Here is a 142,326-nt window from a genome sequence, read left to right on the forward strand (position 1 = left end):
CGCAACAAATTACCGTGTTTGCAATGATTTAGCTACACAGCAAAGAAAAATTAGCTACTTAGCCAATAAATGTAAGCTTTCATTCAGAACTTACCTTTCTTTGTGCAACTTCAGATGTCGAACGAAGTTCGAAGTTGTTGCGTCTCCATCTGTAATCTTAGAGCCACATGTTTTGCATACTGCAATTCGTTTTTTATTGACCACCTCGTAGTTTTTATACCCGAACGAAACTATCTTTGGTATCATTTTTTCCAGCTAGCGCGCTGTTTGACAGTCCGTCTTCATTGGTTGCCCTGCAATTTGATTGGATGGATGCTGTCGGATCAAAACAACGTTGATCTAATTTGATTGGATGTTGTGCCGACAGCACATACACACACAGACGCACACATACAAAGAAAGATACAGAGCGTTCCTTAATAACATCCTTTTTAATCTTTGGGTTTTTGAGGAAAGTAGCAAGTCTTGTCGAGTCAAAAGGCTCAAGTCCAAGTGAAGTCACAAGTCATTGATGTTAAAGTCCAAGTCGAGTTGCAAGTCTCTTTACATTTTGTCAAGTCGAGTCTAAAGTCATCAAATTCATGACTCGAGTCTGACTCGAGTCCAAGTCATGTGACTCGAGTCCACACCTCTGGTGTATAGTGTAGACATTTTAAATGGCATCAGCAAATGTACATGAATTTATTATCATAAATCAGCCTGAGTAGTTTTATAGGACCTGAGATCATGTAAATGAGCTTTAAAGTTTAAATAGTCAATGTTCTACCTTGTCTAAAGCTGAAGTGATTAACTGCAAACTGAGCCAGAGACTCCTTGATCAGTTTTTGTACATCTTCTCCAAGGTACAGGATGAGGCACTTCAGCAGACACTCTCTCTTTAGGCTCACATCCAGACTCTAGGTGAGAGTGCCAAACACAAACAACGCAAAATCATGCTGTCAAATTGTGCAACTTGACTGAAGATGCAAACATGAAAACGTATAAATGAGAATTTGGACTTACAGTAATTGCTATATAACAAACCGGTGAATAGCTTGTCAAACTCAGAAGATAAACATTGTACTTCTTCCAACATGTAATCTAACTTCAACACAATGAAATGTGCTGACAATATGACACATGAACATGACTGCATTTATTTACAATGTTACTATTTATCTGACACAAGGCAAGTTTTGTAGTATTGAGCAAGTACATACCTGATCAAGAACTTTAAGCACATCCCATGTCTTCTCTCTGACAGCTCCTCCCTTGTTCCTGATGATCTCAATCAGTTTGCTGTGGTGCTTGCCCAAGGAAGCCAGGAATCGCGGTTGAAGTGGAACAGCAGCAATCCTCATGAATTCGGCATTGATCTATATAAAACAAAATATCACAAGCAAATGTTATTGCATTATATATTACATTAAAACTGTGTAGTGTGTGAGATCTTTTTTGTGATTTTTTGCGACAGGACCTCAACAGGCATTCTGAATGGCTTTGGCGCAATCAATATCATTTGATTTACAGGCCAACACTGACCTATTGCTCCTGAAAAAGTTACTTACTTCATCCACTGTGAACAATGCAGGCCATCTCTTTTTCACCTCTTCCACTCCTGATTCCTTTGCCACAATTTCTTGTCTTTGCAGTGAAAAGGTCTTGTCCATTTTGTTCTTTATCACTGCACGATTGTTTCGCTTCCTCACTTCACTCAAAAGTGTCACTCTCTCATCTTCCAAATGATCTGGAGTCTCTCCAGTTGTAATGTCAGGAATGTGGTTGGCTTCTCCTCTCCTAGGTCTCTTTACTTTTTTTGCTGGCAATGCATCCTCTGGAGCTTTGGACTTCAGAGAATTTGCAAGTAATTCAGCACATCCGATGCCCTTTAGCTGAGTTCAGAAGTTGCCCATTTTTGTCTTCAGCCAGCCTTTCCATCCGTAGCAACCATTCACCATGCCTCTCTGAACCTGGTTCAGATGCTTCTTGATTAGTGTTTCGGCTACGTCACTGAAGTCAGCATCTGTTGGGTAGGGTTTGTACCTGTAAATCTCTTCAGCTACCTTTTTCAGAATATCTGATATTGTTTTAGGACTCGGTGTCAGTGGTCTCTTGTTTTCTAACTGCAGTTCAACGTCGTCTGAGAATGTTGGGATTGGAAACTCTCTTGGCCACATCTGGGTTCTTGTACAGACAGAGCTGGAGGGTGAGGAAAGGAGCTCTGTGTCATCAGTTTGAGTAGACTCTACATCATCACAGACAGGGATGGCTTGGCTATCATCAGTTACTGGGATGACCTTGATAGTTGCCAAATTTTCAAGTTCAGTAGTAGATGTCAAGTTCACTAATGCATCTCCAAAGTCTCTGTCTTGGTACTGCAGTCTAAAATTGCCATTTAACCCACACATTTTCCTGACTTGATTGATGAGCTCTTCCACTGTCTCTGGAATTCCACCAGGTAGAATTAGCTTCCTGATGTCATCGGGATTTAAAATCACTCGCAACTTAGTTGGCCTTTTCTCTGCCATGTCAGCCCATCCAAAAGGACCTAGTAAAGACAAGAATAAAAACATAGTATTAGTTGTGGTACAACCATAACTTAACTGGCCATAACTTAGAGCCAATTCATGGTCACAATTCTGGTGAAAAAATAAGACATTTCATAGTAAATATAAACTGAATATGACCGACTGACTGACTGACTGAATGAATGAATGAATGAGAAGGGAAATTACCAATATTTGTTAAAATCAAACTGCTAAGGCCTAATGGTGACACACAAACTCCAATCATCTAACACATGTGCGCCCTGCCTGGCTCATTGAAACAGCCTATCATATGCCTGAATGCTCCGAGTGGCAGGCAAACAGCCAATCATTTAACAGCTGTGTAGTTCGGTTGCAGCATTATCGTCGTGTGTTTGTTGACATCAGAGCAGCATGTAGTGAGAGCGTGATTCTGAAGCAGGAGCAGCAACAGATAACGGTGAACATAGCGGAAACCCAGCATCATAACAGTAAACTCACAATAAACTCCCCCACATTATCACACACTTTCACTGGCTTCCCTTTCTTTTTGGTGTCCGCTCCACACTCCCTGTGTTCACATAGCTGCATTAAGAGATGAATTCACTGACCCCGGCAAATCGTTAATTCACTGCGCAGAAAATGTTGGTTTAGCCGACAAGTTTAACTGCTGTCGGATCGAGGAAAAGGGGTGCATGACAAAACGGCTAGACTCAAGCTACATGCTTAATACCAAGAGAGATGCGGCTATCAAAACATAGCGGTGGGTGAGAGGCAAGGAAGACAATACTTTGCACTTGTCACCTGGCTACATTATGTCATAAGTATTAAATACAAGTTTTGATAAGTTGTCCGTTTTTCCCCAAATAAACACATTTAGGCCTCTTAGCGCGGAGTTACACCGTCTTCGCCTCACCAACCTCTGCTGCAGGGACAACTGGGTGTCTGTGTCTGTGTGTGCGTGTTGCGGGGGCCCGTCTGCAACAAGCCGCTTCCGCTTCTAATTTACTGTATTCAAGCAATATGAAAAAGGGGGCCTTATCACACTAAATAATAAGAGTAAGCGCTTATTCTTTCTGTACAGTAACGTTAGCAATGACATTAGCTTTGCCCTGGTCGAAAGGAAGCAATGAAAACATCGCCCTCTGCATGTTAAATAAATCCAAACAACCTGGTTTAGCTAGCGTTAGCATTAGTGCTCAAAACACAAAGACGGTCTTAAAGATAATTTTAGTTGTCCATCCTATAACTAACCATAACTATGCAACTATGCATAACTATGCATGACAAGCCCATATTGCCCCTAAAACATCACAATTTTGAATTCTTACTGTTCTGCCCTGAATATGTTTAATATGCTAAATAGATACTCAAAATTACATTAACATGCTTCTTACAGTTTTCCTATTTTTATATGTATTGGCGGCGCCTTTATTTTGAAAAATCTCGAAAAAACCGGAAGTAGCGAAGAACGAGAAAAAACAGTGTTTACGTCGTCTCACGGCCGCATCTACGCTGTTATGCCCTCAGAAAGCAATGGTTGTAAGTGTCTCGTATTGTTTACAAGTTTGATAAGATGTGTTAACACCTTTGTGAGTGTGTTGTGTATTAAAGTAGCAGTTTAATGCCGTGGTTTGTGCGAACGTAGTGTGTATATTTATCTGCCAGTTTGCCTCGTTTCCTAGCCTGCTGTGCTAATACCTGTTGAGCAAATGTTAAGCAGCTGATGTCTTGATACGTTTATTCTGATATTTTCAGGGCTGTTTATTGAGACTTTTTTGTATCTTTCTTTTCTAGTTTTACACCAAATTCAATGCAGTCAGAATGTTATGTGCAAGAAGATAATAAATGGGCAAGGCGCTCATCGTTCCTGGCTCTTGAATAAGGAGTTTAACTGACTGTTTATCTGTGTCCACGCGAGAGCAAACACATAGAGAGAACAGTATACTTACCTTGTTTTAAAGAGTTTCTGCACACTTTCGATGTGAGGAAGCAGTAATGGCGGACTGCAAACGCAAAAAGAGTCTGACGTGACGTCACATGGTCACGTGAAACGTCCGTGGAGATGGAAACTTCCGTTTTGAAGTGAAAATGTCATTTAAGTATAATTGTTTCATTTCATCTTGTACAAGGGGGGTGTCATTTGCTTTGAAGCAAACTGGAAAATCAGGTTTAACCCGGAAACCATGATTTTTCAGTAGACCAATTTAAAAATGCACTTTAAAGGAATGACACTGACGTTTCACTTTTTTCAGTGTAGTTCTCCACCAGTGTGGACATGGTGGAGGAGTATAAGTACCTAAGGGTGTACTTAGATCACAAACTGGACTGGTCCAAAAACATGGACACCGTTTACAAAAACGGCCTGACCCGTCTTTATTTTCTGTGACGGCTAAGGTCCTTCAGCGTCTGATGGGTGATGCTGTGGATGTTCGATGGGTATGTGGTGGCCAGCAGTGGCGGTTTTTAGCACGGGCGAACTGGGCAGCCGCCCGGGGCGGCATCACATGGGGGGCGGCACAACCACGTGAAAAAAAAAATCATCTGCGCCGATAAGCGATTTTCTATTATCTATCATATTACTGTGTGGGGAAGGAGCAAATTGGCGCCCCCTGCAGCTGCAGGCGCCCCTGCTTGCTGAGAAGGTGCCGTGCTAACAGCGAGGCTAGTAAAAAAAAAATCAGCACTGCTCGTACTTCGCCATGATTGGTTGGTCATGTTCACGTGAAGCGGGCTGTTAGTTGCCTAAGGAAAAAAAACTTGTGCTTCTATGCGCAAGCATAGAGCTGCAATTAATAGAATGTGCCCTATAGACGATAATACGATCTCTCTCCTCTGGCAGATCGTCAACACTTTCTAATCCTTCACGATCTAATATCGTCATATCGCACACCCCTACCCTAACCCTAACCCCCCCAGTTGGGTAAGTATGGATTTTCACTTTGAATATTGGCCATCTTCTATACTGCTTGAGCCGGCAGGGGGACTGCAGCCTATCTGATGAGGCAGGACCTGTATTTGCGGGTGCTGCCTCATTAACCCCTTAAAATTTTAACATGCTATTTCTCGGACATTTCTGTGTTTTATCGTACCTTCATAACTACTACATTTAAGGTGGTGCACATGCAGCACAGCACGTGCAAGCTAAGAGTTTTATCTTTTCAGTGATATAAACATTACAAGATACAGCAACAACTGTAGGTACAATTAAACCATATTCTAAAAACCATTGAAGTAATAATGTTGAGGCCTATTGTTTTTCTTTTTCTTCTACTCACCCTGCGGTTAAAACACGTATAGAAACAACAACAAAAATGGTCTTGTTTTGTCCAGAAATGTCCAAAGAATCACGTACAGTGAAAAAATACAGTCAAAAACATATGATTTTTAGGTCCATAAATGATCAAAAGTTGCAATTGGATTGTTCCAGTTTGAAAATATATCCCACTATTTCTCCTTTGTTTCTTCGTTTAGCATGATGGCAGAAGAATCTTAAAATAGTTCATCACAAATAAGTGTCATGCCTTCAAAACCTTTACTCAAAGTATCCATAGCACACACAAACAGCAGAAAATGCTCATTACCAGTGTTTTACCATTACAGTATACCTTTGGATTAATATTACTACTGCATTGTTGTGCATTTTACTGCTGTAAATTCAGTTATGCAAGGTCAAGTTCATTTTACACACATGAGCCAGGTTCTGCTCAAGGTATCTACCTGTTAAAGGCACCTCCTGTCGCCTTAAGTGCTTGCTCTGGGGTCAGGCTCTGGGTCTCTGTCTGCGCTTTTTTTGATTGTGCTATATAAATAAAATTGAACTGAACTGAATTGAATTGTATACTGTATATTAGTCTAGTTTTCAGTAATGCATCATATAATATATATTATATATATTTTATATATATTATAATATGTTTGTAGCACTACTGTCCCGTGAGAGCCATATATCCCTAAAAGGTCAAGTTATCAGAAAAACTGTCAGTTTTCAGCTTTTTGAGGGGTTTTAAATAGTTGAAGTAGGAGAATTTTCTCAGCCCGTAAAAGACAATCCATCCTTAAGTTTCACCAAAAAAAAAAATAAATAAATAAATAAAATAAAATCACCAAACTGGGAGATATAAAGTTTTCAGTGGATAGGAACTGTATGAGAAATGGTAATCTGAAGTCACTAATGTCCAGTCGAATGTAGTGAAGAATGAAGTAAAAGATTTGCCATTGGGATGGAGTGAAATATAAGGTTTCACAAAATGGAAATGCACACACTGAGTGGCATATAGGAAACTGCTGGAATAGTTGAACAGTATGACACCAGGGAGCAGTACTGAAGCGTAGTACTTAAGTAAAAGTACAAATATCCCGCAAAACATTTACTCAAGCACTACATCAAGAATCTTACTTAAGTAAAAGTACTAAGTACTTACTTTTAAATTAACGCTGGGGCAGGGGGCTGCCTAGTGAGGTGCCCAGGGAGCTGGGGTGAATCGGTGCCTTGCTCAGGGGCACCACAGCCATGGTCGACCCATGACCCTCTGATCTCAGGCCGGTTCAAAGCCGCATTCTTAACGTTCTGCACGCCCAAATTTTGATAAAGAATGTAAATATACTGATTTATGCCTCTGCCTATGTCACTGCTCACAAGCAACTATAGAATACCTGTTTAAATATGGCCAAAGATGTTGATGTTGCATGTCGTTTCTTCTCGCCGGAATCAGGCCAGTCCACTAGCTCGTGCTGCTACCAAATGCGCGCTCTGCCATCATTGGAGGTAATAGAACCACCTGATTGGTTGGCAATGACAACGCCTCAACGCAATCAGTCTATTTTTTTTCATGCAAGATTTTGAGGAAATTATGTTCATAATATGTAACGAGTAACAGCATAATTTGTAGAAATGTAGTGGAGTAGAAAGTACAGATGATTGCTGCAAAATGTAATGGAGTAAAATCAAAAGTATGCATTATAATTTTTACTTCACTAAAGTACAGATACATAAAAAAAATGCTTAAGTACAGTAACAAAGTACAAATACTTTGTTACATTCCACTAGAGACACCCAGCAGTGACTATTCTGATGTGGGGGTCATCATTGAGGGAATGGTGATGCTTAGGGATCTGGAGAATGTGGCCCTTGGGATCAAACCTTGAAAACTAAAATATAGCAGTAAGGAGAACTGTTGTTGTTCTGCACTCACTGCTTCTGGAAAAGTGTGTAAAAACTACATTCCTGGACTGAGTGGTGTGGCTGGTTGCTGTTTTCCTGGGGATTGACCAATATGGTTTTCTTCACGGCCAATAAGAATATACCTAATGAAGGAGTCCAAACCAAGGGGGGAGTTGTAGGTTTCAGCAGTGAGGATCACTTCCGCGTTCAAAAAGCTGCAGTTCCTCAGCTGCCGCTGGGGGCTGGCTCCAGAAGTGAGCAATTCTCCATTGACCCCCATGTTAAAATAGCCAACTTTACAGCCTAAAAAAAACAAATTTACAGCCTGGTACATTTTTTTGATTTTGGTCTCTATTGATAGTTTCCACCTCCGTGAACACTGTGAGGGGGGTGAATTTTTTTGTACCACAACCGATTTAGTGTTATTTAGGCTTATTAAATTGGGGCATGGTTACGTTGAGTGACAGCCCGTAGACAGGCACTGACAGTTAGCTCGTTGCTAAAGCATCGGCTGGGCTAGGCGGCTACATCCAGAGGCCTCCGGCTTCTGAATATCCTGAATATCTGCTGAGAGTAACAGCCAGGCTGCTAATTGGCCTATCTGTAGTTCTTAGTTTTACAGTAGCAATTGTTGTACAGTTCTTTGCACATTTGGTCATGTAACATATTGTTGAAATTGTGTACAATGGTTGTACTTGTTTTGTTTGCACCCAAGATGGCTGCAACAATAAGGTCAGTGTCTATTCTGTCCTCAATGTGTGTCTGTGCGCGAATCGAAAGATAGTGAACAAGCTTCAAGAGAAAGTCAGAGGCTGGAGTAAAGTTGAACTCTCTTTACTGTAGCAGAAAGCTACCAAATAGTTCTTACAATAAACAAAACAACTATTAACAGTCTGTCTGGCACTGGCAGTACTCACATATAAATAAATATTTAAATGCAGCACAACAAAATACATTATAAGACACCCATGTATTTGTTGAAAGTGAATAAAATAGAAAAAAGTTTCAAGCGCTGCTGTCCAAGGCACAAACGAAGAAAGGAGCTCAGAGCTAACTAAATGTAATATGTCAACAGTACATGTTGATTGAATATGAATAGTTTATGTTGATTTAACACAATTCCGTAAGTGTCTGCCAAAGATTCTGTGATCAACAAATGTCCACTACTGAACTGAGTAAATCCAATATATTCTTTTTGTCAGTGAACCCAGGCCGCTGCAGTAAGGATAACATTGATGCTTGGGCCCAGTCATAAGAAGAAACTCTTGATATGCGCCAATGATGCACTGATGCTGTGGAGCACCCAGTCAGATAATCAACTAATGAAGAATCATTGAGGACATCAGCAAGGCAATTTACAGTCTAGCCTCTTGCAAATAACCACCTGGAGGAGATTGAAACCCAAAGAAACTGATGAGCTGCACTGCCAATGCCATACAGAAGACACCACAAGATATAAGAAATGTTAGAATGATGTGGTATAAAAGGGTAGAACATGACTGTAGGGGCACCTCCGTGGCTCATCATGTAGCGCATGTACACACATGGACAAAATTGTTGGTAGCCCTCTTTTAATGAAAGAAAAACCCACAATGGTCACTGAAAATAATTTGAAACTGACAAAAGTAATAATGAATAAAAATTAACTGGAAATGAACCAATGTAATGCAGACATTGCTTTTGAGTTGTTCAACATAATAATTTTAAAAAACAAACTAATGAAACAGGCTGGTACCCTTAACTTAATGTTTTGTTGCACAACCTTTTGAGGAAATCACTGCAATCAAACAATTTCTGTAACTGTCAATGAGACTTATGCACCTGTCAACAGGTATTTTGGCCCATTCTTCATGAGCAAACTGCTCCAATTGTCTCAGGTTTGAAGGGTGCCTTCTCCAGATGGCATGTTTCAGCTCCTTCCACAGATATTCAATAGGATTTAGATCAGGGCTCATAGAAGGCTACTTCAGAACAGTCTAATGTTTAGCTCTTAGCCATTCTTGGGTGTTTTTAGCTCTGTGTTTTGGTTCATTATCCTGTTGGAAGACCCATGACCTGCGACTGAGACCAAGCTTTCTGACACTAGGCAGCACATTTCGCTCCAGAATGCTTTTCATAGTAGTTTCACAGTAGGGACAGTTACATTCAAATTATCCGTCTCTTCAATTTGTCATTCATTTTCCTCTTGTGGCCATGTCCAGGGCGGTTGGCTACAGTCCTGTGGACCTTAAACTTCTGAATAATATGTGCAACTGTAGTCACAGGAACATCAAGCTGCTTGGAGATGGTCTTATAGCCTTTACCTTTAACATGCTTGTCTATGATTTTCTTTCTTATCTCCTGAAACAACTTTTTCGCTTTCTGTGGTCCATGTTCTGTGTGGTACACACCATGTCACCAAACAGCACACGACTCCCTTTAAATAGGTAGAGGCAAGATCAAAGGTGCATACAGGAGCTCAGAAACACAGGGACAAAACAAATTGGGACATAACAGCAGGGACAGACTTGAGCAAAAACACACACAAACTGACAGACAGGAGAGCAATGAGACTTAAATATACAAGAATAAATTGACAACAGGTGATTCACGTTAGGGCAAGGCAGACAATCAAGAAAGGTAAGAAACAAAGACAGGAAGTGAACTAGGCAGACATGCAAGGCTTTAAAATAAAACAGGATATGCATAATACAACTTGAGAGACCAAAACAAGAGTAGCACAACGTCAAAATAAAAACAGGAAGTACTAAACAAAGCTCAGGAAACCAAAACAAGCTCTCAGGAGTCCAAAAGATCCATTAAGAGTAAAACAAAGTCCAAGATGGTCCAAAATGGACTTCAGACAATCCAAAGAGAGTTCAAACAGCCTCCTTAAGGCCTGATCATAACAATGTGGGCCATATTTACCATTTCAAAGACTTACAGAACAGAGAATATATTTTCTGAGCTTTATTACCTTTAAAAGGGAGTCAACATAGTCACACTGTCATCATGCAGATGACAGTGTGAAGTGGGAGAAGCTTCAAGCCATTTTCAAAACACATGAACAATTACCAGAAAATATTATACTAGAAAATATTTTTTGCTTTCACTTCTTATTTGGTTAAGTGAAATCCATTTGTAAATGATTAAAAGGTTCATCAGGCGGTGGATGTGCACTCTGTGGCATTTTTCACAAAAGCTTTTTTGAGTAATTTGAAAACCTTGTTGTGAACCAATGTCTCTGAATTTCTTTCACAATTCCCCCCTATGACATGTGGTCCTTACCACATGTCAACTTGGCATGAAAAGGAAAGATATAGCTGGGCAGACATGGTTTGTTATTAGGCCCATACCAACATTTGACATGGGCTTGTCTGTCCATAGAGCTTTCTCCTCCTTCGTTGCTCTGCCCTGCAATTCCTGCAAATTAGCTGTTGGTGTCACTGTGTCAAGCACATGAACCAAGTGTGTGGTGAGAGGCTCTAGAGCTGCTTGTTTTGTTTTGTTGGTATTTCCCTGTGAAACTGAATCAGTATGAGCATCAATCACATTTATATATTGCTGCCTGTTCAGGTAAAAGTACAGCTTCTGGGAAGTCAGCTACAAACTTGTGGTGCGCAGCTGGTGTGCCTGTTGATATTAGAAAGCGCCTCAGTGTGCCAAAATCATGAACCACCCCAAAGACATAATGACTGTCTGTATAAATGTTTGCTGTCTTCCTTGCTGCATGTTTAAATGCCTCTATGAGAGGGTGTCAGCTCTGCGTCTTGTGCAGAGAAGTTGGAGGGAAGTGGTTCTGCTAGTATAATAAGATAAGATAGACTTTATTCATCCCACAACAGGGAAATTCAATTGTTACAGCAGCATATAGAAAAAGGTAGAAACGGCAGTAAAAGAAAATATAAAAATAACAATATACAATCCAAAACACAATGGAGAAAAACAAAGGCAAAAGTACTCAGATTATAAATATTATATACTATATACAAAAGGTGCTTGAGTCTTTGTAGAGAAAGTGACTGGTGATACATGTATGTAAACAGAAAACAGAATTATGGCAGTGCAGAGCAGTAGTAATATGTAACATGGTTTCATTATGTGTTGGCATTGTACAACCTCACAGCTGTTGGGATGAAGGACCTGCGGTACCTCTCCTTCTTACACCGCGGGTGTAGGAGTCTGGAGCTGAAGGAGCTGCTGAGGGACCCCACAGTGTCATGTAGGGGGTGGGAGGTGTTGTCCATGATGGATGTCAGCTTAGCCAACATCCTTCTCTCCCCTACTTCCTCCACAGAGTCCAGAGGACAGTCCAGGACAGAGCTTGCTCTCCGTATCAGTCTGTTGAGCTTTCCCCTGTCCCTGTCTGTACTGCCCCCTCTCCAGCAGACAACAGCATAAAAAATGGCTGAGGCCATCACAGAGTCATAAAAAAAGTCCTGAGCAGAGGCCTGCACACTCCGAAGGACCTCAGCCTCCTCAGCAGGTGGAGTCGACTCTGTCCCTTCTTGTAGAGGGCATGGGTGTGGTCAGTCCAGTCCAGTTTATCGTTTAGGTGAACACCCAGGAATTTGTAGCTGTCCACCAGCTCGATGTCCAATCCCTGGATGTTCACCGAAGTGAGGTGATGTCCTTTCCTCTGGAAGTTGATGATCATCTCCTTTGTCTTGCTCGTGTTGAGCTGCAGCTGGTTGAGCTCACTCCAGCAGGCAAAGTCCTTGATGACCTTCCTGTATTCCAGGTCATTTCCCTAATGTCAAGCTGTGTAACTACAATGTAGACGACGCTTTCATCTACCTGCTGCATCGGGCACTGACTCACCTTGAGACCGCCGGGAGCGATGTGAGGGTCATGTTTTTTGATTTCTCCAGTGCTTTCAACACCATCCAGCTGGCGCTGCTGCAAGGGAAGCTGGAGGGGGCAGGTGTGGATGAACATCTGGCCACATGGACCATTGACTACCTCACTAACAGGCCGCAGTATTTCCATTGTTGGCTGTGTGTCTGAGGGGAATGAGCTGGAGTACAGTTCAGTCGTCATGGACTTTGGTGACTGGTGTCAGCGCAACCACCTGTGCAGTAAGACAAAGGAGATGGTGATCGACTTCTGGAGAAGGACACTACCCCACACACCGGTGAACTTCCAGGGTGCAGACATTGAGTTGGTGGACAGCTTCAAGTACCTGGGTGTTCACCTGGGTGTTTAACAATAAACTGGACTGGATGCACAACACTGATAAAGTTAAGTTATCTTATCCTATCTTACTGCTATGTAACTACTGCAGATCTTGCTTGTTTGTTGCTGAGGCTGAACCAGCCACAAATAATTCCAGGTCTGCAGTAATCAGAGGTGTATCCTGCAGATTCAGTCTGGAGGAGCAAATTTCTGTTATTGCTGTAATACAGTCTGTGTTTCTGCTGGACTTAAAACAGTACAAGAGAGTAAACTTCTCCAACCAGATCGCATGATGCTAATACAGCTTTTTCTGCTGCTGCTACTGCTCTGAGACATCTAAGAAGCCCTGTTGCCAATGTCATATGTGGGAATACTGAGGTACTATGGGGGTTTATGAAATGGGGTGCAACAGTATTAATGATAAACACACTTCTTTCTTGACCCTTGACCAGGTCTATGGCCCCATATCACATGAATAGCAGAAACTCTATTCATTTGAGGTTTGGAAACAAACAGAGCTTTCTGTGACTGTGCTAGTGTGATGTATGGTATGAGGTGGATTTTAGCAGTCATTTATGAGGGGCTGTATGTAGATAGTGTGAAACATGAGGCTAAAACACAGGTTCCCATGGCATTCGGATTAATACCATTTTTTCCACTGAAGGATGCCTGCTGCCAGAAGAGTTAAAGTTGTCAATGAAAACAATGTCATATGTCTGATGTGCACACTGTAGCCATGTCTGGAGACTGGGGCAGGCAAAGGTATCAGGAAACACTAGTGAACTACTGGGAAAACTATCTGACGTTCATGATGTTCTGTCTTCAAACAAGTTCATCAGTCTCAGGCAATTCTGAAAATCTTTAATTATTTGCATTATTTCTTGATTTCTCTAATGGACATATAGAGACATAACACACCAGCTGTTAACTGTTAAACATGTCTCTACATATTCAATTCAATTTTCAATTCATTTTTATTTATATAGTGCCTTCCACAATCATAATTGTCTCAAAGCGCTTTTACATATAAAACAGTTAAGAGATAACAGATAAGTATTGATAAATAGAACTTCTAGTGCTGTCTAACAAAGAGCCTTCTAATTAGGCTACCAAATGTGGACCCTGGCTAAATTTGTCTATCCAGTTGGCACCCCATTATTCAGTTGATCTGTACCCCATCACACACTGACACACTGACTGAGATCTCTTCTGCCTTCAGGAAAGCTATTAGACAAGGCCTTGCAAGCAATACTTAATTTTTGCAAGCAAATACTGCCTGTATCCTGTGTGTATCGGTAGATGACATTAACTACAGTCTTAGTCTGTCAAATTGGATATAAGCACACACACTGTATACACACAACCTGTCCATGGTAAAGAGCTGGGGCCACTCCTCCCCCACCCTCAAGGTCTTGAAATAGACCTGCTTGGTCTGTGAGCTGCAGCTGCCTGTGAGTGTCTACCATGGTTCACCCTGTATGAGCCTTTAAAGGCTAGTGCCAACACTGATATTTTTAGATTGAACCTGCTGGTAGACAGCATTTTATGCTGAGCTTTATGTTGAGTATGTTTGTATGTACGTTGAGTTTTAATACAGTATCTAGAAAGATGGGGTTGGTTAGCTGCCCCTCAAAGCTTTGTAGGCTTTGATATATCTGAGCAAAGTTTTCCCCCACCAATCAGAATGATTTCCTTAGTATTAGCGTAGTTCATGCTCAAACCTATGAACGCTCTTGTCTGGTGTCTCTCTCTCTCTTCTTGCATTACTTCCTTCCTTTGCTGTCCCCTGTCCTCTCTAGCATTCCGCTCCTCCCCCCTCCCTTGCTTTCCATTCCTTTCAGCTTGTCTTCTGTCTAGTCATTTTTTGTTTCAGGTCTTCTGTCTTCACCTTCAGTCTTTCTTTACAACTTACCTTTTTTCTATAATTGTTTCTACACAGACTTTCTGAACCCACAAATTCTTCAGACTGTCATTCTTTGACCATGGCTGACAAAAGTCGTATGGTAATGCGAAGAAAAGAGAGAAAAGACAAAGAAGCAACTGAAATGACCAAGGATGTAAAGGAAGAGAAGAACAATGGAGAGAAGACAGAGAATAATGGAGAAGTCCCATCAGCTGAGGCAGCAGCCACCAGTGGTGCAGTAGCTAATGGTCAGAATGGAGATTTTCAGGTAGAGCCAATGGAACTACCTCCTTTTGAAATCATCACAGGGTAGGTCCACATCACCAATTACGGTTCATGGAGCAGTTTAATGGACAGAGCTAAGGCTGAATTACATCATTAGCATTCTATGTTTGGTTTATAGTTTGATGCCTTAACTGTGTCTGAACCCAATGCGCTGATCACAGCAGTGAGCAGGACAGAGGATCCCTTGGTCCCACATACTTACACTGGGAACTGAACTGCCTGGCATTTAGCACTGACATGAATTTAGCTGATATGAATCTCAACCTTTTGATTGGTGGTAACATTTGATACATGTGACATAGTGAACATGAGGAGAAGTAACCTGCAGAAACCAATAATGTGATAAACTAACTTCATGTAATTTATCTAATAACAACATAAAACGTATAACCTGGGTGGTGCATTGTGCATCTTATAAAATGTTCAAATGTAGATTCAAACTAACCTCTATTTTCAACTAGAATTTGATCAAACCCTAACTGGCCTACAGTAAACTACTGCTGTTGACTGATCACTCAGCACTTCTTAAATCCAAAAGCTATACAAAGGCCACTGGACTTGGACATTTTCAAGTCCAGTTGCCTTTTGGAAATACCATGGCCTGGATGACTGAGAATCTTCAAAATAAAAGCCATACAAACTTCTTCTCAACATTCTAGCTGTGGCAGATTACACGTTGAACTACAGGTAATCATTCTAATCAACTTGTATTGTCTGATGTAATTATTTAGTTTTCACCAGCTGAACTAAATTTAGCGTTTGAATTAATTATTTATAGTATTTATAGTATTTATAGAGTGGTTATTATTTATAGAGCAGTTCCTGTAACTGACTAAGACACTGCTTGAGATCCAGTAGATAACTAATGGAAAAACTATCTAATGTTAATGATGTTCTGTCTTCAAAAAAGTTATCAGTCTCATTGATGCAACAGAGCAATTTTGAAAAACTTTCATTTCCTGCATTACCTCTTGATATCTCTAACCGACATAGAGACTGAGACCGTCACCTGTTAACTGTTTAATATGTCTCTACATGTAAAACAGTTGCAGATTATTAAGATAAGATAAAAAGATAAGATAAACCTTTAATAGTCCCACAATGGGGAAATTGCACATTAATGATAAATAGATCTTCTAGTGCTGTCTAACAAAGAGCCTTCTAATTAGACTACCAAATGTGGAATCTGGCTAAATTTGTCTATCCAGTTGAGACTCTAGGAACCACAAGTAACCCTGCATTTTGAGAGCACCATGTTCTAGTAGTGTAATAAGGTATTATAAGCTCCTTAAGAAATGATGGTGTCTGACCATTGAGGGCTTTGTAGGTAAGGAGCAGAATTTTAAATTCTATGCTGGATTTTACAAGGAGCCAATGCAGAGAAGCCAATATAGGAGAAATATGATCTCTTTTCCTTGTTCCTGTCAACACTCACGCTGCAACATTTTGAATCAGCTGGAGAGTCTTTACAGACTTGTTTTGGCAGCCTGATAATAAAGAATTGCAATAGTCCAGCCTAGAAGTAACAAAAGCAGGGACTATTTTTTGCATCTTTTACAGACCGGATGTGTCTGATTTTTGTAATATTACGGAGGTGAAAAAAAGCAGACCTTGAAGTTTCTTTGATGTGGGAGTTAAAGGACAAGTCTTGATCAAAAATATCAGCAGTGTCATCCTGAGAAACAATATCATTGTATATTGTGTTTCTGAGGTGCTTGGTGCCAATTACAATAACTTCATTCTTATCTGAGTTTGATAGCAGGAAATTACTGGTCATCCAAGTCTATATGGATGACTATATACCTGGCTCACTGACTTCATTGACAGGTACAGCTCGGTACCGTCTGCATAACAGTGGACATTTATGGAGTGCTTGCTAATAATATGGTGAAAAGAACTGGTCCAAGCACTGAACCTTGTGGAACTCCATGTCTAACTTCTGTGTTCTTGGAGGATTTATTATTAACATGCACAAACTGAAATCGATCCGATAGGTAAGACTTAAACTAGCTTAGTGCAGTTCTTTTGATGCCAATTAAATGTTCCACAAGATCTAACAACACAAGTATAGAGACAAGTCCTTTGTCTGATGCAGTTAGAAGGTCCTGTGTAATTATCAGAAGTGCTGTCTCTGTGCTAAGAGAGGAAATAACACTAGTTTGAACCACTTAGTCTCCAGGCTGGATGTTAAGAAGCTATGCTGACATAGGCTCAGGAAGGGCAGCTCTTACCTTTGGGGAGATAAGCTTTGAACCCTGTCAAACCAATCCCAAGGAAAAGGGGCGTTAGTCATCTACAAATAATGCCCTGTAAGTATCTTGTCGAAAGAGTCCAGTTGCTTTATGTGGTGGGCTTCACATAAACATTAATGCAACAGGTAAAACCTCAATCTAGGATAGCTTTACAGCTTTATAGCATTACACTGTGTACAAAATAAGAATCATTATCACATGGTCAATTTGGACGGGAGTCCCCGTTGTGAAATTACTTCCTTCAATAATGCTTTTGCTAGTGAGACAGCTGTAGCATGTTTACATGGGAAACACTCAGTCCATAAATGTCCTTCAGAACCTTCAGGTTTAGGAGGGATTGATAGGGACATTTGTACATCTCTGCCAACATTTTTAGTTACACTTTAGGATGACATGAGACATGGTTAGTAGAAATTTTTTTCTGGGGAAATAGTCTTGCTGGAGTCAGGTGCGCAGTTTTACCCCACTGACAGTATCTCATAGAAATAAACAAATCCCTTGTTTTGCATCATGGCAGAATGTGAAAGCTAAAAGGTCAGTGTTTTTTTTTTACTTCTTCTGTTTTTCTCCAGGGACCGGATTGATCCTTTTGTCTTTAAGTTCCAGTTCAAGAATGTGGAATACTCCTCAGGCCGCAACAAGACCTTCCTGTGTTACCTCGTGGATCAAGGGAACGCAGCTGAAGGGCTGCTGAGGGGCTATCTGGAGGATGAGCATACTGGCTCTCATGCTGAGGAAGCCTTCTTCACACAGTGCCTGCCACACTACGACCCTGCACTCAAATACACAGTCACCTGGTACATACCTCTCTTAAACTGTCAGATGGTATGTGGCACAGAGAATGAGGCACATTAAAAAACAATTTATTTTCAGTCTGGAAAGTACCTTGTTTCTGTGACTGTTTTGAATATTTTTCCACTTGTGTTCCAGACATCAACTTTCCTCTGGTCTGCAGGGAGCTCTGCTCTTAAATGCACAAATGAGACTAATATGCATTTTGGAGCTCTGATCAAATATCATTCACAATAGCCCACTTGTGTCCAAATGTCTTAACTGTAAAGTGACAAATCTCGGATTTGATTAACAATATATAACACACAGAATATATCTTTACTGTTATTCAGTGTATAACCATACATGCATATTAAATGTATCATGTACATAGACTATATAAAACATGGACATAGCACCCGTGACGTCACCCATTGGTTTCGGGAAGTCGGTTTTGTGACCAAACCATGGGCATTTGAGCTGCAACATCTTGGATTTTAGTGAGAGTGTACTTTCCATATTTGGCGAAGAGGCAGTTAGTCTACAGGTCAGCCGGCCGAGAACCCGGCCACTTAGCTCAGAGCAACCGAGCTAGTCTAAGACTAATCAGCTAGGCTAACAAGCTAAGCGGCAGCTACACGCAGCTACATCCACCACACGACAATCCCCAAGTCCGACCTGACTAGCTCGACCCTGTGTAACCGCGACACACAGCATACAACGGAGATCATAATGTTGCTGCTGTGGTTTAAACATGACTGTTTCACATAGAGAGGTTTTAGGTGGAGCTGCAGGGTTTGGTGGGGTTGTGGGGCGAAATTTATTTTTAGCCTGTTATTTAACTGTGGAACAATCACTATTATTTCATATTGATAAAATATACTAAAAAGTTAAAAAATTATTATTATTATAAATAAAGTCATAAGCCAGCGGCAAAATATGCCGGTACATGCTAATTAGAGCAAACATCCAGGTAAAATAGTGATAGATTTACTTACCAAAAAAACTGCAACACAGACTCCTTAGACGGTCAGTTAGTCTACACTACAACAAGCCATATTGTCACAAAAACCTGAAAAATCTGAACATTGGCAAACAAACACGGACACTGCAGCCCCTGTCAACCGCTGGAGGTAGCCGGAGGCCTCTGGATGTAGCCGCCTAGCCCAGCCGATGCTTTAGCAAAGAACTAACTGCCTGTGCCTGTCTATGGGGCTGTCACTCAACGTAACCACGCCCTAATTTATTAAGCCTAAATAACACTAAAACGGTTGTGGTACAAAAAAACTATCAATAGAGACCAAAAACAAAAAATTTACCAGGCTGTAAATATGTTCTTTTAGGCTGTAAAGTTGGCTATTATAACATGGGGGTCAATGGAGAATTGCTCACTTCTGGAGCCAGCCCCCAGCTGCAGCTGAGGAACTGCAGCTTTTTGAACGCGGAAGTGATCCTCACTGCTGAAACCTACAACTCCCCCCTTGATCATGTAGCACTCTCAGTTGCCATTCAGAGCTAAACAATCAAAGACCATTTGAAAAAAGTTTTCAGGTATTTAAAATGGTATAGTTATACGCTATACCATTGCCAGAAACCGGAGTTTGCATGTTCCCCCTGTGCCTGCGTGGGTTCTCTCCGGGTACTCCGGCTTCCTCCCACAATACCAAAAACATACATGGGTTAGGTTAATTAGCTATTCTAAATACCCCATAGGTGTGAGTGTGTATGCATGTGGCTGTCTGTCTTTGTGTGTCAGCCCTGCGATTGACTGGCGACCAGTCCAGGGTGTACCCCGCCTCTCGCCCATAGTCAGCTTGGATAGGCTCCAGCTCCAGCTATATATATATATATATATATATATATATATATATATATATATATATATATATATATATATATATATATATATATATATATATATACTTCCTGTAGACTGCAGCCAAAACAGGAAGGGTGGCATAACTTACCAACAATCACTCCTTTTAACATGAAACTTACTAATTTGCCATGCTCCACTGAAGCTCTGTGCAAATTGTGGTGCCAATCACCCTCTAGGTGGGCTTTTGTTCCAAAATAATGAAACATGGTTAAAGCGTTTTTCCAGCCTATGCCTAGGCTGCAAGTTTCAATTGAACTGAAAATTTGCATGTATTGTCAATATACTGTAGTGGTCACAAGTTATTAAAGAGGTTTTATATTCTATTCCACAGCAATAAAGGAAATGCATCTTAGTCTTTAATCCTTGTAATGCACTGATACCATGTTTTTTTTCTCTTCATTACACCACCTTCTTCCCAGGTATGTTTCTTCCAGTCCCTGTTCTGCTTGTGCAGAAAAGATAGCTGAAGTGTTGAAGGCCAGGAAAAATGTCAAGCTGAGCATTTTTTCTGCTCGGTTGTTTGAGTGGGAGGAAGCAGAGATCCAGGCAGGGTTGAGGGCCCTGCATGCTGCTGGCTGTAGACTGAGGGTCATGAAGCCTCTGGACTTCTCCTACACCTGGGACACGTTTGTGGAGAATGAGGAGGAACCTCTGAATTTGTGGGAGGACTGCAAAGAAAACTACGAATATTACAACGAGAAGCTGGCTGACATCCTACAATGACCACGGTAAGTGTGTTTTGCCATTTTGGCTTCGATAGTGAGTACAGATAAAGGCATGAGGACAGAGGGAAATAAAGATTGCATGCTGTCAACTATAATGTGTATCTTACCCATGTTAAGATGAATCTGGGTTGCGTCAGTTGCATACCTATTTTTTCCTCAAGTTAATTTTATCTTTTATTCCACTCAAAGTTTCAGATTTCATGTCTTTGTGTAAAGCACTTTGTATCTTAGTTGTGAAAGGGGTACATACATATTTAAGAACCACATAGTTAAAAATAAATAAATACTACCATTAGTTACCTACAGAGCCCCCATTGTGTTATAATAGCTAAAGCTATGGGCTCAAGGCACAGACCTAAATGCAAACACTACTAGATGGACTGATGATTGACAATGTCTTTTATTTGACTTAAAATCACTGGTATTAAGTCTGTGGCCAGGAAGCTTTAAGTCAAGCAACAGCAGGTGGGAGGGAGGGAGGAAAAACACAAACTCGAGGCAAAACCTCAGAAGTCCTTACTAGGGTTGCAAACCAGGGAATGAAGGTAAGTCCAAAGGGAAACACAAGGATCACATGTAGGAGACAAAATCAGGTGGCAAACACAGGATGACAGATACAAAGGCGGGCAGGATAACTAGACAGGAAAAACTTGGACAAGACAACAGCAGGAACTGCAGACAAACTGAGATTTATATTCACTGGGGTAAATTGGCAAAAGGTGATTCACATTAGGGCGGGGCAGACAAGACAAAGACACAAGGTGAACTAGGAACGATAGAAGAAGAGACACAAGAACTCTTGTGTGTCTCTTCTTCTATCATTCTTATAATGTTATTGTTTGTATTATTATTAGCCCTATAACTAATTCTAAACAATAGCTCACAACAGTCCATGATATACCGTGATAATATCGCACCTAAGGGGTGTTGACAACTCCCTTAGCTGTGATATATGCCTAAGCCTACTTACCAAACATTGTCAACACTGCAAATCTTTTTTCGTTTTTCTTTTTGGGAGAAGACAGAAGGCTGGTGCATCATGGAAGAGATATTTCTCTCCTGATGAAACAGGGCAGAGAGGCCAGTGTTGCATACTTCAGTCAATTTTTGTCCTATTTAATGGAGAATGAAGCAGGTTTAAGTTGCCTCATTTCCCCTGTGTCCAAATTGTAGTTGAACATCCACACTTTGTTTACTAACCCCTCTGGAGTGGTGGGATCCAGTGCCCTCTTCATCACTTTGCTAATAATGGCACATGATGAACTGTCGTCTCAAGTCCTTTTCTCTGAGAACTGACGTTCTCACAACATCGATGAATAGACTGTTGAATGTTGAAAACCTGTCTTTGAGGAGACACTCGGACTGAGTGAGTTATTATTATTAATACAGTTGGTCCAACATGGAGACCAACATAACTGCTCAGGCCATAGACCTCACCCTTTACTGTTTCTGACAGACACATAGAAATTTCTCAAAACTTCACTTACTTGCTTAATGGTTCTGTTCATTTTTTCCCCCCATTTTGTCAGCCTCCTTTTTAAGTATCTCTGAATCTTGTATTTTAGGTGCAGCAGGTAATTTTTCCTCCATAGATGTGCACTGCTCAGTCTACTCTTCCATAGTTAGGCCACTGCAGAGATTGAACCCCCCCAAACACACACACACACACACAGATACTGAATTGTGTGAATTGTGTAAAGAAATTAGGTGTATAAGGTTATTATATCACTACTAACAACCAGTCAGATTGCTTGATTTGAGCTGTTCGTGTTATAATTACATTTTAAGCATTATTCCGTCATTGGTGTGCATTTGCTCTGGATATTATTGATAAAATTACAAAAACGTTCAGCAGTTCTGAGAGTTCAAACCCTAACAGATGTGGTCCTGAGACATCTGGTCTGAATGCAAACATTTTCCACCAACATACTCAGAACTCTCTTTGTGCTCCCTCATTTTAATGAACCTCCCACCTGTGAAACCTGTGATCTGCAATAGTTACCAAAATACCACACAGATAGGCAAACTGAATTTCAAGGTAAGGAAATTACCAAACTGTAAAGGCACAGCACTGGTCTTCGTTCCATGAAAATAAGGCTCTAACACTGACTCAACAAAATGAACACTGCTGTATAGAGGCATTGAAATGCTCCTATCTATGAAACTGGGTGTCAGAGATTGTATGTTACATTCTCTAACTGTGGAATGTTCTGTAAAATCAGAGAGGTTTAAAGCTACTGAAGTATTCAACATCTGCCTATGCTAATGCTGTTATTGTAACTGAGATGAGAATATATGAAGACATGAGGATAGCGTATTTTTAGGTCAGGTGGGAAACCTAAAATTCATCTTTGTTCAGGCTTTGATGTTTTTTAACCTTCTTTTTATGTTAGTGTTATGAATATGGAACATGATGGACAATTACTCTCCTTTGCACTGGTTGTGCAACACACTGCTGGTACACTGTCTAGCCACCTGGTAATTTGGACAATGTGGAGGCAGTGGAACAAACTGAATACTAGATCCCTCCACGTGTTGGGAAAGATTTCACAGATGCTTTGAAGGCATGAGGATGTCGATGGTCCACTGAACAGGTCGTTTGTACTGGTGTATATAATATGGGATTACAGTCATGAATTCTTTTGTGTCATTCTTTTGTACAGCTGCCTCAAAAGCATTTTTTCCCCCACAGATTTCTATTCATTTAAATTTCCAGGCAAAACCATCTATCTACCCTAGCAAAAAACAAAGAGTAGAATGTGGTCAAGGCGATGATTCTTTTCTCATTCAAGAACTGAGTGAAAGCAGAGTAAGTCCATCTGTAAAGTGCAAGACACTGCCACTTTTTTTTAAACATTTGGTTTAGATTAACAGTGCTCTTTTCTCTTTTATCAATAATTATGAAATGTTTTTCTGAGAAATTTGCATCCTATGATTGCACTGATGAAGTGGGATAATTAGCCAGTGGACTGTAATAAATCCTGTATATGGAGTGTTTCTTTTAACTCTAAATTAACCCCGTCTCCCCGGCTGTCTGTTTCTCCCCCTCTCCTCTGTTGACACAGGGATCCAGTACAGAGTGTGTGCCCCCATTACTTCATCGCCATTACTTCTTTACAGATGATTCATGTTGATGTCGTTGTTGTTGATAGGTAGTGATACATTCATAGTTCATATGGATCTGTGATAGGATGGCTTTGTGTGTATAAATCAGTGTGTTGCCTTTTCTTGTGTGTTAGTGCCCACAACATCTGGCAGTGATCACCACATCTCGTGTCCCCTCTGGGATGGTCTTGCTTTCAGACATTAATGCTTACACTATTTGTTTGGTATGTTTTTGTTTGTTTGTTTCTTTGTTGGGTTTTATTTAGGGATGGGGGGGTATATATAAATGACAGAAGGACATACTCCTGTCATGTATATAGAAGACAGAAGAAGCTGGTTTTCCAGATTCCTCCCCATTCAGAGTTACCTCAACAGTGAAGGATGAATCCACTTTAGCTTGAGGCTGCCTGCATTTATCACTCTCTGTTGGGCTTGGTTTGTTTGTGTGTATGTGTGAATGTGTGTGAGACAACTGACTCTGTTAAGATGAGCACTGTGGGAAAGTGATGGGATTAAAATGACTTCATTACACCTTTGGTCTACTGCTCAGTTCACACTGTGACAGTTCAGTTTAAAACTGCAACTGAAGTATCCCACTGAATGTGATTCATATCTGTTTACATGGACAGAACCTGTCTGTTTAACCTGTTTGGAAACTCTGGGTAAAAAAAAAAAACACCTGGGATGGAACTGACAGCTTCTTAGTTTGACCCTCAACAAGAATAAGCCGTAAGAAGAACCATAAGACAACTGACACACCCTGAACATGTGGCTTTCTGGGCCAGCAATGGAGAATCTGCGCAAAGAGCATTTCTGATGTGTTTTTTCTTCACCTGTCTCACGCAAGTCTGATGGAACAGATATTGGATGGACACTCCTCCAAGTTGGTTTTCCTGGGTTTGTGTATTGGGCTCTGACTTCTTCCAAAATGCAGGTGACAGATGGAGCACTGAAGTGACTGCAGCTGCTCTGCTAACATGCTGCTCACACTATACCTCCTGTGCAGACATGGACTCTGGGGCTAATCCAGCCTTTTTTTGTTTAGAGTACATAATCTGTTCATATCCAAGTCATGCATCTGTATTTTTCCATTGCCTTTTGCCTTTCTCCTCTGTTCTTTCACCAATAAACAGATTCAGTCATCTGTTATTGTTTTCTGTTGATGCTCCACAACACAACAAATCTTTCACCAGTCTTCAAGTAGGTGATGAAATCAATCACAACTCTATTTGCCGTTGTCTGCTTAATTACAATCATTTCCCACCAGACTGTCGCCATCCCATCATGTAGTGCCAGACTTCTGTTTCAAACCCACCCACATCATAAGGCCATTCTTTTTTTAATTTAAATTTATTATTTAATAATAGATTATTGTACAATTTGTATTAATCAGTGATTGAACACCAAAATATTGTATGAAGTGTGATAAGATTAGATGTAATACACCCAACCTCACCCAACATGGAAAACATTACAACCAGTTGGCAAGTCGAAAGGATTTAGTGAACAAACAAATTGGAAGAATCCTGCTTGGCCTGGCAAGATAGTCTTGAAGCATACAGGAAGGTCCTCTGTAATGCCAGAGCAGCCTACTTCATTAATAGAAGACAATAAAACAATCCCAGGTTTCTCTTCAGCACTGTAGCCAGGTTGAAAGAGAATCATAGTTCTATTGATCCATATATTCTTATAGCTCTCAGCAGTAATGACTTCATGGGTTTCTTTGATAATACAATTCTGACTATCAGAGGCAACATTGATCACCTCCTGCCCTCGCTTAGTACAGTTTTTTCTTTAAGGATCAAGGATCAAGGAACTTTATTGTCATACCAGGACATTTACATGTTATGGTACGAAATTAGTACTCAGGTCCCAGTTTAAGCCATTCAGAGCCGTGAAAGTCGTGAGCAAGAATGAAGTATAAACATAAGGGCAATGGTATAAACATTAGAGTAGAAAAATAAATATAACATTAGAGAAATAAAATAAACATTAGAGTAGAAATATATAAACATCGTGAAATTAAACAATTAGCAATTAAATAGAGTAAAAAAATAAGATAAGATAAGGTAAGGAAGCCGAAGTTAGCACGTGCATAAACACTCATGTGCAAGTGGGAGGTAGTGGTAGTGCAGAGGTAGCCATGTATTGCACCTAGATAAAGTGTTGTAGTGCAGGACTGTCAGTGTGTGGTGAGGAGGGGGAGGGGGGGGGGGGGTCTACAGGGCAGGGCTAGAGTTCAGCAGTCTTACAGCTTCAGGGAAGAAGCTGTTCCTGAGCCTTAAGCACAGGAACCTCAGAAACAGCAGTAAAACCTGATATGTATTTAGAAAGTTTCTCTTCCACCGACCTTCACCAACTAACTTCTATGATTTCTTCATCTAAACCATCTGTCATCAGGTTCATGTCATCAACAATGAGTCCTCCATGTACACAAAAGTTAGGCATGGAGTTTGACAAGGTTCAGTGCTTAGACCAATTCTCAGCTGGAAGCCAAGCCACAGACACTGTGATCCCAGAATGCAGGACTACTAGAGGTTCCTAGAGTCTCCAAAAGTATTACAGGTGGAAGATCCTTTAGTTGTCAGGCTCCTCTACTGTGGAACCATTTACCAGTTTGGGTCCGGGAGGCAGACACTCTCTCCATGTTTAAGAGGAGTGATTAATTTAGTTAGTTCTGGCTCAGGCTTTGCCTTGAGCCATCCCCTAGTTAAGCTAGGCTTAGACTACTGGGGGACTTCCCATCATGCACCGAGCTCCCCTCTCTCTATATATGTATTCATTCATATTCCATTAATGTTATTAACTCAACTTCCTCCCTTTCCTGTGGTTTTGTGCTTTCACTCCTCTCTTCTCTTTTGCTGTCACTCTCTGCAGGTTAATTTGCCCTTGGAGCTGTAGAGTCTGGATCTGCTGCTGTAGGCTATCTACTGCCCCCATTACTAGTCGCATGAATTATTATTCCTATTATTAGTCTTACCATCATTAGTTCTTTTATTTTAGTTTTTTGTTTTGCCATTAGTCCTATTAGTAATACTATTGTCCTCTCATTACCTGCTGTCTTTACAAAACCTGGATTGTCCTATTTTCCCTTTCCTCCCCTCTCGCCCCCCTCCCCTCCTTCTCTCTCTCTCTCTCTCTCTCTCTCTCTCTCTTTACATTGGCTCATATTGGTTCCATAAATGTGTTGATTCTTCATCATAAATTCTGCCACTGATTTGTTGGATTCATTTTTTTCAGTACTGTCTGGGAAAAAAAGTGGCAATTCATAAAATTAAAGTTAATTTTACTTGTGTGCTGTACCCCCTCCTGCCATTGTGGAAAACTTAATGTCAGCAGATAAAAAGGTTTTATAAATACCTGCTAACTTAAAGAAATAAGATGTTTTATTTTTTTCTTAAAATCAAGTAAATGATGTGTACAGATTGTTATGAATCAGGGGTGTTGATTGCATGTATTACATTCACAGTATGCCAATTATTTAGTAACAGTTGGAGCTTCAGTTTCAATGTACCAGCAGGAGCCACAACAAAGCTTATTTACTGTTTCTGCACAACTGGCCAGTGTGCTATGAAATACCCACATTTACAATTACAATTATGTGAATGTGAAAGTAGTGCAAGGAAAACTAACCAAAACAGCGCCAAAATACATATAATCCAATATACAACATGAACCATCTCAGATAAATTATACTTTGTACACTAAATACTCGGTTAGCAGTTTATTATGTCCACCTGGCTAAAATAACTGCAGTCTAATCCATCCTGCTCTGATTCCTGCTTTTATCAATATAGAAGGTTCTTTTTGTTGGGACTGTTTTAGAGATGTTGATCAAACTTGATGGTCATTCCGGATTCTGCAGTTTGTACTGCGCTGTTGTTCAGCTGCATTTATTTCATGCTTATAATCTCATTTTAATGTACATATTCTTATCATACTGTCTTTTAATGCCTGGAACAAAGGAAACAAGCTATATTAAAAGCTAAGGTGAAACATAAGATACCACCTATAACTGTCTTGAACACATCAACACTTGATGTATAAGCTGAGTTCTACTGTAAATAATCAGTCAATTATTGATCCAGCTGATCATTAAAAGCATTTTTATTTACACAGTAATTTGTACAAGTCACTTTTAACAGTAAGCTTGAGGAAAAGGGTCAGGGCAGAGCAAACATACTAAGAGGAAAAAACAAGTTGTTTTGTCTAAGACCACACTGATAAACCGATGCTAACACAAAAGCACAAAAAAGGAAAGCATTGTTGAAATGAAATACAGTGTTTGTCAATCATAAAAAGAGCATACAAATATCAGAAACAGTCCCTGAGGTGTTCATTAACAAAGATCAGAGAACGCTTCAACATTTCTCCCAGACTAGGTGTTTCAAAGTTTGCCCACTGAATAAAAGAACTGGTTAAAAAATATACACCTTTCAAATATTATTAAAAAAAAACACACTAAGGGAAGAACGGTCACAGGCAGAAGGGGCACTCCATAAGATCTGAGTGGAAAAATCTCTCCAGCACATATACCTGAAGGATAAAACAACTCTCATGTTTATAACATGACTGTTGGATTTTGGAAAATTCCATCGGTCATAACTTCTCTAAGGTTCTGACCATTGCTGCTTTGAAGACAGGGTCACCCTTCAATAAAACTGACTGAAACAACAGTCTCGTCCACCCATAAATTTAAAATCAAATGAGTAGTTGATGGCAGGCTACTGTTTAGTGCAGCAGTATTCATTACTTCTATATTCAGCTTGTTCTTCCCTTTGCATACGCAGTATACAAATATGCCTTCTCTCTAAAATGAGTCATTCATCATTCCCCACATTTAACATCATCAAGGATTTCTTGACAGTCACAGGGTGTTCTTAAGTTCTCCCTGAAAACCAGAGTCCTTTTCATTTTTTCTTCTCAGGTCCTGGAAATTTTGGACAGTGATCATAAACAGATATAATAAGGAAAATCAAAACCCTACAGAATAAAAAAATGCCAAAAAATGATCATAATGGTAGGAAATGACAAAGGACTGTAAATGAGAGAAGAACAAAAAACCTTAACCTAAAACTCTGAAGAAAAAAAGTCTTTAAAACACTCCATGATAGATACTGGATGATAGTCTTCCCTTCTTGTAAATACAGAATCACAAGACAAGGTCGTGTGGACGGGTGTTGTCTGTAGTTGACGGAGCCCTCAGCTGTCAATCATCTCTGATAGTTCCTGCAGCAGGTCGTCCTCTCCAATGCCAGTGTCCATGTCCTCCTCCAGATGGTCATCTGTGAACTCATTTATCAGGTCCTCAAAGTCATCCACGGCCGAGGTGGAGGGAGCAGCTCTGGATGCGGAGGTTGTGCGGGACACAGTTGTACTCTGTCTCCGTGCCTTGGGTTGAGTGGGAGACTTCAGGACTGGGCTGACACATAAAAAGGCTTGTTATTTATTTGGTGGCTGAGAAAGCTTCATTTACATCACATGAATGATACTTTTACAATATTCATTTATCTCTGAAAATACAATTAATACAATATCAATGGACAAATTGGACATGCAGCTGTGTGGAAATGCTGACAACTTTCTTGTATGTTTTGAGTTCTTCTGACACCATTAAATACTGATGTACATCTGTACATTTTTGGCTGTACTGCAACAAACAGCAGGACCAGCTCTATAAACATGAAAGTCACAGACTGACTGAGTCAGTGACCAAGATCCTTATTGATCACAGACTTTTATGTGGAGTTTAAAAATGTGTTAACTTTGCCAGAAATTAATACATCACTCCCTCACTGACCTAAAGACATTTCTTTTGTTAAGTCTGTCATGTTTAAGTTTTAAAATCTCTGTGGACTTTTACCTTTGGGGGACTGCACAGGCCTCTCTGGAAGTAGCAACACTGAGGGTTGTCTTGGTTTCCTGGCTTGCACTCTGTTTGAAGATGGGGACAGTCTGGAGCTCCTCTCTCAGTGGGCTGGGGCTGGAGCCTGAGTCCAGCAGGGTACTTGGACTGCAGGGAACAGTAGAGCTCAGCTGACCCTCTGCACTGGAGGATGGGAACACCTGTCAACAAGTCATGGAAGATCATTAAGTGTGCTAGATTGTTTAGATTCTCCATCATACTTTGCCTTACAATTAAGGGTAAAAAGATTAGGGACCCACATACATCAGCGAATAGGGTAAAAACACGAGTGGTATAAAGGTTAATATAAAGATGAATGCAATATACACAAATGAGAAACCGTCTTGGCACATGTTCCAGACGGAAATAAATCTGAAAAAAACAAAAACAAAAAAAAAATAAAATAAAATAAAATCACCACCAGTGGCCCAGTGTGTCCAACTTACCTGTCCATCTCTGCACACTGCTGTCTCCTGCAGTGGCTCTTCCAACTCTGTGGATGTGCTGTTCAGAGGTTTCACAGCAGCAACAGCTGATCGCTCTGGTCCCCTCCTCTTGTGGCCTGGTTTCACCTGCACTGCAGGCTTCATGACAGACGGTTTCACATTCAGTTTGGGCCTCACTGAAAAACAAGCAGTTTCAGGGACATGCAATGAGATATGAACGGAAAGAATGGGTGCTTCGTTTTTCCTGTCTTGCGCTGAGGACTGGATACATGCTTTCAAAGAAATGCTGTTTGAATCCTGGTTATGTCTAGACATGGCCAATCAATTTTCTTTAAATCCCACACACCAAAACAAAAAAATGGGTTTTTTCCATTTACATAATACTTTAGAGGTAAAGTTTCAAGCCACTCATGTGTATACAGAAATTGTACTGTGTGAAATAAGCCTTAAGTGCTGCCTCAGAACTAAAACAGAAATGTGGGTTGCAAAATGAAGTATGTATGACAGCATTAAGATGAAGTACCTTTGGTGTCTGTAGTGTGTTCTGATTTCTTATGATTATTGTTCAGTGTTTTGTCAGATATAGGGACCTCTGCATTAGGACCCTGAGTAGCTGTTCTGGACTGCTTGGCTGGTGAAAGTGCAGTGGAGTTCCTTGTGTTTTTGTCTGGGGCCTCGCTGGAGCTGCTGGTGCTCTGTGAGCGGAACTCCGTCTCACCTCCCTGTGGAGAAAAGCTCTGCTTCACAGCTGTAACGGCTGCAACAGTTGTACCAGGAGCAGGAGTGCTGCTGACAGATGAAGCACCCTTGGATTTCAGAGGGATGAGTTTACGAACAGAGAGCTTTTGGGTGGAGGGGGTAGTGTCAGGGGTCAGAGTAGTGGAGGATGGTGATGAAGAACCTGGCGACGAAAGATTGTCTTCGGCAAAAGCCTTCCTGGTCAGGGACCCATCAGCAGTCTGTTTCTGAGAAAGCTCTGCCTCAGCTGAGGTTTTGCCCTGCTCCTCTAATTCCTGCTTGCGAAGGCGTTTCTCGCGCATGATCTCCTCGAAGGTCTTGACCTTGACATTGTTACTGGTGGCAGGGCTGGTCTAGAAAGACACAGGACAATTACTATCACCTACAGTCAACAAAAGAACAAGCATGAACAGCAAATATGGCACCATCTTCCATAACATACCCCAGGGGCAGCAGTTTTCAGTGGCTTTGCTGTCACATCAGCACTCCTCTCTGCTCCGATGTTGCCTGCTGAGATCAACAGGAAGTTGATGATTCAAACTATAAAATATTATTTGTAAGATGAGGATAAGCAAATTAAAAATTTGTATTTTAATCTGAAAGACATTTACAACAGTAAAAGTAACAACTGTGCCTACATTCCTTTTGTCACACAGGGAACTGTATGTTGTCTTACTTTGGGAAGCCAGTTTGTTGATGCGCAGTAGGCGAGGCCTCTTAGCACCATTCTCCTCTGTATGAGAGCTCCTCTTGTTTTCAGCCTCCAAAGCCTGTTTAGCCTGCATCCTCGCTGCCTTCTCCCTGCGGATCTCCTCCAGGGTCTTTACTCTTACTTCCACCAAGTTTGTGGCCTCAGGACTAGCCCCCGCTGTGTTAGACTCTGCTTGGCTATTGCCTGGATCTTTCTCAACAATGTGCTTTGCCTTTGTAGGGTTAGGGTTCTGCTCCTGCTGCTCTTCCTGCCTTTTCTTCTTGGCTCGAAGGATCTCAGAGAATGTTTTGACATGGCCAATTGAGTCGTCTCTGACCCTGATGGCTCGCTTAACACCCTTGGTGGCTTTGGGAGTGACGGTTTTAGTGCCTCCTGGACCCACAACTGAAGGGCCATTGACCTGGCTCTGAGACTGAGACTTTTCTGCCTTCTCCTGTCTGATTTCCTCCAAAGTTTTGATGCGGATCTGCTCAGGAGCCTTCTTTGACTCCATACTGGTCTCAGCTGTTGGGAGAGGTGGGGTACAACAACAACCAATATTTTACTCAGTCTGCATGATTATTCTTTCCAGACCAAATAATGGACAATGTCACAGCAGTGTTTCCCCTACCATTATATTAGGGGGGTGCCCCGCGCCCCCTTGAAGGTCAAGTTAATTTTATTAGATTTTATTTTCTATATTGCACCAGATCACAAGAAAAGTCATTTACTTGTCCTATAGAACAGGTCTATATCGTGTTCTTTTATTAAACAAACTAAATAGCCTAATGTTTTTTATCTAATTTACACAACAGCATGTCATTTCTGTCTCTAAATGGTTGCACGTTCACAATTCTCCTGTGCTCTCTGTATTGCACACAGGCGAGTTCCGCCCCGATTCACGAAAACATGTCGTGTCAACCACCTGAAAAGCAGACAAAAATCTCTGTGTTTTTTTAAAAACGCTCCCAGGGTGGTGAAGATGGCAACACTTGCTCTCCTGCGAGTAGCAGCCAGAGTAGTTCTCCTGTTGTCATTAAAAGAAACCCCCACCCAAAAAAAGCTGTAAACCTAGGAGAAACACTGCACGGTAACCTGTCATATTCTTCAGACTACTCACCTGGGTGAGTGGGTGCAACAAGAGCGGCAGGCAATCCAAGTCTTGCCTTAATAGGCTTCAAAACTAAAAAAGCGAGAAAGAAAACAGTTTTGACATATTCATTCTAGACTTTTATATTACATATTACCAGCACAAAAGCATAAAAGGCTGCAGATAAAGCACAATGAATACCAAGTTTTGATATTTCACACTCACCTTTTTGAGGGGGCATTGATGGCGCTTCCTCATCCACAACTCTGCCCAGGCGCTCAGCCAGACTGCTTTTCAGCAAGACACCATCTCCACTTTTTACATCTGCAGCAAGGGGAAATCATGAGCTTCTGTACTGTTACCATTATTATCATTACAAGTGGCATTTGAAATCTGTTGAGTAGATCAAGTGTTAAATTTAGGAATGGTAAATGGACTGCATTTATATAAAGCTTGTCTAGTCTTTTCGACCACTCAAAGCACTTTTACACTACATTCACTCATTCACACAGCACTCTTAACTAACGCCATGTGTGTTCACACACCGATGGGTACATTAGGGGAAATTTGCGATTCAGGATCTTGGCCAAGGACACCTTGAAAATGGACCAGAGGACACGAGGATTGAACCACCAACCTTCTGATTAGTGGATGACGTGCCTTACCTCCTGAGAATGTTCCCAGCTGATCGGGATCAGCTTTAAGTATGCACCTAAGCCTGACCATTTGTTTTATGTCAGCTGTCACATGTGTAGTAAATGGAGAGCACAATTTGTTCCATGACACCACAAAAAATTAGTCTAGTGTGGAAATATTTCAAGTCTGGGTGTCGATGCAACTGACAACAACCTTCTAGTTACACTAGTGGCAAAGCAGTGGACACTAATTGAGGAGAAAGTCGAGATTTTAACTCCGTTTTAGGAACTGAGGAGGGTAGTGAGCCCTGAGACTGCAACTGCAGCTGATGTGATACCTGACATGGCGGTCCTTAAATGTGTTCTTTCTCAAGAGCACAGCACTAATCAAAGAATGACAATGACAATCAGTCCACTGCCTGATACTTCAGCCATTGTTGAGACTGAGCCACTCAACTAAACTGCAACTTTAGTGGACCCCAGATACAAAAACAGGCAATTTCAGTAAATGAAATGTACCTTTGCAATGCTATGTTAAAATCTATTTTACTCTATAATGAACTGCATATAAGGCACCAGTATCAATCTTTTAAGCCAACTTCTTCAGTTGTCCAGGTGCAGAGTTTCCGTGAAGAACAAAACAGGCCAAGTCAGACAATTCACTACAGTACTAGTGGGAATGTGCTACACAATTTCCTTCACTGGCTGCTATAGCAACCAACTTTCTCTGTGCCCCATGCAGGGGAAGATGGACTGATTGTCTTCTAACATGACAGAGATGCTGACTTTCCTCGAAAATAACTGATAAGAACTGGCCCTCCTTGCTAACAAAAAAGTGCCTTGTAATTTTATCATTTTGATATTCTTACTGTATTGCCATGACTCCAATAATTAGAAAGATAAGCTAGTTTAACCCTTCTCAGTGGATCCGAGACTTCTGTTCTTCATTTGTAGTTTACTGGTTGTTCTACAATGCTGCTGTAATCAGAATTGAGACTTTTATTTGTTGTGACTGTAAATCTTAAAAAGGCTGCACTGAGTGGAATTGCATCGGATCAAGCATCAGACTGGGACTCAGTAGTGGAAAATATTAAATGTTAAATGACCCGGATTGGGATGGGGGCAAAAAAGACACATGATCATGACATCCCTAATTAAAATTAATGTTGAGGTGTAACATGAGTGCAAATTTACCAGTTGTGGGCATCTTCCTTCCAAGCCTTTCAGTCACACTGCCTCTTGGTCTACCGATTTCTTCAATGGCAAGTGAGTCTAGGTTAAAACAAGAACCACATACTGGTTGAGAACAGTGTGATAGTGATTTTACTTCTCTTTAGGAGTAATAGTTACTATGCTATCTGTCCATGTTTCCATGTTTCATCTCATCATCAGATGAGAAACAAAGCTTTATATGTCAATATCTATAATCCAGACACTGTGCTGCTCAAACAATGCAATTCTATTGTCATAAACAGCAACAGCAGCCTTGCTAACTGTCAAGCTAACATGAACATTTTCAGGCACCGAGATATCTTTAGAAAGGCCATACATAATATGTTTTTGCTAGCAGTATCCACTTTAAGCAAATTCATCAATTAACACAATTTATCAAAATCAAATCCTAGAGTATCATCAGAGCAAAAAATATAAAATTTAATTAAGTACAATCTCTAGTCTCGTGGAGAGCTGGTCGAAATAAAGACTGGATGTTTTCTTTCTCTCCGTTGGCCGAGGTATCAGCGCTCTGGATTGGGTAACCAGCTCTCTTCATGCTGGCCTTCAGGGCCTTCCTCAGCCGGATCTCCTCCAGGGTGCTCACTCCAAAATTCAGTGTGTTATCTGCCAATAACCCATCAAAACACACAGTCATTCCATAAAGATCATGCAGTATTTAGGAGTATTACAGCTTTGGTCACAAATTATGACAAATGGTGTTTCCAATGTTTTGTTCCTGGCTTCAGTTTCACCTGATTTCGGTAGCTTTCTAGGAGAAGGGCCGACTTTGCCATCCTCTCCCTCCTCTGAGAACTGGTCTGGAAACAAAAATGCATAAATGGTAAAGACCACAGGGAATAATGTGTCTCGATGGATGTTTAAGCAATACTGTAACAAAAGAGAAATGTTTGAACAGACACTGTTCATTTGAGATCAAATCCAGCTCACCATCTTCATCCTCATCATCATCTGCTGGATTAATCACCACTGGTGGGTGGGTTGGGCTAGGTACCGGCTCCTGAGTTTCTGTCTTAATGACCCCTCTGAGCTGTGGATTGGCTGCAGTGGGGAGAGGGGTAGCAGGTGGGGGAGCTGGCTCCTCAAGTAGCTGTTCTTCGTTCTTGCTCAGACCTGGGAGAATTACAGTAATTATCGTTATTACCTTTCACAGGTGGGTGTAAAACGCTCTTAAGATCTACATTTCAATTTTCTATGTGTTTGTGTAAAGGAAGTCCACTCACTTTTATTTGGTGGGACAAAGATACCATCAATGTAGCGGGCCTTTTCGTGGAGGAAGGCACAGTGTGGCTTCTGGCAGCCAGCTGGCTGGTTCTCCCAATAACAAGGTATCTCCTTTCGGTTTTTCTGTTTGGATGCATGGAATAAACAATATGTAACAGTATGCATGGTGGAGACGGGCTGATCACATCTCAGTCAAATACTTGCATGCAACAATACAAGTTAATTCTACAGAAGGTTCTACAGAAAGGATCTACATTTCTATTTTCACTCTTGCATACTGATCATATTTTTATTTCTCCTGGCAAAATATAGTTCAGTGACATGTTTGGAAAAGACTGAAGTCTGTGGCCAGAACAGGGACCATGGTACAGGCATGACTCTCTGTCTCTGAAGTTCTGGAGGGAACTATTTAAATAAGCCTGATCTTAATGCATTGCAGATTTCAGAATTTAGTTAGACCAAAGGAGCTTGATGTGATTCTACTGTACTTTAAAACACAGATGAAACTTACCAACAATCTGAACTCTTCTTCTGGGTAGCAACTATTTTCCTAAGTTAAGACTTTCAAGAACTGTGTTCATTTGTTGTATGAACAGGCTTGTTGTCAGATTGTTTTTACAGGGAGTTAAGTGTTCTTCCCATCAGCTGCAGAAGCAAGAGTGGGGCTCCTGGTCCAGGTATACACAGAGACTTTTTCCTTTATCAATAGCTTTTCAAGACACACACTCCTTCAAGTGAACAAAGCTTGAGGGAGATTGCAGAGCTTCCTGCAGTTTAAAACAAATGTTTAAATTTTGCTTACCGTGATTTCCATGTGGCGAAACTTGCAGATGGTCCGAAAGCAGCGTCCTTCCTGCCACAGGTTGCAGACTGTCTCATTGCCCATAGCTGCCTCACAATGTCTGAAGGGGCAGCTGTCTCCCTGCCGGATAAGTGAAATGCATTAAGACCATACTCTTCCCTCTAATCAGTATCACTTTCTGACTGGTTACTTTATGCAGATATGTGGCAACTTTGTGCTCAAACTTTGCTTACTTTAGTGCAGGTGGAATAGTAAAAGAAGTAGCAGTCATCTCCATGGTTGGTCATGGTAATGCTGGTATGCGTCTTGAGTGGCGGGGATGATGAGGCTACAAACTTTAAACCCAGGAGATGGCTCTCCTCAAGACCAACAGGACTCTCCCTGACAACACAGAGCACAGTAACAGATGTTTTTCAGCAAATATGCATGTGTAAAGCTCTTACAATGACACCTATGTGTACTGTTTTTTCATTCAGAACAGCCTGATCTGTACGCATGACTTGCTCCAATTTGTACATGTGGGATTATTACTCTGCTGACTAATAAGTGATTTTTGTTCTTTTTCTTTGAATTAGATACAGATTTAACACATTTTAATTTAGATGGCCATTAAGACTTCGATTTTGGGTCTTAAACTGGTAATTTCACTACTGAGCTAGTCAGCAATGTTTTTAGAATAATGCCACCTTTACCTGAGGCGGCTGAGAAGTTGTCTCCCTCGAGAGTGCACTGCTGGCAGGGTGTCTCCGTGGTGGTGTGGAGTCCTGAAGGAACACTTGATCCATGAGATAAGAGGAAAATGGGGGTGGGTCGCCCAGAGACACTTGTCTTCCTATGACATCCCTTTTCTGAGACATCTTTATCTCCGCCAGACTGCTAAATATTACTGATGGTGGATGCAATAGAGTCCTTTGGGGATTTTTTTTAAATTGTTTTTTTTTTTTTATTAATTGGTGTAACTAATGAAAGAAATAAACAGGGGAACATAAACAGCCGGAAAAGAAAAAAATAGATCCAAAAATGCTTAAACTGATGTGGCAAAAAAGCGGACAAATGTGGATGGGTGGAAAAAAAATCCTCAGCTTCTTCTTGGGCTTGGTGGCATTTTGCACACTTGGAGTGATGACAGTAGACAAAAATGGGTAGGATATTCAAGCTTCTAGAGATTCTCAGCTGTTGATTACCAATGCTGAAGAGAAAAAAAAATCTTCTGCCAATGTATTCTCATGGGGGGCAAGCTATCCGTATCCAGGGATCCCCACAAAGGGCCATGCGGATGATTTTAAACCTACAAACCAATCAAAAATACTCCCCAGGGAACTGAAAACATGAGTTATTAAGAGACAGACATTTGTGCACGTGTACAAAAGAGACAATTGGACATTTCAACACAAAGGTAAAGCATCACGACACAAATATGCTTCCAAGGCAAACTGGAATTTTGTTATAACTGGGATCTAGATCAGTGGAAAGACTCACTGTCTCTACGCTGCATAATCAACCCATGCTTATATATTTCAAGTATCTAATCCAATACAAAGAACTAAATTGGAAGTTTTCCGGAGTTCACACCGGTTGGGTTGTTTATTTACTGTAGACATGGAGGCCCTTGTTCCACAATGACAATCAGCTTGAAGAACAACTCTGACGTCCATTTTAAGTAACAGGTAAAAAGCAGTTCAAAGTTAAAATATAACACTAAAGTAAACAGATAAAACAGTGGCTCGCAATCTTACTAACAAGTATCACGAGCAAAACAAATACTCCCCTGAGGCCACAACCACAATTGTCGTTAATATTAGAGCAAGTTTCGGGTAAAATCCCAGACAACTAACTAACATCGACGTTTCCTGGCAAATAACATAAGTCACCAAAAAATTAAAACCAAAACGGACAAGGAAATAATCACATACTTACTGTTGCAAAATAAAAAGTAGCCCAAAGCTAGCTGGGACGAATTACGAGCGATTCCTAGCAGTGAGAGAAAGATAATATCCGGCAAAAAATTGAAAATTGTTATCTAAATGACATTTAGACGTTTACCCTTCGCCTGGCTATCTATTATCAGAACGTATTGTTGTTATTCTCAACTATTCGCAAACTATGCTGGTGCGATTTAGGATTATTTAAGCTTGTGCTAAATAACAGAGGCCTACCTAAATTCTTAGCGACCTTCTCGTTAGAGTTACCTAAGCGTTAAGACGGAGGTTTTTTGTAATTACCCTGGTATTCACTTTTATATTTTAACAATACTATTTAACAGGTAAATATATTACATAAACACAATATGCGGTGTTAATTACCAGTTTCGGGGTTTAAAAGATTACAAAAGCTGTGTAATGTAGAAAAAACCCCGTTCCGCTTCGTTGCCTGCCGCAGCCGGACTCAGACTAAAGCAAAATGGCGGCTCCAGCATGAAAATCGATGAGGGTGGGCCGCCCAGTGTGCGGAGTTCAGGTCGACTGGAAAGATTGGAAATATTAATACTCACATGATGCATTGTTTTCTATACAACATATAATAATATTCCACGATCTCTATTAGTTAACGACTTATGTTTGGGCGTACAGTAACATTAACAGTCTTAATATTTCTGTGAATCAGAAGTAGTCAGTAATGACGGTCGTTAGGTAAAATACATTATCATTCTTCCGATTTTTATTTTCCACTTTAAAGGAAAACATACTGCAAACAACTAGTGACAGAGCTTCCAACACATTATGCAGCATTCGCAATTCACTAAAAAGAAACAACTAATGTTTCATTTGAATGTCTATGAACGCACGTTTGTTATTTTGAAAAGTAAACGGAAATGTAGCGTAACGTTTTATTTTGGTGAGTTTGAGAGCGGTTCAACTGTTTTAGCTTTGACAGTAGGCTTATCAGTTAGTTGCCTGGCTGTTGGCCTGCCCCCTGTGGACAGTCAGTAGCCGTTCTATTGCATGCGACCGTCGAATGTCTTTAAGGAGTCTTCGAGAGTCTTTAAGTTAGCTTTGCAAGCCAACAGACCACTTCAGGAGTGAAAAGTAACTACTTTTCAACTGTTTCCCGTCTAAATGGATACTGTTCAGGTGGGTGAGTTAGCTGAATACCCATGTTGACGTGAGTTAGGGTTAGCATGTCGCTAATAGGGGTTTGCTAACAAGGGCAGGGCCAGTTAGCCGCAAGGTGACAAACAGGTAATGATAGTTGTTGGGTGGTCTTATGGACGCTAATTCGTTTACACCTGGCTAACATTGTGTTTGTGTTTCTTTGTTCGTTTTTTTACACAACCTGTTTGTGATACGCAGAAAGTGGTGTCGGAATTTTCTCTGGACCTAAGACCATTGAAAGAACCTCTTGGATTTATTCGTGTCCTAGAATGGGTGAGTAAAGTAAACGTATTTAAAATGTCTTAGATTAGATTAAAAGTTGAGGCATTTTAAATACTTAATATAAACATACTACTTAATACTTTACTTAAAACATTAACAGTAACGTTAATCCATATATATTCAGTTACCATATATATTCAGCATTCTTCTCAGTTGATCCCCGTGATATTAATATTTCCTTTTTCAGTGCAAGTGTTTGCATGCACAGTAAAGCAGATGGTTATGTGGGCATAACTGAAAGCAAAGTCTGAGTCGGTGCTCCTGAAAACCAGGCATTCCTCATATGTGCCAGTTATGAGGAATGCCAGCTGTGGAGAACCAAATAGGCTGGATTTAAGTGCTACTGCTGAGTAGTAACATGGTCTAAAATATCTCTACACTGTGAGTCTGTGCTATTGACTTCATAATGAGTAACCTGAATGGACTGTATACTAAAGGAAGAACAGTTCAGGAATTCTCCCTCTTAGGTGGCTATTGTGCAGACTGCTCCATTACAGTAGTACAGCGCTTTGTGTATTTAAGGCGTGAGCTTGTGGAACAGCCATATCCTGTTTGTAATTAACATTATTTGTTGCTCTACTGTGGATTTTTCACCATAGGGGTTGGCCATCTAACATCAGTACTTTAAATATTAACCAAATGGTTACTGAAGCAGGACACAGTGTTTTCCTTTGCAATGAGGGCAATAATCTGTCATTACACGGTAAACCCATTCCAACAAATACAGCAGGTCATAGTTGACAAGTAATATATTTTTTTTTCACAGCAGACATTTTGACTTGACATGGCAGGAAAAGCACAAGTATAATTTATGACTTTAATTAAAAAAATTAATGACTCTTCCAGCATGCACAATATTAGAACTTCCCGTAAGTAGAATACAGTCATCATTAATAAATACACCTTTGCTTCTTCTGTTATAACATGTCCAAATGTCTGCCATGAACAATGCCTATTAACTTGATGGGTACAATGTTATTATGAATAAAAGGATTCTCAAAATCAGTGAAACTATCCTCAATTGCTGATGATACTTTTCTCTTGGTTAATTTGCTAGCACATGTATTTACTGATGTTGTGAAAGACTGGTGTCTTGAATTTTAAAATTTCGCAATGTTAGCAATGTGAAATTGTTAATGTGAAAATCTTTAACGTGACAATCTTTTGTCACAACAGTTGTCAGGTAAACAGAAGAAAAGCAGTGTTTTCCTTTATAAAGCAGTCTGCCAGGAAGGTGTGCTAAGTTAAAGGAACCGGTCAGCTCACTGTAACTGCAACATTAGTTGCAACAGTCTAATGTTAACCGATAACTTTAACATTAGCAAACTTATCTCTTTGAGTTGGGTTGAATTCCCCGTTGCAGCTGTTGTGAGGTCAGAGGTCACCATGGCATGCCATTATCACTGTGACAGTGACAGTTGTGTGCGTGTGTGTGTATGTTGTGGAGCAGGTTTCATGAGAACTGTGTCTGCTTCAGAAAACATGCAGTTTAATTTTCGTTGCAATTCATTGTCATGTTACCATCCTCCCAGATCCTATATTTATCAGTCCTGGGATGATGGGGGGTCCTTAAGCTCAAGCCTTGTCCTGGTCCGGGCAATTTGACACTTTCCTGAAAACAGCCGCTCATCTGGGTTATGCAGTTGAAGTTGGGTTTGTTGTTGGCCTGCTCCAGTCTCAAGGCTGAAATAGACAGAATTCTTCCAGAGTGAGACATTCTCGGGCTGGGAGAAGCATACTCTGGGAAGATGTTTATAATTGATATTCCTGAATGTCAAACTGGTTTGAATGCCACTGCTTGTAAACTTGGACTTTAGCCAGTAACAGCAGTTTTTCACAGTGTCAGATGGAGGCTGGTCCTATGGGAGGCAGTGGTCTGGCTATTTTTGCATTCTTGACCTGCATGGTCTGTTTTTAGTTCATTATTGTCATATCTTCATATGGTGTGTTATATAAAAATAAAAGTTGTTGTATAAAATGTTAAAGATTTAGAACCTTGTGACTGGTTGCTGTCTCTTATCTCTTCTGCTGCTCCCTGACCAGTAGAAGTAGTGACAAATGCTTTAGCCAGTCTGTGGGAGGCTGGGTCGATTCTGGACCCTGGACAGTGAACGCATGCCCTGTCTGGAGAGTTTATTTGGGGTGCTGTCAGAGTGGCCTGGGTGGGTCAAACAGGGCTGAGATGAAAGCTGAGAAATGTTGTGGAGGTCCAGTGCTACCTGAAAGATGAAACCCATTCCTGAAAATCCTCAGTGGGCCTGAAGCTTGTTAAATACTTCACTCCATTTCTCTGTGTGTTTCTGTTGTTTATTTTTCTGTCTTTACTACACTACTACAGCCTGCAGGCTGTTTACCTTAGTGCTTCGCCCTTTGTTTTGGCCCACTGTGTACATCTGTTAAGTAGCTGAAAAGGATCCCCATGATTTGGGAATGTGCTTTGGTAGCTGTGGGTGTAAATGAACAAATGATATTATTCTTGAGAGAAAGTACGGAAGCAAGAATCACATGCTCTAAGCAGAAGCTTTTCATTGTAGGAAGGATGTCCTGGGAGGGGGTACAAGTGTATGGAGGCGGGGGTACCCTTTGTCACATAGTCACTATAGTGCTTACTCATACATACTTGGCAAGAATTTTACTGCAACACTGCCATTTGGTTATGAGAAAAGAGTAGTTTTTTTGTGACAATATTGTAAAATGCAAAATGACTAAAACATGATACATCTGTATTTTTTAGATCTATATGTGTAAAACCTTAACCCACTTACACCTATTTTAAAGAGTAAATGCACACTTTAATGATCACTTTGAGCACAGCCTGGAAAGAAACAACTGAAAGTCTGCTCAGTGTGTTGAGAGGACATCACTGTGTACACAACAGTGCGACACCATGTTTGAAGATGGCTGTGGCCTTACCAAGTGCACCAGAAGTAGGGGGGTGGTACGCAGTGAAGAGGCAACTGGCCACCGCTCTTTTACACCCATTGGCCACATTCTTTTTAAGTCGTGAATCACTGTTTTAGCCACTCCTGTCCACTCTAAGACATTAGCTAGAACTACAGACCGATGGGATCACACAGCATACTGAATAAATCTTGCACACCAATTTGATGCTGTGGCTGGTGTGATCTCATCACAAGATGGTCTCTAGTTTCGAACCGGCGAACCTCCGATCTCAGACCGGTCCAAAGTCCAAAACCACACTCGTTACGTGCTGTGCCACAGCCGCCCCCTAATATTTAATGTCAGTTTAATTGCAAATTTGTTTTTTTTTTTTCCCTTCCAACTTTAACAATCAACCAGCAAGAATGCAGTTATCACACAGTGCTAACAGGCCTTTATATCACATCTTACAGCCACATTTGGCTGACTACTGCATTGAACTGAATAACTTTTGATACTGCTTTAAGTTAGCAGTGGAACAATGTTGGGAAAGCTTAGTTTGCAAGACTGTCATATTTTCCCAGAAAATAGTCATGAGTGAATCCCATCCTTAATTGAAAGATTTAACATATTTTTTCCTAACTTTCTACATATTACTTACAGGGGTGGTATGTCTATCATGTGTGCTTGTGCTGGCTGTATGATAGAATGCTGCTGTATGAAATCCCACTCTGCTCTGTTTCTATTTTAGCACTTAATGTCTTGCCTTTAAAAATAGGATGAAACGGCAGCAGACAGGATCTCAACAACATTGTAATCAAGTAAGATGGATATACTCTGCTTACCAATATAGTTCCTTAACAAGATTTTTCCTGGCTCAGAGTAGACCTCTGGTACTACCCCAAGGTGTAAAGAGGTTTTTGTGAGGGCTTGCTTGTCAGTATCAGTAGGACTGTGTTCAGTGATACAGCTTATAAATCCTTTTCTACAATGACGATTGCATAATATCTACAAAGTGCCCAGCAGAGTACTGCATGGGCATGAAATCTTGGCCATTCATTCTGAGCCCAGTACAGGTCTTATCGCGTGTTAAGACCAAACACGAGGTTAGTTGCGCGAATATGACTGCTGGATTGTTTTTGGAACATTTCGCAATTTGCATATATTCACCTTTAACAGCCAGTGGGCTGAAATCTATGCAAACTGGGACAATTTTAACCCAGGCCTGTTGCTACTTTCTACTAGTTTCTGACTGCAGTTTATGCTATAGTACATTTAACTGTCCGATCATCCTGTGGATAGAATCTGTTTTTCTTTGTACAGCGAGTTCATGTCAGAGGTTACAGGAAATGGTCTAGGTTCACCTCTGCTTTCCACTCTTCCTGCTGGTGTCTGTTCTTTGTCAGCTTATTTTTCTCCCATGAGAAGAAATGTTTTGCTAACTTTCATTCTTAAATGAAAACAGCTTCTGCAGAGTTAAATATTCATTGACAGTATTTACAGTTAACGTAATGAAATTTGAAAATTATTTATCCTTTGTTTTGATCAGGTTTAGTGTTATCAGTGCTGTATTACATGTATATTAAACTCACAGCAAAATACAGTCACTGAGGACATACAGGGCCAACTGGGAATTAAAAGTTGGGACTTGAAAAAAAAAAAACTGTTACTTATGAGTGAAGCACTATGGTATAATTTTTATGTTGGGTTTAATTTTGAACCTTAGAAATTAAGGCTTAAAATAATTGATAAATAAAATAAATATAAATTGAATTGGCTTTAATTTAACATCAATAGAAACCTTTATTCAGATTTTCAAAAATTTTCTTTTGTGCAGAAATACGACAGCAGTGTGGGGCTTCATTTCCTTTAAAATTAACAGCCTGATTGCTTGAGACACCTGTAAAAAAAACATACCTCTCTTAACTTTCCATATTTCTCTGCCACTACAGGTCTTTGCCATCTTTGCCTTTGCCACCGCTGGAGGTTACTCTGGGACAACCCACTTCACAGTCAAATGTCCGAAGGAGACATATGATGTAAAGCCTGTGTTTGGCTACCCATTCAGGTACTGTAGAACAATAGAGCGCTTCCTTGCTCTTTATCTCTGGTTGAAGCCATGCCCACATTACTGTGGGCATGGCCCACAGTACTGTGAACTCTGAAATGCAGTTCATGTGTCGAACAGGAACTTTTTCTTAATCTTTGCTGCCCACACTAAAATACCAGGACAAAAACCTGTGAAATCTGGCTCCTCCTCCTCAGTTGACAGACAATGCAGTTGTGGATTACTGCCACCACTTTTGCCATCTTCGGTCCCCTGCAACTTTTTCTTTAATTTCTTATTTTCTGATGTTGAAATCACATAGCTTTATTTTTGTGCTGTCAGATGACTGCAGAAACAGAAAATAAGTAGTCTTAGTTCTCCTTGTTTACCAGTGTGAACACTATTTGATGGGCAGCTGGGTTTAGATTCACTATAAAATAGGACTTGGCCATATGGTTGAACTCATAATCACAATAAAAATATCTTTCAAATAACAATATACAATATATTATGACATGACAAATCTGTGAACCATGTAGTTGATGTTTTCCAGTATTATCATTTTCCATTATTAGAAATTAAATCAGACAAATTATTACTTATGAAGCAAACAATGGACAGTGGCAGAGGAAATGGTACCAGTGTAAAATTTATCAGTAATTTAGTTGACTTCAGGAGAAGTCTGCAGGAGTGGAGGAAATTTTACGTTTTCTGTCAGGTCATTTTGAGACAGGATCAGGGGGGATATTTATTAAGGATTGCTGCCCTATTTTAGGCAGTAAAATCATATTGGTCCTTATTTACTAAAGGACAACACAGGTTTTGTACAGGTAAAAAAACATGTCTTAATAAATAGCAGGACAACTCTATTTGTATAGCACATTTCATACATATGGGCAATTCATAGTGCTTTACATAATGCATTGAAAACATAAAGAAAACAGCATAAAAACAGCACATTACATGGAAGTTTTTAAAGCATATAGTGCAGGGAAGTGAGATCCAGCCACAAGTGGTCACCTGAGATGCACATGGAGATGAATTTTAATTCTAGGTATGAACTGATGTGCTTAGAGCTGTCTACAAGACAATTGACTCAGTTTTATCTACATGTATCTGGAGAAAGTTAAGGAACATGCAGTCTTTTTTGGGGGGTTCCATTCCCTTGCAGAGAGACTCAATTGGACTGTAATCACTTGACTTGCATAATATGATAGTTTATGGTCTAATGGGAGCATACAAAATACTTTTACCCATAGAAAACTTCATATAATCATGTTTGCTCACTCAGATCCAATATTACCAATTGAGATTAAATGGTTCCTGTATTCAAGATATGACTTGAACCTCTTTAGCACTGTGCCTGAGAACCCAATCTAGTTTTCCAATCTGTTCTGTAGTATTGGACTGTCAACTGTGTCAAAGGACCTTGTTAGAGCCGTGTTAGCTCTAACAAGGCTAGAACTTAAATTATGCCAAATTCTGTTTTTGAACTGACCTTTCAGAATTTTAATGAGAGCTCTTTCAGCACTACAGTGGGGCCAAAATCCAAACTGAAATAACCATTGAGGTTAAAAGTTTACATTTTTTGTTTTCAATCATTTTACTTGAGCCACACTACTCTTTTTGTAGGAAAGGCTTGATGAGTTTTTTTCTTTGATCAGTTTTTATTGGTCAAAGCAGGTCCAGTGCAGTGCAGTCTGATTAAAGCAGCCAGTAAAACACATTAAGCAGGTTATTTTTTCAGTCTGTTTATGCCAATAATGTCGTCAAAAAGGTACTAAAGTTTTAACAAAAAGATATACCACACTGAGCTTTTCTGTTTATCATTGTAGTTGATAATTTAAAGAAATGTTTGGATGAAAATGCCTAGTTCCAAACTTTGTAAAAAAAAAAAAAAAAAAATTAAAATTAAAAATTAAAATTAAAAAATATGGTGGAGTCTAATCTAAGACTATGCAGATCACTTGGTTGTGTTTAGTCTGTGCACAGTCTTTTAAAATCTGAAAAGTCACACTTAATCCTTTCATATATTCTCTCTTCTTGCATTCCTTGGATAAAACAGTAACTGAGGTGAGGACTTGTTTTCTCTGAGATCACACACAGTATAAAAACAAGAGTCATCAGAGGGACTGCTGAAAATGAGTTCTCGCTCTGTATCTCTCCTCAGGTTGTCAGCGCACCCATACAAGATACCATTATGTAACAGCAGTCTATCCAATGACACCTACCTGCAGGGCGACTTCTCCTCCTCAGCAGAGTTCTTTGTGTGTGTCGGTGTATTTGGGTTCCTTTATTGCACTGCCGCACTCATCCTTTACCTGGGCTACCAGAAAATCTACCACGAGACCACCCGTGGTCCTATCATAGTGAGTACACATCGCTTTTTTATTCCTGCTAATGCTCTTCACACCCACCATCCCTGGGTATGAGGAGAGTTGCTGTGTATTTTTACATTTTGTGAATGTTTTGTGTATTTGTTTAGGATTATTTTTTTCTCCCGCTGGGCGGTTATTCACACCAGGTTAAGCCTTGCAGGTGGCTGTGACATCCAGCCATACTGGTACCAGCATTGCCCTGCAAGCGTGAGGTCAGGCTTTGCCTCCACAGGCACACCTGTCCATAAGTCTCATTCAACATCAGCGTGAAATCACAGCACAGCTGTTGTCTTTAACTTCTGCATATGATGATTTTGTCAGACAATTTCATGGTTATGAAATCAGGATTTTTAGCAGCAGCAGAGCAGCAGCTTTGAAATGTCTTGAAGTGACTGCTGGTTAAGATGAATCTTAATAGGGCTGAGTTTCAGTCACTGTTGCATATTGTTTCATTGTCTGACACAGATTTAACAGCTTTATTATTATTACAGATTAAGGCTGACACTAGGCTGAATGCAAATATTACCCACCATCATAAATAGGTTAATTAGTGTATTGAGTCATCTAGTGACATTTAGTGAGTTTCTGAGCTTTAGTGCTGCAAAGTGCAGCCAAAAACTAGGTTTTAACCTAGTCATTTTTCTACCTTCCAGACAGCCACTGATTTGTATTCTTTTCAGCAAGGAATGTACTTTTTTAGATTGGTAACCCATCACAGTGAAGCATGTCTGGTTTTACCAGTAGTGAAGAGGGTGGGGTACATGAATTATGGGAAATCAGGGACTCTTCCTGGGGTGGTGTGTTGGTTTACTTTCAAATAAATTCTACCCTACTCTATAGAAAATATCCCAGCTATTTCATCATCAAAACCCAGCTAGCTCTTCTGTAATTATTACACATAAGAAAATCTTGTATGAAATTCCAAAATTATTCTTCACTTGGAAACATTTCACAGGATGGCAAAAACAAAAGTGTCTCAGTATTGATATGATATTGTTGTGTATGTAAACATGCTTAGTGTTTACTGTGTATGTCCTGCCAGGACCTTGTGGTGACTGCAGGCTTTGCCTTCCTGTGGTTCGTGTCCTCCTCAGCTTGGGGCAAAGGCCTGACTGATATCAAATGGGCCACTAACCCTGAGCACCTAGTGCAGTCATGCAAGGACGTCTGTCATCCGGGAGCGTCTCCTTCAATGGGCCGCCTCAATGCCTCTGTGGTAAGTCACGTTAAAGCAGTGTACCTGCAGAGCTGTAATGGTGTACCTCATTACCTCCCCCTGAAGGGACACAAAATTCTCAATGATTATTTTTGTCTTATAGACAAGACAAGAGTATTTTATCAACATTAATGACCTTAGAAAAGTCATCCCATCTCTTTCAGTATTTTGGAGAGCTGCAAAATCGTGTTGAACTGTTAGGAGTTTCCAATGTTTGGTGGTGGTGGGACACAAAAAGTACTGAACCAATTTGTACTGAACATGGTGGAGGGGTGGGCCTGGAAAGAACCCATTCAACGTATTAAATTCTGGGCAGATCCAGATCATTTACTGAATGTTAATGTTTTTTCTCTAGAGTCTGGTGTTTGTAGTTTGACATTGGCCTTGGTGGAGGTCTGCACTCTCTGAGACTCCCTCTAGTTTTAAATTACTTCTGCTGCTTTGAATTGTTTGTATCAACCTCTCATTTTAAAATGTTGAATCCACATAATAATTGAAAGAACATTATTAATTTCATTTTGTTATTTTAGTTAAATTATAGCATAAGTGCCAGTCTTTGTAATAGGAAAACTTTGGTTCCTTCTGCTAAAAATAGACATTCCTTTCCAGTCCCAGGACTGCATCACTACCCACTATAGCAGGCTAAAGTTAACCATGTATAAAAAAATTTGAATTCATCTTACAAAATGAAAACATAGTCTTACAATACCATTCTTATTTTGCATTTCTCAATGCTCTAAATGAAAATAAACAACAACAGTATAGTCAGTGTTGATATACACTTTACTTAAAGGGAACCAGTATTCAAATTTCAGTGTGTTTACTGTGAAAACAATGTGAGGGTCTAATCCTGCAGAAGGAAACTCAGACCGGGTGTTGTGAATCAAGTCTTTAATTTCATGCAGCATGGAGACAAGACATACAGTTCACAGTGTGTTCTGCAGTGTTGTCTCTAGAGTGTTCTCTAGTATGACTCTTTATACCTGTAGTCAGTTTGCCCTTAAATACCTTTCCCAGCAGAAAGGACATTAAAAGATGTATTCTGATCACCGCTACTGTAAACACCCTGAACAACCAATTGGGGTTCACTCCCAGGACATCTGAGATATTTCCATATCAGCAGTTTTAGATAACAGTTCATCCTAGGTGGACATCTGTTATCACACCTACTGTAAACTGGGGTTCACTCCCAGGTTAGCTAAGGTCTTTACAGATCAACAGTTACAGATAGATAGATAGATTTTAGATAGACTTTAATCCCAGAGGGAAATTAGTTTGTCCCAGCAGCACGCATACACAACAAATACAGTATAGTTATAAATAGATTAATCTAAGTGAGATTCTCGTGAAATTCAGAGCACAGTTCTGGAGGCTACATGTGTATTATACAGTCTGATGGCCTCAGGTAGAAAGGACTTGCTGTAGCGCTCCTTAGAACATCTGGGCTGCAGCAGTCTGTTGCTGTGAGAGCTCCTCAGACTGTCCAAGATGCTGTAAAGGGGGTGAGAGACATTGTCCAAAATTGCTCTGATCTTTCCAAGCATTCTGTCTCTCATCACCACCTCTAATGGAGCCAGACTGGTGCCAACAACTGACTCAGCCTTTTTTATGAGTTTATTTAGTCTGTTTGCATTCTTTGTTCTGATTCCTGCTCCCCAACACACCACCGCAAGGAAGATGGTACTGGCCACTACCGACTGGTAGAACATGTGGAGCATTTTATTGCAGACATTGAAGGACCTGAGCCTTCTAAGGAAATAAAGTCGACTCAGGCCTTTTTTATAGAGCACCTCGGTGTTTGTGGACCACTCCAGTTTGTAGTCCAAATTAACACCGAGGTATTTGTATGATGTTACAATCTCCACATCTGATCCCGCGATGGAAATTGGCAGTGGCTTAGCCTTCTTACCTTAGTTTTATCCACATTGAGCTGTAGATGGTTCTCCCCACACCACCTGACAAAGTCATCCACCAGTCCTCTGTACTCCTCTTCCCATCCCCTTTCCACACAGCCCACTATAGCCGTGTCATCAGAATATTTTTGCAGATGACACGCCTCGGAACAGTACTTAAAATCTGCAGTGTAGGTGGTGAAGAGGAAGGGAGAAAGCACAGTACCCTGGGGGGCCCCGATGTTACTGATCAGACGGTCAGACACAGCTCTGCAACCTCACAAACTGAGGTCTGCCCGTCAGATAATTGGTGATCCACGTGATGAGGGAAGGGTCCACATCCATGCTCTCCAACTTTTCCTTCAACAGTCTTGGTTGGATGGTATTGAAGGCGGACGAAAAGTCGAAGAACATAATCCGAACAGTGGCGTTAGGTCTGTCCAGGGAGGAGTAGGCCCTTTGCAGTAGATATATAATTGCGTCGTCCACCCCCACATGGGGCTGGTACGCAAACTGCAGAGGGTCTTGAGTTGCACACACCAGCTTCCTCAGGTGTCTCAAGACCAGCCTCTCCATGACCTTCATTATGTGGGAGGTCAGAGCTATGGGTCTGTAGTCCTTCAGTTCCGCAGAGCGTCCTTTCTTTGGAACTGGGACCAGGCATGATGTTTTCCATAGCTCCGGGACTTTCTGGTGGTACAAGCTCATGTTGAACAGGTGTTGCAGGACTCCACACAACTGGCTCCCACATGCCTTCCAGTACCCAAGGGCTTATGCCATCCGGTCCAGGTGCTTTTCCGGGATGAAGCCTCTCTAACTCTCTCCTCACCTGATCAGCAGTAAAGCTTAATGTGGCTGTACTGCTAGAAGGTACAGAGTCATTAGGTGAGTGAGGGGGAGAAGGTGTTGGGGCCTGCGGGCTGCAACTGGTGAGTGGAAGATGGGGCAGTGGCTTGGTAATAGAGCTGCTGTTGATGGTAGCTGTGTCAAACCTATTAAAAAACTGGTCTAGCTCATTGGCCCACTGCATATTCCCTTCAACAGTGCCTCTGTCTTTCCTGTTGAAGCCAGTTATTTCCCTCATCCCACTCCAGACTGCTCTGGCTTTATTATTTTCCAGTTTTTCCTCCAGCTTTCTCCTATAGTTGTTTTTATTCTCCCTTAGTTTCTTTTTCAGCTCTTTTTGTACCCTCTTGAGTTCTGTCTTGTCCCCTGTCTTAAAAGCTCTCTTTTTTCATTAAGTAAGCTCTTCAGCTCACTTGTGACCCAAGGTTTATTATTTGGGTAACAGCGGACCTTTTTGGTGGGGATGGAATTATCTACACAGAACCCAATGTACTCAGAGATACAATCTGTTAGTCCATTTATATCTCCCCCATAAGCATTATAGAAAGCCTCCCAGTCGGTGGCCTCTAATGCACCACGAAGTGTCTCCAGACCCTCATTGGACCACTTCCTCACTGTCCTCACCACAGCTTGCTGTTGTTTAACAACAGGCTTGTATTCAGGTGTGAGTAGAACTAAGTTGTGGTCTGATCTACCTAATGGGGGAAGAGGAGTGGAGATGTATGCGTTTGTATGTCATTTCATTTTAGGGGACATCTGTTTTAAATGACCACAAGGTATAATCCTTATTTTCTTAAGAAGAACACCTCCAGGGACACACAAAAAATGAGGGAAGACTTTTACAAAGGACGGTTTTGGTTGGCGGCTTATTTTCTAATTTCACAATTCTAACCTTGATTTCACTTCTAAAACCTCTATATTCAAGAAACTCAGATACAGTAAAAAAAAGTTTCCACAGTACTGCAAAACATTATAATTCACCAGTTGTCTTCGGGCATTGCCAGTCACCATCTGTTTTTACATCTTTCGACAGATTCTCGGCTTTTTGAACTTGCTCCTGTGGGCAGGTAACTGCTGGTTCATTTACAAGGAGACCCCATTCCACAAGGATCCCAACCCACCGGCCACCATGGAGGAAGGAGCGGCCCCTGGGCCCCAGCCACATCATTGAGGGTCCCCAAGCTTAGCCCTACCCCACAGCAGAAATGCTTTGTGCCGAACACTGGTCTCTAATGTTAAGTGACAGAAATGGAAACAAACGTCCTAAATATCCCCCAACACTCGTCTGAACAGTTTTTTAGTTACAAGTCTTTAGTTGAGGTTTACCTAGTGCCCAGTGTATGAAAAACCTTTGTTCTCTATTTTTTCTAAATCTGTTATCAGCTCCCAGTTCCCATGTGACTTGAAAACACTAAGTGCTAGTACAAACTAGAATACTTAAACACAATGTACAACAAGAGCTTCTGTAAATGTATCCTGAATTGAAACTGTAAATGTGTGTATGTGGTGTTCAGAAGAGCAGACTTGCAGTACATCTGCTTCCACATTGACATATTGTCCTCCCTTGATGTCTGTACTACAGGGAGCCACCTAGTGATGAAGCTGTGAGGTAAGAAGCCAGAACCTCTGCTGGTCCGCAGCCAGGGAAAAAGGTAAAGGTCTAACAGAAGTTGAAATCAGTCAGCCCTCACATCCAATACAATCAATTCTTGCCATAAGAAACAGCATATAGAAGCAAACATTTAAGTGAGAGCAAATGCATACCTGGGATTTTCTCTTGAGCAGGAGTCCAGTAAACCCTGTTCTTCCTCTGTCAGGTAATGTATAGGAGAATGTGCTACAGTACAACTTCCAAGTACTGTAATTCTAAACATGCCAGTCACTTCAGTTTCTACTTGTGATTGGATCACCGATCACGAGACGCATGTCACTACCAGGTCTGAACAGGTCAGACTAAGACATGTGTTGTCAGAAGGCTTTCTTAGATATTAAAACATCTAATGATTATATTTACAGCCATACCATTCCCCCATCGATGTACTAGTCCACTGAGAAACACTGCAGTATACTACATAAGCACATGGGTGTTGCCGTTTCAGCATCCTAAAATCACACTATTCTACTGCACTTCAAATGAAGCAGAGACTTTTATTTTTGAAAGTGTAATTTTGAGTGATGTTTCAGGTTATAAGAGCTTTTGCCACATTTGTTTATATTTTCAGCCTGTGTCCAGACCAAGACAGGCTCTCTACATGTTTACTCAAGTAGCTGTTGTGCATGACCTCACAGTCGAAGTGACTGCCAGGTAAAACCATGATTAGTACCTGTGATCAAAATGTTACATTTAGAATACTCAATAACACTAACACTCAAACTTATTTGAACTATCTTTTGCAAAAGGTGCCTTGCAGTGACATTATTTACATACAGTTCATATGTATTTTTATCTACATTAATGTTAGGTTTCTGTTTGTTCTGTCCTGCCTCTGACATTTTCCATTGAGAAATACAGTGTAAAGCTTTTCATTGATTCTTGGTTTGTTTTTTGTTTTTTTTTTGGAATACCAAATTGATTTCATTGTCTGAGTAGCTTAGGGTTTAGTCTTCTGATGATAAATAGTTAACGTCTGAAAAGAAAGTGGCAAAATGTGTTTGCCATATTGATGTAATCCTGCTGTATTTCTTTATGACTCCTGCCCATAGTCTTGCTCTACAATTAACTTGACAGCAATGCCATACATTAGAAGATGTTACATTGAACTCCTATAGTTATTCTGAGTCACTGTTCATAACGATTTGTCAACACAGTGACTAGTTGCATTGCACTTAAAGGGATCTAATTATCTCTATGAAGTATATGTGCATTAATAGATTTCCCAGTGACTCAAATTGACAATCTGTGCAGCTGTTTTATTTCATGGCCTAGGGAATGTATAAGGGACTGTTTGAGTCACTGCAAGCAAAGAAATATTTTCCACATTGTATTGAAATTAGACATGAAGTATATTATAAAGTAAGGATAAATCTTAGTTTAAGTAGAGCACAATGATATGTGGAGGTTTATGTAATAGCCTATTGACATTGGACTTAAATGTTTTTTTTTATGCCTTGTTTGTGCAAAAAGATTGCTGATCTGTATGAATATGTAAAACATAAGAGCTGCAAGTCCTGGATTCTGTCTCCTTTCTTAATTACATTGCGAAATGAAGTTAGTGCGTCTGTAGTTGTTGACCACCTACCCACATGGTTTACAGACATTTAAAGCCACTGTGTGACAGAAAAGAACATGAAATCTTGAGGTGGACTGGCTGCATTATTATAATAATGAATTTCTGAATGGAGGTGTAAATAGCCACCTAACCTTGGACAACAATACTACAGTCCCAGAGGTCATGGAAACTGATATGCATCTGTTTTTTCAAGGATCTTCCAAGGATTTAACATTTTTAATTTTGATTGCTCATAAAGCATAACAGCTAAGCAAAGCTTAGCTTCATTAAAACAGAAGTCGCTGATACTGTCTGTTTCTTGAAGTCACATATGAAATGTAAAGACTTTTCCTTTGCACAAGAGACTGTGGACATTTTTTCGCCCATTATTCAGAGGACAGTCAGAGCCATGAAGCGGTATTTTATGTAGAACTGAAACAATTATTTGATTAAAATGATCAGTTGAAAAGAAATGAGCAACTGTTTTGATAATCGATTAATCTTTTGCGTAAGTTTTTAAGTAAACGTGGCTTGAAACATTCACTGGTTCCAATTTCCTCAATGCACAAGATACAAAATAAGCGATTTTAATATGTCGACATGAGCTCTCGGAAATTGCTACAGGCGTTTTTCAATTTTTTCATGTCACATTTTTGTGCCATTTTACAATCAAAGTAATCAATTCATTGAGAAAATAAAATTTATAGATTTACAGACAATGAACTTAATCATTAGCTGCAGCCCTAACTGCATGGATTGCCAGTGTAATACAGGCTGTGATTGTAAGTCTGTTGTGGTTCTAGTAGGTGTCAGAGATGACTGTGATGCATGCATTGTAATATCAGGCTTCATCTCAAGAGACAATTTTGTAAGTAAAATAAACTAATAGTTACAGTGTATAATTTTAGTTTCTCATCAAACTCAACCTCCCAATTTTTTGTAGCTCAGATTAAAGCATACACTTTTTTTTTTCTTTAAAAAGCACTCAAAAAAAAAAAAAACGGATAGTCTGATCAATACAAACAACATAGTATCTTCACTAGTTTGACTTCAGTCATGAAAAATTCAGGGAAAAGCTCAACAACAGCTGCAGCAGAACACCTAGGTTTTCATTGTACATTAGGACTGGTGCATATTGGATCCCAGTCTGAAGATGCATCTTTAATTTTAACAGGCTGAACAATTTTAGAATCGCCATATGTGTATTTACTTGCTCAATCAAGCAACATTAGGAACATTTAGGAAACATAAGCCGCTTTTGTCATTTCACTGTACTGTTTTATTTTCTCAGTATGAATGCACTTGGATGATACACTTTTCATATATTGCTGGAACATGACAGATGTTTTGATATACAACTGCCTACAGATAGGGGTGAGTAAACATCACATGATTATTGAATGATCCTATGTTTTATATATTGTAAAAGTGTTCATGTCTGCTTTTAATACATGTAATGTTAACATGTTAAACATTGCGTCCAATAGTTTGAAATGTGTTTTTGAATGATTCAGGCTCCCCATGAATGCCCCGTACCACCTGTGGTCATTTCTCTTCCACTCTCTGCAGAAGTGGGAGGACAAGATAAGATAAGATAAGCTTTATTTGTCACATGCACAATCATACATAGTACAATGTACAGTGAAATGTGTTTTTGTACCTGCACCATTAGGGACGAAAAATAAACACAGATCAATGTGTGTCTGCTCACAGAATAAAAATAAAATAAGATAAAATACATATCTGTAAATATAGAAAATTAAAATAAGATAAAGATAAAATACAAAATATATAACGTGCAGTGAAGTGGTTCTTGTGCATATTGGAATCCTGTTTAAGACTCAGAGTTGAGCAGGCAGATGGCTTGGGGGAAGAAACTCTTCATTCTCTCAGTCCTAGTCCTCAGGTAGCGGAATCACCAGCCTGGTGAGTAGTGGGAAGAGAGAATGTCCGGGGTGGCTGGGCTGTTTGAGGATCCTCTCAGCCCTTACACGAGAGGATCCTCAAACAGTCCAGCCACCCAATTTTGCACACAAGTTAAGCTTTTAACGCTCCTATGGCATTATTATCTCTTTGCACTACATCTACTTTGCAACATTGCACATTATTACTATTATTATTTGTACAGACTTTCTTCCTCTTAGTACTTCTTTCTTCTTTCTCTTATTTTATTATTAATTTTTTTTTTTCTTGTTCAACTTTGTGTGTTATGGGACTTGTCAGTCCAATTCGTCTGTTTTTGCACCAACAACACCACGTCAAATTCCTTGTATGTGTAACATACCTGGCAATAAAGTTTTCTGATTGATGAGTTTGCCTCATAAAGCTAATGCACTGTCTTTGTATGAGCAGACAACATTTAACCACTTCGAGCACTTCCAGGTGAAATTTTACAGTTAATGGTTAATAGTTCTTGCATGAGTTACAGTAACAATTGACAAGACGACTGATGTAAATGGAGCAGATATAATGGAGCAGATGAAGTCATAAAGTCATAAATGCACTAATTAATGTATGAGGAACTAATTTTAAAGAAGTTGAAAACTAACATAGGATTTTTTTCTGGAATTCTCATTCTTTTGATAATTGTGGCTTCTTGCTTACAAACTCTCAACAAAGTAAAACAAATATCATATAAAAATACAGCTCAAAAAAATAAAGGGAACACTTAAACAACGCAATGTAACTCCAAGTCAGTCACACTTCTGTGAAATCAACCTGTCCAGTTAGGAAGAAACACTGATTGTGAATCAATTTCACCTGCTGTTGTGGAAATGGAACAGACAACAGGTGGAAATGAGAGGAAGAAACCACTCCCTAGAAAGGAGTGGTTCTGCAGGTGGTGACCACAGACCATTTCTCTGTTCTTATCCTTTCTAGCTGATGTTTTGGGTACTGTTTGGGTATTTGCATTTTGTCAGTGATCTTATACACAGGATTTGCTGTGTCTGTCAGCACAGTGTCCAGAGCATGGAGGAGATACCAGGAGACAGGCCAGTACACCAGAAGACGTGAAGGGGGCCATAGGAGGGCAACAACCCAGCAGCAGGACCGCTACCTCCTTCTTTGTGCAAGGAGGAACAGGAGGAGCACTGCCAGAGCCCTGCAAAATGACCTCCAGCAGGCCACTAATATGCATGTTTCTGCTCAAACTGTCAGAAACAGACTCCATGAGGGTGGTATGAGGGCCCGACGTCCACAAGTGGGGCTTGTGCTTACAGCCCAACACTGTGCAGGACGATTGGCATTTGCCAGAGAACACCAAGATTGGCAGAGTTGCCATTGGCGCCCTGTACTCTTCACAGATGAGAGCAGGTTCACACTGAGCACATGTGACAGACGTGACAGAGGCTGGAGACGCCATGGAGAACGTTCTGCTGCCTGCAACATCCTCCAGCATGACCAGTTTGGCGGTGGGTCAGTAATGGTGTGGGGAGGCATTTCTTTGGAGGGCTGCACAGCCCTCCATGTGCTAGCCAAAGGTACCCTGACTGCCATTAGGTACCGGGATGAGATCCTCAGACCCATTGTGAGACCATATTCTGGTGCAGTGGGCCCTGGGTTCCTCCTGATGCATGACAATGCTAGGCCTCATGTGGCTGTCAGCAGTTTCTGCATGATGATGGTATTGATGCTATGGACTGGCCTGCCCATTCCCCAGACCTGAATCCAATCGAGCACATCTGGGACATCATGTCTCGTTCCATCCACCAACACCACGTTGCACCACAGACTGTCCAGGACTTGACTTATGCTTTAATCCAGGTCTGGGAGGAGATCCTTCAGGAGAACATCTGCCGCCTCATCAGGAGCATGCCCAGGCATTGTAGGGAGGTCATACAGGCATGTGGAGGCCACACACACTACTGAGCCTAAGGCTAATAAATGTGAAAGTGGGTCTGAGGAGAGAAAGAGAGAAGAGGTGTGCAGATGATCATGGGAAGTCCTCCAACGGCCTAGGCCTATAGCAGCATAACTAAGGGATGGTTCAGTTGCCTGAGCCAGCTCTACTATGGGCTTTATCCTTAACTGTAACAGTGTCTATAGACACTATAACTGTAAGTTTAGTCATAATACCTAAAACCGTAAAACTATAACTACAACTAATTATAAGCTTGGTCAAACAAAAAAGTTTTAAGCCTAATTTTAAAATTAGAGAGGGTGTCTGCTTTCCCAACCCAAACTGGCAGTTGGTTCCACAGGAGAGGGGCCTGATAGCTAAAGGCTCAGCCTCCCATTCTACTTTTAGAGATTCTGGGAACCATAAGCAAACCTGTATTCTGGGAACGAAGCGATCTGTTGGGATAATATGGTACTATCAGCTCTTTGAGATATGAAGGGGCCGGGCCATTTAGGACCTTATATGCAAGGAGGGGGATTTTAAAATCAATTCTGGATTTTACAGGTAGCCAATGAAGAGAAGTTAGTACAGGAGTAATATGATCTCTCTTGCTAATTCCAGTCGGTACTCTTGCTGCAGCATTTTGGATCAGCTGGAGGCTTTTTAGAGAGTTAACTGGATATCCTGATAATAGGCAGTGGCAGTTCTACATTGAATTACTCCTTGGGCGAGACCCCCTCCAGCCCCTTCAACTACGCATGAAAGTTGCTCGATCAAATGCATGCATGCTTGTTGTGCATGCTGGGAGATGGGAGGGCTCCCACACTCTCCCAACCCAGCCCCAGCTGCAGAGGGTGCCAATTTGCCAATTCCCCACACAGTAATATTAATAGAAAACTGCTTACCGGCACAGATGATTTTTTTTTTTTTTACGTGGTTGTGTCGTCCCCCATGAGATGCCGCCCCGGGCGGCTACCTGGTTCGCCCGTGCCAAAAACCGCCACTGATAATAGGTAATTACAGTAGTCCAGCCTAGAAGTAACAAATGCAAGGGCTAGTTTTTCAGCATCAGTCTGAGACAGAATGTTCCTAATCTTAACGATATTGAGCAGGTGAAAGAAGGTGGTTCTAGAGACTTGTTTTATATGCGAATTAAAGGACAAATCCTGATCAAAAACAACTCCAAGGCTGCTGTGCTATGAGAAGGTCACTGGTAACTTTCACCAGTGCTGTTTCTGTGCTATGATGAACTCTAAATCCTGACTGAAAAACTTCTAACAAACCATTCCTAAGGAGGTGCTCACATAATTGAGTGGCAACAGCCTTTTCAAGAATTTGAGAAGTAAAGGCGAGACTGGATATAGATCTATAGTTTGCTAAAATGCCAGGGTCAAGAGAAGGCTTTTTAAGTTTGGTAGAGGTTTGATAACTGCAACCTTAAAAGCCTGTGGAACATATCCTGTTACTAAAGAGAGACTTATCTGGTCTAATATGGAAGTGCCAATCAAAGGCAAAACATCTTTAAGAAGTCTGGTTGGGATAGGATCCAAGAGACATGTTGATGGTTTAGATTTAGTAACTACTGAAGTCAACTCAGCAAAGTCTATGGGAGAGAAACAGTCTAACAACAAATCGGGACTGGCAGACATTTCTAAGGCTGCTCCTCTTGGCACACCTACATCATTAACAGTTGGAGGAAGGATGTGATGGATTCTATCTCTAATATCTACTATCTTGTTGCTAAACAAGCTCATAGCCATCACTAGTGAGAGCTAGTAGAATGCATGGTTCACGAGAGCTATGACTCTTTGTCAGCCTTGCTACACTGCTGAAAGGAAACCGAGGGTTGTTCTTGTTTTCCTCTATTAATGATGAATAATAGGCAGTTCTTGCCTTACAAAGGGCTTTTTTATACGTTATGAAGCTGTCTTTCCAGGCTAGGACAAGATCAAGGGTGTGATTAAAACAGTGAGTTGGTTAACATTTTGAAATAAGCCAATTGAGTCTAATACTGAACTGTCATTGATGGTATCTACATGAATATTAAAGTCAGTCGCTGTAATTGCTTTATCCAAACAAAGCACTAAATCGGATAAAAATTCAGTGTATATATTACTCAAAACATCAGGAACATGCCAAGAGACAGACCCAGTCTGCATTGTTTTTATTTCTGTTTCCTTCTAATTTAATTTCCACTACACTAGGCACAGGAAGTACATCATTGCCATCCACCTGTTAAAAAACAAAACAATGCACTTTGCATTTGTCTTTGAAGCAAATGAAAATTACATACTTGTTTATCTGCACTTAGAGCGAGAAGTGTGACCACTGTGACCATTTCAAGTGACCACTGGAGACACGTGGAGATGCATTTTAATGCCACATCTCCAGGCCTCATCTACAGGTTTCTGTGATAGTTGTAGATGCTGTAACGCTACAGCATTTTCACGCCACCTACATTTGATGCTTTACTCAAATGTACAGGCCAAGGAAAAAAAAAACAAATACTAAAAGACACACAATAGTGGTTATAGTGAGACAGTAACTTATAAAAAAAGAAATAACACATTATTCTTTCTCCAAACAAAAGCTGAATACATGGCAAACAGAGACTATCCTGTCACACAGTGGGTGAGAGGCAGGGTACACCCGGGACAGGTGACCGCTGTGACATATACAGACAGTCAACACTCACATACACTATGAACAACTCCGACTATAAGGCGGCTGCTCATAGTGAACTGCTCATTAGGATCTGAGCTTAAGGAAAACTGTAAGAAGTACAATGCACCGTAGGCAGCTTCATGTTGTTCTTTCCAAATTTGAATGTTTTAAGGTGAATGATCAGAAACTCAAAGAGGGAAGTTTGTGTTTTATTACAGCTGACTAATCCTGCCAGCTCTGCAGCTTCATTTCCTGCTGCAGTTACCTGATTTCCAAGTGAATCTTCTGCCACAGGCTCTCCTCCCACTGAATGGCTTCTCCCCCTTGTGGTGCATCACATGCTGTTTAAAAGGTGCACGGTGACTAAAGCACTCACCACAGTCTGAGCACCTAAACGCTCTCTCTCCTGTGTGGACTTTCAGGTGTGACTTGAAATGATTGGTCTGCTGTGGAGTTCTACAGGAAGGTTTCTGAGAGGTGTGACCTCTCTCATGTGTCACCGCTTCTGACTTGCTGCAGAAACATTTCTCCCAAAATAAACAGCTGAAAGGTTTACACATGTTCCTGCCATTAAACCTATTCAAATCATCATCGTTCTTAATCCCTGGTTCAGAACAGCATAAACTGCTGTTATCACTTGGTACATCAGTGACTGATCCTTCACAGTCCTCTCCATCAGCTGCTGTTTCCATCTGATCAGCTGTGCTCTTGGCTGGAGGATCTGCCTCTGTGCTCTCCTCAGTTTGGCTTTGACAAAGCTCAGATAACTGAACATTATCACTTTCACTCTTCACAGAGGTAGGAGGGAAAGGGAAATCCGGGATATCAGCACCTTCCAGCCCTTGGAGCTGCTCTCCCTCTGGACTGGTCCAGACTTCCTCCTGTTCCTCCTTAATGCATGGGGACTGTGGGTGCTCCTGGTGCAGGCTGGACTGAATCCCCTGCTGCTCAGGGGGAATCTTTGCATTTACAGTCAGAGAAGGGACATCTGCAGGGAGCAATGTACAAATACACACATGAGTGCCTGCATGTTAACCCCAACCTGATATGATTATTTCTGGATTTTGTTATGTTGTGTATGTCTGTTTGTCAGTAAGGTGTATAATACGATTTGCGTATTGTCGTTGTCTTGGTTTTCTGTAACTTATGTCCAGTCACTTTACATATTCAGTTCTTTGGTGTTTGTTCCACCCAGGTTCAGATTAACCAAGAAAAACTAATTCTTAAATGATTTTACTGCATGAATTGATAAAGCAGTTACACATAATAATTCTGATAAATAATTCATTTTCCCAAAACATAAAAAAAAAACTTGAGCATTCCAAATATTATTACACTGACTTTGGCTACACTTGGTTCCTAAATGTAGACCTTAGGTTTTAGTGTAATTTGTGACACATTCCTGTTTTCCAAACGAACTGGCTACATTCTTACTTTGTCTCTGACACTGACCAGGAGTTTACTCAGTGCTGTAAACTGACCTCTTATTAAATGCTTATACATGAATTCTACATTTTTTATTGTTGTTTTATGTACACAGATGAATTGTTGTCAGTCGTAACACCCAGCTCGAGCACACTGAAGCGGTAACAAAAGCCAAACCTTCTCTTCGCAGCCTGATTTCCGGTAACAACACGGTGTCCAGCAGCTTGCGGTAGCGGCCAAGCTCCTCCTCATACTCTGCGATTGTCTTCTGGAAATATTCAAATATGTCCTCGACAGCCGCAGCTAAGCGCTGCTCCATGAATTCCTTCAGACTGTCGAGAGCACTCATCTCCCACAGAGGGATGTGTCTAAACGGAGGAAGAGAAGGCAGGTGGCAGCCTTAAATAACCGCCTTTCTGATGCTGTCTTTTCATTCTGCTGTCGCTAACAGTTAACAGAGGAGAGGCAACCGGCTGCAGTCTGTAGCAGCAACAGTTTCCTCCTTCTTCTACTGTGATGCGTTCTTCTTCTTTTGGTTTTATGGCAGCTTGCAGCCATTGCTTATAAGGTGCATATCGCCACCAACTGTATCAGAGTTTGTATGAGACACAAGATTCCTGGTCTACATCGTTAAGTAAATAAATAATTCTTAAATGATAGTTTTGATTAAAGAAAAAAAACTCTCTCTTTGGTATGATCTTATCTCCTTCAGATATTCCATGTGTTGTCCCCAGAAGACCTTCAAGGTTCCCTTCTCTTGCTGCCTCACCACTGCCTCAAGTTTTTTGAGTCTTCTCTATGTGCTTTTGACAGTAGCCTACATCATTATATGTTCAGCATTCTATGTCATTTCACGTTCAGATGATTCATCTGATCTACTTTTCCCAAGCAAAACAATGTTTTATGTAGACCTGTGTGATCACCTCCCCTCTGTTTCCTCAGACCACACCCTGCAACACTAATGGTTTTTGCACGCTGTAATATTTTGCCCTGCTGTTACATACATATCTAAATAACTATAATTTCCCATATCTTAGCTGTAGTTATAGTTGCAAGATTACCTGTAACACTTGTTCAGGAACTTTTTTAGCTTTGCTTAACTCAGATGATCCTCTCCTTTAGCAATATATTCATTTCCCTGTAATTCTGTTACTAATTCATTCATAGTGGTGTCAGTATTTTTTTTCTGCACACTATTTTCACACTAGTCACACTGTTTTTAAAATCCTCTCTTTCCTTTGTGAATGAAACTCATCTATATGGCCATTGTACAAACTCGCAAAGTTCCCTAATATGTCTTTTCTTTATCTGTCATTGCCAGTGTTCAATCATCCTCTAATGCCAGTATTTTAACCTTTAAAATACCTCTTTCCATTAATTTTCTTTGATATTGACCAGAAATCCCCTATTTAAGCCTTCCTCCCTATAGTAGAGCACTAATTCACCCATGCATATCATTTACTATTGCTAGTACTCTATTCTACTTTTTTTTCCTCAGTTGATTAATGAAAGTTTCTTGATTCAAGTTATTTCTCAACATTCTCAGAGAACTGTTTTGTTCCTTTATGGCTTCTGTGCATTTATCATTCCATCATGGGACCATTTTCCTTTTCAGCATTTTGCATTAAATGCAAGGCTAGACACAGGCAACCTGTGTCTACATTTACAGAGCACATTACTGGAAAATGCTAACATTCCTCTCACAAGAACTTGCCAAATTATTAGAAACTTAAGTAAGATTAATATAAGAAAGTGTGTTGAAACCTATGTCAACCTCCACCTTGGTTCTCTCCTCTGTCACACTTCACTGACTCATATCCAGGTAAAATAAAATCAAGGTGAGAATGAAGCCGCGGCTGGCGTTTTAGTAGCCATGTGTAGTGTCAGATTTTGTGCAATATGTTTGTATATTTTTTCTAAGTGTGCAAATCCTATTGTGTTCTGTTTTATGTTCTGCTTATCCTAGACCTGATTCTCTGTTTGCTTCTGTATCTCACTCACCCCCTCCCAACTCTATCCCTCACACACAGACACAGTTCCACTATCTCCTACACACACACCTCTACTCTGCCACATGCACACTCCTGCATCGTTCCCCATGCTGCTCTCCCACATACACACACTCACACACGCACGCTCCCTTACTCTGTCTCTCACGAAGCTCTCTGTCAGAGCACAGCCCATTTGCAACTGTGGTTGTCCTTGGCACCACACTAAACCTCAAAGGTATAAGTCCCTCTGTCCCGTACATTATTCCCCATTGTTCCCCATATACAGATGACCATGCTCCTGTTGCTCCCCTTGTGACTCCCCAATTTTTTACTCATCTGTGTATGCTCCTGTGAATGTGCTGTACTCATGTCATACTCACTCCTGTCATACCTGTTGCTAATTTTGAGGTAGTCTCAAACGTTTTTAAGAAAGCAAATGACAGAAATTCAGGTCCCATTGAAAATAAAATGCGTGTGAAGCGTATTTAAAATGGACAAGCAATGATACACGAGATAAGCAATGATCCCAAGAGAGACGAAGCCAGCCAAATTCTAGGAAAAAAGACAAATTTGACGTAGAAGTTGACGCTGGCTAAAAGTGCACCAACCAGACAAAGGGAAAATGAAAAAAGACATGCCAATTCACGCCCAGTAGTGTCCTTGGGATGGGTACAACCCCAGGTATATAATATGATGTATCGTTTGAGACTTTCAGATGCTCCTGCAGGACTTCTCATGCTTGTAGACTCTGTGTTTGTAGAATAAAGCTTTCTGGACTCAACCTCTCTGATCTCCGGCACCTGATTGACTCTGTGCATTTTTCTCTGAAGAAGATTTGAACACTTAGAATTTTTCGAGAAGACAAAAACTTAAGAGAGATAAGATTAAGGTGTGGGGACAGCCGGACCTGGACCCAGCCTCAACTGGCCCTTGACTGGGTCTATCGTCTGGCCTGAAAAATCCACATCACATGCACTCCATTCAACTAATGTGTTTTTAATGTCATAGTTCAATTCAATTCAATTTTATTTATATAGCGCCTTCCACAATCAAAATTGTCTCAAAGCGCTTTACAGAGACCCAGAGCCTGACCCCAGAGCAAGCACTTAAGGCGACAGTGGCAAGGAAAAACTCCCCTATAGTCACCACAACCATCACCCCAAGGGCAAATGAGAAGCCAATGCGGCTTAAAAAACAGTCCTCAAAGAATGAACCTGTAATGTTATATCAAAGCAAATCAAAACAGAATCATGTGTGACCTGCAGGACTGATACTCCAAACAAAGCCATCTTAACCTGGGTGTAAAATAAAATGAACAGGACATATTCAAAGTTGTCTATTATCTTTTAAGATAATAGACACTTGGCTTCAGGCTCCACTGTGTAGAATTTATATTCCAAAATTTGAAAAGTATCAAGAGGATAAAAAGCAGTTCTTGAATGTTAAGAAAAATAAATCCCTCCTTTAATTGGGTTGACAAGTAATTTGCAACTATTAAAAAAATCCAACAACAGTGCCAAACAAACCAAATTAATAAAATTCATGTTTTTTTTATTTTTATTTTCACTTTATTTTATTTACTTGATTCTGATGATTAAGTTCTGTCCAGAGGAAATGACAGCTGTAGGCAATACAGAAGTAAAAATAAACTTTTCTCAGAGAAAGAAGTTTGAAATAAACATATGTAGTGCAATCTGAAATCCCCTGAGGGAGCCTTAGATGGGGCCTTTACACCAGTGGAGGTGGTGGAAGGAAGAAACTGTGAAGTGGCACCAACACCAACATAGAAGAGAAACAAAATAAGTCATTTGGTTTGAATTCTCTTCAGCTCAGATGATCACTGGGCAATAGGAAATATCACTGCAACAACAACAGTTCAGAAGTGGACCCTCAGTGTTGGGGGGGGGGTGGTTATCCACTGTATAGAGGAGCTTTTAAAAGCTGAAGTTGATCAAGTCCTACCTGAGAAACAGCTCACTGGCTTTGCTGTCATCAGCATCAATCACTCAGTAGGGGAGCAGATTTCGTATGATGACATTATTGATGATTTTGAATCAAGGAAGGCCAGAAAGGTCAGGTTTTAGTTTTAGTTTTAGTTTGCTGCTCTTAGTGCAATAGTGTTATAATTAGATTTCCTTTAGTGTGTTTTCATTTGTGGGATGAAGGAACTTCATTTCAATCAGGATTACACAGACATAAAATTTTTCATCTATGTTGTGTATACACTATTAGTGTAACACTGTGGGCCCAGGGAACACTGTAATTTCAAAACCTGTGTATGACCTGTACATATGGTTTTGACAATAAAGTTGACTTTGACTTGACTTCGACAGACAAATTAACACAAAGGCAGGAGCTTTATTCAATAAAGATTTTGGCATTGACACTGGTAGCAGTGGGGTGCTAGACATGTATGATGATAGAGTGCTATAAACAGAAGATCGGAGATCCCCCAAAAGTTAAAAAAAAAAAAAAAAAATTGGAATTTTAAAGGCCTTAGTGTGATGATGAAAATGGGCTGTCTGACCATTGTATTCCTGCCTGAACTTGCACTAAATGATTCAAAATGTAAGCGAATCCCAAAATGTCTTTTACAATAGCTTTCTGGAAAAGTTTTATCAGGAATAACAGATGTGGTCACAGTGCTGCCAGATAAATGCTAGAAATAACAAACATACTGTCCCAACAAATGAAAATAAGACCCATGTGCTAAAATTTTTTAAAATCCTAAAAGAATGTCAGTTGATGTGATCAACACTTAAACAACTAAGAAAACACATTTTATCCACACCATTCATAAAGAAAACAGAGAATTAAGTAAGTGTGACACAGTAATATCTACTTTCATTCATCAGCTATCAGGATTGCTCTGTCAGAGTGGGATGGATCGCTGTTCCTTCTCTTCAGTGCATGTAGTGAACACTTGTTTAGTGACGCTTTGTCAGTACGGCAGTTTTAAAGTATTCACCCTGAGGTGCTAACTTGACAGTGCACTCTCTGGTACTGTGGGAAAGTCTTTCTCTGGCTGATGCAGCCACAGGACTCCTCACTGTTGTAAAACCTGCAAAACAAGGCCAAGGACACACACATCTCTGTGTCAGCATGGTATCACACATGATAAGAGTAAAGCTTTAATGTCCCTGAGGGGTAATTTGGCTAACAACAAGCAGTCAATGACAGTAAATACATTTGTGTTTTAACAGACAAATGTAGCGTAGATCCCACCTGTTTAAACGCAGTTCGTTATCTATCTCCTCCAGAGTCTTCCCTTTGGTCTCTGGTAGCATGAAGTAGAAGAAAATCCCAGCTGCCACAGCAGTTATCCCATACACAAAAAATATCCTCGACAGACCAATGACATCTGATGAATAGAAACACAACAGAAACACTTCCTAAAACATGCCTAGAGTGAAAATGATTGCATCACTAACCCTCTCTACAAAATTATCTGGAAAAGGCCCTAAAGAGTATCAAAGTGTTTTAAATCACTTTTAGATGTATTGTTTTTTTCTACCTCCTTTTTAATATGTTTCAAAGTGATTATCCTATTTTCTCTCTCTTTTTTGGGGGGGGTTAGACTGCTCATAAATTTAAATTTATCCTTTATCTTATCTTATCTTGTAGAGCCTTTGCTCAGCAGACATTTTGTCCTGCCAGGAGGAGCTCAGGTGTTCACTTCAGTGTAAGGTGGTTCTGTTTAAATGAAGCTTCTCAGTAAGCCATGCCAGTAAGTGTTATATGTTATATTAGTCATATGTATTATGTATGTGATATGTATGCCATAATCATAATGTCTTATTAGTTACATTTGTGTTTCTTTAACCAAAAAGAGCTTTAATCAGCCCGACTAAGTCAAAACACCTGTGGGGTGTGCAGGGGCTTAAATTACTTAAATTATACAAATCAGTACATTTAAAAATACCGATTACACTTTTCTAAACCCACAGTACATTCACAAAACAGGCACTGTAAAAATTTCTGTTGGAGTCATAAGCAAATCAAAGAAATATAACCAATTACAGTGTTGTAAGCAAAAAGCAGTGAATAAAAATCAAGTGAAATGAGGGAAAGCTCTCTGACAAAAGTATGTCTTCAGAAGAGATTTAAAAGGCCCAGTTCATACATGGCTTTAACTTGCATCTTGTGTGATCTGAGCGCAAGCTGTCAACTTATGATCTAAGAACAGGTGTGAATGCACCAAGATACAGGACCAACGGCAATACTAAGACATCTGAAGGAGGTCTGGGCCTCATATGGCCACATTCTTTGAGCATGAATGTGTCCTGGGCCACACCGAAGGACCACCTACTCATCTGATGTCCTCTGCATAGGCGGAACTACATACTCATTCACATTCTCAGATCATGTAAACTGGCTTTGTCCATGATGTCTGGAAATTTTGAAAAGCCCTTACAGGTATATTATGAGTGAGACGTCTTCTGTGACTGGGACACGCAGAGGAATAGACCCAGTCATTACTCTGATTGAACTCTGTTTTTATTTCCAGTCCTATCCCCACACTGATCCATGGAGCAGGGTGTTTTAGCAGAATCCTCAGTCTCCACAGCTGGCTCCAGTCCTCCTTCAGTGCTCACAAGATAAGTGTTATTGATATTTTGAATCTATTTTGAAGACATTTTTCCCTCTTCAGGACTGATGGACTCCATCTTTAAACAGACGGTGCTAGTGACTAACTTGCAGCACCTCTGAACACCATTACAACAGGGGGTGGTCTTGCTGTTTTTTGTTGTTTAAGTTAGGTTTTAAGTGCCATCCTGTTACTTCAGAACAAGAAATATAATTTTATGTCCTTTGAAGATTTAAGTTTATCAGCAGCCAGGCAAATCTTACAAATTCTCTGATCTCTCTGATCCTGGATGTCCAAAAAATGTCCTTAAATTAAGTCTGAGGACCTGTCCAATCTTTCTAATTCCATAAGCTTTGTTGGTGCTAATCTTAGTAGTCTGCGTAAATAATATTATGCAGGTCTCTAGGAATTTATATTCCATGCTGACCTTCTTCATTTTATTGTTTTTACTTCCTCTGTTTTTACTTCATGTCATGTCATCATCTGCCGCTTATCTGGGTCCAGGCCCAGGTCGTGGGGGCAGCCCACCCAATTCACAATGCACCGAAGTCCTATGGCACCTCCACGGGTGGTGAGCCCATGGGAGGTGGTGCCACCCGGAGTGGGATTCAAACCCACGACCCTGAGAGGTTGAGTCTCATGCTCTACCAACTGAGCTAACCAGGCGGCTTGTTAAGAAAAGTGCGATATAAATATATTTTAGTGTTATAACAACAACACATTTGGTCTTTGCAAACAGAAGAGATGTTAAAGTATGTATATAGAGCAGGGAAGTGAGATACATTCTAATGTCAGATGTGAACTGACGTACTTAAAGCAGTCGACCTGACATACGTTCATCCCTGTTCTAGTCTGAACAGGGCAAAAGATCATGTTGACGTGATTTCCTCAGGCAGCTCTTTCCATAGCTTCAGGGCTTCAGGACTGAGTGCTCTTCAGCAGTCTTGGGAACAGATAAGACATAAGCCTAAGAGGTCAGATATATAGAGAGACCATGAAGAGCCTTAAACACAAAGTCAGAAGTAAGATCTTAAAATCTTAAATCATACTACAAGCCAGTGCAAATAGGCAGGATGCAGCTACCTCTCTCGGATCTTGTTAAAAGCCTGGCGGCTGAGTACTGTACAGTAGCTGATTAACTTGGCCAGTTGAGGACATTCAACCTCTTCACCCTGAAAAGCTCTCTGGTGGCTTTAACCTTATGTTCAGGATTGTTGTCCTGCTAAATGATGAAATGAATCCAGAGAATTCTAATGCTTTTAGCTGAGCCTGAGCAAAGAACCCTGCTGTTTGCCTCTGTATTCATCATTCATCAATAAATGTCAAGGTGCCAGGTCCACTCGCAGCCATACATGTCCAAACCATAACAGAAGAAGTACCACGTTTGACAGATGAGATGGTGGCTGTCATGACTAGCCCCTAAGGGGGTTGTTCTCTGAACTCTTTTGGACTTCTGAACTCTTGTTTAGTTTAAGTTTTGTTTATAGTTCCTGTTTTATTTTGAAATCCCTGCCCTTGTGTATCTTGTCTTGTTCTACTTCCTGTCTTTGTCTTGTTTCCCTCCTTCTGTGATTGTCTGCCCCGCCCTAATTGGTTCCACCTGGTTCCCCTTACCTATTGTGTATATATAGTCTGCGTTTCCCCTTGTCCAGTGTCAGTTCGTTATTGTCTCATGCTTTTGTCTCATGTTTTGTCCCATGCTTTTGTCTCATACCTTTGCCACGTCTCGTTCCTCGTCTTGCCTCTCGTATTGTTTCCCCAGTCAGGTTGTGTATTTATTTGTTACTTTGTTTCTTGTTTTGTTCCTGGTTTAGTCATTTTCCTCGTAAGAGTGATTTTGTGTTCTAGTTTTGGTAACTTTTGTTTTAGTGCCTTTTTCCCCTTTATGGGTGATCTTTGTTTGTTACTTTGTCCCGTCACTTTGCCTTCCTCCTCCGTGAGTGATTTTCTGTTGTTACTTTGTCCAGTTAGTTTTCCTCCTCCTCTGTGAGTGATTTTTTGTTTGTTAACTTTGTTTGAATAAATAACTATTATTTTTGACTACGTCTGTGGGGTCTTGCGTTTGGGTCCTAGTCCTTGCCTTCCCAAAGCCGTGACAGAACGAACCGACCAGTATGGACCCAGCAAACCCCATTTGTGTTGCTGATTTGAAGATCAAGCTCTTATCCATGTCGCAAGACCTTGCAGACATGAAAGAGATCAGTGGAGAGCTTTCAAATGTCTCCCGTCTTCTGGATTTTGTGCTTGAGTTCCAGCGGCCGCCCACAAGCAACTGGGCGAGGAATTTGGCCTGGAAATTGCTCCGACAGCTGGTTTTAGAAAAACTCTGGTTGGTGGAGTTGTTTCCAGAGCTAGCTGAACCTATGGGGGTGTCCCGATCAGATCCAGCTCTGGTCGACACCCAGGGTTTTGCTAAGGAACTTTTCAAGTGTCTTGGGGGTAAGGTAAACTCTCAGCCAGCCTCCCAGTCAGCTAGCCTCTGGCCTACTAGCCTCCAGCCCGTCTCCCCTGTCCCTGCATCGGGGATCGTGGCCATGTCTCCAGTCAGCAGCCCGGCTGACACTTGCCTCACGTCTCCCGTCAGCAGTCCGGCCGACGCTTGCCCCACGTCTCCAGTCAGCGGTCCGGTCGACTCCTGTTCCTTGTCTCCAGTCGGCGGCCTGGCTGACCCCTGCTTCACGTCTCCCGTCAGCAGTCCGGCTGACACTTGCTTCACGTCTCCTGCCAGCGGTCCGGCCGACTCCTGCCTCATGTCTCCAGTCAGCAGCCCGGCTGACACCTGCTTCATGTCTCCGCTCGGCGGCCCGGCTGATATCAGCTCCTTGCCTCCAGTCAGCGGTCCGGTCGACTCCTGTTCCTTGTCTCCAGTCGGCGGCCTGGCTGATCCCTGCTTCACGTCTCCCGTCGGCGGTCCGGCCGACATCAGTTCCTCGTCTCCCGTCAGCGGTCCGGCCGACATTTGCCCCACGTCTCTAGTCGGCAGTCTGGCTGACACCTGCTTCACGTCTCCTGCCAGCGGTCTGGCTGACATCAGGTCCTCGTCTCCAGGCGGCGGCTCAGCTGACACCTGCTTCACGTGTCCTGCCAGCGGTCCGGCCGACATCAGTTCCTCGTCTCCAGGCGGCGGCCCAACTGACACCTGTTTCATGTCTCCTGTCAGCGGCCCGACTGACACTTGCTTCACGTCTCCAGTCGGCGGTCTGGCTGACACTTGCTTCATGTCTCCGCTCGGCGGTCCGCCCGACATCAGCTCCTCGCCTCCAGTGGGCAGTCCGGCCGACTCCTGTCCCTCGCCTCCAGTCAGCGGTGCTGTCAGCAGCCCGGCCGACTTCTGCTCCTCGACACCTGCTCCACGCGCCCAGCTGGCGGTCCGGCCTACACCTGCTCCACGCTTCCTGCCGGCGGCCCGGTCGACATCTGCCTCACGTCTGCAGTCAGCGGTCCGGCCGACACCTGCTCCTCGACTCCAGCCGGCGGTCCGGCCGACACCTGCTCCACGTGTCCATTCGGCGGCACGGCCGACACCTGCTCCCCTACTCCAGTCGGTGGTCCGGCCAACACCTGCTCCACAACTCCTGTTGGCGATCCGGCCGACACCTGTTCCCCAGCCAGCTGCCTCCTCATCTCCGGAGGGGACTCGTCTTCACCCCCGTCGCCCTCCAGCCTCACCTCCAGTGGTGGCTCGCCTTTGCCGCCGTCGTCCTGCATGTTGGCTATCTGAGCTTCTTCACCTGTCTGGTCATTCTCCCAAGCGCCATCACCTGTCCAGCCTAGTGGTCGGCCTCCCCAGCGTCTTCACCAGTCTGTCTGGCCTCTGGGCTGTCCGCCTGAGGTCACCTCATCTGCTCCAGTTCAACCTTCAGGTCGTCCACCTGAGGTCTCCTCTCCTGCCCTGGCTCAACCTCCAGGTCATCCGCCTGAAGTTTCCTGCCCTGCCTGGGTTTGGCACCTAGGCCGTCCACCTGAGGTCTCTTGCCTCTCTCACCAGCTCTCTGATTGCTGGCCCCTGACTCCCTCCTCCAGACCCCCTCCGCCCACCCTGTGTAATACAACGGGTCTGACTAAGGGCCGTCTGGTATCCGGCCCTTTAGGGGGGGGTACTGTCATGACTAGCCCCTAAGGGGGTTGTTCTCTGAACTCTTTTGGACTTCTGAACTCTTGTTTAGTTTAAGTTTTGTTTATAGTTCCTGTTTTATTTTGAAATCCCTGCCCTTGTGTATCTTGTCTTGTTCTACTTCCTGTCTTTGTCTTGTTTCCCTCCTTCTGTGATTGTCTGCCCCGCCCTAATTGGTTTCACCTGTTGCCCATTGCCTTGTGTATTTAAGTCTCGTCTTTTCCCTGTGTTCTTGTCGGTTCGTTTGTGTTCCATGCCCAAGTCTGTGTTCCATGCCCATGTCCGTCTCCATGCCTGAGTCTGCGCCATGCCCCTGTGTTTGTTCATGTTCCTGTGTCTTGCGTTTTCCCCCTCATGGACTTACCTCGGTTTCTTTTGTTTCAAGTAAGGACTTTTGTATTTTTGTTTAGTTTTGTTCCTTGGTGTTTTTTCTCCCAAGTGGATGAGTTTTGGTTGTCTGAGTTTTGTTCCCTTGCCCTGGACTCTTCCAGTGAATTTTGGTTTATTAAAAGACTTTTAGTTCCACCTTTCTGCCTGTCTTGAGGGTTCTTGCGTTTGGGTCCTAGTCCTTGTTCTCCATAGTCGTGACAGTGGCTTTGGGTCATGAACTGTTCCTTTTTCCCCCCACATTTTTCTCATTTCGATAGAGAATCGTTTCTGTTTCATCAGTCCACTGAATTTTAATTTTGCATGTTGAACTGGATCATGACTGTCTTTTTTGAGGCTTACCAGGGGTTTGCATCTTGTAGTGAATCCTCTGAGGTTTTGGTCATAAAGTCTTGGTATTTCAAAGCAGAGTCCATTTTTTTACAAATTTACATGACAGACATTCTGAGTTGTCAGAATGTCTGTCTTGGCACTACCTAATTTCACCGTCTCTTTTTATGTTTGCACTATAACCTACACTATTTTTCTCAATCGTCTGAATATATATTTATAATAGTCTGAATATATATTTATATATATGTAAATAGTTATATAGTTATCTTTTTGCACTACCCAAATTCAGGCTGACCCATTGCACCATTAGTAACTGGGGAAAAAAATTGTTGTTCCATTGGTTGTGTGTTGTTGTTGTTTTTATTGTTGTTTTGTTGTTGTACTGCATGAGAGCAAGAAAAACCGGAGTCAAATTCCTTGTTTGGATGTACAAACTTTGTATGTACAAACTTGGCCAATAAATCTGATTCTGATTGTCAAGCAAGAAAAACCACAAATGTAATTAATCACTTTGGTTGGGTTCCATGTGTCTATTCCAGTTATGGTTGGGATTGTTATTGGTGTCTTGCTTACTGAAAAATGTAAATGGAACAGAACCATCACCAGTGTTATTAGCCAGACCTACGTTTTTCCTAATGTGACTAATCGAAAGTCTTCAACAAAAAGGGTGTATGGGAACTCACCGATAACATCCAAGAAAGTGAATGTGACCAAGAGGTTGGCTGCCCAGTTGAAGCAGTTGGTGAAGGCGAACGCTCTTCCTCTGACAGCAACTGGAAATATTTCACTCAGGAGAAGCCAGGTCACTGGTCAAAGACAAAAAAGAAACTGCTGATTTCCTGGTTTTAATAACCAACCACAAAGGGTGGAACTGTTTGCTGGATAAGGTTATTTTAAAGACAGTAATGCTGCACTAGGCATGCTACCAGTTACAAAATACTTGATGATTTATGCTGACAGTATGGTTGTTTTTAAATGTATTTCTAAAAAATTGTGCCTCTCTGAGTGTAGCTTTAAATAAATATGAAAATGAATGAATAAAAGCACTTGAACTTTTAAACTATTATATTAAACTATATAAACTATTTAAACTCTGAAAAACCCATTTTGAGTGAATATACAAACTTGGTCCAAATCCAACGGCGTATGCACTGACAACAGCCATCATACACAAGAGAATGATCCAGTTCACAACTGTGCCATAGATGCTGGAGGAAGACTCTGGGGCAGGTTCCAAGGATTTTAGTCCAACTTTATCATATATATTTTTATCTTGTGTATTGTTATTAAAAAGCTTGTGGCTCTCATCAAAAGGTGTGTCAAAAACTGACATATTACCATTAGTTAAATGAGCTAGATTTGTTATGTTAACATTGAAATCTTCAGAATTACAAGGCCTTTTAGCATTCATCAGTGAATGTCCACTGAGGAGTCCAATGGTTATCAAACACAGTGCCATAACAGAGCATCCACTGATGAGCAGAGGCCTCCTGCCCACCCTGTCTGAAAGCACCATCGAGATCAGAGTGGCAATCACTTTAACCAACCCCAAGCCCACAGATGCCAGCACGGCCGAGGCATTGCTCTGAAACCCCACTGAGTGTAAGATGGTGGAGGCGTAGAGGAGCATGTTCGGCTGGCCTGTGAACTGCTGAAAGAGCACCAGTCCAAGCCCAATGACAGTCCGAGTCCTCATGTTGTCTTTACGCTGGATTAAGTACATGTTGTTGTACTTAACCCTCTTGTTGTCCTTCCTGGAGCCCACTTTTAAGTCATCTGCTTCTTGGGTTTCAATGGAACTCCTGAGGTCTCTTTCAGACTGACAGTAATTGTAGCTTATTGATTCCTTAGCGCTGGATGGAAGACCCCAGATACAGACCAGCTGAACCAAAGTGGGAACTACAGCAAATCCAAACATCCACTTCCACCCTCTCCTGCAGTCAGAAAGGATGTAGTTGATGGCATAAGCTGCCAGGATGCCAACAGTGATCCCACCTTCATACAGTGTTACTAGGAAGCCCCTGCGATCTGGGGTAACCATCTCAGACACAAAGATGCAGCAGGACATTGAGGATATACATGTGGCAAAGCCTACTGTGATCCTGCCAACCACCAGCGCAGGGAAGGAACTGATGAGCAGGACCAGGCTGCCGGTCAGGATCAGGATGTTGCTGAGGAGGATGGCGTTCCTGCGGCCATGACGGTCGATCAAGCAGCCACCCACAGTGGAGGCTAGCAGAGCTCCAATCAACAGAGAACTGACCAGAGCCTCCTGCTGGACACATGAGAGGCTGAACTCTGCCTTCAGCTGCAACAATGCACCTGAGATGATGCCCAGCTCATACCCAAAGACCAGACCACCCAGAGTGGACACCACACTGGCCAATAGGAGGAGGGACCAACCTAGGAAAAAGGAGAAATTCAGGTTTATATTTTGAGATAAACCAAAAACAAACCTTTAGAAACCAAAGTAATCTCTATAGTGAATTTATGATTTTTTTATGTTTCAACCTGATGGAATTTTTATTAGATCATCATAAATACTTTTCTGTGTGATTGTCAAACACCATCTTGACATACATACCCAAATGTATGCCAATGTCAAGGCTAGGGGTGCTAGTCAGTACAATTTCCTGATTCGATTCGATTACGATTATTGAGGTCTTGATTCGATTACCAATCGATTATTGTTTCCATTTGACAACAGCAACCCAAAATACACCATAAACGTAATGCACCATTAAAAAATCTGTCAGCCGCTGAATTATTCAACATTTTTTTTGAGAAACATCTCAAAGCACCTTCAGTATTGTATAGTATAGCTGTAACTTCCAATTTAGTTTTTTCTTTTTTTTAACTCGTTTTAGATGTACTTTTACTGAGGTTAATTTTGTCATCACACGAACAAGTACGTTGATTCGGTGGAATGACAGGCTTCAGGTGGTTGTCTTTAGCCCACTCAGCCTCCTCTGGATGGAAGCGCGACATGTGAGCCCTCATCCATCCATCCGTTTTCTATACCGCTTGATCCGTCAGGGCCGCGGCAGAGCTGGAGCCTATATCAGCTGACTATGGGCAAGAGGCGGGGTACACCCTGGAGCAGTCACCAGTCAAAGTCACAGGGCCGACAAGCAAAGACAGATAACTACACACGCACACAATCACCTAGGGACAGTGTAAAGTAGCCAGTTAACCTAATGTGCATGTTTTTGGGATTGTGGGAGGAAGTCGGAGTACCCGGAGAAAACCCACGCAGGCCCAGGGAGAACATGCAAACTCTGCACAGAGGAGCTCAGACCGGGGTTCAAACCTGGAGCCCTCATGATACCACAGTACTTTAGCTTAGTGCAGCAAAGTTTGCAGACAACGTACATCCCTTTGGCGTATTTGGAACTCCTGCCATGAAAACCAAAATGCATCCACACGCTCGCTGTTAGCCCAGATGGAGCTGGATGGATTGATTGGTCGTCATTTAATGGTTTTTCTTCGTCCATTTCACACGCCTCTCGTCTTGCTAGGATAGTAAACTCATTCTCTGGCTCTGTTACAGGGTGTTTTGTTGTGACTGTTAGTCAACAGCTCCGCTTTGCGGTTAATCCTGTATGAGAGCCAGTAACTGGAGAGTCACTGCTGTGTATTAAAAAAAAAATTGATCTTCGGAAATTTAATAATTGACTCATAATCGTCCAAAATACAATTGTGATTTATCAATAATCATTTTTTTTCACCACCCCTAATCAAGGCACTGCTTAATTGTTGTATATATTGTATAACAATATTTAATCTTCTGAAAACTCTTTTAACTCAGCACAGTGTTAAGGGTAAGGTCTGTGCTGAGGCCTATTCAAAGAGCAAGATATGGGGGATGCCATTGACATTACTATCCATCCAGTCAGATAATGTTTGAGTGATCTGAACAGATAAGGAGTTGAGGTATTTTTGTAGTCATTGCAATATATAATGGACATGATACGTAGGGAAAGCCACAGCATGTCTAGCTGATTTATTTTTGAATGTTGAGCATCTTTTTTGAGGGGAATCCTGTCAGTAGCAGCCGGAGCAGCAGAGACGTTTGGACAGGTAACTCCTCAATCTGACATATATATATACACTCCAGGAAGAGAGCAGATTCCTGCTTGAACATGTGCAGTGGTGAGGTTTTTGATTTAAAAGCAGTTATTGTTATGATACTCAAGGTAGGGGAGCAGCTAAACTCAGTCATAATTGTTCTCTCACTTCAGGCAGAGCTGACCAGAAACATGGTGGCCAAGTTTCAGACAGAAGGTGAAAAGAGATGCTGCAGCAATGTACAGTATGAGAAAAATATGTTTCTTTAACATTAAACTATGTAAACCAATTCAAGTAGACCCCCAAAATAAAAGTATGAATCTGTACATTAGCATAATAAGAGCACTTCAAGGACCCAACACACCCTGGCATCGCAGAGCCATCCACTCACACACACACACACACAAACAGACTGAAAAACATCTTCTTTCTTGACTAGTACTGTCACTGCTCCATGTTTACATATATATGCAATAACATTTACTGGTATACAGTTCTAAATCCTGCTGTTATTTTTTTTTCAGTCTATCTTATCATTTATGTGTGTGTCTGTATGTTGGTGGGTCATGCAAAATTTGCATTTCAATACTTCATTCATGCACTGACTCTAATATATGTATACAACATAGTAGGACAATACGGTCACTTAACATGCATGTTGTACTTGGCTGTCGAGAATCTTTAATTCATACAGTATATATATATTACCTTTGAAATAATATAAAATAGCATAATATTCCTCACAGTCCTATGCAAATAAAGAAAATCAAGTCAGTGATGTCCGTAGATTTGCTGTGTTTTTGATGTCTTTCGTCAAAGCTGGCACTATTCAGTCCAGTTATATTAAATCAGCTACAAGTACATCCAATCTCTGGATGTTTTTACATTTATCTACAGTACCTATCATATTTTAGTTTGTTTCCACATGAATGATACACATTTGTTACTCCAGCTGCTCTGCAGCTGTTCATCACATTACCTCTGAGTTTTTTATGATCAGGATCTATTGACAGAAATGCAAATGAGGCAGACCAGAATACAAGTGAAGGCTGCTGAATCTCTGTCAGTTTTCCGTTCATATATGGATAAATTCACCTTGTACATACAGTACATACATAAAACAGAGTTCAATGTTTTTTGTACATTTGACTGATTTACATTGCCCGTCTAAATGTAGTTTCAGAGACTTCAACAAAATGTCTTCATGCATTTCATACATCTGTTACTTACATAAATTAAAAATCAACTGTTTGCAGAGTAACGTTTACAAAAACTGTTATAGAATGAAAGAAAAAACTCTTTACAAACCACTTACCCATTGCTTCAGCGCTGTTATGTATACATTTCTGTCAGGCTGTGCAGGGTTGTATTGGTTTCTTCTTAGAAGACAACCTCTGTAAAATATAAGAAAAACATAAAACAATAATAATATTAATAACAAAAACAAAAATAATATAGACAGTGTCCAGTTCCTGTGGTGATCTCCTGATCCAGCACCCACAGGGAATCTTGTGTTGATCACAGAAAAGAGTCTGTTGCAGCCCCATCACCATGACAACTCTCTCGTTGATTTCCATGATTTCATTAGGGAGTCCACTTGAGATGGGCTCAACAAAGTGCATGTTGTTTAGAAACCAGTTAGCTTGTTTAGTCTTACATTGTATTATGCAGTGGTGGAAAAAAGGTTTTCGGACACCCCATGCATTTGTGATACATTGTATTAACAACATAGACTGTATAAAACATGGACGTAGCACCCGTGACGTCACCCATTGGTTTCGGAGAGTCGGTTTTATGACCAAATCATGGGTATTTGACTCTAATATATATATACAACATAGTAGGACAATACGGTCACTTAACATGCATGTTGTACTTGGCTGTCGAGAATCTTTAATTCATACAGTATATATATTAACTTTGAAATAATATAAAATAGCATAATATTCCTCACAGTCCTATGCAAATAAAGAAAATCAAGTCAGTGATGTCCGTAGATTTGCTGTGTTTTTGATGTCTTTCGTCAAAGCTGGCACTATTCAGTCCAGTTATATTAAATCAGCTACAAGTACATCCAATCTCTGGATGTTTTTACATCATCTTGGATTTCAGAGTGTACTTTCCATATTTGGCAAAGAGGCGGTTACTCTACGGGTCAGCAGGGGTCAGCTGGCCGAGAACCCGGCCACTTAGCTCAGAGAAACCGAGCTAGCCTAAGGCTAATCAGCTAATCAGCTAGGCTAACAAGCTAAGCGGCAACTACACGCATCCACCACATGACAGTCCCCGAGACCGACCCGACAAGCTTGACCCCGTACGACCACGACACACAGCATACAACAGAGATCATAATGTTGCTGCTGTGTTTTAAACATGACTTTTTCAGATAGAGAGGTTTTAAGTGGAGCTGCAGGGTTTGGTGGAGGTGTGGGGGGAAATTTATTTCTAGCCTATTATTTAACTGTGAAACAATCATTATTATTTCATATCAATAAAATATATTAAAACGTTAAAACATTATTATTGTCATTATTATTAATAAAAAATATGAGAATAATAATACTAATATATTAAATAATATATTAAAATGTTTAATATTAATATTTACCGGCTTTCACTGCTGCCTCCACCCACTATCCACTTACAGTTACAGCAGCACACAAACAGAAGCCGCTTACTGACAGAGCTGCTCCATCCATGCAATGTCGGACTTTTTAAACAGAAAAATGAGACGAAATAAAATTGTAGCCTACTATTCCCGCAATAAACGGACTCTGAGAGCACGGAACACACCGCAACAGCATTGCTAACATTAGCTGCTCCGATCCTCTATCTGCATCAGCAGCGACCATATATCGGCAATTAAGTCATAAGCCAGCTGCAAAATATGCTAATTCATGCTAATTACTGCAAACATCCAGGTAAAATAGTGAGAAATTTACTTTCCGAAAAAACTGCAACACAGACTCCTTTGAAGGTCGGTTAGTAAAGTCTACACTGCAACAAGCCATATTGTCACAAAAACCTATCCGAACATTGGCAAACAAACACGGACACTGCAGCTCCTGTCAACCGCTGGAGGTAGCTGGAGGCCTCTGGATGTAGCCGGCTAACCCAGTCGATGCTTCAGCAAAGAGCTAACTGCTAGTGCCTGTCTATGGAGCTATCACTCAACGTAACCACGCCCTAATTTATATAAGAATTTTAAGCCTAAAGAACACTAAAACGGTTGTAGTACAAAAATTTTTTTGGAGTATTGTGGTACCACTGACCCACTAATGAAGATCATCCTTTTTATTGAAGACAATTTTTTGTTAGGGTGCTTTGTGTTTATATAAAGCCAGCACATTTGTTCTTCAGATCAAAAATGGCTAAAACAAGGAACTTAACACAAGAAACATGCCTAAAGATAAGGATTCTCAGCCAGGAAGGGTACAGCTGCCGCCAGATAGCCAGAAAGTGATGCAGTCCTTCAGCAGTTAGACACTGCAGAAATATAAACAAACAAACAGCTTGGAAGACAAACCAAGATCTGGGCATCCAAGAGTGTCCAAGAGTGAGAAATGACCGCATCCTGATCTGCATGTGCAGGGAAAACAGCCGAATTACATCACGTGAGCTTCAGCAACAGTGGTCAAACCAAACTGGTATCCAGTGTTCCACCCGCACTATGCGTGACTGACTCCTACATCGTGGCTTAAGGTCCTGCAAGGCTGTTAAGAAGCCCCTGATCAACAAGAGGCAGAGGTTAGCTCGGTGCCGCTGGGCCCAAGCACTCAAGGACTGGACATCCAGGAACTGGAAGAAGATTCTGTGGTCGGATGAGTCCAGTTTCCAGCTTAATGCTGCTCGTGCTAATGTGAGGGCACACAGAAGGCCAGGTGAGGCATTATCTCCAGCATGTACAGTACCTACTGTCAAGCATGGTGGAGGCAGTATCATGGTTTGGGGATGTATGAGTGCTGCTGGCGTTGGTCACCTCACTGTCTGTGATGGCACATTGAACTCTGCTGAGTATTGTGCCATTCTTCAAACCCACATGCTCCCTTCTGCACATACACTGTTCCGTTGATGTCGAAACTGGATGTTTCAGCAAAATAATGCCCCTTGCCACGCATCCAGGTCAAGTAGAACTTGGCTGCAGGAGCACAATATCCAGGTCTTAGTGGCCAGCTCAATCCCCAGACATGAGCCCCACTGAAAATCTTTGGTGGATTATCAAAAAGTCTGTTTCAATGCAGAAACCAAAGAATTTGGGAGAATTAAAAGCAGTAATTCAAGAAGAATGCCGGCGTACCACCAGTGGTCCAAATGTACTAAAGTCGTGGCTCCAGAGGGGAACAAAAAGGACAAAATCTGTGGATCAGGAGGAGGATATTTCAAGCAGCCTGGACGACAGTGTTAACGTTAGCAGCTACATCAGTAGTGGGAGTGAAGTGATCACAGCACCGGTAGCTGGCTGCAAAAAGCGCAAAACAGTACGGAAATATGACCCGAGTTATATCAAACTTGGATTCAGCTGGAGCGGGACAGAGGAAGACCCAAAGCCACAGTGTGGTGGTATGTGGTGATGTTCTCAGTAATGAATCCATGAAACCATCGCATCTCAAATGGCACCTCACAACCAAACACACGGTAAAGACAAATCAGTGGACTTCTTTGTACATAAACGGGATGAACTGCAGCAGTCTAAATGCACAATTCAGTCCTGTGTTAGCCCCCGCATAGCCTCCGCATAGCGAAAGCCAGAAAGCCGCACACAAGTGGTGAACAGCTGTGTCTACCATTAGCTAAAGAGATGGTACACATTATGTGTGGCGAGAAGGTCGCCAAACAGTTAAATTTGGTGCCACTTTCAAATGACACAGTGTCGCGGAGAATAGGAGCCATGGCAGATGACATTAGAAGGACACTGACTGAACACATTAAAAGTAATCACTATTATTCCATCCAACTAGACGAGACTACTGATGTTGCAGGTTTGGCCAATTTACTGGTTTATGTCAGATATGAGCATGATGGTGCAGCTCAGGAGGACTGTTCTGTTAACCACTGCAGACCAAAATCACAGCAGAGCACATATTCTAGCTCCTGAACATGTTTGTTCAAGAAAATGGGCTTGATTGGAAAAAGTGTGTTGGAGTCTGCACAGACGGTGCCAGGGCAATGATTGGTCAGCACAACGGAGTAGCAGCTCGAATTCGCGAGGTGGCACCAGAAATGCGATGGACTCACTGCAACATCCATCATGAGGTACTGGCAGTGAAGAAGATGCCTGACGAGTTGAAGTTTGTGCTGGACTCGGCTGTGAAGATTGTAAACTTTATTAAGGACCGGCCAATGCATTCACGCCTGTTCAGTGTGCTCTCTGAAGAGATGGGCAGCGAGCACATCCAACTCTTGCTTCATATGGAAGTAAGGTGGCTATCAAGGGGAAAGGTGCTTTTGAGGCCTTTCAAGCTGCACAGAGAGGTCCAGATGTTCTTACAGGACACAAACTTACCCTTGTCAGATGTTTTGAAGATGCTGTGTGGCTCAGTCAACGCTCAGCTTGGCAGGGGATTAAGAACATGGCTGCTGTAAATAATACACACACCACTCACAAGACCATCCAGGTGGAAGGCAGCAGCCCAGCGTCCCTCCCCAACGACCTCAACTCCTTCTTTTCCAGATATGAAACAGACAACACCACCAAAACAGAATCCTTTATCTCCTCCCTCGCTAATGCTGAAGTGGAATTATCCTTCAGCACAGAGGAGGTGGTAAGAGCTCTGAAAAGGACCAAAACAACCACAACACCTGGTCCTGACAATATCAGTGGACATGTCTTACGGCACTGTGCAGAGCAGCTGGGAGGCGTGTTGCAGCTGCTGTTCCAGAGATCCATCGACAGTAGCACAGTTCCGCAGCTATGGAAGCATTCTACAGTGGTCAGCGCTCGACTGCTCTTTGCAGATTTCTCCTCTGCATTCAACACCCTGCAGCCACACATCCTTGCAGAGAAATTACACCGCCGTTTCCACCTGCCGGAGCAACTAATCCGTTGGGTCATAAACTTCCTGACCAACAGATCACAGAGAGTGCTGGTCAATAACATCCTCTCAGACCTCATCTTCACCTCCAATGGCTCCCCTCAGGGCTGTGTCCTCTCTCCACTGCTTTTGATTCTATACACCGATGACTGCAGGTCCACCCTGCAGTCATCTGGTTAAGTACGCTGATGACACAGTTCTCCTGTCCCTGCTCTCAGGGCGCTCTCACCACCATGGCCCAGCACTCCAGCAGTTTGTGGACTGGTGCGACAACTCTGCACTGGAGCTGAATGTGGAGAAAACAAAGGAGATGGTGGTGACCTTCTCTAGGAGGCAGAGGGAGCTGGCTACAACATCTGTCAGCACAATTCACGGGAAGCCAGTAGAGATAGTGGAGGAGTACAAATATCTGGGAACGATATTTGACAACTCCTTCACTTTCACTGCTAACACAGAGGAGATCCTCAGAAGATGCCAGCAGCGACAGTGCCTACTGAGGAAACTTAATTCCTTTGGGGTCAAAAGCACCATACTGAGGACATTCTACCACTCCTTCATAGAGAGTGTCATGACATTCTCTATAACCTGCTGGTTGCAATCCATCTCTCTTCAGAACAGGAACCGTCTGCAGAACACAGTCAAGGTCTGCTCTAAAATCATTGGTCTTCCACTCAGATCACTGAATACAGTGTGTGAGCAGCAGACACTGAGGACAGCACACAGAATCTTGCAGGACCCCTCACACGCCTTGTTCCCAGCGTTCATATGGCTCCCCTCAGGTCGCCGGCTCTGCTGCACCAGATGCAGGACTCAAAGGAGAAAGACAACCTTCATTCCCAGAGCTGTGCTGCTCCTCAAGTCACTGCCCACCCACTCCTCTCGAACTGTGATTCCCTCCCACCACACACAACACTCTAACCTGCTATCACAGCACATTCTGAGTTTTAATTCTATTGTTTATTTTTTTATTCCTTGCCATCTATTTATTCCATGCTATTTTTGTGTTGTGTGTAACTGTTCACGTGCCTTGAATTGCCCCCCCAGGGGACAAATAAAATTATTGATTGATTGATTGATTGATTGATACTTATCAGACATTTTCTCTCATTTAAATGAACTGAATTTGGGACTACAGGGACTCTCCATCAGTGTGTTTGATGTGCAGGACAAAATTAATGCACTGCTTAAAAAGCTGGAGTTGTTCGAAATCAAAATCAAGGCAGATGATGTTTCAGCTTTCCCTGCTTTGGATAGCTTTTTGTCTGACAATGACGGAGTCAAGATGGAGTCAAGGAGAATATTGTTGCACACCTTGTCTCACTCAGACAACAGTTCCGGGAATATTTCCCAGTGATGGCCAAAGGGAACAACTGGATGAGAAATCTGTTCAATATCAAAACCTTGGAAATAACAAAAACTTCACTGTTGGTGAGCAGGAAAGTTTAATAGACTTGTCTTGTGATGAAACATTGAAGACTGCTTTCAGAAAGCAGCCACTGTTTGGTTTTTGGGTTAAGCAACACAGTGAGTACCCTGCACTTTCAGATAAGGCAGTGCGCTTTCTCCTTCCTTTTGTGACCACATATCTGTGCGAGAAAGGCTTCTCTTCACTTGCCGCCATAAAAACAAAATACAGAAGCAGGATGGATGCTGAGCCCAACCTAAGACTGAAACTTGCCTCAACTGACCCAGACATTAAAGGACTGTGTGTACAGAGGCAGGCACACCCTTTGCATTAGGCCTATAAGAGTTAGATTATTTGCCAAAGTGCTGTTTTTGAAGTATAGTTATTTCTTTTTTACTGAAATGCAGTTATTATTGTTTTCACATGCTCTGTGTGTCTGTGTGTGTGTGTGTGTGTGTGTGTGTGTGTGTGTGAGAGAGAGAGAGAGAGAGAGAGAGAGAGAGAAATGCAGTGTGTGAATGAAATATAGGAGAGTTCTTCATAAAAGAGAGTTCTAGTACCAATGTGTACAATGTAGCTGTGGCTGTCAAAGGTCACAATAAATAATATTTTTATGAGGAATAAATTTGCTTCCTGTGTGCATTTTGAGCTGAATAGGGTAGGCCTACGCTACTGTATTTTAACATCGGCCATAGTGGTGGTACTTGGAGAGCCAAATATTTTCTTCGGTGGTACCTGATGTAAAAAGTTTGAGAACCACTGCCCTAATCAATTTTGTGTCAATTATGATCAGTGCATTTGTTTTTACTCTGATACTTGTCCCTTTCTATTACAGTAACAAGGTTTATGTAGCACTTACAGCAAGCTTAAAATGTGCTTTATATCAATGCAACAAACTACAAGACAGACAGCTGTCACGCTGAAAAGTATCAATATACAGTATATACAATATATACAATAGCATCAGTAATGTTACTGCGTGTACATGTAAGCTGTGTTTTATTGTTGTGGCAAGTCAAAGGCGAACCACACAGCTATTGTAGATATTGTTGTGTAGTTTAATCTAAGTTATAGCGATGCACCGTATTTTGAAGCTTTTTATGTGTTTTGTATGAAAATCTGTAACAGCTGTAGTGAAAGAAAAAAACAATGTTTCAATCTGAACTGTCGCGGAATATAAGTATAAAGCGGCATTACATGGAAATACTCTAAACTGTACCCTGATTGAGTAAATGTACTTCGTTCCAGTTCATCACTGGGTCTATCCCAGCAGCCTTGTCCTTTGGTTTGAGCAAGAAAACAAAATTCCTAACAAATCCTCTGTCCAGCCCGTACAGACACGTCCAGACCCGTTATTCAAACCGGGACAGACTGATGCAGTAGTCTGCTCCATCGCTCTTTCTAACGTTGTACTGAAGTCTGAAGTTTCCTCGATACAATGAGGAGGACCTCCGGGGAAGAGAAACGGACTCACCATTAGCAGCAGAGCCGAATAAACAGCTGAAGATGCTCCTGCTGGCACTCCAGGAAGTTAGAGCTACGTGGCAGCCGTGTCGAGTTGCATGGTGAGAAACTTCTTGGCGAAGTTTTGACGCCAGAGGTCGACAACTGTCCACCTCCCCCCTCCCCCAGGAAGGAAAGTCCCGGAGAGGAGGCTGAGCACACACCACCCACGGCATTTAATTCAGCGCATTTCAGTTCGGTTCAGTTCAGCTCAGTTTCATTTCAGTTCAGTTCACTTCAGTTTAATTCAGCTTTATTTCATTTAATTAAACCCAGTCCAGTTCAGTTCACTTCAATTTAATTCATTCTAATTTAATTTAATCCAATTAATTTCAGTTTCAATTCATTTTAATTTCATTTAATTCACTTCAGTTTATGGCGCCAAATATTAACTGAAGGCTCCTTACAGACTAAGGTAAGGGTCTGACAGTGTTACAGAAAACCAACAGTCCCCTAACACATTTATTCGGCCCTCTATGGGATAAATAACACCAAAATCTGATAAGCAGGTTCTGTCCCTGTTGCTTACTGCCCTCACCTTAATACCTCAATAAGAGTAATATTTAAGTTCACTACATATGAATATGGATGGTGTGGATTCAGGTATGCTTTTGTCCTAAGAGTCATTCTCAATACACTGTAGATGGATAGTTTTATTTTACAGCTAGAGAAACATTTCTTTCCATCTGGGAACATCGTTTGTTCCTGTGTCCTCGTGGTGGCCGCTAGGTGGTAGCATGTTGAGACGAACAGAAGAAGCACTTAGACATCCGACCGTAGAAGAAGACGAGAGTCAATATGGCCCAGGAGAGGAGCATGGCGGTTTCAGAGTTACTCAGTAAAGCAGAGTTATTAAAACAAGGAGCAGAAGGCCGGGTGTACCGGACACAGTTTCTGGGAAAACCGACGATAGTGAAAGAAAGGTTCCCAAAACGCTACAGACACCCGGTGCTGGACGAAAAGTTAACACACCGCAGGACGATGCAGGAGGTCCGGTCCATACTGCGCTGCCGGAGGGCAGGTACGTTTTAACCACAGATCTATGTTGGTATCCGCATCCTTTCTCATATGTAGAATTGGAGCCTTTAAAATTCACTGACTTTGCACCTTAGCTAGCCTCCTCCAACGACTGTCATGCTGTCGGCCATTACTCTGTGTACTGTCCCTGTACAGTACACATATATGTATTCATGTATACATATATGTTATCCTTTTGTTGTAAAGGGAAAGGGATGGTGTCGTTCTTTATTTACTTTCCAGCAAAATATTTCACAAACTAGTCTGAAACGCGCGTGAAGACGCCGCCTGACTCTGCTCATTCTGCTGAGCTTTGAAACTCTGATACATGAGCACAGTGCTGAGTGTTGTAAACAGTGCCGAGTGAGCAACACCATTTCTAAATTACCCTAAACATCTTTTTCTACATTACTCTCTGAAAAAAACACGTTTTCATTCGAGCGAATACTGGACAAGGTATACGCTGATACCAATGTCTGTAATAGGCCAATATCGGCTGTTAAAAATCGCTAATGATAAGACACTTTAGACAGCAGCCTGCACACCAACGCACTGCCCTTAATTCATGTTTTTCTAGGCCTTGAGTCTTGTACCTAAGTGCTGTGCTCCTGTACCACTAGATGGCAGAACACACTTAGTACTGGTATCCTGAATACTGAGAGCATGTCTGTACAGCCTCAGTGAGTTGTAAGGAAAACTGCAACCCTCACACTCTGTTCCTTTCTTGGACTAAAGGAAAGTTGTAGTGATAGTCTGTATTTTTTCTTATTGTCAGCAAACCCCATTTGCAGACCAAAACCAACTAACAAGTATTGTGTGTGTATCCAGCCTGAAATGTTATTTCTCTGTGCCATAGAGCTTCATTGAGAAAAACAAATCAGTGAGTCACACTGTAGCACTAGATGACATTACTGTGAAAACACACACACACACACTCACACATACAGACACACTATACTTTAGTTTGATTCAATCCCACGCACACTGTCCTGCCATCTCAAATATTCACTAGAGCACCAAGGTGGGGTAGGTGAGTCTGACATGGACTGCAGCAATGTTGGTTTTGGTCCTTTCATAGAATTCAGCTACACAATAGAGGATAATCCTGGCCATATCCTTTGGCACTAAAAATACGGGTTTATAGTGCTGATACTTAACTTCTATATATCTAGAGGCCAGCATTACAGCCATACAATTTGATAAATCCGAGTCTCTTTCAACTTCTCTTCTCAGGCATATCTGCCCCTGTAGTCTACTTTGTGGACTACACCTCACACTGCATTTTCTTGGAGGAAATCCTGGGTTCCTCAACTGTACGTGACTACATTGCATCCAGCCAGCAGTCCGATTCCTGTAAGGACCAGGAGCTGGAGCGGCTGGCTCAGCAGGTGGGCCAGATCCTGGCCAAAATGCACGACGAGGACGTCATCCATGGAGACCTGACCACTTCTAACATGCTGCTGAGACGCGGCCTGGAAGGCAAAGAATCTGACATAGTCCTCATTGACTTCGGACTGAGTTACATCTCCACTCTGCCAGAAGATAAGGGGGTGGACTTGTACGTGTTGGAGAAGGCTTTCCTCAGTACCCACCCCAACACAGAGGCACTGTTTCAGAAGCTGCTGAAGAGCTACACAGCATTGTCCAAGAAGTCATCAGCAGTCATTAAAAAGCTGGATGAGGTTCGGTTGAGAGGAAGGAAGAGGTCCATGGTGGGATGATGATCTAAGCTATGTACAGGGACAGGCCTCTCTGGAACATATGTATCTGAAAACATGCTAAAATGACAAAGCTGTTACTGTGCATGAAAGACTGTTGTATGTGAAGTAACAACTAAAAATAATAAAGTGTTTTGTAGTAAAATGGAAAGTTTTTTTTCTTCCTATGACAGGCTGATTTGGGGGAAAAAAAGAGACATTGTAATAATGTTGGTTGGGGTTGTGGTGATATACTGGTTTCATGGTATACCATGGTAGGGAAATTGATGGTTATCATTCAATTTACATTTGCTTATTACTGGTATTGAAAAAAATGTAACTGAATGGATAATCCCGCTTTCCTGTACACAATTGCCACACACACACACGCAGTGAAGAAAACAACAGAGAAACAAGCGAGACTAATATCACTAATCTCCATCCTCCAAAAAAGAAATTGAAATCAGCAGCCTGAGATTACTGTGGACATGCTAAAAACTAATGTGGGGTTGTCCTTGAGGACAGAGATCCAGTTAGCAAAAAGTGTGGACACAAAGTAACTGCCAAAGGAGAAAGCATGTCCACCCATCTTCAAGAACACAACCCCTCTGTGCAGATCAAAGTATATGTCCCTTATGAAAAAGTGTGAATGGCAATCATAAAAGGTGCACAAAGGTACACACAGACATAAATGTGTAGTATGTATAAGTAACAGGGAGGGTCAGTCTGGCTATCAATCTTTTCCAAAGGGAGGCTTTTTACACATATTTCCATTATACAAAAAAACGTTTCAAATTTCAACTGTGATAAAGTGTCCAACCAAAAACCCTTCATTCCTTTAAGGTACACTGCATAAAAACTGCGAGATACCATGAAACTGATACTTTCTGAGGAAGTTATCATGCTGTGAAAATTTCATGTCATTGCAATCTATGATGTTGGCACATTTTGGAAGTAGGTAACATGCTGTGTCACATACAAAGACAAACATCCTATCATTAGGACACACATCAACTTCCTTATGTTCAACATTACAGGTAATGGGATAACATACAAAAATATCATAAGACAATTTAGCATTTGGTTGAAATCCATCCATCCATTTTCTATTCTACTTGATCCGTCAGGGTTGCAGGGGGGCTGGAGCCTACATTTGGTTGAAATGTGAAAGTTTTTTTCACATGTCTATGTTATATATAGACTTTCGGTGACCATATATTAGCATGTTACTTGTTTTACTCATACCTGAAATGCATTGCAATTGAAACTGTGGTTACATGTAACCTAGACATCCAGACAAATGATCAGCATACATGCACTTGACTAATGGCACAAATAAGATTGTATGTGGACATGAGAGGAACACTTCACTGACTGTCTGTGAGCTATTAGATTTAAACATACTGAGACATCCAATCCACTGTAAACAGCACAGTCATGTAAGAAACAATTTTATTTATATAGCGCCTTCCACAATCAAAATTGTCTCAAAGCGCTTTACAGAGACCCAGAGTCTGACCACAGAGCAAGCACTTAAGGAGACAGTGGCAAGGAAAACTCCCTTTTAACAGGAAGAAACCTTGAGCAGAACCTGGCTCATATAAGGGACCCTCCTGTCAAACAGCTGGGCTGGGTGAAAGGAGGAAAAGGAGGAAGATAGGACAGCTGGGAATGGAGGAAAGGACGAGAAGGACATATATGCAGCACATAAAACATGATCCAAACAGGGCTGGCAATGGACAAAGACAGAGAGTCTGCATTCACATTACAGAGCAGTTACTGATACTGATACTGTGTGTTCAGCAGATTAGTTATAATAACAAACAGAGCAGAAAAGCAGAAAACTATGTCAAAATTGGTAATTATTTACATTACAGCTGGCATAAAATACTAATATAAAATGTATCTGAAGCAGAGTGGAAATTTAAGCATGATAATGTGCCAGAAATGTACAGTTGTAGACAATTGGTTGGTAAGCCAGGACCACAGACAGAGAACATGCAGCTCCGGAGCCAGAGATACCTGCAGAAAGGTACAGAGAAAGAGAGACAAGAGAGAAACAAGCACAGGACTACAGGAGAGAGAGGACACCGAGTTAATGGCATGTAATAAAGGTTAATAAATGTGAGAGTGGGTCTGAGGAGAGAAAGAAAGAAGAGAAGAGGTGTGCAGAGGATCATGGGAAGTCCCCCTAGGCCTATAGCAGCATAATTAAGGGGTGGTTCAGTTGCCTGTGCCAGCCCTACTATGGGCTTTATCTGTAATAGTGTCTGTAATTGTGTCTATACTTATAATTGTAACAATAACTACAACTAATTATAAGCTTTGTCAAACAAAAAGGATTTAAGCCTAATTTTAAAATTAGAGAGGGTGTCTGCTTCCTGAACCCAAACTGGCAGTTCCACAGGAGAGGAGCCTGATAGCTAAATGCTCAGCCTCCCATTCTACTTTTTCTGGGAACCACAAGCAAACCAAAGCAATCTGTTGGGATAATATGGTATTGTCAACTCTTTGAGGTATGAATGAGCCTGGCCACTGAGGGTCTTATATGTAAGGAGAAGGGTTTTTTTTCTTTCTTTACTTTTTATTATCCCTCAAACGAATAATCAATTGTCGAATTGTCGAATAATCAATAATCAAAATTGATTATTCCCTGCATTTTACCCAGTTTACCCTACATTTTATCCTGCATGTATAAAGTGAACAATATCGGTCCAAGCACAGGACCCTCTGGGTTCCTTGACTAACTCTGGTATAAATGGAGGAATCTTCATTAGCATGAACAAAATGGAATCTATCTGATAGATATGATTTAAACCAACCTAGTGCTGTTCCTTTAATCCCAATGACATGTTCCAATCTTTCAAATAGGATACTATGATCAATAGTGTCAAATGCAGCACCAAGATCAAGTGGGATAAGTATAGAGACAAGTCCATTGTTTGATGCTGTGAGAAGGTCGTTCGTAACTTTCACCAGTGCTGTTTCTGTGCTATGATGAACTCTAAATCCTGACTGAAAAACTTCAAACAAACCTTTCTGATAACTGCAGCCTTAAAAACTGGATGCATTTCTGTAAGAAACTGTAAGACTTGAGTTTGGTACATGTTCGGTTATGAAGTTGAGTTGAGTTTTTGAGTATTTAGAGCAGACTGTGGTAGACAGAAGAGGCCATCTTCAAATGAGTCAGTCCTGCAACACTTCATCACTTTGGAGCCTGTTACGCCTCCAGTTACAGGGGTATCATTGCTGAGGCAAATAAGCCTAATGCTTTTACAGTGGAAACATAAAATATAACACACTTGATAAGTTTGTCAAGAAATGTAGGTTTTGTTTTTTTGTTAACATCTGGTTTGATAAATTGTATTGTAATACAAATGTAATTTGTATTATTTTAAATTTGTTCTTCCCTCCTTCCAAAAGCCTTTTGTCATAGTGTAGAAAAATCTTTTTGTAAATTTTTGTAAATCAAATTTTTGCTTTAGGAATAGTAGTGTCAGTCATCTTACAGCTCACTTCTGCAGGGTGACATGCAGGAAATTGCAGGTCCATGTCAAAGTCCAGGACTGCCTTAGAGCAACCTAACATGATTAACAGCTAGGTGTGTAACACAGGTGAATGTTTGCCAGAGATAGCCAAGCCCTACTCTGCATGTAGAATGACACAGCCACCATGTGATCTTCAGAACTGTGTGAACACACTCGGCTGAAACTGGCACGTCAGAGTTTGCTTTCACAATCTCTTCAGCATGCACTGAGACGGTGACATCTGAATCCCAATGGAGCACCAACGGATTATGAAAATTATGATAAAAATCCTAGTTATTGTCTTGTACTGTAGAGGTAAGTGTGGGTCATTGTTTTTGAGCGTCTCAGAATTAAATTGTAAAGTAAATGTCACAGTTCTGGCTGTTTTTTGCAAACTGCAGGAAATTCCTTCTGTGTTTTTAGGTTCCTCAGCTGTCACTGCACGGAAACTCAGTGTCTTGGTGGGCACAGATGTGACTGTCAGCTGCCTGTTTGACAAACTGTCCAAGGTTGTGGAGTGGAGCACTCTAACCGTTGAGTGGAATATGGTGGATAAACACGCAGAGAAGACCATTGTGTACACTTTTGAAGACGGGAGAGCACATGTCAACAGAGATGGTTCTGAGGTGGATGAAATGGAGCTTCTTCAAAGCAATGCGTCTCTGCAGCTACATAATGTCACTGTGGGAGATGAAGGGCTGTACACCTGCAGGATCATCACACCTGTGGTCTACACAGAGACCACTTCATTGGAAGTGCTTGGTATTCCACTTTCTATTTCTACTCAAACCTCTATTACATACTGAGGATTTAGGATATCCAAATACATCCTTCCCTTCTGTGCTGCTTCAGAATGTTATCAAACAAACAACATGCACAAAAACCCAGCATCCAAAACACAACAGAGTAAAAACCAGCAAGAGTTAGTTGTTTAGATGTTTTTACAAAACTATAGTGACAGGGGAGTCGGCCGTAGGTTTGTAGGTTTGCTAAGTTAATGAGGAAGGAAACTTCACCTAGTATACCATTATGAATTATACATCCAAATAACCCCACTATGCTAGCAGACTGTTTTTCGGTCTTTGTGGCTATAAAACTAAAAAATACCATGATATAGAGCAAACCATAAGATAGCAAGTAATGTAACGAATGTTAGCTAGGTTGTGGGTTGGCATACAGTTGTTATAGGTACTGCTGCAAAGCTAACATGCCACATCCTGGTAAACTAGAAAGTAAGCTGAATGTCTGTGGGCAAGTAATTTGACATCAGTGGAGTCACAAATGTGACACAGGCACATGATTACTAACTAACCCGTTGGGATTAGTTATCACAAACATTAGCAAACGGGACAAAACAATATAGACCTACTGTCTCTGTGAAACATGGCAAAACCACTGTTTTACACACGAGCGTCTCTAGTGTTAACATGCCTCTTCACCCTTGCGCCACGGTCAGCACTTTTCATTTTTTGTTTTCTGACATCCTCTTTGGCTCTTCCTCTGCCATCTCTCCTTCTTGACAATGCGATTATGCTGTGAAGGTCAGCACATTAGCATGTGCCAGATAAACTGTCTCTTGACCCATGAACTCATAAAGCACAGTGCAGTGACTGTTTGCTACATTGTGTTTGTGTGTTACAACCACATTGTATATGCAGAATTCATTAGAGACGCCTTACCTAAAAACCTATAATGTAGGCCTACTGTGTTTCTGTGCTGTGATCCCCAGCTCGGCCTTCAGTGTCGCTCCCAGAAAAGGCAGCAGTGACAGAGGGGGAAGAGAAGACCATACAGTGTGAAATCACAGGTTTCTACCCAGAGAAACTGGCTGTGACATGGCACATTCAAAATGGCTCCCACACTTTTCATGCAGGTGTAAGCCCCCTCTCACGTGTCTGCACCGAAATGGCTGTTCACAATCCAGATGGCACCTACAGTATTCGCAGTGGCATCACACTCCATTCCTCAGCAGTGAAGGATGGAGAGATTCACATCATCTGCCAGGTGGATCACCAAACCTACGGCACTCCGTACAACAGATCTGTTACATTCACTGTTCAAGGTGGAGGATTTCAGTTTTTCTTTTTCTCATTCTTCAAACTCTGTCATTATCCATACTGATATATAGATTTACTGCATATGTTATATGGATCTCACAAATCCTCTCTGCAGCTCCACCACAGCCCCTTTACAGTGCTGTCACACTCATAGCTGTCACCAGTGTCATCAGTTTGCTGCTGGTAAGCTCTGTTATTGGAGGCACTCTGCTTCTCTACAGGTATTTCTGCAAAGGTAGGTTCAATGTGAACAAACTGCATGTTGTTTTATTCAAACAGGGTTTACATCTAGTTGAATATGTTGAATACAGGCGGATATCACCCATGTTTCCATTAGACTAACATGCTGAGATTGTCCTTTAAAAAGTGCAACAGGTCAGTATGATGAATTTCATATTAACTGTAGAACTGATCAGCATAACAAAGGTTGCCTGTGGATCTTGACCTGAATTCACTGAGTCTAATGTGAAATTACTCTTCGAAGGTGCTCTGTAGATTTCTCTTGAAGGCAAAATTATGTTTCCATTAAATTTACACATTATGTGAATCTTTTAGGCTTATCAAACATGGTGAATTCATTTGCTGTTTCATAAAACATTCATAAAAAACTGAAACCTTTATTGTTTACGTCCACATTGGCTGGCTAGTGGTCTTCTTCTTCCCTGCCTTTTCTGTCACATTGCTACATTTCTTGCTGCTGTAACTGCTGATCAGTGGAAAAGCTGGAACTTTCATTAGGCAACTTTAACTTCATTCCATTCATCTTGTTGCATAAGTCAAAGTTTAGTTTGCAGAGTGGGGGTCTGTCAGATGAAACCACCAAGAAACCACCAAGGTGCACCAAGAAAGTCTAGGACAAAGTTGGAGGGATAAACTTCATTCTTCTAACATGTCCCCCATTTGTTTTGATGATGATGATACTTAATTAACTGAACCCCCACTGAAAGTGAAGGCCTTTCATTTGTTGCCTGTATAATGAATGATTCAAGTCCTGATTATACAACAACATGTATTCATCTCTCTCTACAGCTCCACCAAGTGTGTCTGAAATCAGCCAGTCCACCATCATATATGCTCAGGTGCCAACCGAACTCAAATGCACCATCCGAGGAGTGAGACAACGAGAGATCAAAGTGAAATGGTTTAAACTAATGAGCAGTGCAGACTCAGTGGTCCAGTCAGAATCCGTTTCTCTGCTGGCCAGTGAGGATCTGAGCGAACAGGCATGTCTCCATTCAGATGGGAAACACCACACATCTGTCCTGACCGTGTGCCTGAGTATGACTGAAGACCTGAACAAATACCAGTGTGTGGTGCTGTGCAGGGGTAAGATCTTCAACAGAGAGACAACAGTCAGGGTAAAGGGTGAGTGTCTTTAGACCCAAGGGCATGTTTTTTCATTTCATTGTATTCTTTTTCTCCAACAATTGCAATAAGTCATTTTGGGGAAGTAGAGCAGGTTGTCCACTGATCAGAAGGTTGGTGGTTTGGTCCCCGGCTCCTCTGGTCTGTGTGTCGAAGTATCCTTTGGCAAGATACTGAACCCCAAATTGCCCCCATCAATTGCCCATTGATGTGTGAATGTGTGTACGTGTCAGTTAAAAAAACGCTATGCATGCTTAGAGTAGAAAGCGCTGTATGAATGTGTGTGTGAATGGCTGAATATGTCTTGTAGTGTAAAAGCGCTTTGAGTGGTCAAAAAGTCTAGAAAAGCGCTATGTAAATGCAGTCCATTTTTATTTATTTATGTTGGTCAGTCTGTCAAGCTGTGCAACAGTTTTGTCTGGCTCAAGTAGTGTAGCTGACTATGTCAGTCAGTGACAGACCCCCGAAACAAACGTATAAATGTGTTCTTTAAACTCTCAGGTCAAATGAGTAACAAAATAAAAGTATAAATTAAATCTTACTTGGGCCACATGGGTCCCAGACTGTGGAGACAAATTTGAAGGCCATGATGACCCACCTGATCTGATGAATGACTAATCAGTATAAGTACAAAAGCAATGTGATCCTGCCAAAGATGGTGTAAACAAAGTCACTGATGTTATCAATATGATATTTCATAAGGCACCTATCAGAGCTGGTTGGACAAAGAATGCAAGATGATCAGAAAAGACCTGAGAAACCATCAAATGAAAAGCACCAAGAACCAAACAACCCAGCCTTAGCGATCAGCTAAAGTGACATTTTGAAATATATAAAAGTACAATTAGGAACAAAAAACTAAATTAGGCCCACATTTTGTGATGCTTATCCGGGGTTGGGTCGCAGTGGCAGCAGGTTGAGCAGGGCAAACCAGATGTCAATTCCCCAGAAGCTAGCCAGTAGAACGTGCTTCAAAACTGTACTTGAGTAACTATACTTTCCACCACTGATAGTGGGTTCATTTGAGCTTTTTCACTGAAAATACTTGCCTGCTGCAGAGGTCTGATTCTTCAGCAGGTACAGAAGACAGACGAGGAACTGAAGCTGTGAGATGTATCACATTTGGAATGAGTGTTCACTGAGAAGTCTCCCATAGTATATAGTCTTGAACATACAATGATCTGGGGTACTGTGTTAACCATGTTTCATAGAACTTTGATTAACAGATACAGATTATAATTATTTATCTGGCTTAGTCCCTGTATGATATGAAATAGTGAGATAATTCACAAGCTGCTTTGGGTCTCCTCTCTGAATCTGCGTATGACAGTGATGAGGGAGCCACTGTACAACACCTGGTGGCAGGAAAGAGAACAGCATGTTCTGTTGCTGTGCTCTTACAATAGCCACACTGCTGCAGAAAAAGGGGACACCTTGAACTGGTGCCACTGGAAAGTGATGGACCATGAAAACAATGTGCTAAAAGATGTTAAACTGCTCTGTAGTGCTGAGGGCAGCCTCAGGGGGAGGTGATTTATCACAACAAGTGAACCCTGTTACATTACATGAAGTCATGTAAGTCTTGATCCATTGCTAATATGAAAGTATTAATTAGTGCAGCTTGAAAGGCTGGTCACAGTTTGGAAGATGCTGAAGCGGTATTGTTCTGAGTTAAGTTTTTTATTTTATTCCTTCTATGCTGCATAATATTCAACTTCCATTTGTTTACCCTGATTGGAAATGAAGACCAGATGAGTTATTGAAAGCCCCCCGTCAGGACAGAAATAAGATCACAGACACCTCTGAACGCAATATCTGTACAGCCAGATAGCAAGGCAAGGATATTTAGGCAAGTCATGAGAGCATGACTGTTAAGACATTAACACAGAATATTCAACTAAACACTTTCTCTTCCACAACAGTCAGACTAACTCTGTGTAGATAACAATTAATATTATTAGAGTTCTGGACTACACAGTTTGTTTCTTTAGCTCCTCCCCATTCATGTTTATCACCACCAATGAGATCACATGTGAAATCTGATAAACATTACACCAGAACCTGAAATAATAGTGGTGATATGTTCAGCAGGTGGCACATATGAAAATTTCATTCTCCTACTCACCACTGTCTCACCACTGTCCTCATGTCTCACCACACACCCTCACATGCCCCCAGTGGAGCCATCTTTCCTTCAGATCTCCAGCATCCCTCAGATTCCCAAGGTGGAGCGGCTGCTGGTTCTCTGCTGTCGGGTGGAAAACTTCTACCCCCAGGACATCAACCTAGAGTGGTCCAGGAACGATGGGGAACAGGTCCGCACTGTCATACACTTTGGACCTTTCTCCGACCACAAGCGCCTCTACAGTGTGTGGAGTAAGATCCAGCTGGTCATGGCCAGAGAGGATGAGAGGGCTGTCTACACCTGCCGTGTTTACCACTCCAGCTTCCCTGCTCCAGGTTACAGAGATGTCCTGTACCACATTAACACTCAAGGTAGGAGCAGCAAATGTTTTTTCTGCCAATATCTTTAGATAACTGTTTTGAGTAAATCTTTTTTAAAGGTGTACTGCACTTTTAACTGAATTATACAGTGGGTACGGAAAGTATTCAGACCCCCTTAAATTTTTCACTCTTTGTTATATTGCAGCCATTTGCTAAAATCATCAAGTTCATTTTTTTCCTCATTAATGTACACACAGCACCCCATATTGACAGAGAAACATGAAATTGTTGACATTTTTGCAGATTTATTAAAAAAGAAAAACTGAAATATCACACGGCCATAAGTATTCAGACCCTTTGCTGTGACCCTCATAATATTTAACTCGGGTGCTGTCCATTTCTTCTGATCATCCTTGGGATGGTTCTACACCTTCATTGGAATCCAGCTGTGTTTGATTATACTGATTGGACTTGATTAGGAAGGCCACACACCTGTCTATATAAGACCTTACAGTTCACAGTGCATGTCAGAGCAAATTAGAATCATGAGGTCAAAGGAACTGCCTGAAGAGCTCAGAGACAGAATTGTGTCAATATGGGGTGCTGTGTGTACGTTAATGAGGGAAAAAATGAACTTAAATGATTTTAGCAAATGGCTGCAATATAACAAAGAGTGAAAAATTTAAGGGGGTCTGAATACTTTCTGTACCCACTGTATATTGTCTTCTAAATATCATGAGAATCTTTATTGTCATCATGCAATGAGCGTTCACACAAAATCAGCGTTCACACAAAAGTTAAGACAGTGCGAGGTGCTGCTTCTCAGCCCCTCTCAGTCTTTAAGAATTTCATAAACGCTCTCATGCTTCCTGACGAATCAGCAGGGAAACCTGAAGGGTGTGGGTGTGGGTGTGTGTGTGTGTGTGCATGTGTGCGCGCGTGCGTGCATGTGCGCGCACGCATGTGTGTTTGTGAGGGGGCTCAGTCTGGTGGTTCGAGCTCTTATGGACCTGTACCTCCTTCCTGAGGGCAGAGGTACAAAGAGTTTGTTACCAGGGAGGGTTGGATCTGCAGCTAAGCTAAATAGAGTCCAAGTCTGGCAAAGGACTCCCCACAATTCCCTGTGCTGACCCACCTGGGTCAAGTCTTTCCTGTCCTGCGCTCTGCAGCTGCCATACCAGACCACCACACAGACAGAGACAGACAATACCCTCTATGGTGGTTCTGTAGAAGTTTGTCAGTAGCAGAGAGTGGAGTTAAGAGCTCAACCACACTCACATGCACCAGAGAGCCTCTTGGAGTAGAGCTCTTAGCTGAGCCACAAACACAGGTATCCACACAGTGACTCAAAGAGCCATAAATGTGCTTCTAGTGACTGTCAAAGCTTCAGCAGACTGCCTGTCTTTCAGCAGAGTCTCACTGCAGCTTCTCATGGCTGCTTAGCTCTGACCACCAGCTTTACCTTAATATCTATGCTATACTGAGAGATGGTCTCTCCTGTGACCCATGACTCTCCACATTCTACACTATGTAGCCAAAAGGCCACGTCCCCACAATAAGTTCTTTCTTTTTCTGACCACATCTGTGCTTATGACTTCAGGAAAATTTCATGAAGTGAATATTGGTAAAGACATTCCTTCTCTGAGTTTGGGTCATTTTGCAGCTATGGTTTGCAGAATTCATTTTGAAAGACATAGAGTACTTATGATTATGATTATGATTATGATTATGATTATTATTATTATTATTATTATTATTATTATTAACTGGACTTGTCATTGTCTATTGTAATATTTTAGAGGTATATCATTGCTGCTTTCTTTTCTTGTCCTTGTTGCATTTCAGCTGTTCAGGATGGACTGCTCCTTTAACTTTCTCTTCAGTTGATTTATCAAACTAATCTGCAAGCATTAACAATGTTGTAGATTTAGAAGTATATGTAGTATAAATATATGATTTAATCTCCATTAATAGATGCACCTGTGTACATGAAAAGTGATTTACTATTACTACTTGCAATTTTATGCCAGTGTTCCCTGTTTAATTATATCAAAATGAAGAACTAATTTCTCATAAAGTTTGTCTCTGTCCCCTCAAACATGAGGGTTAATTATTAAATTCCTTCCACATTAACATACCTAATAATATAATAATATATCACAATCCAAGAAATCTAAGAATGTATTAATGTTAGAATACTGCACATCCAGTAAGAACTCACAATCTGCCCTATTATGTGTATACAATGTCTGTTGAAACAGGAACTCCTCCTAATGTGATGTTCATCAACAGTGATCCGCTTTGTCCTCTGCTGAATGAAGAGTGTACTCTGCATCTGTGCATCAAAGATTTCTGTCCTGAGGACCTGTCAGTAACTTGGACAAAAGACGGAGAGACGGTTGTCTCTGGCGTCTTCAACTCTCCCCCCAGCCTGAACGTCAATGGCCTCTACTCCATGTTCACTTTTCTCAAAATCACTCCCAACAAGGATGACCAGGGCTCCAAGTTCATGTGCCGGGTGGTTCACAGTGCTCAGAGGGAGCCTGAGGAGAGGCTCTTCACACTGCCAAACCTGCACCTGACAGAAGGCTGCTGATGACACAGTGTAAACTCTTGCATTTCTGTCTAATAGTCTGATGCAGGTCAGGGAAATATGATGGAACTTTTGATAAAATCATATTTGGTGCAGCCATTGCTGTCCACCTCTGATATGATGGACATGATGCACTGTTTGTTTTTCTTTTCTCATTAATATGGAACCTAAATGCTTTGAAGTTTACTGTTTCTGTTGTAGCAAGCATCAAACATTTGCTCTTTTTGCTCTGAGATTTCCTCATTAAAATTAGAATTTAGTAAAATTCATACTGTATTTTATTTAGGGGAATTTTTTGTACAGCATTTTATGGGTCCATAATTTCTTACCACTTTCTTAATACTGTTGTAGGAATAATAAGCTATGAAAATTGTAATTTCCATCTTAATTCAAGTAAGTACTCACAGGGGCCACCGCAGCAAGTAAAGAGTGCAGCTTTGGACTGGTCTGAGATCAAAGAGTCGCTGGTTCAATCCCTCGACCAAGAACAACGGATAAGGGTGGTGGTGAAGGAGATGCAGCCCCCCTCCCTCTGCGACCATGGCTGTGGTGCCCCTGAGCAAGGCACCGATCCACCTCTGCTCCCCGGGTGCCTTAGTTGGCAGCCCTCTGCCCCTGCATCTCTTGCACATGTGCATGCTTGTGTGTGTGTGTGTGTGTGTGTGTGTTTGGTTCACTTGTTGTGGGTAAAATGCATAATAATTAATTTCCCCAGTTTGAGGGATAATAAAAGTAAGAAACTAAAACTTAACTTACTTAACTCATTATTTAGTTATTAATGGAAACTTAATTCTTCATTCAGTTTTGATTTCTGTGTTGTCTTATAGGACAACTTCACATTTTTGTTTGTTCAGCTGATCTGCTGTGTGCACCAACTAAGAGACTCCAGGCTACACAAGTGTGTTCATGTGGCAGAGGCTGAGAGTTAATTACAAGCAACATCGTCAGAACCATGAATAAAGTCCTTAATATGATAAGAGAGGAAACAGTGACATGCAGGTAAACTCACTTATAGATACACAACACTAATATTTATCAAGGTGAAATGTAAACAGCATGATCATATGACTAGAATGGAAAAGAAACACTGGAAATAATGTACAATTGATAAAGTCAGACTGAAGATTTACTGTAAATAAGAACAAGAAGTTCCTCACTGAAACAGTAACAAATTTTTATGAACATATGAAACAGGAAAAAAGTTATGTCAGAGGGTTTCTGCTGCCAAAGCAAAGAGGAGAGAAGCAGTTCATGTCTGATGAGGTCAATCTGACTGAACTGTTAATTTATCAGATGAAAAATTTAAGTGTGTAGATCATTTTACTAATAAAAACATCAGTGTTTAGTTTGAATGAACAATCATGGTCACAGAGTCCTCGTGTTCCTCAGTCAGGAATTCTGTCAATCAAAGAATCTTTGTTCACTTCAGATGAAGCTGGAATATTTATGATTGTTTATTGATAAACTCTCCCTCTGTTTAAAACCAGAGTGAACACATTGAAAACCTCCAACAGAAAAAACATTCCACTCGATCTATAAAAATACTTGATGCTTTCTTGCTTTATTGCTTTATTGTAAACTCTTGTGTCCCTGTGAGGATCCTGTAGACAAATCAGTTTTTCCCTTGATCTGATTGGTCAGTAGTCAGGCTATTGACAGGTTTAGACAGACTCAGTCAGAAACCAGCTGCATTTAGCAGCTAAAGAGCCAGATAATAATCAGGACCTAGTGGAGACAAAAAAGTAATATTGACTCATTTTTAATGCATCAGTAAACTACGGCAAACTATTTTTAATGTGTTGTTGCAGTCTCCAGCTTCCACAGTCAGAATCATAAGACAGATGATTAAATCATGATAAAATCTGAGTTGTAAATCTGCCTTTATTCTTTAAGGTATTTGCATGATTGTTGTAAATCATGAGCTCAGTGCACAGACAGACTCACAAGAAGCCAAACTGCCCTGCTAAATTCTTGCATTTACAGATGACCCACACAAAAAAGTAAAATGTAAAAAAAAGGAAACATCCACTGCATTGATAATGATTGTTCGAACATTGCGACAATGTTTACATTTCATTGTTGATATAAAATGTTGCTCTGATAAACATGGTGCATGATGAGCAGGCTCGTTTATTTGTGTTATGAGTTTTGCGCATTAAGTCACTGTTGTGAAAAATGAATAAAGTAAATCTTGAAATAAATTCAAACTGCAGAAGCACTGCTGAGTGCTCATCCAGTGGCTACAGTCAGCCACTTTGGTCAATCACATTAATATTCTTAAATACATTTAGTTATTTAATTAACATTGACATTTCTCACAAAACATATTTTTTTAATTAGAAAAGAAAGAAACGTTCATTATAAGCAAAATCTATTTGGTTTCATACAGTGATGCAGAAATATGAGATTTAACCAAATGTTTGGACTGTATTTGTGTTCAGTGCAGTTTATGGTTTCATGTTACAAACTGAAATTTAACTCACATCTTAAAGACACCTTTACAATGAATATCTTGGTCATAAATATTTGGCAGAAACTTAAACTGACTTTGAGTCATATTGTGGAAATGTGTCATGTTTATCGGCAATGTTTTACTGTGCTCATGTACTTATTATTACTCCTGATACATTCAAACATCTCAAACCTTTACCAGACATATAAGGCATTGGAATGCACAGCAGCACACTATATCAGTTTACTACTGTGTGCAGTTCACAAACAACCCTCTTTATTAAAACCTGTGATGAGGATGGTTGTAATGGAATATTTATGTTTAAGCAATGAGAAAACAAAGAAAATGTATTTGATTAAATTAGAATAACATTTTTCTTGCTCCAGCAGAAATAAAAAAAAAAAACATAAAATGGAATGACTTTCTTCGAGGTGTGTTATAAAAAAAACATCTGATCCTCATGGACTTCTAATTAATGAGCAGCTGCTACTGACTGGTATAAAAAGACTACAGTAACTACCTGTACCTGAAGCAGCTTTTATGGCACCCCTAACCACACCATGAACCTCCACCAGAAAGTATAAATTGTGAGTACATTCTTACAGTAATATGTAGGCAATATGGCCATAGTATCTGTAAAAAAATAAGAGAAGTGGAGAAGAGGTTTGTGGACGATAAAGTGGAGTCAGAGTTACTTATCAGCTGAAGTCTCGGTTGGTGAGGATCATGGGGGCCACCAGGGTCCAGATGTACAAGGCCAAACACACCCAGCTGGAGGTGATCTTCACCCACACTGCAGGCCACTTGCTAGTTATGGTGTAGTCGGCATCAGGGCTATCAGGAAACACAACAAGAGGTCTTTCAGTCATCATCGTTTATCTACTCATTGTGTTTAAAGGCGAAAAAAATATCTTTCATCCAAAACAAAATATGATGCCAGCTGATGATGAAGATGATGAGCCTCACCACAGGGCACAAACAAAGACCTAGTGGGTCATACTGACTTTGCACTCGCCTCCTCTGCTGCAGAGATTCTGGCAATGAAACTCCCCCTCTGTATGTTAGGGAGAGCAGTTCCAGACTCAGCTCACAATAAACTGACTGCTCTGTAAGTAGATCCCTGCAAAGGGGGGCTTGGAGACTGGCCAGTAATTATTCAGGTCTGAAGGATCTGGTTTCCAAGGACCTGTTGATGACTGGGGCAATAAATTGTTTGAAAATAATGGAATGAAATAACTGGAATAATGTCAAGAGAATAGGTGGAGGTTTTCATAAAAACAATAATATGATGAAGTCCAGGAAGAGTGATCGTGTTCAGGGTATTTTGTACTGCAGCGTTCTCGGAGCAGATAGTTCAAGTAGCTACAGATGGAATGATCCTGGCTCTGATGTCTCTAAACAAAGTTAAGAGAATCCTCACATGTAGAAGCAGAAGTCTTTAAGTGTGAGGAGGAAGTGGAGGAGGTGACAGAGGTTATCACACTACAAAGTACCCTGGGACAGTGACTGTGTTTTTGTAGCAAAGTTCAGAAAAGTGTGGAGCTCTGGAATTTTTGACCGCTCACTGATATTTACCCAAGAGATCTTTCAAAATTTGGTAAGACACCTTTAGTTCAGAGTCTTGTTAAATGATACGTGTTTAAAGGCGTATAAAGGTGCCGGTGGGATGGAAGTGGGAAGACGACGGTAGGAAGACGACAGTTACCTCACTGTATTCCTGATTACAAACCTGTTTTATAAAACAGTGGACAGGCTATTCTTTACCACTTTAACATTAGGGCTGAATTGGACTCCAGGGAGGAGGTGTACTGACCTATACCAGTTGGTGAGGGTCATCATGATGTAGAGTGAGGCCAAGAAGAGCATAAAGTGGAAGAAGCAGTAGCTGTACTGAACCATGTCCCGCTCATTGTCCTGCACCCGCCTGGGCCCTGCTGACTCCTCTGATACGTCGGGGCTGCTGCCGCCCTCAGCCAAGATGGCTGAGTCTTTGGAGGCCATGGTTAGCTTGTTCACCTGACTGGTGCTGGATGAACGAATGCTGTGGGAAAAACAGGGACAAACAGATATTGTTTGTTCTGTTATAAATACCCCAAATTATTATTATTATTATTATTATTTTAATAAAGACCCTAAAGCACAAACCACAACCATAAGAGAAAATAGACAAAGTCACACGTCCATTTAGTGGCTGTGAAGACTTTGTGAAGTCTACTCAAAGAGACTGGCCATGGGATTGTTTGCAAGTAGAAGCTATAATATTTCATATCTTTATCAGGGCCAGTAGGTTTACCTGGAATATAGAATGCACAGGACAAATATGACAAGCCCCACAATACTCTCAGCATCCCACCACTGCAGGTACGGGGATGTTAGGACAGGTTCCTCTGTACCAATGATCACCACTGCTGTCTGATTCTCCATCTCCAGAGGGGCCAGTGTGGGGGCCGTGATCTGCTGGAAGATACTCAGCAGACTAGGGTTACATGCTCGGTCTGAGAGAGGAAGGAAAAAACCATGCATGCTGTTTAAAGACCTCCTTTGCAGACATGTTCCTGACTTTCACTTTCCTATTTCTTACTGCAACATTGCATACAATGCAAACACTTCAACATTGTCTTGTTCCTTGTTGAGGTCTAATAGATGACTATTATTTCTGCAAGCCATAACTTCATCATTATTGTGATTACAGGAATATTTCAAGCAAACTACAGTCTCACCAGGCTCATTGTTCATGGCAGACCAGGTAAGAAACATGGTGTACAGGGTGATGACAGAGGACTGTAGAAGACCTGAACGTGGCTGAGACTCCTGGAGACACACACAGATAAAACAGTCAGAAATCTAAACATTCAGAAAATGTACTTCCTACACTTGCAAGTTTGAACTAGAAGCTCATATGTGCGTTATTTCAAAAGAAAGCATGAGGAATACTCTAAAGATTTTAGAAATACTCCTTGATGTCACTTAAAGTATGGGAAAAGCCAGTACATGAACCTGTAGGTTAAGATTATTTTGGAAATAAGCCGTGATTCAGTGTTCAAGCAACAATTTTGCTTTACAATGTGTAAAACAACACCCTCTCTCTTCAGACCAGTCATTCAGCAGGCCTGTCAGTCTTTGGATTCCTAAGGATTTTGAGGTTTGGTCTTTTTTTGTCCAAAACAAAAATTTGTTAGTAATAAGTTTATTCCTTTGTTATCCCTTACAAGCTTTTAGTATATCTGACTTGCATCCCGCTACTTCCCAGACCATGGGGATTTCATGACACAACATTTTGTGTGGTTACAGGTTACATGAGAAAAAGCCCTGTTCATAACAGTGCATTCACTGTGTGGACTTTCTCCACTGTGGTCCTGCATGCTCCTTGCTCAGAATTTTGGCTCATGGCAAATTTCCACTCTAGTAAGCCTCAGTCTAGTGCTTTGCTACAACTGCACAATACAGAGTTAGGAAAGCGGAAATAAAAGAGTAAAGACAATTGTAAAATATGAATACCCATAAATCCACAGGAAGTGAGCAGAAAAACATACAAATGCAAATGTACAATGTAAATGTATGTATGAGGAAAAATCTCAAGGCTTCTTTAACATTAGCATACAGCAGGTCTAGGGTCCTGTCTCCTCTGGCAGTCCACAAACTGAGTGAGAGTATGGGTTAAAGTCCTCAGAGATCACAAAGAAAGCATTGGGCTGCAGAGACTGCAGTTTCGCGATAACAGAATGGTTGACATAAAACACTGTTGCCAGGTGAGTGGAGGGGCAAAGGTAAACAACAACCTAGGTGGTAAATCTGATGTCTGGGCTGCAGAAAAGTTTTACTCTGTCCACTTGAACCATCTGAAAGCCACCGATAGTAGCGATGGGATCAGCAGTATCTTCCAGAAGAGATGTCTCACATAACACTACCCTCAATAACAGGTCCCTCCCATTCATCACAAGGGCTGCCAGCTTGTCCATCTTCTTGTCCAGTGACCTCACTTCCAATGTTGAGAGAAGGGAGATATGGATCTTCTGTTGTCTGAACCTAGATCTCTTTCCTCGTAGATTTGTTCCTCTTCAGCATCCTCTGTGTGCAAGATACTTCTCCTGATTTCTAAGTGACCACAAATCTTGATGGTAAATCTGCCACTGTCATCATTGTTAACTGAATAAGTGTATAGCAACAGTAACAAAGGGGGGCAGTTATGGGGCCATTACTGTAACAACAATATTTACAAATGTGAGTATAGAGGTGTGCAACTGTGTCTCAGTCCATGTGTATGTAATCAGATTTTTGAATTCTACAAATTCACAGATGTGTGTACTCATTATAGATGCACGTACACATTTTCAGATATATGTGCATTTACTTAACTGCTTTTTGTTGCTGTGACAAGGAGGTGTACATTTTACTCTCTGGTCATTTTTGAAAGCATGTATATTATACTAGGACTATTCTACCGTATTGTAGTCACTGTACATATGCTAAATGTGCCCAGGCTTAACGGATGTTCATGATATTGTGGATGTTCTCTTTTTGCATCATTGCATCAAAGTAATGAATGTTTGATGGGAGCTTTTTTCTGTCCTATACCTGTACTTTGTGCAGAACAGAGACAACAGAGGCCACAATGCAGAACAACATGTTGAAGCTGATGAAGAACTTGTTAATGAAGCATCCATCAGGCTTGGTGTAGAAGATGAAGAACAGCACCACAGCAGAAAATGACAGGATGTAGTTGAGGGCTGTTACTGCCAACAAAGCTAAAAACAGAAGGCAGAAATGGTAACTATTCAGAAACACTGTAGGTATACAAGACATGTATACATCTCAAATCTTTTGTGTTCTTTTGTTGTATCCACCAATTTTATGTGTTTTTTGCTTGTTTCATTTGTGAGCAGTGCACTGTGTTACTGGGTCACAACTTGCGTCACTTACCTGCATACCAGACCCTGGAGTTGCTGGTCTCCATCTTTTCTACCCAGGACTCATTCCAGGAGTGTGCAAAGTCCACAAGAAGCACCAGCTGGATCAGAATGAAAAAGAAAGCCCCACCGGAGCCCACAACAAACCACGCTGCAACAACACGAGCACACAGATCAGTTATTCATCCATCATACATTATCAAACCTATGTGTATACTGGATGTCATGATCTGAGTTACCAAAAGTTTAAACTACAAAGTTCTTACTGTAGGTAAAAGGCCCATCTGGAATGTAAAAGGCACCGACTGTAAGTGCAACCAAGGCAGCAAACTTGAAGAACCAAAATCTGAAAACAAATTGTTAACTGACAGTTAGAAGGTATACAGAATGCACATTCACATACCCTTGATAAAAAAAACTGCTTAGGCCAGGCAGTTATAATATTCTTCTATTTAATTTGAGATCATATCTGACCCTCACAGTTAAACAATGTCCACTGCTTCTCTAAATATAACATTAAGAGGGACATTTGATTAATAAATAAAAACACTGGCCTGGTCTCTTACTGTTTCACAGAGTACCTGCAGGAATGGATTACAGCCTGATACTTGCATTCTTATGCATATTTGCAAAATGTGATTGCTTCTCATTTTCAGTTTTTACTAATAGTTTAATCTAATAGTTTAATGACCAATTTCATGTTTGACCTTTTATGCTATAATCAAATGAATGTATTGCTTTATCTTGTGTAGGTGAATCGTGTGTGTCTATTACAACCAGCATTATAAGACCTAAAATAACAAGTGCTTCATTTTGCACAGGCATATTATAACATCTTGTCGCTCCTGATGCCCAGTTCAACTATCACAGATGGGTCTTCTGTCAATGTGTTTGTGTGAGAGCGAGAAAGCGAGAGCAGGGGAAAACAGGGCTGAGCGAATAATTATGCTCCACACCTCTACAATGAAATAACAATGAATGTTGATGTGATGGCAGGTAGCCACAGTGAAAAGTGTAAAATATTTTTGGTTTATTATGAAACTGTAGCAGGTATTTAATGGGAATCACTGACTGATTAATTTATTAAAGTATTAGCTGACCAGTTATTTGGCGTATACTTGCCAGTTTTACACTATTGTCAATCACAAATAATCACGTGTCCAATAAATTGGAAATCACATACACAATTCATGCTTTAGTACAACTTAAAAAAAATAAAAAAAATAGGAAGTCCTAATGACTTTGGAAAAAAAGAGGGAAAAAAGAAAATAAAAAATAAAGAAAAAGTAAAGAAAAAAATTCTGATTGACATGGACATGAACTTGAATTTTCTCTTTTCATTGCTGGTCATAAAAAGTGATGAGATGGTTGTCACTTTTTTTGGAAACTTAATGAACTATAGGATTCATCAAAAATCAAAAATATAATGGATTAAGAAGGTACGATATCTCAGTAATAAAAACAAAAAAAAAACAAAACAAAAAAAACACTGCACCTGTAGCAAGGAATCACAAGACATCAAATGTGAATGCAGGACAAAGGGCAACTGCTGAACATGTTTATGACACTTCTGACCTAGTTTTACAGTTTGCAAATGAGAGGATGGAGAAAGCCTTTTTGTTTCAGTGAGGACTGACTGTGTGAGGTGAGAATAAAAATCACACTTTTTGCCTTTGTTTTGAGGTCTGTCAGGGCTTTGAAGGTCTGCATGTCCTCTCCTTCGCCTCATCAAAACCAAAAAGCTTCATTAAATACATTTTATGTTGGCCTGATGTTTGCCTGTCCTTTTGGGTTAGGGTTGTACCTTCTACACTTGTATAGTTTAAGAAATGAATCTGAAGACTCATAGATCTTTAAAAAAAAGCATGCTAAAGCTCCCCAGATGAATATAGGTTAGAAAAACACATTAAACAGTGTGGTCAAAACCACCTTCCACGCTGAAGTAAACTGGTAATAAAATGTATGTGTTGCTGGTGTTACTGCAGTCCTCACCCATTGTGGATGGCAGCGCGGGGGTCTCTGCTATTCTTGATGTTGATCATAAGGATGGAAAATCCCAGGAACCATATACTCATGCCAAAACAGACACGGTACACTGCCTTGTAGCCCACAAACATTTCACAGTTGACATCAGCCTGTAGGCCGGGGATAGAAGAGCCTGCTCCTTGTTTACAGAAGCCTGGGATCTACAGCAAATCAAAGGAATTCACATTCTAACTTTGCAAAGCATCTATAAACAAGGCAAAGATGATCAGGAGCTGACGCTCATATGATGCAGAGTACGGCTAGGTAAGAAAATTCAACAAAACTAAAAATAAGAACCTTTTAAGTGATGAAATTAACTATGACTGTACCCAGACTAATTGGCTCATTTGTTGATGCAGAAAGAAGCTGCCATGTTGGTCATGTGGTCACATTTTGAGTTCAGTCAACACAGTAGAGACCAGAACAAAGCTAAAATTATAGCAGTGGCTTTGAGTGGAAATGCAAACAGTTTTTTTCCATCACCTGAAACACAACCAAGTCATACAACATGACTGGTGTGTGGCCAAGGAAAAAAGTAATGAGAGGAAATGACACACTTGACAATGGTATGATTTAGATGCAGTAGTTTACAAATATCACCACATACTAAAACATCCTGTGGACAGAATGAGACAGGAAAGCTGACAATCAATCAAACTGACAATCAGGAGATTTTTTTGAGTAATTTTAAGAAAAATACATTAACTTTCACAAATACATTCACAAAGACACTGACATTATAATTTTAGAAATGGTTCTTTGACCACTGAGTTGTTTTACTGATGCACTCAGTGGTGAGAAACACACAACCCTCTCCTTTGCCTTGCCACTGATGTACAACATATGCATGTCAAAAAAGGGCACTGCATAGAAACATAAAAACATCTTAACAACAGTGAAGAGCACTGGAGGGAGCCTCATGATTTGGGACTTGTGCTGCCTCTGAACTTGGACAGCTAGCCATCACGGAGTAAGTAAACTCTCATGTTTATCCAGGTATCTTACAGGATAATGTCAGAATGGCTGTCCTGGAGCTGATGCTCAGGAGAAGCTGGACAATACAGCAGGACAATGACCCTCAACACTGAAGTAAATCTACTATGGAATTACTTTAAACAATAGAAGACTCTCCTCAGTGAAACTCACCTGAAGGTGGCTTGGAGTTGGCATAAAAGCACCTAAAGGACTCTCAGACTGAGAAAGAAAAACTGAACTGCTTGGTTTTAATTCTAAGCACCATGTCTGAAGGAAACCAGGCACCACTGTGTGAGAGCTGTGTTACCTTTTAACTGCACAATATCCAGCTTAAAAAAGTAAAATAGAATAAGAAGGAAGGGACTGTTATCAGATATGTACGTTATGTGCTTATATTAAAACATATGAATATTGGTCAACATATTGTCAACTGATTTTTTTTAACTCTCACATATGGATATCAGTATCAGTCTGTGGATGTCATTCAAAGCTACACCAGCACATCTTTGGCCATCTCTCCAGGTTAGCATTGGGTCTTTGAATTAGGCAGGCAACTACAGCAGAATAAATGCTGTGTATGCAGTATAGAAATAACTGAACTTAGCTACATCAATATCGCTGTAATGTCAGTGTAACAGATGCATTCATCATACATAGGATTAATTCTCATTCTATCTGATACAGAAGTAGAGCATTACTGTGAAGAGAAATGTCTTTTTTAAACACAATTACTGTATTTCCATGATTGTCTCATACCCTTTGGAGCTGCGCATCCACACCCGGCGAGAGCATGATGCAAGCAACGATGGTCCCCAGCAGCAAGATGAAAGCATAAATGATCCTGGTCACAGTAGAGTTTCTGCTGCTCGGACAGCAGCTGCACATCAGACATGTTGCACTGCTGCACAGGCATGGCACCTGAGGGCAAACAAAATCACACATTTCAGCATCTGAAAGGAAAAATGAGTGACAAATTTGAGGAAAAATCTAAAAACGCAAGGATACAGGGGTACTGGCTCATTACATGGCAAATCAACAGACCAACTGACCATCTTGGATTTGCCTCAGAATTTATGTAAATAATGCCATTGTACCCAAAAACTAGGGTGCTTTATTTTCTGCTTGTATCCGCTTTAGTTTCTGAGATATAGAGGATTTAAAATAGAGTTTGTGGCCTCTCCAGTCATGAAATCTGCAGACACACATTTCCTCTTGAAATGTTTTATTTTTATTATACTTCAAATAATAATTGTTTGTAATTAACTTAGGAAACTTAACTTTGAATCTGAAATGTTTTATTCAAACAGTAATCTTAACTGCAGTATCACTTTCACTCATATTAAAGTGCAACTTATATCTTTTGTGTACATTTTAGTCGATACTGAATACATCATATAGAGCTAATAGCTACATTTTTATTATATTTTTGTTTCCTCCATTATATTTTCATGCTTCTCATCTGGAATTGCGCACTTTGAGAGAAAGCTATAGCTCTAATAGTTGAACTGAAAGTTTGATGTTCAGTGATCCATAATCATTTACTTCATTAATTAGGCATTTATCGTTTGACTTAGAAGTACAGTTCCACAGGCTTCCAATTCCTAAAAATGTCAGAGATTGTTCATGTCTGATGTAATGTCAATTTATCATATAGCCATATATTCTCTTATAATGCACTCGTATATTCTCATAAACTCATATATTAAATTCTGTGTGAAGTACATACAACTTGACCTGTAATGGCCTAATGTACTGAGTATGCTGTTTATTGTACTTTGTGAAGATACCTGTTATGTCTCTGGTGTCTCCAAGCATAACTTACACTTTATCTCAGTTGTTCATAACTTTTGACCTTCAGATTGTTTTGTCTCCCTGCCATCCCGGGAAGTGAGAAACAGGCATCAAAAGCCCTGGGAACTTGTAACTCAGGGTCAGATCTGTATAGCATTCGTTGCTGATTGAGCTCTGTCCTTCTGCAGAAATTGATTACTCTGTAAATTTTATTTTTGTAATGAAACAACAAAAGACAGTTACTGTCTAAAGAATTTTATTTCACTTCTCCTCAGGTGGAAAGTATTTTTCCACCACATCTGACCGTGCTGAATTTTCTTTCACGTGGGTGGGTGGAGCGCAGAGGGAGTAACATTGGTCAGTTAACTGGCTATTGGCTTTCAACCTATCCTTACTGTATTGGTTACTCTTACTGCTAATTCAGCTACTTTCAGTTCAGTATCTCCCGTTTTCGTTTTACTAGGACTACTAAATACTGAAAATGTATCTCAAAGTCTGTTTGCACATTCTTATAAATTGATAAAAAATATCCTGTGAAAAGGCTAAAAGCATTTTGAGATTTTAAAAGAAAACCCCACTGACATAAAGAGATCATATCCCATGTTTAATCTCCATAAAATGTCCACTCAAAATTTCTTCTTATCATGATCAAATATATGTATAAAGTGTGTATGAATGTGAGAACAGCTGACAACATGGCAGTCTGATGCTCTGTTTAAATTGTAACGACTACTGATCCTACTACTACAGATTGCTAAACTATAGCAAAACATGACTCCTAAAACTGAGGGTGACTCCCTTTAAAGAAGACTATCTACTACTAGGCTATTCACCCTGTGTATTAATTTAACATACACCAGTATCTACACTGCTTTATTTGTGTGTCTTTCCCACACACTGACAACTGAGTGGAGTCAAGAGATAAGGAGGCCCAGAAAACTGTCAACAAGTTAATACCCCTGCCAGCCAGACAAGGTCAGCTTAGTGCAACCACAGACGAGGCCATGGTAATGTGAGCCAGATAATGGTGCATGACAAACCAGGTCAAGCTGTGGTGAACCAAAATAAACCTTGGCAATTTAGCATAAAAGTGACAGAAGCATGTTCCTCAATTTGTGTAACACACTTGCTTTGACAATTCTTTACTGAAGAATACAGAGGAAAGAAAGACAGTGCTGAAATAATTAGTTTATTCGTCAAATGACAATCTTCTGTTCCTCTTTTGAAATACATAACACGGATGATGTTACCATCAACTGCATCCATTATGCTGACAGTTTTTCTGAATATGGCCCTTGTTGTTGGCCCTGTAAAACAAGGCCACAAAGCACAGTTAATCCAATTAATCACGTGTAAGCAGATGACCAAGTGTGTTATGATTAACCCTTTCCTTTGCCGTGGGCCTCAAGTTCTGTCTACTGTCCCTCATGTTGGAGACATTTTTTGGCTGAAACACCTTGAATGACTAACATTTAGCAGGTTAGCTACAGGCTAGACTGTTAAGCATTTTACTGTTAGCCAGTCCGGAGCATTTTAATTATGTGCGTGTGGACACACACATTTGGAAAAGATAGGATAAGTTACCTGAAATGTCTCTGTAAGCTGTCAGTAGATATACTTCAATAAAATGACAACCTGAGATAACATTACAAAGAAAATAAGTTCACGATGGTGGTGGAAGTGAGCAGTGCGCAGCCATTTAAAAGGGCGATCAGGTACCGAAATAACCAATATTCCTCTAACTTCATTCTTTTACACTATAACGTATTGTGTCTCTGCACGAATTGTGAATTACGTGGCTATAAATCCAGCTATTTGATCGGAGGTCGGCTTTCCGTCCCACCAAAAATACAAGTAAATGGAATTTAATCCAAATACGTGCTGCTTTGTGAATAAACTACCCTTCACCCCGAAGCGCTATCTGAAGTATGTGAGGTTCTGCTCTATCTTAGCCCAAAGACGAGGGAAAGACTATGGTTTGTAACACCAGACATTTGTGTGGAGTTTGGCGTGCCAGTCTCTCCACACAGGGGAACGGGGTGAACTGTACGGTCCTCTGGAGCGATATTACCTGTTGCTGATTGTTCTTCATGCCGTCACCCTATGTAACGTTTCCCGTCAATTTAAAACATGGCGGTTGTAAATAACACATTTCACATTGGCAATATTTGAACTTACCCAACTTGCGAAGGAAAAGGCCGCCAGAACAGCTCCCATGGCTGTCCAGTTTCAGTACAGGAGCGGACAGTCCGTAAATCCGTGCTCTTCCTCCCGGTACTTCGCTGTCCCTCCAGGGTGGATTTCAAACACGAACCCGGTAAATCAAACGTTTGAGCTGTGAGGTAGCTGCAGGATCGGAACACGACCAGTTACACGTACAACAATCTGAATCCTGAATACTGGCTCGGTGGTCTGTTGTTGGCTTGCCAGCTACATATATGATATTTTTTCGCTCAGCGCGCCTGCGAGCGCGTCCCTTTGGGTTACGTCATTACGACGTTGTGAACTGAACACCTACCACAGTGGTGCGCACAGTGCGCCCAGTGAACTGATCTATTTTTCTTAAATAATCAGTTTCTTTAATGTATTATTTATTATTATTTATTTATTATTTATTATTATTTACATATGTTTATTTAAAAAAATATTTGACATCAAACTACTGTAAGATTTAAAGATAATTCATCTGAGAAGCTGGAACCACAGAATTTTTGGCATATTTATCTGATAAATGACAGGGATGATTACTTGAAAATCAGTTTTATAATTTTGAATTGTTTCAGCTCTACATTTTATGTAAGATATGATGTAAAGCTATGGGTGAGTTCCCTGAACGAACAGATTTTTTAAAAATTGATTCATATTTTTATGGATTATTAACTTAAGCTTGCACTTTTATCTAGCTGTTGAGTAACTACAACTATAACCTCTCCTCTAAAGATGTATTTTAGAATATTACAGTTGTGTTTTAATATGTTATCATTCATTATTTGTTTATACACCAACCTTCACTCAGGGTGTCCACAGAAGGAGTTATAGTTGTTAACAAATACACTGAGACACTTAATTCTGCTTACAGCCACATCATTCTTTTCATTCTGCATAAATTGTTAATTAAGTATTCATAAAATGTTTATATGATGCTTATCAATGCTACATACACAGAAAAAACTTTTACCCATTTAATTTGTGCATCAGCTAAAACATGTTGAGTTTTGGAGGATTTCCTGTTTTAAGAACGCTGTCAAGGACAAAGAGTAATGTCAATATGCAGCTACAGTGGCAGACTCAAAAGGTTTCTTTCTGTAAATTCAAATCTTCAAGCTCATTTCTTTGGCAGTGTGTATTATTAATAAATTCACAGTAAAAGATCAGATCACACTTAAAACATGTTAGAGATTAACCAAAGTGATTGAACAAGATCACTGTTTTAACAAAAACACTATATCGAGTCAGTATACTAGCAAACACACTGATGTGACCTCATTGACATGGCTGATGATGAAGGCGGTCATAGAGGAGAGGAGGAGAAGGACATGCAGCATATAAAACATGACACAAACAGGGTTGGCAGTGAACAATGTTAGAGGGCCAGCATTCAGATTACAGAACAGTTAGCTACTGTGTGCTCAGCAGATTACAGTTATGATAGGAAACAGAGCTCAGAAGCAAAAAGCTGTCATGATTGGTAATTATTTACATTACAGTTGGCATAGAATATTAATCCAAAATTTATCTGTAGCAGGAACATTAAACATAGTAATGTGTTAGAAATGGATAATAGACAATAAACAGCGGCAGGTCAGTGGAGCCAGGACCACAGACAGAGAACATGCAGCTCCGGAACCACAGATACCTGCAGAAAAGTACAGAGAGAGACAGAACAGAGAGAATATGTTATCATTCATTATTTGTGCACAGGACTACAGGAGAGAGAAGATACAGAGTTAATGACATGTAATAAAGGCTAATAAAAGTGAGAGTGGGTCTGAGGAGAGAAAGAGAGAAGAGAAGAGGTGTGCAGATGATCATGGGAAGTCCCCCAGCAGCCTAGGCCTATAGCGGATGGTTCAGTTACCTGAGCCAGCCCTACTATTGGCTTTATCCTTAACAGTAACAGTGTCTATAGAAATAATTGTGACTAACTATAGGTTTAGTCATAATAACTAAAATTATAACTACAACTAATTATAAGCTTTGTCAAACAAAAGGGTTTTAAGCCTGTTTTTAAAATTAGAGAGGGTGTCTGCTTCCCAAACCCAAACTGGCAGTTGGTTCCACAGGAGAGGGGCCTGATAGCTAAAGGCTTGGCCTCCCATTCTACTTTTAGAGATTCTGGGAACCATAAGCAAACCTGCAGTCTGGGAACGAAGTTTTTAACTTCAATTTGTTATTTATGGCCTGTAGGCCTCGTTGATCTGAGCTTATACATCTTGAATTCAAGTTCTAAACTAGAAGTACCTCATGGCTCTGGTATGCCTTTGCGCGGTTGGTTGCCTGTTTGTAGAAGATGTCGAGGTTATGAGTGTTTTGTAGTGATAATGGCAATGTTTGGGAAGGTTAGTGCTGGGTGTTAACAAGCAAAACTTACACAAGATCACAGCGGCCTTAACCTTTGACCTCTGACATCCAATACATATTGATTCCATTTTTGACAAACTGATAATATGTGCAAAGTTTGAAGAACATCACTCAAAGCATTGTAGAGATAATACATTCTGAAGCACATTTGCATTAAGGTCGCAGCGACTTTGACATTTGACCTCTGACCTCCACAATCTACTCAGTGCATCCTTGTCATGCAAAGTTCGCAGACAATCCCTCTAAGGGTTCTTAAGATATTGCATTGCCAAGCAAGGCACATTGTTTTGCCAGATGCCCTTCATGACACAACACTCTACACAGGGAGAACGTGCAAATTCCGCACAGGAGCACCCAGACCATGGCTTGAACCCAGAACGCTCTTCCTGCAAGACGACAGTGCCAACCTCTGTGCCACGCACCGCCCCTTTCTGGATTATTTTGAATATAAGAAATAATCAGATGAAACATAGTGTTTACTGTTTATCATAGACTACTTTGGGTCAAAGTGAGCTCTAATCCATCCTCAATGTCAGTTTCCTGGCCTTCAGATTCATATTCAGAGAACTTTATTTGTTCCCGGGGGGCAATTTAAGGCACATTGAGCAGCATGAGGTGGAAAACAAGAAAAGAATTTGAGAAAAGCACAATATATACAAAATTTACAAAAGCAGGGTGGATAAAGTCAGACAGGGTAAATGTAAACTGAAATTACAGGGATTATATATTTACAAGTTATTGCAGAGGTAGTATGGATAATAAATTGTAATAAATAATCATAGAAAACAGGTACTAAGGTGCATAAAAAACTGTACAGTAGAGAGAGAGTGAGTGTGTGTGTGTGTGTGTGTGTGAAGATACAGAGAGAGAGAGAGCGAGAGTGGGGGGGTGGTGTGCTAGGAGTTGGAGTTGAGGACCAGGATAGCTTTGGGGACAAAGGTGGCCCTACTCCTCTGGGTTTTGCAGGCAGGGCAGCGGAGCTGCCATCCGGAGAGGAGCCACTCAATTGTGTGGTGGAGGATGTATGAGGGGTTGTTGATGAGCCTGCCAACCCGAGTGCCTGTTGGTCATGTATGTGCGTGAGAGTTCGGACAGGCAGGCTAATGATCTTGGCGCACACTGAGACAGTGGCCTCTCTCCTCCTCACCAGTGTGGTGATCAAATATATTATCAAGAGCCTCACTTACTGTATATGGAGCTGCCATGGTGCTGGCACCCAATGAACTGTGGGCAAGGCCTCAAAAAGTATTATATAACAAAGCTACAAGAAAAGTTCAGTATTATTGAAACTATGTTGCAACTGTCTGTGAGAACTGCCAACAGGTGTTGTTTCCATACGAGAGAGAGACTCTATTGGGCAAAGGTTCCTGTAGTGGTTGCCAGGGAACTCAAGTGTGCATGCATGTGTCCCTCTGGATGTACCGAAGCTCAGGTTTTTACACTAATTGTAGTCTTCCCCATTCATTTCTAATGACCAGTCATTTTTGACCGGAAACACCAAGAGTGTACAAAATTGTATGCAAATTAATACAGTTTATATTCTGAGTTGAAATCCTCATTGTGGACAAAGTCAAGGAGTCTTAGGTCAGTCTGATCAAATTAACTACATTTTTCAGAGATAAAATATTTAAATCTGTCAAATTTGAATGTAACACAATATTAAGGTTAAACTGATCATGGTCAGTGAGTGTGTGCATGTGTGGTTGTCTGTCTTTGCATGTCAGCCCTGCGATTGACTGGCGACCAGTCCAGGGTGTACCCCGCCTCTCGCCCATAATCAGCTGGGATAGGCTCCAGCTCCCCCGAGACCCTGACAGAGGATTAAGCGGTAGAAAATGAATGAATGAATGAATGATCATGGTCATGGCCAGGGAAAAAATTTGTAGTTGATCCCCATATCTTGTTTCATAAAATAGTGCCCCATATGGCAGCAGTAGTAGAGTACCAGACTTTGTCGTTTGGTAACAATAATGAACACAGAGTCTACTGCAGACAGAGCACACAGAGTCTACTGCAGACAGAGCACCACGTCTTCATCATGATGGTGACAATAAGAAATGCAGTTAAACTTGTGAAATGGTCATGCTTTGGTTAGGTTTAGGCACAGAAACTACTGGTTAGATTTAGAAAAGACTGTGGGTTTAAATAAGTACCTTTAAATAAGTACCTCCTTAAACAACGCTGACCATCAGTTTCACACAGGAAACATACAGCATTCTCCTGTGTGAAAATCCATTGTCTTGTTGTTCCATCCATCCACCCCATCCTCATCATAACATAGACTTTGTTGCTCTTTATGTCCCTTTAGTCCCTCCTTTACTCCTTTCATAATTACTATGACCACTGGAGGCCACCTAACAATAAAAAGTAACTAAGGGTTGCAATAAGCTGTTGCACAGATGACCTGTAAGCTTGTTTTCAACAACAGGGCTGTCTAGTGCAGTGCGCACAGTAGACTACACACAGCAGGTTAGACAAATAAAATTCAAACCAAAGAAACACAGCTCTATCACACTAAACTTGAAATTGTGTGTGAAAGTGTTTAAATAAAAAAGGCACATATATATTGCGCCATTATCATCTTAAGGATTATCAGTGTTCATGTCTGGATGCTTCTTGGAGAATGAATAACATAATTACATTTCATAGTATTATAAAGGCTGAATGGTTGGTGCACTGATGGCATCATGGTAGCAGTGCAGAACTGTGAAAAAATAAGATTTGGGGTATGAAAGAATGCTTTATTATAAGTTTGTATGATGAAAAAAGAAAGAGGTAGTGAGCTTTTAAACATTTTTAAATCCCTAAACTCATAATAGCATGTGGTGGCAAGCTGAGAGCCTGCTTAGATTCCATGTCTTTGCACAGCTTCAAATGAAAATGAAAACAGTGACTCGGACGACCATAAATACATCCTGCCTGGTTCATCTGGTGAGAAAGACGCAGCTCATACTGTCTCACTCAGTGAACTGTTGTTAGTGTATTAGCAGATGCTTGAGTGCACTCTTCGCTGAATGAGTCATTTACGTCTACAGATGATGAATGTTTAGAAAGTATTTGATTGTAACCAGAGATGTAAATTGTTTGTAGGGTTTAACTGGGAGATTCTGGGATTTTGAAGCAGCTGAGAAGGATGCTGAAGCCAAGCAGACTGGCAGACACAAAGCACAGCAGACAGGGAATTAGCAATCCAGAAGAGAATTAGCTGACGTGGCAGATGAACAGGTGTGCAGTGGTAACAGGCAGAGCAGGCTCAGGACAATACAAAAACAAACTGGAAAAAACTGAGAGTTGGGCATAGTGTCTGTACCACATTGGTATACCTCATTTTCTATGAGCTGTACACTGTACAGAAGTACAAAAGTAGTAAATAAGCCGTTTCTACGCTGTGACTACAAGTAAACACTGAGGCTAACACCTTGGGATGATGAGTGAATACTACCATTGGAATAAAGAGTATTCTTCCTGTTATTCCCATTCTGCTGACATTGCCCAAAAGTGGCATCAGACTCAGTGGTGCTTTGAGCGAAATGCTAACAGCAGCATGATAAATGCTCAGAACAACAATGTTAACGGAGCCCTGCGATTGACTGGTGACCAGTCCAGGGTGTACCCCGCCTCTCGCCCATAGTTAGCTGGGATAGGCTCCAGCTCCCCCACGACCCTGACGGATTAAGCGATAGAAAATGAATGGATGAATGAACAATGTTAATGGACTGATGTTTAGCAGGTATAATGCTTATCATGTTCACCAGTTTGATTGTTAGCTTGTTAACAAGCTAACACTTGCTAATTAGCACTAAACACAAAGTATAATCAACAGTAATGGGAATGATGTTTGCGCTAGATGAAAAGGATCACTAAAGTTATTAGGATTCATCCTCCGGGCAATTTGAGCCTCTCCACAAGATTTCATGGTGATTGATCCTTAGTTCTAGGTGTTTTGACCTCCCCTCCTCTGCTAAGGTGCATGGCTGTGCAAGTCTCATCTTACTCAGGCTGGATTTTTTACCTGGACAAAAGGCCAGGTAAGTCCAGGCCTTTTGCTCTCAAGTGCCTAGCGCTGGGGTCAGGCTCTGTGTCTCTGTAAAGTGCTTTTAGACAATTTTGATTGTGGAAGGCGCTATATAAATAAAATTGAATTAAATTGAATTGAAATCAATTGCATAGACAATACAGAGAGTACATAAAGTGATAGGAGACAAGTTAGTCACCATAGTTGTCTCTAGTAAATCTGATTAAACCAATAGGTGGAGACAAATCACCATAGAAGCCAGTGCCCTGTGGATCCATTTCCCCTTGGATCAATAAAGTTTATCTAAGTCTACAGCATCATATGTTGTAAATCTGATTTAGATTTTTGTCATCAGTCTGTTTATTAAAAACAAACTTTCACTGTCATTCGGACCATGCATGTGCTGGATGAAGACACTTTGAGAATACATGTAAATGATGGATTTGAAAGTTGTTAACATTCTCACAGCATCATCAGACAGGTGGCCATGTTGCATTACGTAACGTGAGACAAATGCAGTCTCTGATGATAAATCACAAATAAACAGAGGCCCCAGGTGGATGCTCAAAGGACAGCACGATCATAGGTCCATATCACCCATCAGTGGCATTTCTTATTTTATGATTCAGTACAGTACAGATCATATAATGAAACTACAGAGCAGCTGTGGCTCAGACAGCTGTTGGTTTTTTTCTAGTGTTAGTCCGAATTTTAAGCATGTTTGCTCTTGTGGTTTTTGTGTCAAATTGTTAGGGAAACTGATTGGTTGGATAGGATGGATTGCTAGTCCATCATCCGTAAAACTGTCTGAGAAAACTTGAAGGTGATGCAGGCCGCTACTGTCATTCCATAACCATAGAAGAGAAACTGTAACTTTTTCAATTCAATTCAATTCAATTTTATTTATATAGCGCCTTCCACAATCAAAATTGTCTCAAAGCGCTTTACAGAGACCCGGTAAAGAGCTTTGAGACAATAAATGTAATAAAGTCACTAACACAGTAACAAGGCCAATTAATGTCCAGATTTTTTACAACTTTTTTTGTCAATCTCTGTGAGAAAAACCCACTGTCAACTTAATTAGCTTTCATGAACCTAACAAGTTAGCTAGCTCACAAACATTTTAATGCTAATAATTGAGTCACTCATTGAGACAGTGGAAATGGCAGCAGTAGATATAAGAAAATACTCAACATTAATACAAATTAACACTCTGGTATAGTTACGTGAACAGCTCTGACAGAAATAGTTATGTTGGTTAGTTATGCTGCTACTGCATAGGCCTAGGCTGCTGGGGGACTTCCCATGATCATCTGCACACCTCTTCTCTCTTTGTCTCCTCAGACCCACATGTCATTAACTCTGTGTCCTCTCTCTCCCATAGTCCTATGCTTGTTTCCCTCTGGTCTGTCTTTCTCTGTACCTTTCTGCAGGTATCACTGGCTCCGGAGCTGCATGTTCTCTGTCTGTGGTCCTGGCTCCACTGACCTGCCGCTGTTTATTGTCTACAATTATCCATTTCTAACACGTTTAATGTTCCACTCTGCTACAGATAAATTTTGGATTAATATTCTATGCAGACTGTAATGTAAATCATTACCAATCATGACAGCTTTATGCTTCTGTGCTCTGTTTCCTATCATAACTGTAATCTGCTTAACACACAGTATCCACTAACTGTTCTGTAATCTGAATGCTGGACCTCTAACATTGTTCACTGCCAACCTTGTTTGAATCATATTTTATATGCTGCATGTCCTTCTCCTCCTCTCTTCCATTCCCAGCTGTCCTATCTTCCTCCTTTTCCTCCTTTCACCCTGCCCGGTCATCAGCAGGAGGGTCCCCCATATAAGCCAGGTTCTGCTCAAGGTTTCTTCCTGTTAAAAGGGAGTTTTTTCTTGCCACTGTCGCCTTAAGTGCTTGCTCTGGGGTCAGGGGGTCAAAGCACTTTGAGACATTGATTGTGAGAGGCGCTATATAAATAAAATGGAATTGAATTGAATAGATATGGATAGTTGTGTTCACAGATTACTGTGATTAGCTGGTTGGCTTAAGGCTTGAGTTTGAACTTTGGAGTGGTTACAGTGAGCAGCTGGATTGCAGACATACTGATAATCTATGATGATTTTATTGGCATTTTTATTTCCCTCTGCTGTGCCTCATACTGTGACAATAATGCAAAGTTTTTCTCACTTTCAGTTTTTCACTTTATTTAATCCCTGGCATATTTCTATCAACACTGTCTCAGGTGGTTATAAGCAATATACATGCTGTTTGCTTGCTGCTCATATTTGGAAAAAAAAGAACTTAAACGTCCTAATGATCGGCAGTCTGTCCATTGTTTTAACATCCTGTATGTGGCCTTTGACCAACATCCTCTACATGACTATGAATTAGCTTGCTTTTACAGCTATGAATGTGTGTTATAGTCACCCTGGATGAAGTCAGGTTGGCTTGCTCAGATGGATGTGGAGCCCAGGAGCACAGGAATCAGATTGATACTCTCCCAAATACTGGCTATCAAAGCCTCCAACTACTTTTCACCACACTTAGTGACATCTCCATCATGGTTAGTATGCCATTATATAGAGTTGGGTACAAGCTATGTGCTTCTGTAATATCATTTGTTATCATTTGTTACTGGTCTTGTATAATACATTGTAAATTACATCTGGGCCTTTAGCGAGGACAGGGAGTGGCTGTGCATCAGACAACAAAATTGCAGCCTGCAAACCCAAAATCATTATTTTCATTATCAATCAAGCTGCTGGTTATCTTCTTTATTGATTAATTTGTTGTTTGGTCTATAATTTGAACAGAAAATCGTTTTTAAAAAATGCCCATCATAATTTCCCAAACACCAAGGAAACAAAAAACAAACACATCGACAGTGACACCTACTTCATGCAGTAACTGGCTATGTACAGAGATATGAACGTAGTCTGAATTTTTCTGCCACTGAAGAATGTCTCTCAGTTTTTGTGTTTATGGATGAGTGCAATACAACAGATGTTTTAAAGGAAAGACTGAAAATGTGCTGCTTTATTCCCATTTGAACAATACCTCAACCCTTTCTTCAACGGCAGGATTTTTGCTTTGCTTAAGTATGGCTCTTCAGGACAGGTATAATCACTTCTGCCTTTAGGCAAAATCAAATTAAACTTTGTATAAAGTAGTTTACTAACGTATAAATATGCTGTCTAAGGAATGTGTTGTGAGGGGCTGAGCACACTGCAGAACACCTGTAGATTCATGAATTCATGTGATGTATTTCCAAGGTAATGCAGGAAGAGCTGCAGCTCATGCAGAGAAGCTCGTACTACTTGGAAATCCAGCGTGATGATTTGGTATCACCTGCAGACCACCAGCAGCACACTTTACATTTATGTGACAACATAAATGTGGTCTCTGATTGACCAGTGGAAGCTGCAGTATACCATGACCCTGGCTAATACCCAGGTGAAGCTTCTCCTCACTCTTTTGGGACTGCTTTACGAAGAAATCATCAGGGGCTGTCAGGAGCTGGAAGGTTTGGTGGATAGTGACACAGCTGCTTCCATTCAACACAAGCTCCACCAGACCCAGAGGTTCATGAGTGACTTTGAGAGAATAATTACTTTGAATCTGGGCCCACTAGACCCTCCAAATCAGCTAATCCCCAGCACAGGCAATGTCTCCATAACACAGCTCAGTGCATTACTCCCTATGAAAAGGCCAGTGATGTTTGACATGTTCCAGTCATGTGTGACATCCAACTCTGTGTGAGATCTGAGTTGGGAAGTCACACGTGAGCAGTCTAAGGAGCCGAACCAACAATTTGAGATTTATGCAAATACTACCAGTTCTTTCTCAAGAGAGTAGATGCTGTCAACTTGATCTATGGACTGTGGATTTGCACCATCATCCTGAAGACCTTGGATATTTCCAAGTAAGAGCGAAATGACCCATTTGAAAATGAAGAGACTGAAGAGAAATCACAGCCTGTGTAATTTACAAAATGAAATATATTTGACCTACTTTATTGCAAATGAATCATCCTCTCCTGCCTTGTTTGTAAATTTTTGTGAGTTATGAGACTTAACTTCCTTACTCTAAATCACACACTTAACCAGATCAGACAGAGCTTCTGATAAGATAAATTGCTGAATTTATTATAAATATGTCACTATGATGGATATAATCTGGCGCACTCTGGCATCTGATCCTCAAATCAAACATGGCTAACTAAGGCTAATCAAGGAGCACATGGTAAACTCTATGGTTTGTAAATACTGAACAGGTAAAATGATCTCAGAGATCAAGTAACTAAATGTCTTTTGTTTCTTTGTTAGTTTTTTTTAGTTATTGCTCAGCATATTATTGGATTTTCTTTATTCACAAGCATTAATTGTTGAATTCTTTCAGAAGCTACAAGTTTCCTCCTGGCGTAAACAGAGATTAGAAGCTTGAAGCTGTAGATTTTAATTTTTAAAAAGTCTTAAATTACCCAGCACAGCACATAAGTCCGACTGAGAGGGCCTGAGAACCTATTTAGAGGTGGAAATTATGCATAAAGTGCTAATTTGAGTCCTTGAGACAGGTACTGACTGTCTAGCTTGCTCATTTCACAGTCTGACCAGTCTTTTTTGCTTTTTGATGACTATTATGCAAGTTGGACAATTTCACTAAAAATGTGATTTATATAAAAAGCTTAGAAATTTCCTTATCCCCCCTAAGAAGCCATGAAGAGGCAATATATGGGGCAAGAGAGGAGGAAAGAGAACTTGGGACAATGCAGGTTTCATGAAGACAGCAAGAGTAAAAGTAGTGAGAGGACAATAGCATGATTAGTAATAGGTCTAATAGCAATACAAACAACAACAATAAAAAAACTAATGATGGTCAGACTAATAATAATAATTAATGAGACTAGTAATAGGGGAAGTAGGTGGTCCACAGCAGCAGATCCAGACTCTACAGCTCTGAGGCCAGATGAACCTGCAGAGAGAGACAGGAGAAGAGAAGAGAGGAGAGAAAGAACAAAACTATGGGAAAGGGAAGAAGTTGAGTTAGTAACATACATTAATGGGATATGAATGAGTATAGATGGTGCATGATGGGAAGTCCCCCGGAAGTCTAAGCCTATAGCAGTTTAACTAGTAGGTGGTTCAAACAAAGCCTGAGCCAGAACTAACTATATGCTTTAGGAAGGTTTTTAGCCTCCTCTTAAATGTGGAGAGAGACTCTGGGAACCACAAGTAGGTCTGCACTCTGGGAGCACTGAGTTCTAGTAGGATAATAAAGTACTATGAGCTCCTTGAGATATGATGATGACTTGTGCTCTTGCAAACTTTTACTGTTTGCTTTAACTTTCTAAGAGGAAAGGCTTCTAGAAGAAGAAGTAACACTAAAGATTACAAATTGCAATCTCGGTGGTGGTGAAGTCAAAGTCCTGCAATGTCATCCCTGCAGCACTCTATCTACAGGTTGCTAACAATGTCATGGATGGAAGAATGAGAAGTTTTGAGAGTTTTTAGAGAGGGCAGTAACCTGTTGGTAAGAAACAGCAGTGAGAAGATGATCTGTCCATATCAACTGCCTAAACAAAAACTACCTTGAGGCTACAAAGGCTATTTTAAGAAGCCACAGCATCTCGGCTCTGCTACAGGTCTGGACTGCACTAAAAGTTTATGCTACTTTGCATTATTAAACTCTTCCTGGTAAACTGTCCTTCTTACTCTTTCCACAATGGAAACATTTTTTTTGCTGGATTGAACAAAGCTGAGCATTTTGACACTGAGAAAGAGGGGAAATGTGACGAGAGGGGGATGTGACAAGGATCACGGATGTTGTGTCTGAGTATTAGTTTGATCTAAGCCAAAATAAAAGTGTATCTTTGTGAAACTGCCCCCAGGTTGTCCCTGGACATACTTGAAGTTGTGTACTGCTGTTTTCAAAAATTAAGAACAAACTTTGAAAGTCAGTTTTTAAGCCATCATGGATGAGAGGTCCTTCAGTGCTCACCATTTACATGAGAATGAGTAAACTCCATCTGATGGTGAAGATTATGTGATATGATCAAAAGCTGCAGAACATCTACTAAATGAGCATCAAGCCTGATATTTATTTATTTATTTATTTAGAGTTTGAAGGAAGATTCTTGTATCAGTATTGTTCTAGTAATCTAGTAAAAATCCAGTATAGTAAATTCTGGTTTCTCATGAGGTGTAATTTTCTCAGAGCTTTTCCATTAGTAGAAGTGTTATGGAAAAGGGTGATGCCAGGTATTTTCATGCAGTGTTCAGATTTTAACAATGTAAGAATCAGAATCTGCTGCTGGGTTGTTTGTTTATGTCGTCTGGGAGATATCACTGTCAATGAAATTTAATTAAAACCATGCCCCACACAGTCCTAATGAAGCATATTAGCTCATTAAGTTTTAATGAGTTTTAATGTTTTTTATAGATTACTGTTGATTCATGCTTTGATTATTGCTAATTGAAATATAGAGACTAATATGATTATTAGTGGATTAGATTGTGGATTTGTTTTTTTCCCCAGTAGACCACAGAAAATGTTTATATGGTGTTAAAGATGGTTATCCCTAACACATCCCTAACACTAATATCTTATATTGGTCTTTGTGACGGGAGGACTCCTCAAGAGACCCTGTACAGCTTGGCAGTGCTGTGAAATTACATTTGAATTAAATGCCGGTGACATGACAGATATTTTTTTTTTCTTTGACAATCACCAGATCCCCTGTAGAAACTGTCTGCAAATGTAAACTGAAAATGAGAACTGAGACTGATGACTTAATAGAACCAAAAATACTGATTGTATTTAAAGAAAGCCATGCAGAGATTGTATCTACACTGTAAGAATTTTCACTGTGAAATTACAGTAAATTATTGGTTAATAATTGCATTACTTTCACGGTAATTAAACATAAATATTTTCACAGCAGTTTACTGTAATTAATTCACAGCATGTTACTGTAATTATTTCACAGTAATTTATGTCAAAACAACAATACTTTACTGCAAATTCATGGTTGTCACACCCAAGGAATTACCGTGATATAGCAATAATTAGCTGTGACATAAATACAGTAAACTGCTGTGAAAATATTCACTTTGAATTACTGTAAAAGTAATGCAATTATTAACCAATAATTTACTGTAAATTTACAATTTAATTAGCAGAATAATATATTGTAAAATCCATTTTTAATTAGAAATTTACTGCACCCTCTCGCTTTATGCTCAAAAAAGAAAACAGAACAAAGATGATGATGATTTGTTTTCACTTTTTAATCAAGCTTATAAGTGCAAAGTACAATTACATTCAACAGCAACATTCATAGGCAGTTAAACATGCCCCCAACTTATTCAGAACAAATCGTAAATATTAAAAACAATAAATGAAATCAAAATGGCTGCAAATGGAAACAAGGGGTCATGACAAATGGGACACCCTTTACAAACAGCTTTAAAAATTAAAATTAAAATGTGCAAAAATGTACAACAGTACAACGATTCCAACTAATGTATGGATAGTTCAACTTTTTTTGGATACTCTCAAGTTGAAAAAATCCTACACTCCCTGCCACTCAAAATCTACCAGTTTGCGCATTAGAGTGCTTACATGTGCATTGATGCCTCCACGCTTCCTCTTTGTCTTGGATCCACTTTCTGGATTGATACCCAGGAAGCATCTGTAAATCAACAACAACAAAAAAAGCATTAATATCAGGTAATCTTTTATGTTACTTCAACCCTCTGAAATTTTCACTTGCTTTTGGCCATATTTTTTACTGAATCACTTTTAGCTGGCACTTTTAGCTTTATGTTACTCGTAAAAATATTTCACATTTCTTCCAAGGTCAGAAATATACTGTTTGCAAAAAATGCATAGTCTTGGATAAGTTAAAGATAATAAAACTAAACATGATGTGGATGTGAACCTGGATGAGGATGAGGAAAATGAGAGGTCAGAGTCTGAGTCAGACACAGAACCAGAGGAAGAGTCAGAGGAAGCAGGTAAAGGTGTTTGCTAGTCAGAGACTTGGAAAGGGTGTGTGTGTTAGGTTTATATTTTTGAGTGAAAGGGGTTGTCAACTGAGGATCCAATAAAATGTTAAGTTTGAAATTATTATACTGTACCTCTGAATAAACTCCAAAGTACAGGAACTCTCTTCAGGGTACTGAAGATTAAAATTGTAGAAGCTGGAAAAAAGCGCAGCCAACCCGTTTAACATGTTCCTGTGTGGTCCCATCACCACTTGTTCCTCGATCGACAACAGCCATGCCCTTGGCTTCATCAGGTCACCTGAAATGAGCAGATGTGTACTGTCATAACGATGTGGATTGCTGAATGTGTCATTGAGATTATGTTTCATTCAGAAAAGTTTAGAATCAGAAGAGATGGAAATAAGATTAACACTAAATTGAGCAAAACAATGTTCAGCACATTTTTCTACAAAAACACTACCTTGTACAATCAAGCAGGGGGTGCTTGGCAGCTCCTGTGTCCTTTGCACATCCGCAGCAGTGGCACATGGCTGTAAAATAAGATATGTGTATCATACATCTGTTTACTGTTACTTGTGTAATGACAAAATGCTTATTTATCTGTTTTAACAACTTACATCGACCTCAAGTATGATGGATGTTTTGGGTTCTTTGAAGTACGCCATCAGGAGTAGAAGAACACATACAGCCTTGTTTGAGGTCTCTGGCTCGTAATCAGCTAGGATTTCTTCAATTTTGGGATGACGGCTGAGTTCATGATCAATGATCGTTTGAATAGTGCTTGCTGGTAACAATAACTTGGCCTGTAATTTCAAGTAGAGAAGTGTTAGACTGTGTAGGAATAGGGCTTCATCAACAGCAAAAGAAATGTCTTGTTCATTTTGTTCATCAGAAACCTCTGAACATGAGGGCCCCGGCTCAGGCTCAGGCTCTGTGGGAACAGACTTGTGTAGAATCAAATCAGTTAGATCCTCTACTTGTCTGCCTCTATGCTTCCTGGAAATGTGCGAGTCAAAACTAGATGAAACTGTGAAGCTGCAGTCACAGCCTCTGAATGGACATTTGATTTCCAATCCCTCTTTTGTGTGTGTCTTCAAATGCTGTATAAGAGAGGTTACAGTATCACACTTGAATGCACAAGGGTGAGCCACACACTTTAAGACTGTGTCCACTTTTTTGCATGGCAATCTAACTGATTTGTGCTCTCTATACATATGCGTTTGTAGAACAGGAGCTTTGAGGTACATTTGTGTGCAGTCAGGCGCACCACACTTATAGCGATAATTGTGAGTGTTACTGTGCAGCTTTATGTGCTTAATAAAGTGACTAACGTTATCAGACACATAAACACACCCACTAAATTTACAGTGGAACATTATTCCTCAATCAACAATCCAAAATACAGGCAATTAAAATAACTTGCTATGTAAAGAGGAAAATGTACCGCTGCCTATGCAAAATGTCGTTAACTGAAAAAACAGGACGACCAATTCACATCAAACGCTACAGCATATGAAGGGTTCATTTGCTAAAACATACGTCTCAAAGTTTGACCGAGTTTTCAACAGAAGATTTCGGTTATTGCACTACGTTTAATGCAACGGATTTGGGCGTTGAAAACAACGCAAGAAATGCTTGAAAAAAACACTTTATTTTAGCTTACGTGCTGCTCTACTGAGAATTTTACACATGAGAGAGAAACGTCAGCGTGGGTGTCTTCGACAGTGCTAAACCAACTATCTAACTTGCTAACGTTACCGCAGCATAGCCTCAAATCAAAATGTGGAGCAAATATTCATTCTACCGTGACACAACACGTCCTTTTAGCTCACACAAACAGTTAATAAAACCAACTGAACTAACCTGTGTGGTTTCCACTTCGGTGAGGTGGTGGGTGTCACTTGGTGTGACTGTAGAAATAAATGGTCAGAGAATAACAATGAATATGACAATCATCATGACAACACTTAAAATGTCAATATGGAGCGAATGCAAAGGGGAAAAAAGAGGGGAAATTACCTTCTCAGTGGTTTCTCTCTTGTTCTCCTGCGGGCGGGTAGTATTAAGTCCAGGTACTGCTAACGGTTGATATTTGAAATAACTGGCGGTAGCAGGTCCCACAATTCATTGCAAATCATGTAATTTGCTGTGTTGTTGCCTGTTGCCTGGGATACGACGCAAAGACACCAGGGTCTTCGATCTTGATGAAAATCCGTCGAAATCATGGAAAAAGTTGTCACCTTAGTCTGTTATATAATTTTCAGTATTCGTCGCCAAGAATCTGTGTTCATGGTTTCAACAAAGTCCTCCTAAATCATTTAATTATTCAGTATTTCCCCGATGATAGCCCACGTGAGCATACTTTAAAGAATTGGTGACATGGCTAGTTAGCTAACTAATAGCAGGCAGCTATCTGAAAAACGAATGCTTATATGGCAGTCTACGATAGTGTATTTGCCTCGATTATATTCATATCACGTCTAAACAACAATCTGTGTTGATGAACAAATTTCTGGTCAACAAGAAACGTTTTAATCGTGTAAGTGTTTTCACACTACTGACTCCGCTTATGACCGCCATGATGGCCAGACTTTGACTTCTCCCTCGCTGTATTGGAAACGGCCTGTTATACAGTATTTTGCGGTGAAATAACACAATAAAATACAGCGAAATCCTGGTAATAATTAAAACAGAAAATAATACCGTAGTTTAATGTGATGACACTGTTTTTATTGTAGACTTTGAAAGTGCAGTCTCATACTGTGGACATTACAGTTAAATCCTGTAAAGTAAAAATATGGCAATTTAGTGTGAAATTTTACAGCTGAATATTGTGAAATTGTGGTAATTATTTACAGTGTACTTATTTCAATGAATTATGAATTTATGAATTTAATGAGTTAGTAAGCATCTTTGAAAGGGCAAGGAAGAGTCTGGTGAAAAGTATTTTATTTTTTTTCCATGGTCACAGATCATTCCAGGGAAATATGAATTAAATATTAGCAACAAAGCATTTCACAAAAGCAATGAAGTGGCTAATGTGAATAAATAAAGAGAAAAAAAATGGCAATACAGTCTGAATTTGAGATTCTTTAAACTTCCAAAAGGCAGGAACAGTGCAGCAGCAGTATGCGCTGAATCAAGTTCAAAGAGCAATGATATATTTGATTTTCCAAAACTCTGACAGACTGGTGTTACTGTATAGTCTCTGGATGTAGCTGGTCCTGGTGTTTCCTCTAAGTGCTTCGGCACATTCATCAAGCCTCTTTGTGTTTTTCTTACTAGGCTGTGTTTACAAAATCAGAGAATGAGTGGGAGGGAAAATCGTGAGATGTTAATATTTATCTGCAGAGACAACACACATTTGTGTTGGGATCCTGCTCAGGCACCACAAAGGCACATATGGATGGAAAGAGCTGTCCTAAACCCTTTGGCTTTGAGATTGTTGGACAAGACTAGAATGTTCAGTGTGTCTGAACCACATAGAGGGAGTAAGAACTGTTTAAATGAATGAAGGAAGAATGACACCTCATATTGCAAAGTGCCTGAGTTCCTGTGTTTATGCCTTGTATCAGACATGACATCACACCCTTAGACCAACATTGTTCACACAATAATTTGGTGCGGAAGGGTTGTGCAAATTTGTGCAAAATCAAGAAGTACTTCATGGCTGCATTCAGTCCAACCAGAGAGCACTTCTTGCTTTTGTGTACTCCTCAATGAGCCTGGGGAATGTTGAACATAGAAAGTATACCCTTACTGTGTTACATGTTCTTGTTTATAGCACAATCCTGGTCTGCTCAGGAAGCCAGAATCAGTCGTTATTCCTATTAAGCCTGGAACTTCCATGTCAGCTGTCCGGGCAGGGCAGGTCACAGATCTAATAAGTCATTCAGTGAAATCCTCACAGGGCATAGATCTCAACCAGCTCCATGGATCTGGCCTTGTCTTCCTGCTTCATTGCATTGTTTCATTAGAACTGAGGACAGGATGCTTTGCTTCATTAATGTTGCAGGTCCAAAGAACAACAGATGACATCAGACCTTTTCTCACACTGATCCAGTGAGTCAAAACAGTATGAGACATTAATCTTTCACACACAATGTGACTGTCTCGCTACCTGGAGTTAGACAGACTATACAGTTCAATGGCTGCTACAAAATATAATGCTGCAGGCGCTGACTAAGTACAGTTACAAAGATATTAAGTGGGTAAACTCTGTAAAACTGACCTTACACCTGGATACTCGCCCGCATTGTGGTTGGCCCACCCTTCCTGAAACTGTTACGTATAACGTATAGCTCCGCTTGTTGCAAAATGTCTTCAAATCATTGCTATAACTTCTAACCCAGCAGTTTTGGTGGGGTTTTGCAACTTTCAAATTTTTGTCACAATTTCCTTTTTTGGTTCTTTAGAATTTGTAGCACTGTGTATAAATTAGTCTTGGTTGTCCTGAACAAGATGAACAAGATAACTGTAGGTAACAAAGGATAAGAAATAAAGTAGTAATAGTTCCACCTTAGATGTAAATTAATCAGAAACAATGATCCAGCAATACCCTATGTAATAATATGATTCATTTTACATAATGAATATTTTTGCTGATGATATGCATGCACTTTTATTTAAGTAAAAGTTTTGATACAGGAATAATGACAGTTTTTACACTGTGGTATTTGTATCTTTACTGCAGTTTGAACTGTTTCTTTAAACTCTCCTTCACACTGTGGATCCAGTACTAATACTTGTCAGTTATATGACTGTGGACTGGCCACTCTGACACATAAATGAAATAAGTGCTTCCATTCAAAGCCTGAGTCTCAGCCACATGAAAAATACAAAGCATTGCTAAATATATAAAATGGCAGTGCAATATACTGCAAATCAGAAACGATTCCCTGGCAATGCTTAAGCACAATACAAGGAGTGGACTGCTCCTGCTCTGTACAGTTGAGAGGTAACTACAGGTCTGTGAAGCCTGATGACTTATGACATTGCTTAATAAGAGACTTAATACCAGACATTCGCTCCCGGAAAAGCGGAAGTTCTGGCGGTGCATGATATGCAGGGACTCGGCCGCAATACTTGTCCCTCTGGTGACCCAGGTGCGTCTTATCTGTTAATCAGGTCGGAGCTGACATGACTCTGACGGATCCGTGTCCGCTTCCACCGGTTTGCGGTAAAGGACTGCGCCTTTGAGGTCGCCCAGGGAATGGCGGACTCGCTTGCTGAAGTGGTGAAGCTTCATGAGGAAATCATCGTTTCCAACTATGTAAATGAGCGGGTTTAACGCGCTGTTCAGGCATGCAAGGCACCTGCCAACCTGGTGTGCAATGTAGATGTCACGGAAACTGTCATAGCAAATCCCGCTTTGTTTCAGAATCCGGGTTTTCAGATTAACATTTCGAAGAACGTGGTAGGGGATAAAACAGATGGAGAACAGTATCACCAGAATCACAACAAGTTTCAAACAGCGCTGCTTCAGCAGAGGGTTGACGTTGGCTTTTTTGGTAAGAACCACAACAACGTGTCCATAACAAACCAAAATGATAACCAGCGGCACGACAAATCCTGTGACAGTCCAGCCGATGCTGTACGGCAGGTAGTCTTTGATTCTGTCGTTAGAGGTGGTGTCGAAACAGGAGCTTGTGGAGTTTTTATTAGTCTTCTCAAAGAACATATCAGGGAGGATCTGAATGATTACCAAAAGCCAGACCAGGGCGCTTATGCTCAAGGAGTGTCGGCTGGTGATTTTCCCCATCACTCTCATGGGATGCACGATACCCAGGTACCTGTAGATGCTGATGCAGGTGAGGAAGCCGATGCTGCCGTACAGGTTGAGGTTGAAGCAGAAGCGCGTCACCTTGCAGAAAATCTGGCCGAACGGCCAATCGCTGTTCCGCGCGTAATAGTGCACAAGAAACGGCAAAGTGAACAGGTACAGCAGGTCCGCCACCCCCAGGTTGAGCATGAAGATGTTGATGTTTCCGATGTTGTTCCAGCTGGTGCACACGCTTCTCAGTCCCCAGATGTTGGACAGCGTCCCGACGACGAACACAGTGATGAAGACGGGCGGCAGAACGCTGTGCGTAAAGTTCAGGTTGATGTCCTGGCAGGTGAGATTTCCAGACATTTCTCGGGTTTCCGCTGGTTTAAATCTCTCCTTCATTCGAATAGAGCAGGACAGCAGCCAGCAGCTGGAGTAAGCATCTCCTGTGAACTACTCGTGCGTCTTGAAAACAACTGAAGTGAATGTGAAACCAAGAAAATGCCCTCCCACTTCCCGGCTATCAAGTTGGTGTGGTACCTATGTGGAACCAGGCAGACATGCTCGGAGATAGACAACAAAAATAACAAATGAACACCCCAACCATTTACACAGAATGAATCAGATTCCTGTGAAATAATTTACATCAATTCCGGTATTGAAAAATTAGGCTGCACACGCACGTGTCTGCACTACAAATTAAAAGGGAAAAGGTACCCCCATGCTATATGTCATGTGCCGAAATATCAAAATCACATACCCACACACACACACTCTTGTTAAACACTGATTATGTAATAACTTCCCAACAGGCTAATTATGTATTAACATTTAAATACAATACACATAACCACTTTCCCTTTTGGTAAGGTATTTCCCCCGTATATAGATGACGATCATACATGTGTCATTTTATCAAAGGTTTATTCATCTGTTTAGAAGAAAGAAAAAAAAACAATTCTCTTAATGACTGAGGTTGTTCTGTAAATCAAATCAGGACACTTTAGGGTTACCCCCCACCAACAGGTTAGATCATCATCTTGGTCTGGCAGTTTTGCATGAAAGAGTATTCACAGAGAATCAGCGCCAAGCAGCAACCAACACAGCTGAAAGCAAAAGTTAGATGGTTTGCACATGCTACAGAATCAAAACTAAACTGTATGGATTCTAGAGTAAAGGTGTTACTGCTTACTGTAGTACAGTGGAGAATAACATGTTCCAAAGCTTTCAGACACAAAGATAGCCTTTTCAGATGATACTTACAGTTACGCCAATACTTCTTAAAAGAAATTGGAAATAATGAGGCGATAATAGAACCTGGTTAACCCTTGTATGGTGTTCGGGTCTGTGGGACCCATTTTCATTTTTTATCAAAAGAAAAATTAAACGAACGACTTGTAATTGGGATGAAGTAAACATCTGTTGAGTTTTTTTTAACATAATATTGTTTGATTGTGAAAACCCAAAAATGCAGCACGTCCAGCAGACACACAAACACTGGCTGAATAACAAAAATATGAACACCACACATAATACAATTAACGGCAAAGGAATACTCTAAAGCAGCTCTAAATCAGTAGGTTCAAAACTTTACTATGGAACTAGGAAAGGTAGGAGAACTGCCACAAACTATTTTAAGAAGATAAATGATAAAATAACCACTCAACCATGACAGAAATACTTTTTCTACTTCTTGGTCTATGCATTGGGCTCAGACAAATTACAATTTCCAAAATGTTATCAAGGTCTCAGCAGCTCATGTCCCTTTGTGTTTTTTTAACATGTGGTTTTTCAGCCAAAAATCATGTCAAAATGTATTAGTACTGTTTATTGTTTTTATGTTTATAAAAAAAACTACCCCTTTTTTAATTGGTACTTTTGCTAATTGATTTGCACCAGGTCTACACTGGTATGCAGAAAAATGGCCATATGCACACAGACATGCACATCTACATGTTTCCACAATGGAAGCCACAAAAATGGGAGCATCATAGCCACAAAGAGTGTTCAAAACTCCATTAGTAATGTGTGGAAAATTTTAGCAGCTTTAAGCAGTGCCTGTCCCATGAATCCCTCCAGTGACTGACTGATGAGTATCATAGCTGTGTGTCCTCGCTGCTTGAGACCATTCAGTACTAGTGGTGGAAAGTTTTCTCCAGGGGGGCTGTAACAAAATCCAAAAGATACATATACCAAAAAGCAAAATCCAGCAAACATGTATTAAGGTACTACAACTGTGTCTTTAAGGAAATTAATTGGTCAGCCACCACTGTTCACTACTATAATCCTGTATACTCGACTCAACCCAAGCCGACTTGACACTTCCCTTACATGCTGACTGCCAAACTGCAGTCTGTATGGTGCAGAATTCTGAGGAGACCACCTGCAGCTTTGGGGCTCAGCAGATATGTAGACAGGGAGACAGAATGCTGATGTAGACTGTATTTCAAAATCTTTGGGGCTCATTCTGTGTTGTACATGAAAACAAATTTTCTGTCTGTACAGACAGAGAAGCAGCAGCATTCTGGCTGTTTAGTATACGGACTGAGGGTTGTTGACATGAATCCCAAACTTACAAATTATACATTTCTCCTTTGTAATTATTTGTGATTTACAGAACCACTTGAGGCTGGCAGACACAAGCACAACACTGACATATTGTCAGCATATAAAGTTATTGTAAAGTTATTCATCATTCTATTTATTAGGCAACCTGATGAATGTAAGTCCTATATTTACTCTCTAATTTGGTCTCTACCAGCTCCTGATAAAACTATAAACTCTCCACTATGTTAATAAGCTATTCTCTAACTGTGCTGGGTAGGTAGTGTAGGTAAAGTTCAGTGGGTTTTCATTGAAAACAGCTTCCTACTGCTGATGCTGGAAACTTTGTTTCCGAACTAAAAGAGTAAAACTAAAAACAACGTACTGGAAGACACTAAAGAGCTCCATAGATCTGAGGAGAAATGCAGATTTGGGTAGTTTTCTGTTGGTTTGTGAGTACTAGAGTCAAAATCTTGTCTTCACAACACCTATTCAGGAACTTTTGGGTGCTACAGTCAGTGAGGCCATTTTTTTCTTAGACTATGACAGTTAAGCATGTTGATATTCCACCTGTGCACAGGGGCCATATTTTGAAATCTCACTACAAATCTTGTGCCAAAGGGTGGACAGGAATGGTAAGATGTGATGAGAATTTGCAGGAACATAGAAATGCAGTAAAATGGTAAAATGTGAATAAGGTTACCTTTGCTTGTTTTAAATCTGGATACAGATTGCTGCATAAATCTTAGTTTGTAGTGCATAATTACAAAATTGGTGTATTTGAATGTCAAGTTTCACATTCTAATTGTAGAATTTCCATAATTTTGAAATATTGGCTCAACCTCCTACACTGCCACATTATTATGTGTGTCCTCGCAGACGGGACCTGCCTGTCTGTCTTGTCAGCTATATGCACCTCACAGCCAGGGCAAGACAGTCCGGCCAGGTGTGGCTGGGGATTGGCGGCAGGCTGAGATGCTGCAGGAGCAGGACTCAATCATCATCACCTGCTGTTGGGTGAGTCTACCCTGGGGGCAGCGGAAAACCATCCACACTGTCCTGGTGTGGGAGGGGCTGCAGCAGCCTCCCTCCGGACAGGTCAAAGCACAGAACCTGGGATGGTAGGCTCTGGTGCTCCAGCATCCCTGGTGTTCAAGCTGAATGGAGAGAGGAGAACTGTAGCTGCTCTTGCACACCCTCAGTCCCTGAAATATAAAGTGACAAGCAAAATGATTTTGGTATTTATGTGTATGTATTTATGTAGATACTCTTGTTGCCTGTCTATTGAAGTGTGGTCACTTCCTTTAGGATCCCCAGAGGACAGGGCTTTTTGTTGTCAGTATTTCGGTATTTTCTTAAAATCCAGCCAACAATTGTTTGTTGTGAAGTGCAGGTGATGCTATTAGCCTGTTGGACAAATTTAATGTTAGACCAGAATGTCTGCTATAAAAAAGGCATAAAGGGCATCTTGTTAGGACAACAGTCATTGAAAGCAAATGAAATTTGAAATAAAACAGAAAATAAAAGACATTTTAAACACAAAAAAATGAAAGTAAACTCCAAACTAATGAGGACACGTTTTAATAAATTATTGAATTATTTGTTAATTGCTAATAATTAATTCATGCAGTTATTTACATAATTATTTATTTTACAATGTATTTATCTCAGACATTTTTGAGTCCCATATGGTTAAAAAATAAATGAAAAATAAATATATGTTAGAAAATGGCGATTTTTCAGTGGGACTGAGTAATGTGTGTTGATTATGCACTGACCGGTTGCAGCTGTTGAAGTCCCAGCAGCAGAGTCTGGCATGGCCTGACCTGACATAGTCTGGTCTCAGTCTGCAGGAGACAGGCCATGTTCCTGTTGCTGGTGCGGGTGGAGACACCTGGGCCACAGCTGTGAGAGCAGGGGCTCCAGTCTGAGGTCCACTTGATACATTTGGAAATGGGGCTAAATGACAGGCCAGACAGCCCTCCCTTGTGGGCCTGATGGGCCTGCTCTGCTGGAAAGAAACACCGGAGAGGAAAATATTTGCTGTGTGCATCAAGCTGAAAGTTGTTTGGAGTGGATGGCTTTGAGAGGAGCGCATGGGTCAGAAAATTCTGTACACCCAGTCTGAAATGTTGTAAACTGCTGTTGAGATGAAGTTGCTAAGAATAGTGCTCACAGATGTTTCTCACAGATGTTAGATCCACCTCTTCAAGTTCTGAAATCTGTTTACTAACCCCGACCCTGACCCACTCTGGTAGCTGACTGTGGCTCCATGTGGACCTGAATTTCATGGCGGTTTCACAGGAATTAGCTGAAAATCATCCGAATGCTTTTGTGAGTTTTGTTTTGCTATTTAGATCATTAGCCTCATTACCTGCTGATGGATTTGAGGAAATGCTATTGTCCAGTCCATCACACACCCACTCCTTGCAGCAGAGCCCTGGTAGTCGCACCAGCAGAGGGTTGGGGCACTTATCAGTGGGTCTCTGTAGATCATCACTGCACAGGGGCACACAGGACACACCTCCTCCAAGGCAGTGGCAGAGCTTGGTACAGGAAGGCTGAAATACCTGTCCCTCCTCCAACCTCCTGCCATTCAGCTCACAGCCCAGCTCGTTCTGACCTAATTACAACAAGGAAAGAAAGGAGAGAGGGGAGTGAGTGAGTCACTGCCTCATTGATGTGCCAAGTATATGCTGAGTTATGTAAAACGTGTACAGACAAATTATCGATTGGAAGAATGAGATCTGTTGATATCCAGCCATTACTGTAAGAGCACTAACAAGAAATTCTCTGGTACATGATGCAGCAGTGTGGTGAGCGAGTCATTTTGTGTCCTTTTGACACCACACATTCTTTGTGTCTGCGCAAAACAACTCTGGCTTTAATAGACAAAACAGCCCTATGCACAGAAATGGTCCACTTCTTCCTTGAACACTAAATGGAGAACAGGATTAAGTGTTGTTGATTAAATACGTGTGTACTGTACTGAACTGCATCGCATCAAGTAGACTAGAAAGGCAAAGCTTGGTATTCTTATCATGAAGAGTGCAAGTGTGGCAGCAGTTAGAGTAGTAGCAAAGTAGTGAGAGAAGAGCTAAAGTCAAATTTTATACAGCCTTATGTCACCAATTTGCCTGAAGGAGCTTCACACACACACACACACACACACGCACTTACATCCCACACACATCCCTGCTGATTCGTCAGGAAGCATGACAGCGTTTATGAAATTCTCATGTTCGTCATTTTAGAAACCTAGGTCATTATTTGATCCAGCTTTAAAGTGGTTTAAAGTACATGGCTAGAGTAAAACAGTGTACTGCTGACAGGTGTAGTAACATCAGGATGTGCCTCTCTCTCAGTATTGGGACATTCAATTGAGTCACAGAGCTAAGAATTAATTTTTCATTCAGAAATTCTGACACTTATCTTTCAGAGGTCACAGATGGACGCCCAAATAGACAGAGTGGTCTGTGGATGTACACGTTGCTCCATTCAAAGTCAAGAATTTACTTTCACATAAAATTCAATTATTGTTTGCATTACAAATCAAAAAAGGGCATACATTACTTACAAGTTGCCATCTAATGTTTTGTTGAGTAGAAAACAGACACAACTTGTTGAAAAATCTTTTTCATTGTTCAGCAAATGGAAGATTTTTTTCAGGTGGTCAGAACAGACTGAAAATTAAGAGGCAGAGCGGCTCGTCCATTAATCAGAAGGTCGGTGGTTCGATCCCCTGTTCCTCTGGTTTTTCTTGTCCTGCCTTGGGCAAGACACTGAACACTAAATTGTCCCCAATGTTTCCATTGGTGTGTGAATAACTGTACGTTAGTTGAAAAGCTCTGTATGCT

The 142,326-nt window shown here is 40.8% G+C and overlaps 10 protein-coding genes and 1 non-coding gene across 19 annotated transcripts in view; 3 read left to right on the forward strand and 8 right to left on the reverse strand.

Annotated features, from left to right (window-relative positions):
• Positions 1 to 14,613: 14,613 nt before the first annotated feature.
• On the forward strand, positions 14,614 to 27,297 carry LOC121178813 (C->U-editing enzyme APOBEC-2-like). 2 transcript variants are annotated; one of them, XM_041033187.1, is made up of 4 exons: positions 14,614 to 15,034; positions 17,835 to 18,059; positions 20,332 to 20,640; positions 26,620 to 27,297. In XM_041033187.1, the coding sequence occupies exons 1-3, from the start codon at positions 14,805 to 14,807 to the stop codon at positions 20,633 to 20,635; spliced, it is 759 nt and encodes a 252-aa protein (XP_040889121.1). In that variant the 5' UTR covers positions 14,614 to 14,804; the 3' UTR covers positions 20,636 to 20,640; positions 26,620 to 27,297. The 2 variants fall into 2 exon arrangements, with proteins under 2 accessions (XP_040889121.1, XP_040889122.1); XM_041033188.1 differs by lacking the exon at positions 26,620 to 27,297 and adding an exon at positions 23,703 to 24,857.
• Positions 27,298 to 27,831: 534 nt separating this feature from the next.
• On the reverse strand, positions 27,832 to 38,898 carry zc3h11a (zinc finger CCCH-type containing 11A). Of its 4 annotated transcripts, XM_041033183.1 has the most exons (18): positions 38,810 to 38,884; positions 38,424 to 38,477; positions 37,199 to 37,270; positions 36,740 to 36,887; positions 36,507 to 36,626; positions 35,704 to 35,827; positions 35,411 to 35,593; positions 35,215 to 35,280; positions 34,913 to 35,086; positions 34,442 to 34,519; positions 32,838 to 32,936; positions 32,643 to 32,705; positions 31,508 to 32,047; positions 31,274 to 31,341; positions 30,617 to 31,184; positions 30,094 to 30,269; positions 29,606 to 29,808; positions 27,832 to 29,164 (listed from the first exon to the last, which is right to left on the reverse strand). In XM_041033183.1, the coding sequence occupies exons 4-18, from the start codon at positions 36,791 to 36,793 to the stop codon at positions 28,945 to 28,947; spliced, it is 2,736 nt and encodes a 911-aa protein (XP_040889117.1). In that variant the 5' UTR covers positions 36,794 to 36,887; positions 37,199 to 37,270; positions 38,424 to 38,477; positions 38,810 to 38,884; the 3' UTR covers positions 27,832 to 28,944. The 4 variants fall into 4 exon arrangements, with proteins under 4 accessions (XP_040889117.1, XP_040889118.1, XP_040889116.1 ...); XM_041033184.1 differs by lacking the exon at positions 38,424 to 38,477 and having other exon boundaries at positions 38,810 to 38,898; XM_041033182.1 differs by having other exon boundaries at positions 38,424 to 38,888.
• A 492-nt stretch (positions 38,899 to 39,390) lies between these two features.
• Positions 39,391 to 54,312, forward strand: LOC121178814 (synaptophysin-like protein 2). The gene is made up of 6 exons (XM_041033190.1): positions 39,391 to 39,577; positions 39,797 to 39,871; positions 44,713 to 44,828; positions 46,978 to 47,176; positions 48,228 to 48,401; positions 52,173 to 54,312. Exons 1-6 carry the CDS (start codon positions 39,563 to 39,565, stop codon positions 52,308 to 52,310), a joined length of 717 nt encoding a protein of 238 aa, XP_040889124.1. The 5' UTR covers positions 39,391 to 39,562; the 3' UTR covers positions 52,311 to 54,312.
• A 6,026-nt stretch (positions 54,313 to 60,338) lies between these two features.
• On the reverse strand, positions 60,339 to 62,778 carry LOC121179521 (oocyte zinc finger protein XlCOF8.4-like). The gene is made up of 2 exons (XM_041034411.1): positions 62,456 to 62,778; positions 60,339 to 61,841 (listed from the first exon to the last, which is right to left on the reverse strand). The coding sequence occupies exons 1-2, from the start codon at positions 62,625 to 62,627 to the stop codon at positions 61,099 to 61,101; spliced, it is 915 nt and encodes a 304-aa protein (XP_040890345.1). The 5' UTR covers positions 62,628 to 62,778; the 3' UTR covers positions 60,339 to 61,098.
• Positions 62,779 to 65,410: 2,632 nt separating this feature from the next.
• On the reverse strand, positions 65,411 to 86,754 carry slc2a10 (solute carrier family 2 member 10). Its single transcript, XM_041032986.1, has 6 exons — positions 86,671 to 86,754; positions 79,075 to 79,153; positions 74,817 to 76,094; positions 74,375 to 74,497; positions 67,495 to 67,630; positions 65,411 to 67,330 (listed from the first exon to the last, which is right to left on the reverse strand). Exons 2-6 carry the CDS (start codon positions 79,076 to 79,078, stop codon positions 67,234 to 67,236), a joined length of 1,638 nt encoding a protein of 545 aa, XP_040888920.1. The 5' UTR covers positions 79,079 to 79,153; positions 86,671 to 86,754; the 3' UTR covers positions 65,411 to 67,233.
• On the reverse strand, positions 69,451 to 69,523 carry trnal-caa. The gene has a single exon. It is a non-coding gene; the product is annotated as a tRNA-Leu (tRNA).
• A 708-nt stretch (positions 86,755 to 87,462) lies between the features above and the next one.
• Positions 87,463 to 89,578, forward strand: tp53rk (TP53 regulating kinase). The gene is made up of 2 exons (XM_041034233.1): positions 87,463 to 87,720; positions 88,950 to 89,578. The coding sequence occupies exons 1-2, from the start codon at positions 87,498 to 87,500 to the stop codon at positions 89,435 to 89,437; spliced, it is 711 nt and encodes a 236-aa protein (XP_040890167.1). The 5' UTR covers positions 87,463 to 87,497; the 3' UTR covers positions 89,438 to 89,578.
• A 12,998-nt stretch (positions 89,579 to 102,576) lies between these two features.
• Positions 102,577 to 116,022, reverse strand: si:ch73-267c23.10 (serine incorporator 1). Its single transcript, XM_041034065.1, has 10 exons — positions 115,729 to 116,022; positions 112,516 to 112,677; positions 110,752 to 110,945; positions 109,026 to 109,105; positions 108,773 to 108,910; positions 108,428 to 108,597; positions 106,573 to 106,663; positions 106,146 to 106,347; positions 105,666 to 105,893; positions 102,577 to 104,686 (listed from the first exon to the last, which is right to left on the reverse strand). Exons 1-10 carry the CDS (start codon positions 115,765 to 115,767, stop codon positions 104,551 to 104,553), a joined length of 1,440 nt encoding a protein of 479 aa, XP_040889999.1. The 5' UTR covers positions 115,768 to 116,022; the 3' UTR covers positions 102,577 to 104,550.
• A 13,404-nt stretch (positions 116,023 to 129,426) lies between these two features.
• On the reverse strand, positions 129,427 to 132,259 carry LOC121178736. Of its 4 annotated transcripts, XM_041033034.1 has the most exons (6): positions 132,178 to 132,259; positions 132,022 to 132,068; positions 130,776 to 130,961; positions 130,619 to 130,688; positions 130,291 to 130,456; positions 129,427 to 129,842 (listed from the first exon to the last, which is right to left on the reverse strand). In XM_041033034.1, the coding sequence occupies exons 3-6, from the start codon at positions 130,821 to 130,823 to the stop codon at positions 129,722 to 129,724; spliced, it is 405 nt and encodes a 134-aa protein (XP_040888968.1). In that variant the 5' UTR covers positions 130,824 to 130,961; positions 132,022 to 132,068; positions 132,178 to 132,259; the 3' UTR covers positions 129,427 to 129,721. The 4 variants fall into 4 exon arrangements, with proteins under 4 accessions (XP_040888968.1, XP_040888969.1, XP_040888967.1 ...); XM_041033035.1 differs by having other exon boundaries at positions 132,022 to 132,216; XM_041033033.1 differs by lacking the exons at positions 132,022 to 132,068; positions 132,178 to 132,259 and having other exon boundaries at positions 130,782 to 132,000.
• A 667-nt stretch (positions 132,260 to 132,926) lies between these two features.
• Positions 132,927 to 136,383, reverse strand: LOC121178738 (P2Y purinoceptor 1-like). The gene has a single exon (XM_041033039.1). It carries the CDS (start codon positions 136,325 to 136,327, stop codon positions 135,278 to 135,280), a length of 1,050 nt encoding a protein of 349 aa, XP_040888973.1. The 5' UTR covers positions 136,328 to 136,383; the 3' UTR covers positions 132,927 to 135,277.
• A 518-nt stretch (positions 136,384 to 136,901) lies between these two features.
• The window catches only part of LOC121178737 (CCN family member 5-like), a 7,711-nt gene continuing 2,286 nt past the window's right edge, over positions 136,902 to 142,326 (reverse strand). Inside the window, exons 3-5 of one of the 2 annotated variants that reach the window (XM_041033038.1) lie at positions 140,844 to 141,092; positions 140,248 to 140,477; positions 136,902 to 139,674 (exon numbers count right to left, since the gene is read on the reverse strand). In XM_041033038.1, coding sequence (XP_040888972.1) covers positions 139,387 to 139,674; positions 140,248 to 140,477; positions 140,844 to 141,092 — 767 coding nt within the window. In that variant the 3' untranslated portion in view covers positions 136,902 to 139,386. Of the gene's footprint in view, positions 139,675 to 140,247; positions 140,481 to 140,843; positions 141,093 to 142,326 lie in introns of both variants that reach the window. The other variant, XM_041033037.1, reaches the window with a different exon arrangement.

The sequence above is a fragment of the Toxotes jaculatrix genome, chromosome 3 (assembly GCF_017976425.1).
Source record: "Toxotes jaculatrix isolate fToxJac2 chromosome 3, fToxJac2.pri, whole genome shotgun sequence".
Lineage (NCBI taxonomy): Eukaryota > Metazoa > Chordata > Actinopteri > Toxotidae > Toxotes > Toxotes jaculatrix.

Bases quoted from the DNA above. Each gene is read 5' to 3' on its own strand.
- tp53rk (XM_041034233.1), top strand. From the start codon at position 87,498: ATGGCCCAGGAGAGGAGCATGGCGGTTTCAGAGTTACTCAGTAAAGCA. The intron at 87,721-88,949 runs GTACGTTTTAAC...TTCTCTTCTCAG, and splicing joins ACTGCGCTGCCGGAGGGCAG to GCATATCTGCCCCTGTAGTC.
- LOC121178738 (XM_041033039.1), bottom strand. From the start codon at position 136,327: ATGAAGGAGAGATTTAAACCAGCGGAAACCCGAGAAATGTCTGGAAAT.
- LOC121178736 (XM_041033032.1), bottom strand. From the start codon at position 131,534: ATGTTCCACTGTAAATTTAGTGGGTGTGTTTATGTGTCTGATAACGTT. The intron at 130,689-130,775 runs GTAAGTTGTTAA...CTTATTTTACAG, and splicing joins CCATCATACTTGAGGTCGAT to CCATGTGCCACTGCTGCGGA. The intron at 130,457-130,618 runs GTAGTGTTTTTG...TGCTCATTTCAG, and splicing joins CCCCTGCTTGATTGTACAAG to GTGACCTGATGAAGCCAAGG.
- LOC121178813 (XM_041033187.1), top strand. From the start codon at position 14,805: ATGGCTGACAAAAGTCGTATGGTAATGCGAAGAAAAGAGAGAAAAGAC. The intron at 15,035-17,834 runs GTAGGTCCACAT...GTTTTTCTCCAG, and splicing joins CCTTTTGAAATCATCACAGG to GGACCGGATTGATCCTTTTG. The intron at 18,060-20,331 runs GTACATACCTCT...CCTTCTTCCCAG, and splicing joins CTCAAATACACAGTCACCTG to GTATGTTTCTTCCAGTCCCT.
- zc3h11a (XM_041033184.1), bottom strand. From the start codon at position 36,793: ATGACCAACCATGGAGATGACTGCTACTTCTTTTACTATTCCACCTGC. The intron at 35,594-35,703 runs GTGAGTGGACTT...TAATTCTCCCAG, and splicing joins CTTTGTCCCACCAAATAAAA to GTCTGAGCAAGAACGAAGAA. The intron at 32,048-32,642 runs GTGAGTAGTCTG...CTCTCCCAACAG, and splicing joins TGTTGCACCCACTCACCCAG to CTGAGACCAGTATGGAGTCA.
- slc2a10 (XM_041032986.1), bottom strand. The intron at 74,498-74,816 runs GTTTGTATATTC...GTCTTTGACCAG, and splicing joins CGCCGTTGGATTTGGACCAA to TGACCTGGCTTCTCCTGAGT. The intron at 67,631-74,374 runs GTGAGTTCCCAT...TCTATTCATCAG, and splicing joins CACTTTCTTGGATGTTATCG to ATGTCATTGGTCTGTCGAGG.
- si:ch73-267c23.10 (XM_041034065.1), bottom strand. From the start codon at position 115,767: ATGGGAGCTGTTCTGGCGGCCTTTTCCTTCGCAAGTTGG. The intron at 109,106-110,751 runs GTGAGGACTGCA...ATTTGTTTTCAG, and splicing joins CGCGCTGCCATCCACAATGG to ATTTTGGTTCTTCAAGTTTG. The intron at 108,598-108,772 runs GTAAGTGACGCA...TTCTGTTTTTAG, and splicing joins CTCCAGGGTCTGGTATGCAG to CTTTGTTGGCAGTAACAGCC.
- LOC121179521 (XM_041034411.1), bottom strand. From the start codon at position 62,627: ATGAGTGCTCTCGACAGTCTGAAGGAATTCATGGAGCAGCGCTTAGCT. The intron at 61,842-62,455 runs GTTTGGCTTTTG...TGCTCCCTGCAG, and splicing joins AATCAGGCTGCGAAGAGAAG to ATGTCCCTTCTCTGACTGTA.
- LOC121178814 (XM_041033190.1), top strand. The intron at 39,872-44,712 runs GTGAGTAAAGTA...CTGCCACTACAG, and splicing joins TTATTCGTGTCCTAGAATGG to GTCTTTGCCATCTTTGCCTT. The intron at 47,177-48,227 runs GTGAGTACACAT...ATGTCCTGCCAG, and splicing joins CCACCCGTGGTCCTATCATA to GACCTTGTGGTGACTGCAGG.